Source organism: Cupressus sempervirens, chromosome 10 (genome assembly GCF_028749045.1).
Source record: "Cupressus sempervirens isolate cs-2001-9-10 chromosome 10, ASM2874904v1, whole genome shotgun sequence".
In the NCBI taxonomy this organism is placed as follows: Eukaryota; Viridiplantae; Streptophyta; class Pinopsida; order Cupressales; family Cupressaceae; genus Cupressus; species Cupressus sempervirens.
Window position 1 is genome coordinate 583,473,531 of NC_143127.1, and position 144,179 is coordinate 583,617,709.

A 144,179-nucleotide genomic window follows, 5' to 3' on the forward strand; every position below is an offset into this window, starting at 1 on the left:
TTTGGCATTCTATATAAAATCATCATTTTTATAATCATTTAGTTGACAATCTTCTTGAATAACTTGGATCAAGCCAGTGAGCCAAATCATATTGTTATATACTAATTAAGACTAGTGCTCTTGTATTAAATCTTTCTAACTTATGAAAACAAAAATAGAAATTTGTAAAATAATCCTTACATGAGAATCCCCTCCTCTAGTGGCTCCTAGTGCTTGTATTTTTATGAAGACTACAATCCTTCTTTGCAGGATAAGAATATGTGTAGATTAACAAATTGCATATATTAAAAAGATAATTTTACCATTATAAATCAAATAATACAAAATACAGACATATTTTTTAACTTCCAAAGAATATAAGAATTGTTAATTTAAATATTCTCCAAAGGATAAGAATATGATTGCCCTAGGATAATTTTTTAGTGAATTTGCTACATGTGTAATAGATAGAATGTAATGGTAGGGAACATGGTATATTTGTAGATTTTCAATTCTTGATTGTAGGACCTTCTTATACAACCAATAGAACATTAGCAGACCTTGCTTAAGTGCTTTGTTATAGATGATGAAAAGAAAAAAGCCACTAAAAAAATTAGCACAAGAGAACCAGTAGATTATTCCATTTGATCATGTTTATTATAAAGTCTAATTTTATCTTGTTGATGATCATAGATTTTCCATATGCATTTAAAATTACAAACTTGAAAATTTATAATTTTTCAAGTTGTGCCAAATGTAACCGAAAATCTTATTTTACCAAATTTAAAGGAATATGAATAGTCTTATGCAAATGTCCAAAATATAATTATAAATGGGTTTAGAGCCATGCAGAAAATATAATGCAGTGGAGGAGGGCATATTGTGGTTATAATTTTTTCCTTTGGCTATACAGCCAAGAACAACTGACATTGTTGAAACCAACCTATCTACAACATTATTGATACCAACAAGAAGGTTGAAACCCATGGACATGTTGAAGAATAAAATGGATAAGTTGAATAATATCTATAGAGTTGAATTAAGCCTACAAGAATGTGTGTGTGTGTGTGTGTGTGTGTGTGTGTGTGTGTGTGTGTGTGTGTGTGTGTGTGTGTGTGTGTGTGTGTGTGTGTGTGTGTGTGTGTGTGTGTGTGTGTATTCAATAATAATAGGTTGAATATTTATGTGAAAATTGTATTAAAAATAGATATATTTTTTGATAAAAGACATAACTGTGTCATTTTGTGATAGGCCAATTTCTATACATGTGAGGAAATACTTGCTATATAATAGGTATTTTTGGTGCACCAAGTAACCTAGGTGGTCAAATGTGTCACTTAGGTAGCATCTCATGATGGGGGCTTGAGCTCTCTAGAATATGATAAAATTTAGACAAAAAAGAATAGAGAAGTAATCATAAAATATTTAATCATTTCAAGGAAGTCAACTGATAATGATGTATTGATAGGACATAAACTCAATCGATAAGTAATAAAAGTTGTAAAAAATTGAAGAGAATGTATTAATATGGTAAAAAAACTCATTGATTATTCATTTAGTCATTCATTTGGGTGCCTAATTATTAGTGACCAATTTTTAGTCATTTATTTGATCATTTATTTAGTCACTTATCTTTGACTAACTTTGTTATTACAGATGACCGAATTAATCATTTATTTGATTACTCATACATATAAATTGCAAAACATTGCTAGAATTAAATCATTTTTAGTCACATGACTAACATTTTGAGTCTTGTGACTAAAAGTTTTAGTCATGTAGTCATTTATTTGTCATAATTCTACTAGTGTAATCACCTCTGAATGATCAATGGTGATAGGAAGTGAAGAATTAGGTTCAGGTGGAGGTGAATTTAGAGGATGAAATTGTGATTCAACATGAAAAAAACATAATTAGCTTCTTTTGCATCATCATCATAAGTGATATTAGCAACATCATAAGAAGGTTGGTTAGTAACATTTGTTGATTAAGAGGGTAAAGGATTTGTGTAAATTTTCAAGTTTTTAATAAGAGGTGCAATAGATTTATTCATACTATTAACATCAATATTAATGCATATATCATTAGATTCAATAAGATTTTAAATAGAATTTTTCACAAATTAACACCTTTAAGTATCATAGTCAAGTTGATGATGATATTGGAAAAAGGTATTTTGATCAAATGATTTGGGCATTGGCTTACTCGTATTGATAGGTCAAATAGAAGAAAGTTTAATAACATTAGCATTAATTAACTTCATCATCACAACATGTAAAGGTTTAGATAAAGAAGTATACTTATACTTAGGATGATACATAGAGGAAAACATAACAACAACTTTAGATGTGGCAACAACTTAGTCATATATTATGTTTGTTGTCTTGTTGATTTTGATGTAGATTTTGGTTTGGAAATTTTGTTTTGAAGAATGATAACATCACTCTTATCAAAAACCATAAAATCCATTAGACACCTTTCACACTTACTCAATTTCAATTGATGATGGTGAAGCAATACAAAAATAGTGAGAAGGAAGTATACTCAGTAAGAAGAATCTTATCTCTAATGTCTATTTGCAAATTATAAATAAAAATATGTTGAATATTAGGATTAGGCATAAGATAAGATAATTGATTATACAAATGCTTGAATCTTCTAATGAATTCACTAAATATTTATTTAACATTTTGTTTACAATGCATCAAATAAGTTAAAGAAATTTGAGGACTAATGTTGTTTTAAAACTATTGAATGAAAGTGTTGGATTATTTTTTAAAGGAATCAATAGAGCAAGGGGGTAAAGATAAATACCATATCAAAGCCTTGTCCCTAAAGGTTTGCGTGAATAACTTAGGCATGACCCTATAGTCATGAGAAAAATCACCATATATAGTTTGGAAAGTTTTAACATTCAAATCACAAAATCAACCTTACCATGACAAGTATCAAGATGAGGTATATCAACATATTGTGGGATAACAACATGAAGGATATCTAGAGAGATAGAGTTAGTAATGCCACATGTAGGTATGTTGTATTTGGAATGAGTGAATTGAAAATCTTGTTGTTGTAAAGTCAAGATAGTTTAAAGTAGGCTACTAATGGTGGGATTGGAAGATGTTATAGTAGGAATATACACAATAGATGCATTAGCGAGGTTCTTCTAAGAAATAGATAGAAAATTGAAAGTGGCACATGGAAGATTTAAAGAAATAGGAAGAAGATTAGAATATGTGCAATGAATAGCATTGTATGATGGTAATAAAGTAGAAGAAAAGCTCATGAAAAGTGTGGGGTTAGGAAGACCAATAGTAAGAGGATTAAAGTTTGGTGTATAAGTTATCATAAGAGGTGGCACATAAGTGGGAATGCTAGAAACATAATTTGAAATGACAATGGAAGGTTCAATGGTTGTGGAAGAGTATTATATCCTAATTGTTGAGCACATTCTACATGATAAGATTAAGATCATGAGGGATAATGTTGGTATCATCATGTGTCCTAAGAGAGAAAGATGAATTGCAACCAAAAGAGCTCACAATTCTATCACTTCTTCTGACAAGAATGAGCTATAGGTTGGAATTCATGTGATAAAGCTCATAAAAGGGAAGATCATACAAGGATAGTCTAAAAAGATCTAACCATGAGAATGAAAAAGAGGATATAAATTCCACTAATGAAAATAAGAGCATACAAAGTATATATAGATTCACAAATGAAGATGAAGAGCAATATAAATCCACAAGATAGAAAAAACTAACTCCAAAATTCATTAAATAGGTATAGGGCATCAAGCTCACCAAAAGAAGATGAACACTCAATGGAAAGAAGAAAGTGTCAAATGTCAAGTTCACCAAAATCTTTAAGTGAACTAAGGTGTATAATGCATATAACTTTAAAAAATAAAGGGGAACAAGTTGGGTTCACCAAAATAATCAGTGGGGGAAATTGAAGTGATGAATTTGTCAATGTAAACTAGATGATATGAGTTAATTAGTTTAACATATTCTCCTTAAGACATTTGATACAAAAGAAGAGGGGATTCCAAGCACAACTATTAATACAAGTCAAGTTAGATTAACAAGACCCAAATAGCATGAAGGGATGCTAATACTTGTATCATCTTAAAATGGAAGCATCCACTATTTAAGACCTTTTAGCTCCTACCCTTGAGCAACTTCATGGACCATGGATGGTGTATACCAAAAATTAGTATACTTCCCTAAGACAATCTATCAAAGGGATCCAATAGATTAGGAACCTTGAAAGGAAACTTAGAGATCTCTATCTATGACACACAAGAGCTATGAGATGGCTCTCAAATGAACCTAGTATGCAACCCTTGCAAGGTGCACCATAGAGTGAGAGATTCAAAGACAAAATAAAGTATGCTAGTATCTAAGAATCAATGAAATGAAATGAAAATGCAAGCTATTCTAAATGAAATGCAAGAGCTAACAAAGAGAGTTATAGTATCCTACTACTTAAGATATTTGAGCTAGGCTAAAGCATAAAAGAAACTAAGTTAAAGAGTATTCCAAAATGCAAGTAGAATGAAGACTAGATAAGAATGCAAGAATGCTCAAAATGCTCCAAAATCACCAAGAAAAATTACAGCATAACAATAGCATAAGTGAACAAGAGATGAGGGAGTGAGGAGAGAGCCTCCTTATAAAGAAAATTAGATGGTAGAGATTAAGAGGCAAAATCAAGGGTGGAGAATGAGTCTTGAGTGATCCATGTGCACGATAATCTCACCTAACTGAGATAAATGGTTGAATTTAAGAGGAAAAAGATTTATGGAGGAGAATTAAAGCTATTTTTAAAATAAATATTCCTCTCACATAGAAAAGTGTGCCCCTCATATGAGACAAAAAGCCTTTTCTTGTTATTTTTAAAATAAGAATAATATTTTTTATGTGTGCACTTAGAATAAGTGGGATTTTGAGATTTTATTTAATTAAAAGGGAGAAAGTTATTTCAATTCAATAAGATACATAGGATAAAGTGGTCAAACCTTATAATCGAATAAATAACAAAGTGGTGATTTGATCAAGAATAAGTAATAAATAAATTAAGCAAAAATACTAGAAAGGGGGCTCATAGTCTAGATGACCATTTTTTAGTGATTAAATTTTCCCCTCTTTGACTAATATGTGATCAATATGAGAACACATTAAGTTAAAGATTGAAGATAACAAGATATTAGATGATAGATAGATCTGACTCTGACGAATGAAGCATAAAGAGAAAGCAAATCATGAATACATAGTCGATAAGCAGCATGACTGAACATTAGTAGACATATAGACCAAGAGAAAATGGAAAGTTAAGAGCATATTCCCTAGGGAGATAGATAGATCAAGAGAAAATGAAAGTGTCAAGCATATGCTCCTGAGAATAGATAGCCACAACAAAAAAGTAGTGGTAGAGCATTCCTTCCCCTCCAGGATCAAAATTGAAATGATGTAGAGGAGATGCAAAAATGAGATAGATCAAGATCAAATCAAGATAAAGTAAGGTCCATAATGAAAGATAAGTTATTAAGACCATAGAGTGACCACCAAGCAATGAAGAGATGCCCCAATTTGACTAACTTTGACAAAGAAAGATAAAGAATCAGAATTAGGTCAAAGCATGAAGAAAGGTGAAATGAAATGAAAAGAAGAACATACGAGAGTGAAAATGATGAAGAAATAAAGAAATGATGATTGCCTCAAAAAGATTTAGAGATTAACCCTTAAAAGGTCAGCCAACTGCATAGAAAAAGGAAGAATTTGAAAACACCATTTTGACCAGCAAGATGAAGCCATATTTGCATTTCAATTTCAAAAATAGATCCAAGATGTCAAAATTAGGTAACGGTGGAATTTTTCCACAAATCTGAGAAGTTCAAATTTTAGGTCAAAATAAGGTCAAAAGGTTATATAAGGGGCCCACGGGGTCTTTTTCAAATCATTTGTCTGATTTGAGTTTTTGAGTCTAGATCATAGAGAGAGAGAGAGAGAGAGAGAGAGAGAGAGAGAGAGAGAGAGAGAGAGAGAGAGAGAGGAGGAGGAGGATTTTGGTCAAGAGGCACCAATTTGAGCATAACTAGCTACACTATTGGCCTCCACAATATGGTCCACTAGTAAGCAACTGTCATCTAAGCTATTTTAAGTATTTTTGAGATTTTTTAGCATTTTTTCAAGAGTTTTAGTTAGGTCAAAAAAATCTTGTATGATACTTTTGAAGTATCATATCACTATTAGGAAAACTCTATGGGATAATTCTTCATACCTGAAAACTATCATATCATTGTGTTAAAGTCTATCATATCAGACATACCCAGTAGTCATAGGATACCAGATGAAGTATCATACCAACATAAAGTATCATACTAGTATAGAGAAAATTATCGTATAATACTTGTTCAACCACCTATTGAATTTAACTTAGAAATCATGTTGTTTATTTATTTGAGGACTTAGTTGTTCATTTATACAACTTTGCTGTGATTTTTTTTAGTTTCAATTCTTATTCTCATATGATATAGACTGATGAATTTATGTGTTTTGCAATGGAGAAGATATTTACATCACTTTCCATCAAAGCACCTGAGGTGGTGGGAATGTGACTTGTGCCCCCACCTAGATGTCATAGAGAGATCTATCCTTGAGACCATAGGGTTTGGAGGTTTATAATGGTTGCCCCATATTCGGTCAAATCATGGCTTATTGAAAACTATGATAGAGTGCTGAAATAGGATACTGCAGGTCCTAGGTGTCAGAGATCTGGTAAGTTTGTTTGAGCATTTTCAATTGTCATGTATACTTAGTCTCATTAATATCATAGCTAATGTGAAGTCTTCATGTATCATAAATGTATTTTTTATCAATCCCCAAAGGATGGGAAATTTGCACTGCAAGAGGTTTTCAGAGATCACACCATCCTAGATTGATACATAATTTGGGCTCATATGATGGGTCAATATGGAGATTAGTAACCAATGATGTGCATAGTGTACTCCCTTATAAGATAGGCATTGATAAAAGATAAGAGCCAAAGAGGGTACCCATGTAGATGGGAGATGTTACTGATGGACCTCATAGGTAGACCAAGGAACATGGCCTGCGGTCCCACTATCCTTTCAAACATGTACCATAAGTCACATGAGATTATCTATAGGGGGGGAAGACCTAGGCATGTAGAGGTATATTAGCATAAGTATGGGCATGGGACCACATCGCTATGGTGCATCTAAGGGTATAGTCATGAGAGAGGAGATGGCCTTACATATAGAGATATTGGATTCATTGCATAGTCCCATAGTGGAGATGTGATATTCTATCAGCAAGTGTTAGATGACTTGGCCTCATTTGACTGGAGATCTTATCTCAGATATGAGGGTTGGGAAGAGATGCATGATGTGATAGATTACATGTTCAATAGCAAGCCATTGATGGGTAGTAATCCTGGGATAGTAGAGAGATTTTCTTTAAGTCAAGTGTGGCGATAGTTTAGGCAAAGGCAAAGAGTTTCTACATAGACCACCATATATGCTTAGTTTATAGAGGAGGAGGACATGGGATGACTACCCATGTTAAGCTACAATGTGTATCAATAGGAGACATGAGACCTACAATAGGTGGCATGAGAGTATCTCCCAATAGTGACAAATGCATGAGTCTCTTTTGATTATGCATGGGAGATGAGAAGGTGGCCCTTCCCTAGGTTCACAATCCCATATGTAGTGCCAATGGAAAGTGGGGAGGGTGACAATAGAGATAATGGAGGTGATGGGGAGAGAGGAGGGAGGGGAGAGAGATATGCCTAGAGGATTGAGAGGCCTATTAGGTAGTAGGACCAAATCCCAGAGCAAGGTTAGAGCTAAGGAAGAGGAGGAGGAGAGGCTTGTTAGATGACCTCAAATGGAGAGAGATAGGGGTCAGTAGTAGGGGCCAGTTGCACTTTTTTGGGGAGAGGATCATAGAGATCAACAGATCAGGGCACTAGAGGTAGAGCTCTAGCAATCACAAACTACTATAGCCATGAGGGAGAAGAAGCTAGTAGATTCTAGGGTTGAGGTCTATCAGAGGGAGAGGATACTATGAGAGGACCTAGATAGAGTAGAATAAGAAATAGAGAGGCACATAGCAAGAAAAACATACTACTATGGTGCCTATATAGTACCAATTTCCTTAGAGCAATAGATGTCCTACTACTCAAAGTAGGTAGATCAGAGGGAGTAGTGTAGCCACTAGAAAAGACTCGAGCACCTCCTCCACAACCACATCAGACCTAGGAGGGAGGGATTTAGATCTAGGGTGTAGTTTAGGGTTCTATGTCCTCATGACATTTTTCATGTATCATTATTTATACATTGATCCAAATTTTGTACTCGTGTTGGATGTATATTTGATATTTCACCATATATACAAGCTTTTGGATTTCAAGTTTGGCCTTCTATTCTTGTCTCATTACTTATCATGTGATGAATGTATGTCTATGTTTTTAGGACTTATGTTTATGTTTCCATGTAATGTTGATATGCATTCTCATGTTTATTTATGCTCATCTTATATTAATATTCTCATGGATGTATTGATGTCTCTCTCTCTCATATGCTTAGCTCTATGTTATGATATGGACTCGTGATTTAAAAATTTAGCACTTGGAAAGATTAGATATGATTATGAGATTAACCCCTTATGATGATAGGGAAAAAAGAGAAGCAATGATATGAAAAGATCAAAAAGAGTTGAATACATAGTCAAGAAGAATCAAGAGGACAAATGCAGTTGACTAACACATTCATGAAAGACAAAGAAGACTCTCTCAACACACAAAAAGAAAAGCTAAACTAAATATGAAACTTAAAATCAAGCTAGCATGAAAAGGTGCAATTGCAAGGATTATATAAGTAAGTCTTAGTTTCTATCATTGAGCCTTATTAAGGACATCACAAGATCATGCAATCATCACTAGTGTTCACTATGAGGATATGAATATGATATATATCGTATAGAAATGTGGGAACCCAACCTATGCATCAAAGACATAACAACCAAGATGATGATGCAATTAGATTTCCTAGGTTTAATGTAGCAAGATTATGCTCCCATTGAGATAGAAAATATTGAGATGGCCATAAGCATGCACTTGAAAAAAATAGACAAGGATGTAATGTTGTAGATCCAAAGTGTCAAGTGGGTGAAGCAAGATGCTCAAGACACCTAAGAGCTACAAAGCACACCTACAAATAGAAAGCAAAGGAAACCATGCCCCATACCCCAAGTCCTCTAGTTTATGACATCCTCAAGAGACTATTAGGGATGAAACAATCTATAAAGAAATCATCATAGACAACACAGAAGGAAAATAAGTGAGCAAGTCTCAGCTAGTTTTTAGTTTAATTACGTGTGTGAAAATCACATGATTGTCTCCCTAGGACTCAAGTCTACCAGTGAGAGATATCGTAACATTCTAGACTGGGATAGTATACAACAATTATTGAGAAACACTCAATGTCAAGGGGAAAGTGTTGAAAAATGTTGTTTAGAGAGCTTCCAAGTGTAAACAGTTTGTGCCCCCTAGACATAGACAAGAATCAATTCCAAGCTAAGTAAGGAAAATCAATAAGAGATGAATGGTTAATGAGCACAAAGAAAGATGTTGATAGACATAGGTGCAAGGGCCTCAAGTAGCACATGTTTCCAATTTTTCACCACTTGGTAGTTTGTTTGTTATTTTAGGACTTTTTATAATAATACAATTGTATTTTAGAGATATTTAATTTTTTTGGTGATACATTAAAGCACCTATGACTAGGTTTTCACTAAGATAATAATTTTTTGGGACATTTTCTACTTGTTAGGGTTTTTTTCACCATCATATATGATTTTTTTGGATTTTTTTGGATTTTTTTCAAGATCATAAGATATGTACAAAGTACTAAGCAACAATAGCATTAAACATATAACTTCTTCAAATGTAGGATGTTTATAGGTTTGGGGAGTTGTTCTTCCTTAGGTGTAGAAATTTGATAAGCACCAAAACCAAATACAACAGTGACTATATAAGGACCCAACCAATTAGGTTTGAACTTGCCCTAGTTTTGTTCTTTATTTTGTTGGTTCTTTGGATTTTCTCTAAGGACAAGGTCACCAAATTGAAACTCCCTAGGATGAACTTTATTATTGTAGGTAGTAGACATCCATTTTTTATAAGCTCTCATATGATCAAAAACAACCTTTCAATTTTCTTCTAGGAGTTCAAACTCTTGTATCCACATAGCTTTATAATCTTCATCGGTAATTGACCCTTTCAAGGAGACTCACAAGGAATGAATATCAACCTCTGATGGTAGAAAAACCTCAAAAACATAAACTAGAGCAAATTGTGTAGCCCTAGTAGGTGTGTGTATGCTAGTCCTATAAGCCCATAGCACAAGATTAATCTGTAAATGTCAATCCCTTCCATACTTATGTATAGTCCTATATAAGATTTTGAGAAATGTCTTGTTCGAAGCTTGATCTTGACCATTCGCTTGGGCATAGTAAATAGAGGACAAATGTTGTTTATCTTAAATTTCTTGCAAAGCTATCTAAGGTCCTTATTCTTGAATTGTCCTCCATTATTAGTGAAAATAGAGAAGGGAATTTCATAGCGACAAATGATGTGATTCAAAATGAAGAGAGCAGCATGTTTCCCAGTAGCAGCACAAAGAGGTACAACTTCAACCTAATTAGTGAAATACTTAGTAGCTGTGATAAAAACTTATGTCCACTTGAAGAACTAGAGTGTATCTTTCCAACCAAGTTAGAATTCCACTACTAAAAGGGCCAATTTGTGATGGAAGTAATCAACTCATGTCTTGGAGAATGAATCAAATTACCATGGAGTCAACACTTTTTTCAGGACTTGGCATAATAAACAACAATAACTTGCATACTAGGCTAGTAATAAGAAGCCCTAAGTAGTTTTTGAGCAAGCACAAGGCCATTAGAGTAAGACCCACAAATGCCATCATGAATTCAGCTAATGCTCTTTTGGACACATTTGTCTCTAAGCACCTAAGCAACATTTCATCTAGACCTTTCTTGTACAAATCACTAGGGATGAGGCATTGTGAATGAGTTGGAATTTTTCATTGTGAGTTAGGTTATCAGGAATGATTTGGTCACTGAGATAAGAATAGATAGTGGCATAGTGAGAGGAGTCATGACTGACAATAGTGCACATGACTTAGTTATTAGGGGAGTCATAAGCAGGGTAATGTAGCTCTTCCACCAGGAATCCAAACCAAGATTCACATTCTTGTAACTATAAGATGGATGTCAAGTAGTCATAGCATCAATAGCCTTATTTTTAGTCTAAAGAATTTGTTGAAAAGTAAAAAAGGTGAAATAGTTCCTCAAAGCATTAACCAAATTCTTGTAGTGAATCAACTTGTCATCTTTAGTTTTGTAATCTTTATTAATTTGATATATGAAAAGTTGAGAGTACCCATAAATGTGTACCTCAATCATTCTCCATTCAATATCCAATTTAATTCCATTTGTGAGAGCCTCATATTCTGCTATGTTGTTTGTGCAAGGAAACAATAGCTTCTAGGACTTAGGAATTTTATAGCCATAAGGTGTAATGAATAAAATGCCAACACCAATACTATTTTGAGTATGGGAGCCATCAAATAAAATTTTCCAAGTCCTTTATGTGACATATATGATATATGAGCATTATCTTGAAGTAGGAAATCAACGAATTGGTCTACAAAAGCTTGTCTATTTTATGGCTTTACGTTCAACATATTGAATTTCAATTTTGATAAGAATCATCATCCATTTAAAAATTTGACTAGTGAGTGTAGCCTTACTTAGGAGATACTTAAGAGGATCAATTTTAGCAATCAAGTACATAGTATGAGCTAGCATATAGTGTCGAAATTTCTAGGGTGCAAATACGACAGCTAGGCAAGCTTTCTCAATGTTATTATAATTGATCACATAAGATATTGGGGTTATACTGATATAGTATATGGCTCTCTAATTTCCATTTTTGTCATGTTGTGCTAGTAATACCCCTAGGGAAGTAGTTGTAGCTAAGATATACAAAATTAAAGACTTTCTTGAAATGGGAGGCTTAGCTAAATATCCTTGATTTGATGAATATTCTTATCACATTCTTTGTTCCACACACATGTAGACTCTATATGATTTTTTTTAAAAGTTTGTGATCTATCAACTAGCTAAGAAATAACCTCCTTATTGATTGCAAATGGTCTTGAAGACTTATATTTTGAGGAGGTGTCATTTCCATAACTACTTGTACCTTTTCAAGATCAATTTCAACGCCCTTAGAAAATATGATTTGGCCTAGAAATTTACTAGATATTATACCAAAGAAACATTTCTTAAGATTGAGCCTAAGTTGAAATTGTTCCATGTGGTCCAATATCAAACTCAAGTCATCCAATTGAGTGTTTCATTTTCTTGACTTAGCCAATGTGTCATCTACATAGTCTTTCATTATTTTATGCATCATATTATGAAAATGGTTGCCATGGTTCATTGATAGGTAGCACCAACATTTTTAAGCCCAAATGACATGACATTCCAGCAAAAGGTACCCCATGCACAAGTGAAAGTAGTCTTTTCTTGATCTTTAGGAGCTATCTTTATTTGGTTATATCCTGAGAACTCATCCATTAAGGAGTAAATTTTGTAGCTCGTAGTCGTGTCCACTATCATATTAATATTAGGGAGTAAAAAACCATCCTTAGGGAAAGCTTTATTTAGGAAATCAGAACAAATTCAAATGGAGTTGTCATTTTTTGAAACAGGTAAATTTTTTGATATCCATTCTACATAACCTATAGTTCTTATGAATTGTGCATGTATGAGCTTCTCTAATTCAAATTTCACCAATAGGGCAACATGTGGATGCATTTTTTTCAATTTCTAATTAATGGGCTTAACATCAAGAGCTATAGAAAGATGGTGCATGATAAGATCATTATCAAGACTAGGCATGCCTACATATGTCCAAGAAAAGTTAATTTTCTTCTCACAAAAAAATTGAGCGAATTGTTCCTTTTCTTTGATTGATAGTGATTAAGCTAGGTGGATGATTTTTAGAGACTCTTCTGTATCAAGATTGATAGGTTGTGTGGGCTCAATCAACACTGATGGTCTATCCTAAAAATAGCTAGGTAGACTACCAATTACCTCATCCTCAAGCGCTTCAAAGAGGTTATCACCTTTGGACACATCTTTATTTTTACCATTTTAAAGCTCTAACACCGACACAAAGTGGTTTTCACTATTAGAGAACCTCTTTTTCATTTTTATTTTTATTTTGTGGCTAAGGTACTTTATATCTATTGTAGTCATGTTAATATTTGGTTCGCTAGTGGAAGAGACTACAAGATCAATAGCATTAAGATAGCTAGCAATCTCATAGTCATTTTGGAAGGATAACAACTCACGTGGTCGATTTTGTATAGACCAATAAATGATATTAGGGTCCATGAGCAATAATGAGGTGGAGGATTCTAGGTTATTAATGTGGAAGGAATTGTATCCAATAATAAGAGAGTAAGAATCTATAGGGATTTCTTCAAAGGAACCTGAATTGGGGTAAGACCTAGGAGAATCAGCATAGTCCACTCAAAAAAGTTAAGAATCAGACTCATCAAACCCTACAAAAGACTCATCAACTATGCCATTTTCATTAGCATAGGCATGTACAACATCTATCCCCAACTCATGAGATGCAACTAAAAGATAATCCCACTCGTATTTATTTGAATTAGTGTTTTGGTCATGAGCTATAAGGCAAGCAATTTTTCCTCTGATTCAATCTCTATTAGGATCCTCTACATCTAACTCATCAAACTCAAGTTGTCTAGACATGGAAGCCTCAGTACTATGATCATTATTTGGTTTGTCTCTACCCTAAAGAATGGAAATAGAAGGTACATAATCCTCATCTTCAAAATTGGTGGTAGCAATAGGTTGAAATTCAACTTTTGAATCACTAGCAGTGGAAGGTTCCTCATCATAAATTGGTGGATTGTCATGAACATCATAGCACTAACCAATAGTGTCTCTTCTTTTGTGTCCTTTGGTATCACTCATGGGTTCAATGAGAGCATATTTATTGTTAGTAAAAGTTCCATAACTTGAATAGCCCATATTCCTAAGGAACTCATATATCTCTTAGGATAAATAGGATTTGTGAGTGTGACTTTATTGGATGTCTCTTCTTACTTATAAATCTAGTCTCTAACAACTTGATCTTCCTTTCCATCTTCCAAGAGAACTAAGTATTGAAAAAGAGTGCCATAAACAATGATAGTGAAAGATGAAGGTTTCATGGTGCTAGAAAAATTCCCATAAGAGTGAGGGGAAATTGGAAGCACAACAATTAAGTCAAGAGTATATTCCCCTAGACCAATGCTTATCATCTTAAGCTTCTTCTCATAATCAACAAGTGTGTTTCTAGCCTCATTAGAAGCTCTGTTATTTGAAACTAAGGATTCAAAAATAGTGAGGATATTTATTAACATTACATTATCTCCAAGAATAGAGACTTTAGTGCCATTGAAGGGAAACTTGATAAATTGATGGTAGGTAGATGGGATAGCTTGCATGTCATGTATCCAAGGACTTTCTAACAAGATGTTATATGTAAGTGAGATATCAAGAAGTTGGAACACCACATCTTTCTTTATAGGAACTACTCAAATAGGTAGCACAAATAAACCTTTGGAAGAATGCTCTACTTCATCATAAGCTTTGATAGTGATTTTTTGTCAAGGGTCAATAGAAAACTTAGAGAGACCCAATTGTTGCACAACATTAAAGGAAATGATATTTAACCCTACATCATTGTCTATCAACACTCATCTGATTTGGGTACAATAGATTTGGACTTCAATGTGGAGTGCAAAATTATGTGGATGGCTAAGCACTTTGTCATCTTCTTCAGAAAACATTAGGTAATATAGAGTGGAAATGTGGTTGACCATAGCTTGGAACTTTTTTGCATTAATATCATTCGAGACACTAGTCATTTGTAATGCTTTTTCTAAGATCCTCTTGTCTAAAGGGGATAACTCTATCAGCTCAAAGATAGAAATCTACCCAAGAGTACATTATAATTGGTTTATAAGGTCATAAAAGGACTTAGTGGTAGTTATTTTCTTAGATGAGGAAGACCCCACTTGTTTAGCATAATTTTGTTTGGAAGTGTTTGCAACCTTAAGGACAACCTTGGATTGACCTTTAGTAATGATGTTTATTCTTTCACCATAAGAAGAAGAGGTGGGAACAATGACTCTTACGATAACCTTAGGCCTTTCGGCATTAGTGTCATAGTTAGGCTCCTCATCATACTTAGGCCCCATCATGTAAACATTCTCATCAACAAGTTCAAGCATTTATATAACATTGTCAGTGTTGATGTATGTGTAATTGATCTTAACGTCTTGATTTTTCTTGTTTGCATTTGATGTCTCCCCTTACTCATACTTGGGGAAAGGTTCCTTGAAAGCCTTCTGATCAAAATTTTTAACTAGCCCATCAGTAACAAATCTTCCTTCATCAATGAGATCTTGTATGACATCCTAAATCTTAAGATAATGATTTGTTTCATGACACTTTTTCCTATGATAGTTGCAAAAGTGATCTTCTCTCCACCAAGATAGTTTAACAATGGGGTCATAAGGTCTTGATTTGCCTAAAATCATGATGAGTTTGTTAGCAAGCAATATCTTTTGGCTCACATCATAGGAGTCAACCAAAGGAGTAATGGTACGCTTAGGCTTTGGTGGTCATGTAAACTTAGGTTTGTTGGCATCATCGGTCTTGGTAGCTTCTTATTATTTTGTAGCTAGGATAACATTAGCTATATTGAAGATGGGAACTTTATTTTTATGAACATTAACTACCCCATCACTAATAACATACTTATTTTTGTTCCAAGGTTTACCTTTGTCCTTACCGTTTCTATTACAATTGATTTTATCTTTGTTTAAGACTATCTCCCCCTTCTTAATGATTACATCTTCCATGTGATAAGCACTATCATGTCATTAAAAGTGAGGAAAACTTGTTTTCTAAGATCATAATGTAGCTCAAGGATAAGAGTGCTAACAAAGATGTCAAATTTCTCATTTTTGATAATTTGGTGAAGGTATCTAGCATGTAGCTTTCTCCATCTTTTCAGATATGTGACAAAAGGTTCCCCTTGTTTTTGTTTGATGTTGCATGAATCGATCATTGTAATGGGATCTTGTATTTTGTAAGAACAATGTTGAATGAACCTTTGTACAAGCTCATCAAAGGACTTAAGAGGAGGAGAATTTTTTATGAACCACTCCATGGCATGTCTATTCAAACTCCTTGGAAAGAGTCACATGAGGTATGCATAGTCATATATAAAGTCCATACAAAGCACATAGAATTATCTAACATGATCATGTGGATCCCCATTGCCATCATACTTATTATATTTAGGAATTTCCACATCTAGCATCATGTAAAGACTTTTGTCCAAAGGGAGCACGCATATAGTTTCAACAAAGGAAGATTTAGGATTTTCCTTTTTCAATTCCATGCATGCAAATTTTCTTTGCAAGTCTTGGACTTCTTTCCTCAATATCTCATTTTTAGTTGGTTCTCTCTTATGAATAATTCTTTGCACATCATAGTCATGGGGTAGATTCCATCCTCTAGAATTCAAGTGTGCAAAGTATTGGTCACCATTTTGTTCTAAATCCTTAAAGTCATCTTGTTGGAACTTTATGAGGTCATCAATAGAAAATTCATTTTCTACTTCACTCCCATGTTGTGAAGGTTGTCCATGTTGAGAATGTTTAGGTGGAGATACATAACCATCAACATGAGATCTTGGAGTCCTTGAAGGGTTATTGTTGCCATAAAATTTCTTCTCCCTTTCAAGTTTGTATCGCCTAAAATAAAATAAGGGATCTAAGTGTTGAGCTCTCCCTTCTTGATTCATGGTGAAAGACGCATCATTTTTAGCCCTAGGGTTATCAAGGGTAGTATCAAAGGAGCTAGCAAAATGGATAAGAGGATCATACCAAGTGGTGTATTTGTCTTTCTCAACCTTGTCAAAGACAGGTTCAACTTTAAGAAGTTTCTTATGTAAACACCTTGCTGGAGAAGGTAATTGTTCAAAGCTAAAAGAGGGATGACTTCCTTGACCAAATTGGAGCATAGTTGTAATTGACATGTAATGGCTCATTTTTAGCTTAGCAAGATAATACAAAGCAATTGGAATCCAAACTTAGAGAAACGATATGTTCACTTGTCAAAAGAAGTAGCAATGAGAGAATGACTCGTCAAAAGAGCCCAAGAAGCTTACGACACTAGTGAATCAAGTCAAGAGCTAGGAAAGAAGAAAAATACCAAAGTTGGTAAAAATAAGCAAAAATGACAAGTGAACAATTTTTAAAATCAAGTATGTATCCAAGGTGATCATTTTCAACCTAGAATAGAGCCAAACATATAGATTTTAGACCAAGGATGCATTATTATTAAGTATGGACACCCCTAAACCACTTAAGAGTGCAATCAAGGTCAAATTAAGCAAATTTAGGGTTCAGGTGACAAAATCCAGACACTAGTACGACAAAAGAATAACAAGTTTTGTACAATAGTTTGCAAAAGGTAGTACGATAGGTTAAGCCAATATGACACTTTTTGAATGATAATATGACATACCTCAATATAGACATATGATATTATTTGAATGGAAGAATGATACTTAGCAATTTCTAGAAGTATCATACGATATTTCTTAGTATAGTAGTATGACAATTGACCAACACAGATAATATTAGTAACTTTGTGACTAAAAAAAACCTATGCTTCAACTAAGTTTTTAACCAATTTATGAAATTTGATTGTTGTAGCTAAGTGTGTTCTATTTGTAACAATAAAGTGACAGTTTGACAACAAATTAGGTATACAAACACACATCTTTAAACAATTGGACAAGGGACAAATAAATCTTTCCAATACAAACACTTGTGAGGTTTGAAGGAAAAATCCATATGAAGACTGTCATTATGTGTATGTTCAAATGATTTCCACAAGTCTAGCACATGTAAAGACACATTGAAGAAAAATATACCTAAAGGACATGGCTCATTACGCAATACGTTGGCCCACACTTGATGCTCCCTCACCTCACACAAAGTGGTTTCCCACAATAGATATTGGTTTTGTCATAGATGGGTTACCCACATATAAAGGAACACATACGGTGAGTGTAAAATCTTGGGGTGATCTAAGTAGTCCACTAGGATTGATCCTGACACCAAGATATTGAGCGGCTAAAAAGGGTGGCCTCTAAATCCTAAAGTATCTAGTAATGGTTTTGTTTATAACACCCCTCTTGCTACAAGAGTACCTTAAGCATACCCACCTAGTGATTTCCTCATGGTCATAATCCCACAAGTAATCTCACCAAGTGAATTCAAGAGTTATTCCCACCAAGCCTTTCACCTTTGTTAAGAGGTTTTGATTGTAGTGGGTCAAATTAGATGAGTTTTGCTTGTTTCCACTTTGGATCATTCCTATTGGTATCTTTCCACCAATTGCAGGCCCTCTAAAGGTAAAATCTCACTAGTGCCCATGCCAAGGGACAAGAGCTATGAGATGGCTCTTAAATTAACCTAGTATGCAACCCTTGGAAAGTGCACCATAGAACAAGAGATTCAAAGACAAAAGCAAGTATGCTAGTATCCAAGAATCAATGCACTGAAATGCAAATGCAATCTATTCTAAATGAAGTGCAAGAGCTAACAAAGAGAGTTAAAATATCCTCCTAGTTAAGTTATTTTAGCTAGGGCTAAAGCATAAATGAAACTAAGCTTTAAAAGAGTATGCCATAATGCAAGTAGGATGAAGACTAGCTAAGAATGCAATAATGCTCCAAGTGCTCCAAAATCACCGAGAAAACCTGCAACATAAAATTATCATAAGTGAACAAGAGATAAGAGAGTGAGGAGAGAGCCTCCTTATAAATAAAAATGGATGGTAGAGATTAAAAGGCAAAATCAAGTGTGGAGAATGAGTCTTGAGTGATCCATGTGCATATGAATCTCACCTAAGAAAGATCAATGGTTAACTTTAAGAGGCAAAAGATGTGTGGATGAGAATTAAAGATATTTTGAAAATAAAGAATCCTCTCAAATAGAAAAGTGTGCCCCTCATGTGAGACAAAAAGCCTTTTTCTTTTTCTTTTTAAAATAGGCATAAGGTTTTTCATGTGCACACTCAGGGTAAGTGGGATTTGGGGATTTTATTTAATAAAAAGGGAGAAAGTTCTTTTAATTAAATAAAATAATTAGGATACAGTGGTCAAACCATAGGTTATAACTGAATAAATAACAAAGTGATTATTTGATCAAGAATAAGCAAAAGATAAATTAAACAAAAATATTAAAAAGGGGGCTTATAGTCTAGATGGCAATTTTTGAGTGATTACAGATGGACTCATGCTCAATCAACTCTTTCTCCTATCCTATCTTGTTTCTTCCACTTTTATCTACATAATTTCTCAGACCTTGAGGTTATCCCTTTTTAGGTCAACTATGAAATAAGTCAACCTATTTTGGAATAGGGAGATCCAACTCGACCTGTTCCCTAAGGACTTTAGGTCCTAGAGCCAATTCTATCTTAGGGTTTCAAATTTGAAAATTGGTTGACCCCATCAGCTTACTTTATTTTTGCACCCCAAAACTAGTATAAAAGGAAGACTAGGCACCTCATTTGACATTCACTAGCATACATGATCCATATAGAATTCATAAGACATTCACATACATTCAAGCACTCAAGAAAGTAATCTTTTGAAAGGCATTTCAAGCATTCAAGGTTCAAGGATCCTTTGTGACATCTCCTCTTCAAGATATAGCATTTTGTTGGCTATCAAGGGAGGAGATCTACATTGTGGCATTCATCTTCTTCTTTGTTTCACTTTTACATCCATGGCTTTGTGATGTGGTTTTGGTATTGCATTTGTAGAGATTTCATACATCACGAAATCAAGAACTACAACATGAAAACATTGCAAAATCCTTATTGATAATGGTTTGATCAAGCAAGGTGAATATTAAAATTTGTCTTGCTTCCTTTCATGCTTTAAATTTCATTTTCTTTCAAGGTTTATTTACCAATCTAGTGTTTGGCTAAGGCAAACCCTCCCCCAACAAACAAACCAATTTTTTCTTATGTGTGGGAGCACGATATATGAATTGCAACCAAAGATATAAACACTAGTTTCCATTTTGGAGAACCTAGGTTGATTTTTCTATAGTGCCTCGAGAACATGTCCATCATCCCATAAAGTTTATAGAAAATTTTGCACAAAATCAACCTATACTCGGAGGTCTAAGATTTTTTTTCCTGAAATTCTATTGTGATCGCAAATCTGTAGTCAAAATTACTGTCACAAATTTAGATCCATGATTTTCAAAGTAAACATACATTTTCTCTTGCATATTTCAAGGTGATTCATTCATCTTTCATTTCATCCTTTGGGATACACCTATTTCCTTATCTTAAATTGGGTTGATTGCATACTAGTATCTAAAACTATCTTACTCTTATCATTAAATCTATTGGTTCAATTCACATTCCCATTACATATCTTAAATCAATTTACATTGCATGAAAGAGGACTTGTTTGAACACTTCCTTGATATAATTTAGGTTTAGAATTGGTACCCCTTCATCTATTTGGGTTTTGCTAATCTAACTTGGGTTATGTTGAGAGTTATGTTTGGAAGCCCCTTTTTCTCTTGTATTTATTGTTTTTGTGTGAAAGTGGTTTGCTAATGAATTTATGTCATGCAATTTATATTATAAAATTTATTAACACTTCCACTTTCATCATAAACAATGATAAACCAAAATTATACTAGGGAATTATGTAAGCAAGTCCTCTTTCATGCAATGTTCATCAACCTTAGATTTGAAATATGATTGAATTAAATTGATTGATTAAGTGTGAGATTAATTAACTTTCCTAGGGTTAATTGATTCAAGCACATACAAAGTCCTAATAAAGAAAGAACTTAGATATGAGTCACAAGAGGAAGAGAGATAAAGTGACTCACCTCAAAGAAGAGTAGTGCAAGAGATATTTCTACTCAAAAAATTGGTGACTAGACACTACAACACAAACTAATTGTAGATTTGGAAAAAAGAAAGAAAACCCTAGAAAGTGTAGATCTCTAGGTATAGGTCAATATTTTCAACCTATATAGGTATATGTTCTACTTAACAACTATGTTCCCAAATGGAATAAACAAAACCAACCTCAAATCTTCCAAAAGTTTCCTATTGTAGGTTTTTGAATCCAAATTCACAATTTTGATAACCTAGTCCTACACACAAGAAAAAAATATTTTTTTTGGGGGAGGAGGGGCTTGCCTTGGTCAAGCCCTCATTTAGGAATTAATTTTCAAAGACACAAGTATACAAAAATCATGTAAAGAATTAAGACAAATGCAATTATTCACCTTACTTGATGAAACTCTTGTTAGGAAGAGTTTTGTTATTGCTAGATGTTGTGATGTTGAATCTTCTAAAGGAATGAAAGATATATCCATAAATGTAATGGATCTAATCAATGGCAAATCATGGAGTCATAGATGTAGATTTCACAAAAGAAGAAGATGAATTCCAAAATGTAGATATCCTCCCTTGATGGCTAACAAAATGCTAGATCTTAAAGAGGAAATGCTCATGATCCATGAAACTTGAGAACAACTTGAATGATTGATGAGTGCCTAAAAACTATTTTTCTTGATGTACTTAGTATTGATAACAATTATTCAATTGTATATTGTCATTGATGTTACACAAATGTTATACTCTAATTGAGCATTTCCAGTTGGAATCGAGTTTAGAAGACTCTAGTATACACCAGGCATAAGTTCAGAAGAAGAGAAGTTCAAGGATTCTTGTGTAAACTGAGTCAAGTTGGTTATCAAAGGATTTCAGTGTAAATCAAGCCAGGTCAGTTGCCAAGGAACTCAATGGTAACTGAGTGACCCAATTTTAGCCAACCTTTAGCAGATTAGTTTTATCTATTAGTTGGTTTAGCAAGCTGACTTAGTGGATGTTATTTATTTATTTGAAAGGGTATTTAAGTTGACTTGACATTGGATTTCATATATATGTAAGGTAAAGTTGTGAATTGAAATAGTGAGAAAGAGGAGAAAAAGTTAACATGTGAATAAAGAAGGATATGTAATTTAGAGGAGAGTATCCAAGGAGCTAAAAACAATATTCTGATCAAGGAGTATCCAGAGGATAAGCCAGAATAGTGATCTAAATCTACAATCCAATTGCTTCATTAATCAGGTCAATCATTATTACTCTTTAACAATTGTAACAGTGAAGAAATCTCTTAACAGAGTTGACTTAACAATCATTTTGTAAATCCTATAACTAGGTGGCATTTCTAGATTGAAGTGTCTTAAGACCTCTAACAAGGCCACTCCTAATGGGGTGATTTAAATCCTTTAATAGGGTCACACCTAATAGTGTATTTTGTAACCTTTAAGAGGGTTGGTTCCTAACTAGGCTCACTTTAGAAGAGTGAAAATTCGTAACTAGTTGCATTGGTGGTTTTCCCAAATTGGATTTCCATGTTAAATCTTGGTGTCTCATGTGTTCATGTTATTTGCTTACTACGTTATCTTTCTACAACTAAGTTACTAAAGGTTAATACACATTAATATCTAACCAAGTTACAACGAATGTCTAGCTCTATTTGAGCTATGAAAAGATTTGAGTAAATAAGAAGTTTAGATTGACATCTAAGGGATTTGGAATTGTTTTAGTGGTAACTAATTCACTCCTCCCCTCTTAGTCACTCCTCTTATATTTCCAACACTTAGGTGTGAGAGTTCTTGTATTCATACATATATAGTTCTTGAGATGTGAAAAATGAAGACCTCAAGCTTTCTTATATACTAATTTTTGGGATAAAAACCAAAACAAGTTGACGGGGTCACAACATTCAACAACTGAAATCCTTGATTCAAAATTGGCCTTGACTCCAAAATAGGCTAGGTTGGCCTAGTTGACCTATAATAGTATAGGTTGGCCGACTCAACCTATACTGAGTATAGGTCGATTGAGTTGACCTTTACTAGGTATAGGTCAACTAGGTTGACTTGTACTAGGTATAGGTTGACTAGGTCAACCTATATCAAGTATAGGTCTATTAGATCAACCTATATCAAAATTATCCCAAGGAGAGATAATCCTAGTGTCTTAAAAATTGCACAGAAGGAATCAGGAAGAAAGAAAAAGAGAAAGAGAAAGAGTCATTTGAGCACAAATGCATCCATTGACCATAGTACCATTAACGGGTTATAGCTAAAAGGTCTTACATGATGGGTGCTTCCAAGAGGGTACAATTTCATTAGAAGTTCACCTTAAAAACCTAATAGAATAGAAAGCCCAAGCTTTAATAGTTTGAAGGAAACCAAAGGGAGGTTCCTTTTTGTCTTGAAAATACTCAAACCAAAGATTCACATAAACCTCTCTTAGCATATCCTTGTCCAACTGGTAATTCTCTTCAAATTTGAAGGATAAATTGGGACATTATGAATCACAAAGCTGGTAAAATCCTTTAAAAGAGGAATTTTAGCCTTATCTTTGGGCTTCTGATTGGAACTACCAACAACACTAGCAAGGGGTTTATTATGACAAGAAGTAGCAGGTTGATTAACAACAACAACAAGACTGCTAACACAAATGTCACTAGAAACCTTAACAACACTATTGTTGTTATTTATTACTTATGGGATCAATTATGTAACAATTTTTTAATCATCATCATTTCCAATCATACTACATGATCCATCATTAGGATGTAGGACAGAAAATGGATTAAAAATACAAATTGCAGACATAGAGATGACTAAGTGAGGATGAGGGGAGAGGAGATAGAAACTCTTCTTCTTTGACACCATATGGGAACTTAAACCAATACTCTTCTTCCTATCATGTCCAATAGATTTAAAAAAAGTAACCTTAGAAGAACCAACAACAACAAGAGCTTTCAAATCACAAACATGTCCAAAAGGGTTCTCCTCGTCACCACTATCTTTAGTGTGCATCCCTTCATCCTCTGCAAAAATTAACTTTTTAGGGCCATGTTTTTTCTTAACATAAGTCTTAGGTCTCCTAGCATGAGGGGAGACTTCCCCCTCTTCCTCTTTAGTCTCCTCTTCTTTCATGAATCACTCCAAAATAGTATTTCTCCTTCCACAACATTATAAATCTATTTACTAGGGGTTTCTGACATTTTAGCCCTCAAATACTAAAAGAGAAATAATATTAGCCCTTCGTGAACAATTCTCTTATTAGAATTCTTCTTATGATCTTGGATATTCACATTCAAAGAAGAATAAAGAAAAAATTGAAAGGAGACAAAGGGTTTAATGTATAAAGTTATTTAAAAAATAAAGTGATAACCATGCACATGGGCATCGACAGTTATTGTTAGTATATATAGTCCACCAATATAGCAAAGAGGGTTGGGGGGCGGGGGGTGAATCAGTTATCCAACTATTATCACAATTATCAACCTTATTAAATATTAACCATATAAGCAATATAATCAATATCCACAACAAGATACTAATGCACAATAACACCAGATATGTTAACTAGCGAAACCCTTGATAAGAGGGAAAACTTCGGTGGGGATGGTATCCACAAGATGATGTACTAATATAAATACTCCTTGTTAGAGGATGGACCCTGCCAGGAGTCCATGAAAATATTTAGTACATATCAGTCTCTGTTAGGATACTTTGAATCCCTATTAGGAGATTCCAACCTTGTTAGGAGTTGTAGAAGGCAAATGGACCCACCGTCCAAATAGCTTCAGGGGCAAGACCAATGAACCCACTGTCCAAATGATCTCGATATTATTCCTTGCAGAATAATAGAAATGAACTGTATTGATCCTTCCTCTTTCTTTGTCTTATCAACCAGACTTCTACTCCTTCTGATCTTGATACCAAATCACAAACTTTGCATCCAATAATCCCTTGGATTTCTTACTTGCATTTACCAAATACTCTGCTCTTGTTCTCACTTCCTTGATCACTTTGCATCTCTCATACTTTACAATCAGGGGAAATACTTTCCTTTATACCAAGTCCTCAAAATAATTACTCGAGTCGGCCTTGAGGCTTTCTTAATTATTTTTAATAGGACCACAATAAGATAATTAATTATTTCTCAATTACAGTAGGACTGTCGGCTCATAGTCTACACAATTTCTCACATGTGCAACTTTAGGACTTACGTACTCGCTAACATCATCATCAGACTATCCTTTGTCATTGTATAACTTTGCATATCCTAATTATATCTCTGTAAAGAGATAAATCATAATCATCAAAAAATACTTTATAGGTACTCTATTTCTGCACTGCTCTCTATAAATCACATATAACTTCTATATCTCTTCAACTTAGATTACACACACTTAACCTCATCATTAGGACATAATGTCAAACATGTCCTTAAATTCACGTTACCTGATCATCAAGATGATGTCCGTACAATCACGATTTCTGTCTGCTACTCTGCTAGCCTTCATAAAATTACTGCTATGTTGACATCAATGACAAACATAGCCATGAATGCAACATGTCAATACTGTCACATGCTCTCTAATGCTTAGGATACTCCCCCGAAGGAATATGTAGTGCCTACCCCTAAGTCGCATTTCTGTTATCATTGCCAACTCTTTTAGGCCAATTTATGTTTGATGATTAGTATTATTATTCTAGAGATTATCAGATGTTGTTTTACACTCAGTTTATTATATGATGAGATTACTTGGTACTCTATATTTCATGCATGTATGATGATTATTCAATGTTTTCAGTTATCGATGATGATTAGTTAGATGGTTTATTATTCCATGTGTTTCTTATGGATACTTACCCCATACTGCATGTGTATGGTGTGCATGTTTATTTTATTTATGTATGGTGTTTCTGATGTAGTTAAGGAAGGGAGTCGTAGTCACCTGCTAGTCGGGATCTACACGATGCACCACTTCCTGCCATTGTCTGTTTAGCTTAGAATATTGTGTTTGTACATGCGTGAATTTTATGCAGGTTGTAGGTACCAGGTATCGACTTCCCTGAATTGTCAGGATGAGCATACCCTATCGCACTGTCTCAATGGTAAGAGAGGGGAGATAAACTCTTAAGTCCAATTCCTAAACCCTTTAGCCAATTGTCTTAATTGATAATTAGGACAAGTATCTAAGTTAAGTACCCTCCGAATGCATCAAATGATGTAATTTCGTGATTATAACCCTTTTTGTTTTGATTTAGTATATGCTTTTCTATGTAGGGTTTTCGTATGTTGTTATATGAGTCCTTGATGTGTTTTCTATTAATTAGGTCTAATTAAAAAGATTAATTAATGATTTAATTTAATAGAGAATTATTATGATATCTTTAATATTTAATTAATTGAGAAATTAATTAAATAAAAGAACTAAATTTGGAGATTAAAGTTCAAAGATAAATTTAGAATAGGATAATATTTATTTAATTTAATAATAATATAATTGGAGTTCATTTTTAAATAAATGCTAATTATTATTGTTAATTAAATTAATTAAATATATTATCAATTAAGCTTCTAAAATTAATTTAAAAGTTGAAAGATATAAAATTATTAAAGGATTTTAGATCGCATGATCTAAGCAGGAGTTTAAATTTGAGTAATAAATTAAAAGATTAAATTATAGAAATTAATAATGTTATTTTAATTTCAAAAAGTGCACATAAGATTAAAGTAATAAATTAATTTAAAATAGAAGTCAAGTGGATTATTAAATAAAGTTATTTTATAATTCAACTTAATGTGGATGAAAGATGAATGCAAATTAAAAGAAAAGATAATAAAGGTTAATTTGGGAGTTAACTGAGTTATGCAATGAGTCTTCTTGGGTGAACGCACAATTAGTGCCTCGATTTGAGGAGAATTTGCTTATCACAACTTTGGGGGTTCATTTTTGGGGGACGCAAATTTGGACGAAAATTTTTGGGAGACAACTTTTGGAAGCGAATTTCAGAAGGCTAATACCAAGAAAGATTTCCAAAGGAAAGTTATTGAAGGGGAGCGAATTCTCTCATAGTTTTTCAAGGATTTCATATTAGCATCAGGATCAGGTAGGGTCTTGTGTTTTGATCGCTAATAATTTACGCTCTTATTTCCTGTCTTCTTCGTGTCTGTGGATTGTAGACCTGAATTCTCTATGATGAATGTTTAAACATTACAATATTGGAATTTATCAGATGCTTGTCAATTAACTTCTGTATACATAAGATTTAAATGGGAAGGGTTGAATCTAAGACTGAAATTCTAAATTAGAAGTTCGGATGGTTGACTATATTTTCTATATCAATATAAGGAAGGAAACAATTTTTCAATATATTTATATATATAAAAAAAGGAATTATTTTATATATATTTAATAGATTTGAATATCAATAAATTTTATTATAATAATTATATTTTTTTAAAAATAAAAAAATATATGCATATATGTAAATTTTATTTAACAAATCTATTGATATACAAAGTCTTATATAAATGAAAATAGTTTTAAAAAAAAATTTAAAAAAATATTGGGGAGGGGCGGCTTAACCACCCCCTGCCCCCTTAATAATATGCAGTAGGCGACTGCTGTACGCAGTCGTACTTGCTGACGCAGGACGACTGCGACAGTAGTCCTGCCCTGCGCATACGGCAGGCAACGATTGATAATCGCTTATGCATGTTTTTAATAAAACAGTTAATTATGCCATTCGAAACTCGGGTTTGGGTTATGTGGTAATTTTTAATATTATAAATTATAATTAATTTTAATAATTTTTAATTAAATTAAATTTATGATATTATTTATTATTAATTTCATTAATATTTTATAGTTTGTTATATTAATAATAAATGTAATATATTTAAATAAAATATTGATTAATTTAATTAATTATGATTTAAATAATATTTAATTAAGAATAGAAGTTATTATCATTAAGGACTTATTTATTGATCTTAATAAAATCGTAATTATTTTATTTAAAACATTAATGGATATTATTTGAAAATTCAATTGAAATTATCTTTATTCAATAATCAATTATTATTATTATTATTATAAATTAATAAATGATTATTAATATTTTTAAGTCATGACGCAATTTCTTTTATTATAAGAACAAGATAGGGTTAGTTAAACGGGATAACTGAGGAACTCATAGTAACACTGGCAAACTTAAACTTTATTGTTCTTCTCAAATTTGTATTTTCAAATCAAATCCAAACTGCGAGACTATGATGTTTTCTATGTGTTCTTTGTGTTTTGGGGTTGGTTTAGCGTTGACCAGTTTAGGTTGTTACCAGAGGCTCGGGGTTGTGAATGTGATGTCATGATGATTTGGTCTCGATCTTTCTTAACCCGACCATGGTAATGTGATGAAGTGCTCTATGACATGATTGTGTTTACTATTTGTTATTGCTTTCCAGTTTCCTTGTGTGAAGCTGAGATGTATGTATTTGAGATACCTGACTTAACCATTTTCGAGTCTCGATCAGTTATATTGATAACCATTTTTGAGTCTCGATCAGTTATACTTGTATTACCTTCTGGTTGCTTTGAGAGGACTGAAGTGTTCGTTTAGATCTTGATGATGTCATGTTGTGACATGTTTTGACTTGACCATTTTGGAGTCTTCGATCAGTATTGTAATTTACTATTGGGATACTTTCTGGTTGCTCATTGGAGAACCATTGGCTTTGTGATCTATCATTGATGCCTTTAGTTACTGATAGAGAACCGTTGTGATCATATGATTATTATTTGATGCTTATTTGTTGCTCATGAAGAAATGATGTAATTTTGTGGCTTATCTTTTATGATGTTTTTCAGTTGCTTGTATAGGACTGAGGTGATTTTATTATGATTCTTGATTTGTGATTTCATGAGCCTAGGGTAGGTTATCTATGTGTAGTGTCGGGAAGTGGCTTGCAATGGGGATTGGGGCCCTAAGAGGCTGCCTGGAGTAACCCATTGTAAGTTATTTTAATAAGTGAAAACATTTACACTAAATGAGAGAAAATGAACCTAACAAGATAATTGTATGTTCTCTCCCATGCCTTGAGTGCTAGTATAGACTAGGATGGGGTAGAGAGAACACTTGGTTATGACCTTGCACTCCATAGTATGCCTCGTCAATACGAGAGGATACTAGTGGCCGTAGGGATCAGTAGGGACCCGAGATTCCTAAGGGATTGCTCGGGTAACTTCTACATGACTTTTGCGATGACACTTTCCCGCTTGTATATTAGGTTTCCTACGTGTCTTGTGGCACCTCTGGGTTTAGATGTCGATCTTTTTAGGAACCCTTGAGTTAGCATACTTATAGGATTTCCTGGACTTAGAGGGTATTTATGATTATAGGTTTTGTTATCCTATTTGGGACTTGAGACTATCTCCTCAGCGCGGTGGGAGTGGACCATTTAGGTTCCACGCGGTCGGGTGGTAGTGCTTTTTACTCTTACCATTGAGATCCGTTCCGTGGTCACCGTGGCTAGAGTTTTCGTGATTGGCATTTACCTTCATTATGTTCTTGGATTATTATGATGGATGGTTAGATTTTATGATAGATGTTTTATCATTATGGATGTATGGATGTATCATGTATAGTGAATAGTTTCATACATTTTTACTGTACTTTGTATCATGGATTTGAGGATGTTGTATCTTTATCTTTACATATGTATATTCTTTTAAGCCTTTCATACCCTGTGACTTGTACAGTGGATGATTCAGCATTCCGAATTAATTTGCCAAGAGGCATTCGGAACAAATGTATTATATGGACATGGGACTTCTGATTATTCTTTCATATGTATGTGATAGTTGTTAGACTTAGAATTAATTAAATTTAAACGTGACTCAACGTCTTGGGATCCTTAAGAAATGTAACTTGCAAAGTATGGTTATCGATGATTACATGTTATTGCTTCCGCTACTATGTGTTTGATGTGTATGTTATACATTCTTACTTTAAAAAAAAAAAAATGTTTAGCAAACTTAGTGAAACTTTAGGTTAATTCTTTTGGATCCCTTGGCGGGGCGTTACAGAATACCATCAACATTCATGCTAACAATTATATATTCCATAATGACTTACAAAATCTTCATCCAAAATGACTTAATTTGCTTAGGCTCAAAGTAGGCATTTTTACCTTTAACTAGGATCTCCCACTCCTCCTTGGTTTTACAAATGATCAGAAATCTTGTGGTCATTTTTAAATTTGATGCCCTTTGCAGACAAACCAATATCCTTCACAATGATTGCTCATCAATGAAATGTTTTAGCCCAACAAAGAAATGGTCCCATTGTCACAATATTTAACAAAGAGTTGCACATGACATTCCCATTATACTCATGTAATTTATGAGGTTATGGAGTGAGACCACCCTTTCTTAGCTTCCTCCATACCTCTTCATCCCTCATCTAATCTTACAACTCACTAACTCAAAATGCTTCAAATCACCCCCATCCTTGATGTCATAGAGAAATATGATTACTGGACAAAGGTGCAATTGACAAGAATGACAATGTTGCTTAAAGAAATAAGTCAAAACAACACCCACAAAATGTGTGAAGTTAACTGCATAATTATGGCGATTGAGCTCAAAGGACAGACGTCACCTTTTTCACTAATTTTGAGTTCTCTATTTGCCATTTCCATTATTTACTTGCACCTTTCCAATTATGTCGTGGATACAATCAAAATTGGTGAGGGCTTTTATGTCATCATTAATATTAATTTCATCCTTCCATATACTAATATCATTCCAATAAACTCCAAGGTTATTGAGCCCATCTGCCACCTTATTGGTCTCTCGATATGAATGGGCTATATAACTTAGGTCAAAACTTTTAAGAGTCCATCATGATCAGATCTATTGACCAAGATGCCAATACTTCTTCCTAAAATACCTTATAATATTATTCGAAGCCCCCTTCATCCAAACTTTCTTAAGGCTAGGTATTTGACAATTTTGAAAATTTGATAGACACCTATGACTTTTGCATAGTGGTTTGACTAAATTCCCAAGTGAAGTGTCATCTTATTTTGACTTGTTGTAATTCCATTATAGACCAATTTTGTAAGAGAAGATGTTGCCGAATTCTCCAATGCAACTTTGGTATAAACATGCTATTTTTATCTCTTATGCAATTCGCATTTTATCAATAAAACAATAAATGAAATTTCAATTAATTTTTATGTTAATTTTTTACGAAGTATTATAATTTTCTATAACTCAACAAATTAGATCTTTAGATTATTAATTGAAAGTGAAAAACTGATTTTGTGATCTATAGTTATTTATATTATATATTAATCATAAATAATATTATGAATATTAAGAGACAATTTAATGTTTAGAGGGAAAGTTTTAAATGTTTTTCTTTTGTTTTTTTAAAGAGGAAGAAGAAAGAAAAGGGAATAGAGAATAATAATTTAAACACTTACGCCATTTCAACCAGTAGATACGGTGGGAGGATTGTCGTCGGCGTAATGAAGGTATGAATAAGTCTTTGTTTTTAATGCTCGAAAGAATTTGTGATTATGAATGAATGAATGTAAAGAAAAACTGTTGACTTACAACGGCCAGAAATTTTGATATTGGCTTGAAAAACTTCGAAATTTATTTCAGAGAGGAAGGTGGAATAAAAGGAATCGCATACACTGGTCCCTCCGCATCTTCGCGTCTCATTCTTATGCCCACTTCAGCAGGGACCCATTTTGGCTTTCAATAGACCGTGGACTATATTTTTTCTATTTGAGTATATGCGCTTCCTCGCGAAATATAACAGGGATTTATTCTGAAATTTGTTTCCCACAGTAGCGGTAGAAAGGAACAATTTAAAATGTAATGGGGGCTGGGCATGTGGAAATCTGCTTTTGTAGTTAGGCAACGCTTTTTGAAACTGTACTTTTGAAAGCGTAGGAGTTAAGTTTTCCTCATGGAATTATCAGGAAATTCAGGTTCCTGTTTAAATCAGCACAAGGATGCTTACGAAAATGATTTGCTTCCAATGGGAAATGAAATTTTTTCATTTGGGGATGGTGAAATTAGTTCTCCAAGTCTAAAAACTATCCAATTTTCTACAGTATCTTCATCAGCAGGACTCGATGCCCCAGCTTCTGATAACTGTATTGAGGCCCAAGATGGATGGGAAAATCAGAAAAGTTCTTTCCAAGAAATTTTTGCTCCGTTAGAGCAAATGCAGGAAACCGACAATCAAATATTGAGTAGCTCAGCGGAGGAAGTGGATGCATCGGTTGTCGTGAGAAGGAAGCAGATAGCTTCAGCTGATTACAACGGAAGTGGCGCTGGTTCCCATAAAGATTTCCTTAGAAACGAAGATATGTTGACTGATGAATATGGAGGTCAAGAATGTGGTAACGAAGAGATTAAATCAGAGGGTTCATCATGTAATGATAAGGGTTTTAGCAATGCTTGCGAGTCAGTTGGGCAGGATGCATTTGGACCCCATTCGAGCAGGGAAATAGAAGAAGAAGAAATCATTTTAACGTCCACAATGGGAATAGTTGACCGTGGAGCGGGTCTTTTTCAGGAGGCAGTAGTAGAACCGAATTCGACTAGTGCGGAGAATTTAGTTTCTGCTCCTACCGATGCGTTTTCAAGTCTTCGTCTAAGGTCTCTTTCTGTCTCTCTCTCACACAAACGCACGCACACATTCACGATCACTAAGCTTTCAAGTCCTCGTCGAAGGATTTTCCTATAAAATACGAATCGTCTTGATTAATTCCAATTTAGCAACATTTGTGTTTTTATACTTACAGCTCGGTGGTTGTTGACATTCTCATTCTATTTTATTCCATTACTCTTCCATGATTAAATTGAGGTATTCATGTAAACCTGTCTATTGCAGTGAATTGCTTATGAGATATGCAATGCTACCGAACTGTTGTTTAAGACTGATTATTGATTAACTCTAGTACCAAGATTCTTGCAGTTCTAAGCACAGTCGAAAATATCGTTATCGGCAACTGAGGGCCAAAAAAGAATAAAATCTCAGAGATAACTAGGAAACTTCTCCGGAACTCAAAATCTGTTTTTTCAGACAAAAATCTGTTTTCAAGAAACGTTCTTTCTCTACTTTGCCCTTTCTTTGCTCTCCAAATCTGTTTTTCCAATCAATTTTTTTTCTTTTTTTCTGGGCCATCACTCCCTAAATCTGTTTTTCCAATGCTGAAGAAATGTTCTTTCTCTTCCTTGCCCTTTCTCTCCTCTCCAAATCTGTTTTTCCGAAAAGAAAAACAATTTTTTTTCTGGGTCATCACTCCCTATAACAGGCCTGTGGGTGATGAGTTTGCTATTTATCGTCATAAAACAGAGATATATTTTGCTGATAATTGAAACTTCTCTGCAAATACTTATCCGAGATGAGTTGACGTTACTTCTTGAGAGCCAAAAAATATCGCGATAGACTTGTCGGGAATATATCTGAGATATTTTGAACTATGGTCCTAAGAACCTCAAAGTATTATGCTACAAGTTTTGCTAAACCTGGAAGATCTTATAAGGAGAAATTTGTGTGGGCTAGTACCATATTCAACTAGGAAGCTAATGTGGTATTGTGACTATTTTTGTGAGCCCATTTTATTAAATCTCTTTGATTAAAGGCAATCTTTGCATACTTCTAAGCCTTTATTGTAATAGGTGGGATGGAATGAGGTCCATTGAGTCTAACTGGCACAGCATTACCGTGCAAGATATATTGTCACCGAGAGGACCTTGTTAGCGCAGAAATAAAATGCTGGTAATGATATTAATTGTTTCCTTGCATGCTTCCCAAAGAACAGGGAATCATTTATCTTGTTGCGACTTTGTTGTAATGTAATTCTGCCAGTGCAACAAGCTTGAGTACTTGAGATTCTCGCTTTTGACTCTTTTAAGTTTTAACAGTTAAGTTCTTCACTCTTAGCTTCAGAATCAGGAAATATTAAATAGTGATTGGCTAGAAGCTTTGGCTAGGTCATCGCACTTTTTTTACCTTATGAGGGAAACACTTCTGTTTAGATAATAATTTGACAATCTTTCCTTCCCCTACGACACCTTTGATCTATATCAATAATTATAAACTTCTGATGTGCTCAATGAACAAATTTTACCTGATATGAATTAAAGTCTCACACAGTTAATGTTCTATTAAACAACTGCTGAATAAAAACTTATCTTAACAGTCACAATAAGTGGTTCCATTATGGTAAAGTCTGTTAAACATGCAGGGATACAAACTGGCTTGCATCAGAGTTCTGAGTGTAGTTGGGGACTGTGCTATCTTGCTATAAAGGTTATTTATTTAGTTAGACCATTCTTCAAGATGTGTACCTTAAATCTGAATAACAAAGGTTGCCTTTTGAGGAGGTCTGATATGATATACTGAAGACTCTCATGGTGCTAATTGTAAAATGACTGCCAGGACACTGGTACAACTCAGATGTCAGAACTGCATTTACAAAACCAGTATTTAGGGGTCTGCAGTTGCACTACTATTGAGATAAATGTGTGGTTAGATCCTCTAAAAGAGAGGACAGAATTGGCCTTTATAGCATGACCATTCTCTTGATGACCAGCTGATCTTCAATTTGAAAAAAGTAATTTTTTTTTGTTTCGTAAAAATCCAGGGTGCAATTAATAACCTTGGTCCTTGAATCTGATATTTAGTCCCAGTGGTTTTGTGTTTTCTGTACAGTTTAGTAGAATGTACCAAAATAGCATGGTTAAAGGGTGTTAATGAACTGACTCACTGAGTAAAGAAACTCTAGCCTTCAATAATAAAAGATTTGGCAGACCCCCAATTAAGTGAGTGCTTTCCAGTTATGATTTAGGTCAATAGTGTCTAGCTCAGCTCTTCATTTCTTCTACAGTTATATTAAACTCTGTGTGATAGACTGTAAAATCCTTGCTTACCTCTAGTAGACCCTCATAAGCTTGTTTTATTATCAAGGGTACTACCCGTTGGGTTTACTTACTTAGGGTCAATGACACTATTCCTAACTTGAAAGAGCAGTGATTATGCTTCTGCAGGCACAGTTGTTATTAATCCTAACTGCAAATGAAGAGTCTCACCATGGTGGTATAGAGTTTCTTATTAGCTTGTAACACTCCTATTTGGGTACTATGTGATCAGTTCATTTGAGAGAGTTATCACATTCTTAGGCGTATAGAGGGCTACTGATGCAGAGAAGAACTTTGTTTGGTGCATTGGGGTTTTACATTCTCAGTGCATATTTTTGGTGGGCAGGAATTACCAAGGGAAATCACTCATCCACACAACAGAGCCAGTCAGCCACTCACCCGAAATAGTTAATTTTTGTGTGAAATATGGCTTTAACATTCCTCCAATTGGGTGCTAGGAGATAAATTTATATAAGAGAGTTGTCATGTTTTGATGCTATATAGACAAGGAACTGCTTAAGTGGTTTCTTTTAGTGGCTGGGGTGATAGGCCACTTAACTACCGTTATAAAATGCAAGCATATTCTAAGGTGTTTATAAAAACTAGAAATAAGCTAAATGCATCAACACATATTTTTGTGTGCACACACAGTACTTCAATGAAATATGGTCTTTTACCTTTGAAATTAAATCAGTCTTGAATTGATTCTTACGTTGCTGCATTCTATCAATGAAGTCTACTACCCGGGTTTTAAGTTTTTTGTGCTGAATCTTTCTCTGACAAGTGAAATGATTTCTTTTGAGGTTTTTTGTTTTTTTCGCTTTTTTAGAGTTTTGTGAATTTACTATTTTTTATTTTTTTAAATAATGAATGGTGCAATTAAGTAATTAGGAATTGACAACAATAGAATTTCTAACACTACAGTACAATCAAATATAAAAATCAATGCAATTAATTAGGAATTGACACCAATGACTGTTGAATCTCATCTATTGACAGATTCTGAAAATTACTGAGAAATATAAGTCTTTACAGACTGTACCAGGGTTTTGCAGTAATTAGATTATTCACAGTACACTAAATAAAGATCTTTCTCCTACAGTGTGCTTGTTGGCGTCTGAATACACAGATACTGAGAGTGAGTTAAGACTGAAAATCGCATACTCAGCCCTTATTGTGAGTTGATTTGCTGTTCCTGTCGATGTAACAGCATGTATTGGCTTCAGCACTTATTAATTTCTGTCCAGGTCAGCTGCTGGTCCTTCCTCATAGCCCGATCTGCTAAATTATTGCTTGGAAAGCTCTCGATTCGTGCCTGGAGTCTCTCCTACCCCACGTCCAGCACTCCCTCTGCATTATCTATGTCAAACCAGTGTATGGCTCCCAGAATGCTACAGGAACTCACATCTGCGCTGGAAAACTCATACCTCAGTTTGCAATCAATTGACTCTTCCCTGAGTTATGGCTGTAACAATCCAAATACCTCCTAAAATGGCCTGAAACTGAATTTTCACTGACGATCCTGCCCTGGGATGATGTCTCACATCTGCAGGCTAGTATCCAAGAGGGAGTTTTTGTTCCCACTCAGACCGATTCTGGAATTCACCCGCTGCAATCAGGCTCCTTCTCACAGCTGCAGTCAACAAAACAAGTTCTGGAATGATACCAATCATCCCCCTCTCATTTTCTTTCCCTCCAAGCCCAGTTTGAACCTAATTAAGGCTTTCATTAATTTAAAATAGTATTAAATAGTTTTTAATAACTTAAATTCTCCTTCCCTAGGTGATGTCCATCACGAGGGCTGTTCATCATCACTTAAAAAAATTCCCCTTTTTGGTAAACAAATGTTATTATCTCCTAGGGACTTGGTCCCACATTATTATAACATTATTTTATTCCCAAATGATTATAACAGTTGCTTTGATATTATTTTTTAAAATCCCAAACTATAGAAATTATTAAATTATTCCTCCACAATTCATATCTCACCTATCTGACCTTTGATCTGAGTTCTGTTTGAAGATGGTGGTCCTCTGCTATTGCCCCGCGTTGTGAACTGATTGACAGTTCTCCCTAGAATTTAGGATCTCTCCTATACTCTCCTAAATTTTAGAAATTGGGCTAGGAGCATCCAGGATGGTCCCGGAGGTCCTCTGGTACACCTCTACTAACTCCCTATTCATCCCTAGAATTAAAGGATTCCTCCTACAATCTAGGAGGCTGCCAAAATCTAAATTGGCTCCAAAAGCCCTAGTCTGATGCTATATCTCCTTGAATGGATCTCCTCTACAAATTTCTAGCCTACGGGAATCAAGTAATAGGCCAATCAGTCAACTGACCTGCCTCAGGAGGGGATATTACAGTCCACCCACCCATGTAGCATCCTTAACCGATAAATCCTTCCACTTTGCTAAATACTCTGCAACGATCTGTTTCTTTAAATTCTGCTTGTGGATGTTAATAATGGCATCAGGTACATGTACCAATTTGTCACATTATACTCAATCACCTTCTTGAGGGGAGATGGTGCAGGAGCACCATTGATGTTCCACATCATACCCCTCCAATTTTGGTGTGTTAGTTGATCTTAGGATGTATTAACATGTTAAGAATGTATTGGAGTTGGTTCATTTTTGGTTTGGAGTCATTTGTGTATGTTTTGTCCCAATAAGGCTATGTTAGCCACTTGATCAATCTGGGTCTACGCCTGTCAAAAGGTCAGATCTTCATAAATTTGGTCATGCAATGAAATATTATGTCTTGGTGTGCCTTTGAGACCTCTTGGTCATGTTTATATGGGTCTTAACTTTGTTGGGTTAGAAAAATGCATGGAAGTTGCAAAAATTGCAAAGTTGCAGAGTGTAACTTTTGCAATTTCTTGTCATCTTTGTGAAGTTGAACAGTCAGAAGACTGCTTCTTTGTGGAGTAGCCTTCGTGGAAGGTGTAAGGACATCTGCCACAGATATTTGTATGGGGAGAATTTATTGGAGAGTTTAATGAAGAAGATTGAATGCAGCTTTTGGTGGATAACTCTGACTGTACTTCCTGCGTGTTACTAATTCTTTATTGCAAATCACTTCATTTTTGCTTAGTTGCTGATGGGATGTGAATGAGGATCTTTTGTGTTGCATTTAGTCTGGATTGATATCATTTTGCTAGTAGTTTAGTGGGATCATTGTGTTTTGCATAGATTTAGCTTTCACTGTGATTAGTAAGACTGTAACCTAGGGTTTTAATCCTAAATAGACAATCTCTCATGTTAGGGTCACTGTAAAATGGAGTCCTTTGGATCTGAGAGAGGTTGTCCAATGTACTTTGTTTTTTGCATTCAGTTGCTTAGCTCTCACCATGCTCAGGCCAGTTTCAACTTGAATAGGTTAGGGATTTGTACGTGACTAACCTAGAACAATGATAGCAATGAGAGGATATGGAGAGAATGAGTGAATAGGTTAGGAATTTGTATGTTTTGTGTTTCTTTTAGTCTGGATTGATATTATTTTGCTAGTAGTTTAGTGGGATCATTGTGTTTTGCATAGACTTAGGTTTCACTGTGATTAGTAGGATTGTAACCTAGGGTTTTAATCGTAAATAGACAATCTCTCATGTTAGGGTCACTATAAGATTGAGTCCTTTGAATCTGAGAGAAGTTTATTACAATAATAGATAATTTCTATTATCTCTGTTTAGTATCTAATGGTTATCTATTGTAATCTTTTGTAAATATTAAAATGTTTCTAATATTTAGTTATCTGTTCCTAGAATAGAATGTTCCTATTATTTAGTTAGTTGTAGATAATTGTTAGGTTTCTCTTAAGCTAGAATAGAATGTTTCTATTCTTTACGATTGTTTCTTAAAGAAACATCGTTTAGTCTTGTGTATAAATTGATCTCTTGATCACTGTTAATAACAAGCAAATATTTTCCAATTACTTTGTAACATGGTATCAGAGCCAATACTCTAAATTTTTTCGAAAATAATTATAATTTCTTGATTGAAATTATTTGCTTTTTATTTTCAAAATTATTTATATGCATATTTGCTTCCAACTCTCTCTATAATTTGACCAGGGTTTTTGTTTTGAGAGATCTGAATTCGCCGACTTCTAGTTCAGTTTTGCAACCCATTCTTGTCTAGATCCCTTTGTTTTTTCTGCACATTTCCGCCATTTTTTGTGGTTTTTTTGTAGCAGGGCTGTTTTTGTTGAAAACCCTATTTTTCTATACTGGATTAAATTTTTTTATAGATTCTTGATGGGTTTTTTGAGATCTCAATTGGGTTGTCATCTATTTTTTCGGGTGCCTCGATTTTTGTGCCTTGATTTTCGAGCTAGCGATTTAGAAATCGACAACACATTTTTTTTGGGTATTTTGAGCTCTCTTTTGGGTCACCCGTCAAATTTTGTGGGTCTCTACTTTTTGAGGGTTGCATGTACTTGCATGTCTGACTTTACTTGCAAAGTCTTGTGTTTTGCCTCCCTTAAAAATTATGGTGGATTTTCATAATTTTTTTGCTCAAAAAAATAATTTTCTAATGGGTTTTCATAATTTTTTTCCTCAAAAAAAAATTTCTGATGGGTTTTCATATTTTTTTCCCTAAAAATAAATATCTCGTGGGTTTCTATAAATTTTCCCTTAAAAATTTCTGATTTTGTAATTTGCAAAGTTGTGTGGGATTCATTTGTGGGTTTGTAATTTTTTCCTCAAAAATTATCTGTAGGGTATTACCATTTTTCCTAAAAAAGCGAAGCTTTGTATTGTTAGGTTTTGATTGTGTTTTCACCTCAAAAACCATGTCAGGTTTTGATTGTTTTTTGACCTCAAAAATCATGTTGGGTTTTGATTGATTGTGTTTTCACCTCAAAAACCATGTCAGGTTTTGATTGTTTTTTCACCTCAAAAATCATGTTTGGTTTTGATTGATTTTTCAGCCCCAAAATCGTGTTTGGTTCTTTTGATTTTCTCCTAAAAATTATGGCTTTTGCGGTTTGTTTTGGAGCATTATGCTATCTACAAAGTTTTGGAACATTATCCAACGTACCATCTATAGTCTTCTTAGCAGACATCTTTGTTCCAAATCCAGAAGGCTCCTAGAAGAAAAATATTCAATGCAACTATTACCACAAGTTTGGGCACATGAAGGTTGAATGTTGGAAGCGCTTAGCTGCCCTATCTAAGCAATCTGGTTTGCAGCCCACAACGAACAGTGCGGAGCACCTTGTGCAGATAGAATCTGCCTTTTACGCCTTTTGACAACTTTGTGCTTTGGATAGATTAACCAATAAGGGAGGTCTTTGTTTAGTATCTAATGGTTATCTATTGTAATCTTCTGTAAATATTTAAATGTTTCTAATATATAGTTTTTTGTTTCTAGAATAGAATGTTTCTATTCTTTAGTTAGTTGTAGATAACTGTTAATTTTTTCTTAAGGTAGAATAGAATGTTTCTATCTTTACGATTGTTTCTTAAGGAAACATCGTTCAGTCTCTTGTATAAATTGATCTCTTGATCATTGTTATTAACAAGCAAATATTTTCCAATTACTTCATAATAAGGTTGTCCAATGTTCTTTGTTTTTTTGCATTCAGTTGCTTACCTCTCACCATGGTTAGGCCAGTTTCAACTTGAATAGGTTAGGCATTTCTATGTGACTAACCTATAACAGTGATAGTAGGGAGTGGATATGGAGAGAGTGAGTGAATAGGTTAGGCATTTCTATGTTTTGTGTTGCATTTAGTTTGGATTGATATCATTTTGCTAGTAGTTTAGTGGGATCATTGTGTTTTGCATAGACTTAGCTTTCACTGTGATTAGTAGGACTGTAACCTAGGGTTTTAATCCTAAATGGATAATGTCTAATGTTAGGGTCACTGTAAAATGGAGTCCTTTGGACTAACCTATAAGAGTGATAGTAGGGAGTGGATATGGAGAGAGTGAGTGAATAGGTTATGCATTTGTATGTTTTGTGTTGCATTTAGTTTGGATTGATATCATTTTGCTAGTAGTTTAGTGGGATCATTGTGTTTTGCATAGACTTTTCTTTCACTGTGATTAGTAGAACCGTAACCTAGGGTTTTAATCCTAAATGGATAATGTCTAATGTTAGAGTCACTGTAAAATGGAGTCCATTGGATCTAAGAGAGGTTGTACTTTGGTTTTTTGCATTTAGTTGCTTACCTCCCACCATGTTTAGGCTAGTTTCAACTTGAATAGGTTAGGCATTTGTATGTGACTAACCTATACCAGTGATAGTAGAGAGTGGATATGGAGATTGAATGGATGTTGACTCTGTAAAAGAAGTTCATTTGGATGTATATGGTGCGTTCATCACAAGAATAATCGAGTTCTACAAGTGGGCTTTGTGTGGAGAGCTCTGTAACTAAGTTTGTTGGTTTTTAGGTCTAAAACCCTTAAACCTAAGGATTTGTGGATCAATGATACAATAGTGGGTTGGAGATTTGGGCCATTGGAATATTTTTGAACTTTGAAATGGGTACCTGAATATGTGTTTTGTTCTAGGGATGGTTTGAGAAGATCTTGTGTAAAAGCCCAAAAACTTACTAAATAGGGTAATGGGATTAGGTCTCCTATTAGGCCAGTTTGCTACATTCTCTTTGTGGGTATTTGCTATGATGCTTATAACCTCAAAAACGGTTGATTCTAAGTGAAATGGGATATATGAAGTCTTTGGAATGCCCTTGGAGTGTTTGTAATGAAAGATCCTAGGGGATGTTGGTGAGGTTAACTTGGAAGGCGAAGAGTCAACTTGTGTTTGGTGGAGCCTTGAGTGTTGTTTGCAGGAATAAGTGGATTGCTTGTGGTGTCTGGGATAACAAGTAACCTCTACAGGGATCACCTGATTGCTTATGCCATTGTAGGGGTCTTGGACTAAACCCTTGCCTTTGGAGCCTACCATATCCTTTTTGTGATCTTACCTAGTTAAGATTAACCCTACTTGCATCAGGGGACGCCTAGAAAACCTTATGCACTTGGTTGTTAGTTGGCAACTCCAACTCACAAGTCACCTCATCAATACTCATGATAAATCTAAATATTCCATAAAATGGCTTGAGTTTTTTGGCCCATTCTTCCTGAGAGTGGTTTATCTATATGACTGCAACATCATATAGATCATCAAATGACTACTCAACTTGCCTTTGATCTGCATATTACTTTTTCTAATTTTGTGCCCTTTAAAGGTTCTCTTTTAGTCATCTCTTGATATCATGACCCTCCTGAAATAGATCTCTTACCTTGAGCACTCTACTATCTCCAAGTAGCAAAATCAAGCAATTAGGTGCATCATACTCATATAATGCCATGAAAGGTGACATCGTGATAGGTGTATGATAAGTGTGTTGTAACAATACTCACATACGTGTAGCCACTCAAGCTACACCTTGTTCCCCTTTTATGGAGTTACTAATGTATCCCTCCATCTATTCATTAATAATCTTTGACTGCGTTTACTCTACAGGGTGGTAACTGGCACTTAGAGTGAGCTTTGTCCCTACTGAGTCTGAACAACTTTGTCCCTATTGAGTCTGAACAACTCTTGCCAAAAATTACTCATGAATTTCTGTACCGATCACTAACTATACTCCGAGGCAATCCGTGGAGTGTAAAGGCCTCCCTAAAGAATAGATCTACAAACTACATTATTGTATAGGTGGTGGTGATCACAAAGAAGTGGCCGTTGGACTTTGGGCAAGTTTGTGATGAAATCTATATGAGTACACTTCCACTTCCTATCTAGAATGGGAAGGGATTGCAATGATCTCCTTTGAAAGTTGTACTCCTGTTTATTATGCTAACAAACGAGACACTATTTGTCATATTGCAACACATTTGATTTGAGTCCTTTCCATGTAAATTGTTCCTAAACTTGCTTGTGTGTTTTACAATATCTTGGGTGTCTTACCATGGTAACATCACATAAAACCCTCAACACCCTTTTCTTCATCTTTGATCCCAACACAAATAATATTCAACCCTTGTAAATAATAAGCTCATTTACAGAAGTATACTTGTCATCCTGAACTGAATCATCCAAAATACCGGTTGCCCATGTTCTTTTAGCATGCTTAGATGAGAACAACCCATGCCATTGATTTGTAATCTCACTAATGTCACACAAATGAGGCCTCTGTGATAGAGCATCAACAATTGTGTTCTATTTGCCCTTTGCATACTCGATGCCAAAATCATAGACTTGTAGCTTACCCACTTCTGCTGCCAATCATTGCGGCATTGCTGATTAAGGAAATGTTTTAGGCTGTTATGATTTGTGCTCACTATAAATTTGCTGCCCACAAGGTATTGCCTGAACTTGGCTAATGTGTGCATAATAGCCATATCCTTATCATATATGCTGTAATTCTTTCTACTCCCCTCAATTTTTGGTTCTCAAAGGCAATCATGTGTCTACCTTGCATCAATATTGCTTTGATACCCTCACCCAAGGCATCACACTGAAGTTGAAACAATCTAGTGAAGTCTTGTTTAGCAAGTACTGGGCACAAACTCTTCAATTGTTTGAACTTATCAAAACAATGTTGTGCTTGATCAGACCAATGAATCTCTCCCTTCTTCATCAAGTCAGTATGTGTTGCAATCTGTTGTGAAATACCCTTGATGAAGTGATGCTAGAAACCGCATAGCCCAAAGAACCCCTTAAACTGTGTAAGGTTCTTGGGTGGAGGTCAATCCATGATAGCTTACATCTTCTCTAAATCAACTCCAACATGTTTGACTCTGATGATGTGCCCCTCGATTTGGTTTTTCATTCTTATCTTCCTTAGGGTTTTCCTCTTTCTTAGGTTATTTTGTAAGAATTTGGTACTCTCCTACAAAGGAAGGAGTGAAATCTAAGGTTCCATAATCATCTTTCAAAAGAGTATTCTCAAGTTAAAGTGGATCTTTGGAAGGAGAAATAGTGATTTGTTTTATAGGTGTTTGAATAGGAGGACAATCATTCTTAGTTTGCATAGTGTGATCAACTTGAGTTATGCACATGATGTTATTATATATAAACTTGATTTTGCGATGAAGGGTTGAGGGTTGCTAGCAAAGTAACGAGACTCGGACCTAGCCCGAACTCGGCAAGGGTAACTCGACTTGTGACTCAACAAAGTGACAAAATCCTTGAAATTTAGAGATTTTTTAGAATTTAAAGAAATTCTATGCACCCATTATGGAATAAAGCTTAAAGACACAATAACATCATGAAATAGAAGGTAATTTGATCACATACATAACATACGTCGATTACATAAGTATAAAGGTAAACTTTAGATGTGTTAAGAAAATTTTGAAAACAAAAATTTAAAATCAGACTAGTTAGATGAGTAAGCCGAGTTAGTTAGGCGAGTCAACTGAGTCAGGTGAGTCAACCAAGTTGACTTGCCGAGTCAGGGCTACGGGTCATTTTGACTCGATTGAGGTAACTTGACTCGCCAACTCGAACAACTTGCCCGACTCGCGGCGAGTCTCATTACTTTGGTTGCTAGTAAGAGTATTAGGCATGACATGAATAACAAGTAAGGTTATAATACCTAGAATATCTCTTGTAACATTATTGAAGCCGTGAATAGTAAAATGGGTAGGTTAATCAAAGAGGGTTCTACATTAATCTTATGCAAAAACCCAATGCTACAAACATGGCCATATCCATTATCAACCAAGTTTCATCTATTGACATTACCGCTAATAATAGCAACAATCATAAGTAGATCATATCAAAGTTGTAATTCAACTAAGGTAATTCTTCTTGAGTAAAAATAGTTTAAACCTTGGGCCTAGTTATATTCATGCTTTATAACAAATTAGTCATGTCATTGGCATAGGTGGAGGAATATTCATATTATTTAGAGCATCTTTTAACATTTCCTGATACGTAGATAAGTTTTGAATCAACTCCCAAAGAGATATTATTGCAAAAGTAACACAATATTTCTCAAGAAGATCATATTCCTTTCTAGAATTTTGAGCAAGATGAGGTGTAGGAGGAAGCAAAGATTAAGAAGTGAGAATAGATATGAGAATCGTTAGATTGGTAGATTGCTAAGTATTTCTCATGTTATGGATGTGGACAACCACCTTGTAGCTTTGAGTGATCTCTTTGGTAAAGGTCCAAAGACTCTTGGTTCTGCCTTTAATAATGATCACAGATTTACTAGGAGTTCGAAAATTCTAGGATAACTACAACCATTCACACATATCATATTAATAAATCTTCCATAAAGGGATGGTTTAGGAGATGTAGACAAAGACTAATAGAGAATAATTTATCAAGGTCCTCATCCAACATATCAAAATCATTGCTAGTAGATGACCACTAAATCTTACATCCTCATTCTACGAAAATAAAAACACACATGCATAAAAGAAAAAAAAGAAAAAATTAAAAAAAAAATAAAAATATATATATATATATATATGTATGTATATATAGATGTATGTATATATATATACATATATGTATGTATATATACATATATGTATATATATATATATATGTATGTATATATACATATATGTATGTATATATATATGTATGTATATATACATACATATATATATATATATATGTATGTATATATACATACATATATATATACATACATATATGTATATATACATATATATATATATATATATATTTGTTTAATTTTGAAAAAGAAAAAGACATAAATACAATGAAAATAATTTTTTTAGATTTTGAGAAATGTAAATGCACACAACTAAATCTAATAAAAAGTTAGAAGTAAAAGGTAAAGGTCCAAAGACTCTTGATTCTGCCTTTGATAGTAATCAAAGATTTACTAGGAGTTTGAAAATTTTAGGATAACCACAACCTTGGACAATCATTAGTTTGTTTGTAGCTTGAGGATTCTCTTGATGAAGATGAACAATAACTTTAGGTTTATCATTATCACCAATGTAGCCATTCACACATATCATATTAATAAATCTTCGATAAAGGGATGGTTTAGGAGATGTAGACAAAGACTAATAGAGAAGAATTTATCAAGGTCCTCATCCAACATATCAAAATCATTGCTACTAGATGACCACTAAATCATACATCTTTCTATTCTAGGAAAATAAAAACACACATGCATACAAATAAATATATTGTTATTTTTTTGTTTAATTTTGAAAAAGAAAAAGACAAATACAATGAAAGTATTTCTTTTAGATTTTGAGAAATGTAAATGCACACAACTAAATCTAATAAAAAGTTAGAAGTAAAAGGTATTCACGTTAGGTTCACCAAAATGTGGGTCTTGGATATTTGGACGGGGTCAGGCTAGGCTCCAAGATCCATTTTCCAAACCACATTAGAATACACATTTTTCAAGGAATGAATATGGTCGACCGACTCCTTTTTCTTAAAGGGAATCAATTTAGCATCTATGCTCTTGGGGTTCCTACACCTTTGTTGCTTAGGAATGAGAGATGTAAGGCATTGGACTTGTAAATCAATTCTATATCAATATAAAGGTAAGAAATCTCAGATCTAAAATGTAGCACTAAATTAAGGAGAAAGAGAAACTTGTGCACTTGAATATGAGATTCAAGACTTGTTTTGCTAATGCGAAGTTAATTAGACACATAAACCTAGCAAGCTTCTGGATACGACCTTCCATACACTATATCTACATGTCTTGAATATGTGCATTCTTGAATCTTAAGTGCGTCTAAGATTTCTATGAGCTGAAATGCATGTAGTGACAAGAGATCTACCCTAGTGTGTTGGAGTATACTCTATATGAAATTACAATCAAGTTGTACTTGAAACAATATAGTTGAAGCCAAAATATGAAGCCCAAGCGTGTAGATATAAGGTAAACAAGAAATCATACCCAACCCGAAGGGAAGAGTGCAAGCCAATCATAAGTCGCTGATCTCCTCGTCATCTTCATGATCCTTTGAAATATAAAGGTTAAGGATGCAATATAACACTTGATATAGAAAAGCACGAATCATCTTCATTTTAATTTCAGCTGAACTTTATAGAATGCCTTCAAATTGCTAAGCCAAAGCCTCAACAATCGTATTTATTCGTTTGCCTCTCGTTCCTTGTTCTTCAACTCCTCTAGTTGCTAATGACATGAGATAACTTTTCTTTGATACATCTTTCACGCTTTTTTGAGTGTGAAAATTGAAGGTCAACTAACGATTTGAAATCTTGCCTAAAATCAAAATACAGATATGCACGTAAAATTTTGGCCCAAGTTAGCATGTTAAGGGTGACTCCTTATGTGCAAGTCACAAAATATATGGCCCCTACGTCTCAGATCACCCTTGATGAGGCAAACATGGCTCAAATTTTAATAACAAGTCAATTTTGATACGAAGATCCTGTTGACCCTACAAGTCTCTTTGGCAGAAAGTTTGAAAGAAGTAGGAAGTGTTGTCATTGATGGCCAACGTATTTGATTGTCAAAATGTGTGACAACTGGTCGAAGGAAGGAGAAGAAGGAAGTCGATGATTACTGGTCAAGGAATACACCAACATACACTATCGCACACCCATTTCGACACAGGCAGTCAGGAATGAATAATAGTTGATCCGAGTCATCAACATAATGAGTCACCAATGATGTGACAGGAGGTAAGAGCGAAACATTGGAAGTAGGCAAGGACGGAGGGCAGCATTGGTTCACAGAAGGACTGGCAGGGCTACTTGTCTAGACCCTACACATAGGGATCACGGGTCCCCTATGAAACGAAGCATATATGAGATTCAAAATTTGAATTCGAAAATGAGCGAGATAATCAGGTCATGGGTAATTGTGCCCTAACATCGAAGAAAGGATATAAACAACTAAATCAAACCTAGTTGTTGTTGTTGAAGGTTGTTGCCACTGTGAGAAGAGAAGAAGAGAGCAAAGAACAAAAAGCGCTGTAAGAAGTAAACCAATTGACGAAGCAGTTACAAAGGAGGAAGAGACAACGACAAGCTGTTGCAGACAACCAAGGGAGAGGTGAGAACGAAGAAGCCAAACAAATAGGAAGATCAGTGCATCTTCGAGGATACGAAGCGAAGATCTACAAGGCAATCCAGTGCCACATTTGACGTCTAAACATGTAGTATGCTCATGTAGTATGCTTTCTTTATATTGCATTTATTTGTAGCTCTTAACATGCAAGCTTCATTAGTAAGCTTATTGTAAATCCTCTAACAAGCTGTCCTCTCAGAAGGAGATTTGTAAATCCTCTAACAGGGTAGGTTTCCCAGGCTTGTGTAATCCTGATAGGTTGTGAGCATTCCTAACAAGATGCGTTTCTAGAAGAAACACTTGCTCTTAACAGGGCACCCCTTTACATGCGTTATAAGGGTAGTGGGTATATTATCCCCATTGCGGTGTTCACTCTCCAACCAAGGGTTTCCACATATAAAAAGATTGGTGTCAACTTGATGAATGCCTTTGTGTGTGAACTTGCTTTTACCATACCACTTTTATCTTGGTTTTAGTTATCAAGTGGCTTACATTAAGTTTGGTTGGACCAACAGATTTTGAAAATGTGTGCTAAATTGGGGTGTGATAAGTTGGAATGTGTGAAATTGAAATTGAGTTATCATATTGGCAGGTCACTTAGTGAACTCTGATATAGATATGCTAGTTGTGTAGGAATTTTCCAGTCTGAAGATTTGGAGATTCACACAGTGAAACTAGAATGTGAGAAAATTCTGACAACTGGTATTTCAAGTTATGGACAAGCTTGCAAAAAGTTGCGTTAGTTGATTAAGCTAGGTAATTCTTATGAGTACTCATAAGCTTTTGTATTACACTTCGCAGATGTTTTCTTAACTTGTTAGAATCTATTTTTCAAAGAATTGATGAATGCACAGTAGGTTGCTAAAGATTAGTCTATAAAGCTTTCCAAAGGAGTTTTCCTTTCTGTTGATGGATACTGATCAAGATTCTTTTTTCTTGTAAAAGTGGTTTTGTTTTTCTGAATTTTTGAGAGTGAAAGTTGTGACTTCAACAATGGCTTGGTCTGTGGAATTATTTTTTATGGCTTTTACCTGAATTTTTTCTTTGGATAAACTTGTACAAATCTTAAAAATGCACAAGTTTGACTGATTAATCCTGCGCTTGGCCAATTTTGATAAGTGGGGTGATTTTTCTGACATAATGCTTCTGATTTTTTTGGAGGAATCAGAGCATTTTCTAACCAGATTTGCAGAATTATGAGATTAGCATGGGATATTTTGGAGGAACCAGGGTAATTTTGAGCTGGATTTGGAGATTTTTGGGGCTGTAGGATGAAAATGTTCATTGATTTTCAAAACTATTCTTTTCATGATGTCATATCATGTTACAAATATTTAGAGAAATTCTTCCTTTCTTCATGATAAAAAGTAAATAAAAAAACATGATCTTTTTTACATTAAAAGTCCTAGCCCTACCTCTAAGTGCTGATTTCTTTTCATTGTTTAGGGTCAGTGTCAGGACTTATTCTTTATCTAAAGAGCCCTAACCAGAACCCTGAAGGGTGTTTTTTTTTTCAGTATTTTTGGTTAGGGCTGGCTTTTTCATTTCTACTAAAAATTTGAAACTAGTAGTATGTAATTGTCATTTATGCAGTGCAATATGCATTGTGGAACGCAATGTAATCAGTGGCATGATCATAAAAGACAAATTCTATTATCCAAAATATTTTGGGTTTTAACTTTAATCTTTATACTGTCTCTATATCTCTATGTGATTAAAATGCTTTTTTGAAATTAAAAAAGCAAGAGTTTTTTCTCTTTTATTTCTGCATTTTTTTAATTTCCAATTTTTCACAATTAAATCCTTATTTTTAAAAAATCCTTATTATTTTGCCAATTTTATACTTGAGAATGGTTTTTACTGATATGGTGCTACTATTTCTAATGCATCCTAGAGCCTTGTTTTCCACCGGCCCTCTTTTTTAGTCTGTGGTTTTAATGTGAGGTGCTTTCATTTTACATGGTTGTTTTATTAATACTTCTGTATATAATTGTTTCTCTTGGCTTACTCTCACTTATTTGGTGCATTTTTCTCCCTAGTTTTAGATTTATCTAATACATCTTTGGTGGTTGTAGATCTGCTAAACACTCACTTTTATCTATTATAACTTGCTCTAATTTTGAGGCACATACACCTACTTTGGTCATTTATGGATATTAACACATTTTAAATTTTTCTGTCCTCTTTAATTGAGTGTTTAATCTGCCAAAAATGCAGGAATATTATCATGAAATATGTGCACGAGAGCACAAAGTTTATAGCTTTGTTGGTGGAGCATCTGCTTCAATTGCTCAGTGTATTGAAGGGGTGGGCTTCTCAAGCATTAGTGAGACCAAGAATTATTCCTACTTTGGTAAAAATGGACAAGAATGAAGCTGACAATTTTACTTCTGGGGTTGCAAGTACCATCAAGCCACAACATGGAAGAGAAAATATTAATACTGAAGACCTAGTGGGAGCTATTGGTTTTCATCTTGGCATGTCTATAGCAACTGTTCTGGTTGAGGTAGGGCCTGACTAATCACTTCTTGTCAATTCCTACTTTTACAGTATGCAGTGTGCACCATAAAGTTCTTTTATACATTATGAAGTCAGTGAAGATCAAGATTCATACTCTATAATGAACTGCATTTCTTTGCAATTTATAATATTTTTACACATTTTATCATTTGCTCTTATCTGAGTGGGTTGGAAAACATTGCAGGCTTAAACTACAATGAAAACTAGGATGGAATTTTTAATTGGCTAGAAACTAATTCACTGGATTTTTCCATTGAATAACTCGTTATTAATCTAGAAATTACAGTAATAGTTCTTAATTGCTTTTATTATTTGCAAAATTGATTTGAAGTAGGATTAAATATTTTTGATTTATTCATGAGTACTTCGTTCTAGAGTCTACATTTCTTAAATCTTTTATTAGTTTAATGCCCACCGCTGGTTCTCCTTTGTCTCAGATGCCAGGACCAAGGGCTATCTCTTTCATTAAATTCACCTTAAAGTTGCACCTGGCCTCGTCCACTAGAATATGCCATAGTTAAAAAGTTAGTCACAGCATACATCAAATTTCATCTATGAGATTCGAATTTCAACAAATTTTTACTCTTTTTGAGTCCGAATTTTATGATATTTAATATAATACTATTATTTAATATAATATTATTTAATTTTAAAATGATATTGAGTTATTTAGTTAAATTATTTAGCAATGTAAACTATTTTGACAATTTTGTGGATATATTACTAATATTTAAAAATGCATGAATATACATAACTTAAATTTAATGTCAAATTTTTCTCGAATTTTCGCCCTTGTCAACTTTCATTTGAATTTTATGATCGACGAACTTGAATACAAATTTGAACCTTGTGACCTAGGTTAAAAATGTTGGATTTGGTAGTTTAACCAATTTAACTTTTATAAGTAAGATTTAAGATGTAACATGTTTGCCATGAAAGCCATAATGGTTTACCTTTTAGGACCATCCCATATGACATTTCAGAGTTTGCATTTTTAGTATAGTGAAATGAATTTTGGATATATCTTTTTGTTGTTGACAATTGGCTAATGAAGATACGTAATTGTTGTCATTTATGGCAACACATGTTGTACATGCTTATAGGAAACCTCAGAAACTTAGCTTTTAATACTCAGAAATTGTCTAAGTATGAATTTGGTATACAACAATGTATTGTTTTGTTTATAACTTGTTATTGATGTCATATTATGACTTGCGAAGTTAGATGGAGATAGTATACATGTTGATGATGATGTGTATAATCTTGGAAGTTAGTACGGACTATACGGAAAAGAGATATTCATGTTTTAGCAGTGAAACAAGACAGCGAAATTAAAGCAAAGGAATTACTTGTCCAATTAGGGCCGACATCCTAGATGTTTACTCTAAGTTGGAAAAGTGTATTGTGGTCTTAACCGACCTAGCAGCAATTTGTGTAAAGGCATGGTATTTATGCAAAGGACATCTTGCGATGAGAAGTGGAATTGTGATGTAGTTGTTATGTTGAGCGATTGTATGCGAATTGTTGTGAAAGCGATATATACAAAGTTTTGTAAAGCTATTTTGTGATCCGAGATCGTGCTGAAGATCAGAGATCAGTCGAGAAAGAAATTACAGTACGTATATTCTAGAAGTGTGATTACTTGTTTGGGCAGTTAGCTCTTCTTGCAATTGGAAGTGCATGTTTGCGTAGTGGGCTCATCTTGCATCTACTATACAAAAACTCCTAACAGGGTTGGCACAACTCCTAACAGGGTTGGAATCTCCTAACAGGGATTCAAAATCTCCTAACAGGGACTCTCTATACTGAATTTGCTCATTTACTTCTAACAAGGTCCATCCTCTAACAAGGAACTTACATATTAGTATACTATCTAGTAGGTATCATCCCCACCAGGGTTTTCCCTTGGCCAGGGTTTCCCTAGTTAACAAAATATGGTGTTATGAGTTATATTTGTGTATGGGTACTACTACTGTTCAGCATTACTTTATTACTTTGTTATGTATGGTTTAAAGTAACAAATAATATCCAGTTGGCGACTAAAGTTTGTAGATTACTGATTCTGCCCCCTCTTAGTGATTCCTATTTCTAACAATTGGTATCAGAGCCTAGTTACTCAGAAGAGGCTTAACAACTTGAGTAAGATCCCGTTGGACATGGAACAGTTGATGAAGAACCTTGAAGAGGGCACTTGAACAAATTGATCTCCTTACTGAAGAAAGAGATAAGTTGAAGGACAGATATGAAGACTCCATAGTATACATTGGACAATTGAAGGAAAAGATTGAACATCTTAAATCCAAGCCCGACTCTACTGAATCTGAAACTAGTGATGATGATTATTCAAAGTTGAAGGCAGAGTACAAGATCTTGAAGCATGAATTGAAGATTACGAATCTGAAGTTGACTTTGAGGAATGATCCTAGCAAAGTTGAAACCGATTTGAAGATTGAGAATGCAGATCTTAGAGCAAGTCTGGCAAAGAAGACATCTGAGTTTGAAACATTGAAAGAAGATCATGAAGAACTTCATAAGTTCAATACCATTGTGGAAGGTTAATAAACTTAGTGCAAGCAACAACTTGAGAAGCTTTATTCTAGTAGAGAAAAGCTTGATGATTCAATGTCAATACAGAGACCTACTTATGATAAGACTGGTCTTGGTTATCTAATTAACATGTCTGCAAAGAAACCTAAGATTAGATTAGATCCGAAAGAAAAAGATAAATCGGATAATAAGATTGAATCCAGTCAATCTTCTGATAAACCTAAATAAGTTGGACAAAACAAGGAAGTTGAAATATTGGATGAACCAAAGCAAGTGGAATCTCCTAAGGAAACCAGGTATCAATTTAGAGGTAAGTGTTTTTCATGTAATGAAATAGATCATATGAAAAGAGATTGTACGAATAAATCATTTAATCATGTTAAGGACTTTTACTATCATAATTGTCATGATATGGGTCATAAAGCAATTGATTGTAGGAAACCTAAATATGATAATGATAAAAAAAATAGTAGAATGTCTAGGAATACTAACCCTGCAGATAGAAGAAGGTCCAATGAAAGGACATCGAGAGAAGGAAGACCTTATGAAGATAGAAGATAGATTGTGTGTTATAAGTATAACAACTTTGGACACATAGCTCGGAATTGTCATGCACCTGATGATCAACAGAATCCTAGAAGCAAAACACCAGTATGTCAATTATGCAACAACTTTAGACATACAACAAAGTATTGCAAAATGGACAGAAACTTCGGAGATAGAAGGAACAATGGAAGAAACTTCGGAAACAAAAGGAATGATGGAAGAAATGTTGGAAATGACAGAAGGAACCATGAAAGGGACTCCGAAACTAATAAAGACAATAAGGAAGAAAGAAATGTAGTCAGTGAACTTCGAGAAGAACTCAATGAGGCATTTGTAAGAGGATTAGACATCTCAAAAGATAAGTTAGAAGTTGATGAGACAAGAAGATCGAAGTCAGTTATCGAGTTTGATTCAATTAAGTTGAATTAAGCTTGTTTACAACACTAGAATTTGAAAACTTCATCTAGAGATCGAACTAGAGGTAGCGAAGTTGGGAAAAGGTGTATCGAGATAAGTTTAGATGGTACGTAAGCTTGCTTGTAATTTGAAGCTTATCTAAACTAGTTACGAAGAAATTAAGAGTTACTGTTATTACAGAGAAAGTTAATTCTGTAGTAGAAGATGAAGACTATGTTCTTATTGAGAATTTTGTGAAGCGAAGTTTTGTGGAGCATTATCATGATGGAAGGAAGCTATGGTAAACCTCAGGTAGCATTTGAAGATCGGATAGAAGATCTTGAGCAGATATTTGATTTCAAAATGTGATTGACAACTTTTTCGTGTTTGCAAAGTACACAATTAATGCAAGTTCAAGTTGAAGGAATAAAATGGAGTACAAACTTGATTTTCACTTCATTGCGATCACATTAGAAGCATAGAGCACTTAGAAGCAACTTGACAAGGTGATTTCAAAGCAAACCCTATTTTCGAAAGAGGTATTCTATCATTTTTTTGTTGCAAAATTTATTCGATAAAAGTTCATATTTGATAGAATCATGGATATGTTAGTAGCTCACAATGTTGAGAATGAGGACAGACCGAAATTGAAGGTTGTTTCTGTGAAACCCGTATAAGGAAACGCTAACTCATCATTATCCATAACTTCGAACAATGTAGTATATTTGGAAGATATAGGAAGTTAACTTACTAGTAATCTATTGGAAGTGAGTATATGAACAAGGATATGGAATTAGTCTTTAATCATGATATGACTATGAAACCCGGATATGAACACTTGAAGGAACTAGACCTGTTCAAATATCATTTTTACTGAGAATTGGGCACAGATGAGTGGACACAGATCATACTAAGTAGAATACATGATGGAAAACTATGGATGCAAGATAGTGTAGTTGATATCTCAGCTGACTTTATTCATGAGGTAATTGGTCTTTGTAAACAAGGCAGTGTACCTATAGGTGAGAAAATGGTTAAGAAGAAGGTTGAGAGCTACACCAAAGCAATCTACAATGGAAAAGCCACGGTGATCAACACCATTAAACAAGATGATGTAAGATTCCTAAGTAGAATCATTGCCTACTCTATGTGTGCAAGTTCAAAGATTGATGAATTGTCAGCCAGATTCATCTATGCAGCATACAAGATATGTGTTGAGAAGGAACAAGTTAATCTTAGTGAAATTCTAAGAATGCAACTTCCTGGGAACCTAGAAAAGATCAAGAGGACTAAGAATGGTGGTTTAGATTTCAGTCACTGATTAATCACATATTCTTTCACGTGCTTAAAAGATTTCCATATTTGTCAGTCATAGAGATTATGAGCAGTGAGAGGTGTAAATGGAGAAGATCGCAGAAGTATGTAGAAGACATCCACTAGATAAAATATTGGATAGTGGGAATCTGATTATGAAAACATTTCAGAATGAAATGAGGCAAAGATTTAGAATTGCACCTGCAATTGTAGATAGATTTAAGGAAGAAATTTATGTTATGGTTGATACAAATTTTACTTATATTCAAGCAGTAGAACCTCGGGAAACATTTCTTGATCCCTTAGGTTATGAATTGAGTGATGAAACAACAGTTAGATATATTGATTTATTGTTGAAATCAGAGAGGGACCAAGCTGGATACAGATTTGGAACTTATAATGAGATTACACAATCAGCTCATCAGGCATCCTTGGAAAAGGCATCTCACAAGAAGATGGAAACTATAATGAAGAAAGTCTTTATTAGAGGCTGGTATGATTGAGAGTGAGTCACAAGCAGTCAGGCGAACCATGAAGCAAGGTATACTGAGTGTGCAACCTTTGTCAGAATCTATTGTAGAGACATCTTCGGAATAGAGCATTCCTTATGCAGTAGTGTCAGATATTTAGACAAGTGAACCAAAGAGAAAACCAGAGAGATTAGTGGAAGCAGTGACCACAAAGACTAATAGGGTCAAACAACAAGCCACTGGACCAGGAAAGAGACAAAAGACATTGTTGACAATTGTTGAGTCTAGTGAAGAAGAAGAAGAAAAAGTTAAACAGATAGAGAGGGTAACACTTCAAAGCAGTTGGCAGGAAAAGCTCGACAACCTTGGAAGCCGAAGATAGAGAAGATAAATTCAGCTATTGCTAATAAAGGAAACTTTGTTCAGATGAACAAATTTTATGATTTATATAACATCTTTGAGAAAGATCAGATTGATATCTCTACTGTGAGATATATTATAGCTAATAATCTAAAACTGAAGGATATTGAAGGCACAATAAACTAGAAAGTCTATGATAGACTTATAGAAAAGAAGGCACCAGCTAGAGAAGAGGACATAGAACTTCGGAAGTCTATGTTAAGAACAATTTGCAAGCCTGATGATGAAGAAGAAATCAAGAGATTATTGAACAATCTTGCACCTTACTTGAGAAACAAAGTAAGACCATTTTTGTTTATGGCGGGTGAGAAAGACAAGATAAGAAGTGAGACTGCGGTAGCTATAAGTTAGATGATGACAGAGTCTAAGGTAGCATCTTCACCAGCACCCAAAACCTTGGAAGTGTTAGTGAGCAGTGACACAATGCAGATAGATCAGATCAATGTTACTGTTAACATTGATGATACAAATCCATTTGAAGGAATGAACCTCATACCGAGGATATTGAAGATAAATTGAGACAAATTGAAGAGGCGAAAAGGTTACTAGAAGAAGAGAAAAAGAAAATAGAAGAGGCCAAGCAGAAATTGCTTGAAGATGAGATGAAAAGGAAAGTAGAGGAAGAAAAGAAAAGAGTAGCCAAAGAAGAAATGAAAAGGAAAACAAAAGAAGATGAGAAGAAGAGATTAGAAGAGGAAGAGAAGAAAGAAAAAGAAAGAAAGAAAAAAGAAAAGAAAGAGGAAGAAGAAAGAAGAGTCAAAGAGGCAACTAAAAAGAAGAAAAGGGAAGATGACACTAAACCTTCTAGTTCATCTACTCCGCTTTCGCTTGATAGCTTGGCAACTAATGATGATAATCAAACTGACTTGATCTCATCCTTGTCAAAACTTATTCAGAAGAACAAGACAATGAAGAGCCTGTAGAGAACTTTGATGGAGGTTACTGACAGATTACATAGTACTCTGACAGTGCACTAGTACTCTGACAGCGCACTATACAGAAGCAAATCCAGAATAGAGGGCATAGGCAGTGCTAGTCTTTTGATGAAGAATTCACAATTTTGTTGAATGTTGCAGAATCTGAGGCACAAATCTCACATGATGCTAACTTGTTTAGCACCATTTGTCAAAATATTAAGAATGATTTGATAATTCATTATACTTGTATCAAGGAACTTCAGAAGTGTCAACAGGATGGCAAGATATTGTACATTAAGTGTACTCTATCTCACAAGATGACTGAGGATATTGACAGTCAGATTGGAGGAAAAATGAGCGAGCTAGAGGCTCTATCTAGCCAGTTACAACATCCAACTAGTAAGATTTATGGTTTTGAAGGACAAGTGGCCAGTATTTAGAGTGATATCAGGAAACTCGAACTTCAGAAGGAACAAATTTTGAAGAGTGTCAGATTTTAGAGAGTCTATTGCTCTAAAAATATCTATTGTTGAGAAACAGTTGGCCAAGGACACGTATTCTAAGATTTTATACTTTGACCTAAATTCAGTTGAGATTGCATCATATGCCCTATGTGCAATTCTCATCTCTGCTGAATCTACCAAGGAGACATGGACAATAGGTATGAGTAGTCGCAAGGCAAGTTTTGATGATTGCATGAAGATACTGTTAGTTTAAGGCAGATGTATACAGAGATTTTGACAATAGATGGACAATTTTTGGACAGTTTTTGACATCTTAACCTTTGTCATTGATGTCAAAGGGGGAGAAGATACAATAGAAAATTGTAAATCAGGTAAAGAAATAAATAATATTGTAAAGTATATTGTAAGGGGGAGCATATGTACGATGGACAAATTGTTATAGATGTAAATGTTAATATGTTATTTATTTTAAGTTTTTGATATTGAACCAATTTTCCCTATTTTGTTGCCATGCCAAAGGGGGAGATTGTTGACAATTGACTAATGAAGATTTGCAATTGTTGTCATTTATGGCAACACATGATGTACATGCTTACAGGAAACCTCGAAAATAAAGATACTTAGCTTTTGGTACTCAGAAATTGTCTAAGTATGAATTTGGTATACAACAGTGTATTGTTTTGTTTGTAACATTTTACTGATGTCGTATTATGACTAGCAAAGTTAGATGGAGACAGTATACATGTTGATGATGACGTGTATAACCTCAGAAGTTAGTATAGACTATACAAAAAAGAGATATTTGTGTTTTAGCAATGAAACAAGACAGCGGAATTAAAGGAAAGGAATTATTTTGTTTACATAATAATTACTTGTCCAATTGCGGCCGACATCCTAGATGTTTACTCTAAGTTGGAAAAGTGTATTGTGGTCTTAGCTGACCTAGTAGAAATTAGTGTTAAGGCATGGTATTTATGCAAAGGACATGTTGCGATGAGAAGTGGAATTGTGATGTAGTGGTTATGTTGAGCAATTGTATGCGAACTTTTGTGAAAGTGATATATGTGAAGTTTTGTAAAGCTATTTTGTGATCTGAGATCGAGCTAAAGATCAAAGATCAGTCAAGAAAGAAATTACGGTACCTATATTCTAGAAGTCTGATTACTTGTTTGGGCAGTGAGCTCTTCTTGTAATTGGAAGTGCATGTTTGGGCAGTGGGCTCCTCTTGCATCTACTGTACTACAACTCCTAACAGGGTTGGAATCTCCTAACAGGGACTCTATAATGAATTTTCTTATTGGCTCCTAATGGGGTCCATCCTCTAACAAGGGACTTATATATCAGTATATTATCTGGTGGGTATCATCCTCAGTGCAGTTTTCCCTTGCCATGGTTTCCCTAGTTAACAAAATATGGTGTTATGAGTTATTTTTGTGCATGGTCACTGTTACTGTTACTGTTCAACATTACTTTATTACTTTGTTATGTATGGTTTAAAGTAACAAATAATATCCAGTTGGCAACTAAAGTTTGTAGATTACTGATTCAACCCCCCTCTTAGTAATTCCTATTTCTAACATCTATAAGCAGCAAAGACCTTTACAACATGGTCAAATGATTTTTCAGTAATGATGCTGCTCATAATACACTTATTTGTCCTTTAGGTGAATATATATATGATCGGGGGTCAATCTCACAATTGCATGTACTACAACATGCCCTCAGAGAACTCTACCTCTCAATTGGAAGGGGGAAGAAGAGATCTCCATATTGGCTGATATAAAGTCTCAAGATTTTTCCTTTGCAGGCCCTTCCAAAATAGAATCAAGGCCTCACTTGAGATCTTGTTTTTGCTCATAGCATTGGCATCAATAATGCGAGCATTCATACTGACCTAAGGGATTTTGACAATATATAGTACTACATTCTTCACCACTTCAGCATTGACATCTGCAACTCTGTTGTCGGAAGCCACTCTACCCCATGTTTTGGATCCCATGACCTAGACAATGTTTGAAAGGAAAATTTTGTAGACTTGGCCATCATTAAAAATTCTATTTGTCCATATAGCCACTCCAGTGATTTTGACATATCCCTGTTGCATCTCCCTGCTCTCGGCCATGAACAGCCTTCTTATTTGTTCCTCCTGTGTTTCTTGTAGGCAGTTGGATTGCACACCAAAGATCACTCCAGCCATGTTGTGTCATTTCACTCTACTTCATCCATATTAATAGGTCCAATCCAGACATGGGAAATGATCGGGCATTCAGAAATCTTGGAGCAGATATGAGCCACACACGGCACTGTTCAGCTTCATTGAAAGGTAACTTCCAGCCATCAATTGCTTGCAGCACTTGTGGATTGTGAACTGATTAAATTTTTTCAAAATCAACCATCCCAAACAACAGGATCGGATTGCCAATCCTAACAAATATAGATATATATCTTTGTGTGTTTGAGTGCATCTGTGTTTTTATGTATGTATGTATGTATGTATGTGTGTGTGTGTATATATATATATATATATATATATATATATATATATATATATATATATAGCTTTGTACAGATTCTTCTTTCAATTTTTTTTCTTCCATGGAGAAAATTTCAGCAGTTTTCAATTGATAAAGTCATCAATTTTATAGATGAGCCACACTTTATGCTCCTATAGTGACAGGGATGGAAACTCTCTTTGGATTTGACTTTTATTAATTTAATATTGAGGGAAATGTTCTAATTGATGTTAGTAAATATAAAGTTTGTGTTTATGCCAAGGGATTCTTGACAATTTCCATCTCCTTTTAAATTTGTTTATAGACCTAGTTGGTGCTATCAGCCATGTGTGTTCGTGAGCATCTTTGAATGTGTCATGTTCCTTATATCCTAAGCTGCCGGTTCAGGTTTGGGTTCGAAGGGTTCACCAGTACAACACAATTTTGAAAAGGGATTTGGGTTTGCTAATATATGTATAGCTTCGAATTATCTTGAGGATTGCACATTTCCAAAATTGAGACATAGAATTGAAACATTCTAATCTTAACTTGTGCTTCCAGGCTGCATAAATATGTGTGTCTATATATATATATATATATAACTTATGCTTCCAGGCTGCATAAATATGTGTGCGTGTCTATATATATAGATAGACGCGCACATATTTATGCAGCCTGGAAGCATAAGTTAAGATTAGAATGTTTCACTTCTATGTCTCAATTTGGTAAGTGTGTAATCCTCAAGATAATATGAAGCTATATGGGAGTTATTAGCTTATGCACATGGTTGTTTCAAATAAAATTAATTTCTTTGAGAAATGCACATTGGAGATTATAGCTGCAATAGAGATCTTAACCTCTGATATTACTAGAGAAGAGATTTATGATGATATTTCTATCATATCCATTTATATCTATCTTATAATCAAGTGAACACGATGTGGCATTCAAGGTGTGCTAGGTGTCTTACCCCAAATATCTGACATTTTATTACATGAAGAGACATGTATTTGGAAATATGAAGAGAGAAACATTTTGAAAATAGAGATCTTTATTGCTGATATTGCCAGCGAAGAGATTTATGATGGTATTTCTGTCATATTCATTTGTATCTTTCTTATAATCAAGTGAACATGATGTGGCATTCAAGGTGTGCTAGGTCTCTCACCCTAAATATTTGATGTTTTATTATATAAAGAGACATGGGACATGCATTTGGAAATTTGAAGAGACTCACATTTTGAAATTGAAGAGACTCTCGGTTTTGATATGAATAGTATTGTATTTTGTTGAAAGCATTATAGTCGAACATCTATTATTTAATAAAAGAGATGTTTTGGGTGGCTGCGTTTTTCCCCTCAAGTTGGATGGTTTTCTTCGGATAAATTGTTGTGTCACTATGTGTCCAATTGTTCTTTATTTTGTTTATTGCTGTTTATCTTTATTTCTGGGAAAAATATTAACATAGTATAAAAGCCAGATTAGATATCAGCAATAAGGGAGTTTCTCTTGTTCTCTAGTTCGTATATCTATTGCAGATTGCATAAGTATTAAGTAGGCAATATCTATCTGTTGAAGGTTGGTAGCAACGAGATAGATCATTAACTTTGGTGATCGTCATTCAGCTTCAATTCTGCCTTGCTTCCTCAGTTTTGGCTTGAGTCGTTTATCTATAAGAGTTATTTGCTTGCTCCCCATTCATTAATGTTCTCGTTGTTTGAGTCTTACCGCATATTCCTTTTTTGATTTATTGGCATCGATGTGAGAAGTCTTGTGTATTCGTTGGTTACAAGTTCATAAGTGGATATTTTTTTATTGTGGCATTTTTTATTCAAGTTCCTTTGATAATTTGCATGAAATGAAAATGTTGTGAACATCTTCCTCTTGTTTTTGCTTGACTGCGTGTGTCTCTTTATATTCTACGTTACCTTGTAAGGTTGTAAGGGTAAAAGGTCGCTTCACGAATAATTTCTCTTTTAGTCAATAGTCACATTATTCAATTTTGGCTGTTGTATTTTCTCATCATCTTTCCCCTAATATTCTCTAGGAAGACATCTTTCCTTCATATATGTGGGTGGTGCCCTATTGCCGAGGGGCACCACTATTCATAATAATCATATTAAGGAATGTTTGTATAATATATATATATATATATATATATATATATATATATATATATAATAGTTACAGTATCAATAATTAATATAATATGATACAATAATTATTATGTTGTATAATAATTATATAATATAGTTATTATTAAAATATTAATTATGTATTCAATATAAGCTAATATATATATAATATAATTATTGCCAACACAATAATCATATTATCGCAACCTTTAATGTTATGTATGTCGGCTTGAAGGAGACCGACCATAGCTACAATAACATTATCACTCCCTCTTAGCTAGAGAGGAATCCTTGTGTGACATGTGTTACCCATCACAAAGTTTTTAAAGATATAACCATCATTCTGAGAGCATCACCTCACAATGAAGGTAACAATGTAAAAGTGTCTTATCATTGAGAGCTTGTCACCTCACAAGGATATTCATATCACTTGTACAAGGAAAATCACCACTGATTGTCTCACACTGTGCTATGATGGTGTCACACAACATCCACCATGAACCATATCAGAGGGTAGAATAGAGGCTTTCACCTCAAACTTCTTTCTCACAAAGAAGAACTCATTAAGTAGATATCAAGCTTTTGACCTGCTCATTCAAGTTTGCTTTAAATGAACTGCCAGACTCCCTCTGAATCTGATATAAACCTTCTGACCTGTCACGAAATATAGGGTTGGAGTCTACTTCACTTTTGGTGAATCCCAAGCTCAATGCATATCGATCTATCCAGAAATATCACAACCTAGGTGTCTACATAAAATCTTCTCAACTTGATCACTAGAGAAACCATCTCAACATGGTCTACTCCCTGTGAACCAATATGATCAAGATCCTTGGAAGTCAACTGAAGGAAATCCTCTAGCTGCTCCCTCTGACATGAAATCATACCTTGCTCACATGATCCCAATTGTAGAAGATATCTTGCTTCAAGAATGCAATCAGGTCTTAGTTGTCTTCAATGTTGCTGCTGAGAGTTTAGGACTTTCCTGCTTGATCTTTTGCTAGCCCATGAACTCTATACACAGAGAAAATGTATTTATCCACTACACGCTGATGTACAAAGTAACATGCACCTCCAAGTAGTACAAGAGGTGCGAATGGATAATAAATTAGAGTTATTGGAACAAAATCTAAAGTCTGAATCTTCTGATGGTGATCTTGCTAATTGGGTTGATTGATAAGTCTCCTCCCTACAGATCAAGCCCATATACACTCTCCCTTTGTGTTGGGTCATCTCCATCATTAAATCTGAAGTATCTTTGTGATAACAGAAATGCTTCCAAATTGTCCTCTTGACTATCAATGACATGCACCTTAGTTTCTTCATGAATCGACTGCATTAAGACATTCTTTCCAAATTGTTGTTTTTCTTTCTTTATCCATGGAATTGGAGCAAACAAATCAAAAGATATGCCCAAAAAACTGCTTGTAATCAAGAAAGCAAGAGAGGATAGACAAGACTTGGTCAAAAAAAGATGCACACATATACTGCTTAATCTTCCTGCAATCATTCCCATCCATATAGCATTGATCCATCTGCAGAAGAGCACCCTCCAATGATGACTCCACCAGTACTTGTAGAAAAATCAAATTAACAAAAATAAATATTTTAACCAATACAACCTGATGCTCTCCTGAGATAGTCAAATGGCTTTCAATCTTGAAAAGTGATGATAGAGCTGCAGGAATAATTATGTACATGCTTACAAAAATTAGCACATTTGGTAAGAACTAGAAGAACAGAGCTGCAACCCAACTTGAGCTCTGTACACAAGTCAACCACGATGCTGCATTGTTCTAATGTTCCCTTTATGGGACATTGAGAAAAGTAAGGACAAACATATGTAATATTAAATTAATTTTTTGAGAGCTTAGTATAGAATTAAAAAAGGGTCAATTTAATATTATTAAAGTGAGCTAAAAGGTGACGAAAGGGGAATAAGATGAAAAGACAGGAGAAGGGGAGTTGACAAGTCATAGCTATGAGGATTAAAAGGAGGAAGCTTCATTCATTTGTATTATACTTGGATTTTCGATTGTTTCAGATTTCCTTTGAGAAAAGGGGGAGCCTTCACTTGTTCTTTTTTTAGCACTTGAGGACGGAAACTTTTAGGCTCTTCTTAGTCAATCAACGCCAACCTGGTTCAGCTTGGAATAGACTTGAGACGAAATTTACCATTGTGCTTATTGTTTCTATTTATGTTTTTTGAATCTGATTGTTATAGCTGTTTGTAAGATTGGATTTTGTGCATGTTTTATTAGTTGTTCATAAAACAAAAGCAAATCCGAAGTTTTAAACTGAGTATTTTAATGAATATCTACTGGTTCATTTGCTGGTTTTGTTTGCATGAGCTATCTAATCATGCTGAAATATGCTTATGAGATAAATTTGGGAAAATATCCATTTGGGATATAATAGTGGTATTAGAGCATCGAACCTTCCATCCTGTTGGCATAATTAGAGTAGTGTTGCCATACTGTGAGGTTTGAGATTACAATGAAATTTCATCAAATTCCTAAAGTTGTTGGGCATGTCTGCTCATTTTGGTAAAGATTATATTATATTATCAGAAAAGCTTATGCTCTGTTGTGAGGTGATTTTGCGGAAGATTAATTGTGGGAAGATAATCGCAACTGATTTTGATTGCCATGAGTGAAATCAGGGACACTAGAATTCTATTTTTAGCGGCTTCTGATAAATAAGATTAATTTTTATGGGTGATTTTGTGTTATCATCGTGTCTTGTAAATGTTGTGCCAGAAGCAGTTCCTTGTACGGATAAGTGTTGGGAGAAGCAAAATAAATAAAAAAACCGTTCCGCAAAGGTTCACAGGCTAGGAGTAATACAAATTTTTTTGGCATGGGAGTTGGGTGTGTGTCTGGGTTATAACTGATAACCATAATGCTAGTTACCCACCACAATTGAAACAACGAAGAAAAAGAAAGCTTTCACTTGTGGCAGCATGATAAGTGTAGTAGGGAAATAAGGACGCAAAAGGAGGCCATTTTTGTTAACGAGAAGCTCTTAGGTACCATTTGCATTCACCATTATAGTTGCTCGAGCCTATCAAAACGAGGGGTGGAAAGATGTTTTAATTAGCAGACTATATTCAAGCAAGACATTCCAAATATTCAAACTTTATTTGCGAAGAATATTTCTTGACATGTTTGGAACAACAGTTTGATAAATTTATTTATGGGAAGTCTTCACGGTGGTTAAAGACATTGCGTTTAATGTGGACATCCGCATAACTCTGGAAGCATTGATAGTCTGTTGGTCTTCTTTGGGCAGTCGACAACCAAATGATTAACGAAGAAAGAAATGCATCTAACAATTGCGGATGTGAGTAAACTAGTTATTTCTTTGCCGTTACACAAATTGTTGAAGCTGCAGAGCCTTGGATAGATGTCAGAAAGTGAATCCAACCTTCAATGTTTTCAATCTTTTGCAGAGAATCTTGTAATGTGGAAAATATGTGTTGGGAGTTGTAACAACAATGATATAGGTGTCAAATGGACCATTGAAAGATTATATCGCACGAGTATTAATCAAATCAGCAGAGTAGGACCATGATTAAAGATTAGCATTAATTTAAACATAATTAATGTCATTGAATAAATATCTTGTCGGGTATCGTCTTAGGCGTCTCTTTTAGCCTTTTGGAATATGGTCAAGATCCTTGGCTCAAATCAGACTTACTTACCATTTCAGAAGTTTAGATATTGAGAACAGGCTCAAAAAACTCAACAAAGGATGTGGAGTACCACCCTTCTCTGTTTTCCGTATTTTGATTGACTCTCAATCTTCCATATTTCATTTTCATGGTTCAAGAGGAATATTTGTTGTCTCTGCAATATGAAAAAAAATTGAATAACAAATTCATCAGCAATACTTCTTAAGGAGTTCATCGGTTACATGTGTTGTGGGAATAATTAATTAGTTGTCTTTATCAGGTCACAGAGGATGGCAACATCCATTATCGACATGAGTTGAAGTTTGAGACCAACGACCAAATTACTGAATACTGATGGGGTCTGGCAGACAACTTGAACAAGAGGTAAACTGAAATTATGTGGATGACAGGTGAGTGATAAGCAGTAAGGAAGAACAAAGCTAGGTTGAAAGATTTATATATAATCTGTCATAGGGTGTGTTGCTTAGCTGGTGCGCAGCGTAACTAAACAAACAAGCCACTACTTTGAGTTGCTGAAGTTTAGAAGGGTTTGATTTATATTTGTGGCTCTTCGATTCTAGTTATTGCCAATCCTCAAGTTAGTGCAATAACAATTAAAATGATGATCCAAGAAAGTAGAACCATAGCAAAGCTTCAGTATTAATTATGTATGTTGGCAGTGTCAAGGCATACGAGTTTAATTGTGATTTGAGTGAAAACTTTGTAGGTTTCGAACTCTTGAGAGAAGATAAATATTTCATCATTTGATGGCGTAGTTTGATATTTGAAGATGAAATGTTAAATTCAACCAAGGACAAATGTTATTTAAGAAGAGTATTTAGTACTGGCAGAATATTGAACACGTGGAAATACAGGATAATTATATAAGTCCAAAGTATTGATCAAATATTTTGGTTGAAAGTATTACCCAGGAAATTAGTATTTGCAGTCGGATTGTTCTCTGTTGTTAAACCTGTCATTAGTTACTGATAATTGCAGCCTGCCACATTAGAATTTTTTAAAAAGTTCTAAGCATTTCTGGACTGAATGTTGCATATCCAAACATCACCTGCTGTAGCAGCATGGGAATTCTTTAAAGTATATCATTTACTGCAAATTTTATCCTTACGAAATTCTTATGACTATGTATAGTGGAGCTACAACGAGTCCAAACAGGTGTGTACAAATGTTGAATCTCTCAGAGGTTTAGTGGCAAACAGAGCAATACCTTCAGCTATCAATTAAAGGGTATCTTGCTACAGTAGTTTACTATCAATTAACTGGGTAGCTTATTACATTCTATTGTACTGTTCAAATTAAAGAACTTTTAGCTTTAAATGGCGTTAAAAGGCACATCAGAATTGGCCAAAATGCTCCATGAGATGGCTAGCAAACTTGAGCTGAAATTATTGACAAGGGAAAAGGTTCTCGCACTTTGGTCCATTTGGAAGGATGTTTAAGCATGGTCTAGCAATCACCCTCTGATGTCTTGCAGATCGTTCTTGGTCCTATAGTGATTGCATTGAATCCCCACAAGTGGTTGAAGCACTTTGATAGCGAGATAAGGTTATTGGTTACTTCTTATTTGATTGAGGTTTTAAGAATTTTAGCACTTCAAAAACATTAGAAAGAAGACACAATGAAGGAGCTGCTTAAGTTGATAGTTTTCAAAATCTTGGGGCCATTAGTAGTTGTCATTTCTCTAGAAGGGTTTCCATACTAAAATCATTTGCAGTTAGTAGATTATGTAATCTACTACTTGACTTGGGATTGTATGATTTAATTCATACTATGTTTTGACATTTCTTGGGCACAATTGGGGAAGAGCACCATGCACATATTTTTACGGCTATGGAAACCATTATGGTTATGACCATAAATGAGGATGATACTCATTTTCAGCCTTTTATGGATATGTTGTTAGCAATTTCAAAGCAAGAATAAAATACTTCAAAAATTGGTTATAAGCTGGTCAAAAAGGTGTGCTCAAACAATGGGAGCTTAAAATTGAGAATTACCATTAACAATGGGTTAAAGAACTAAATGCAAGGGATTACAGATTATAGGATCCCAGGAAATGAGTAAGAACCAAATGAAGAAAGAGCATGCCTGTTTTACTTGCAAGCATTTTTGGTCACTTGGTCATACTTGTGAGGATAACAAGGAGGAAGAGTCAGTTCAAGAAGTGCAGACCAACATTGAGGAAGGTGAGGATTCATTAGTCCAACTTCAATATGATGAAGACCATGAGAAGGAATCCACTATGGATGATAGTAAGAATTGTACTGGCATCTTATTTGGTGAATTTGTAGTGACTATTGACAAGCATTTTCATGAGTGTGTCTATCTACAAGATATGTCCAAAAATGAAAATGAACCTTTCCATGAGGGTGAACTATTTGGAAACAATGGTGTCATAGTTGAGGAGACAATACATTTGAAGATAGAGGAAAACTCTAAAAGTGGCGCAGCTGAAATTGAGTCTAGTTTTCAAGAATTAGAGTAAGGTGATGTTACTATAGGTGCTGATTTAAATGACCAATCAGAGATTCCATTTCAAGTTGTTGATTTTGGAACATATAATTTGGAGGAAAAGCTGAAAGTATCAAGTGATATGGTCATTGCAACCTTAATACATTTTGATAACACCTATAAAAACATTGAAGGAACCATGTGGGAAGTTAAAAGTGTTGAAAAGGAGAAGGGAATAATGAATGGAATGAATAGTGCGATCCTTCACACCCTTAAAAAGGCATTGGAAAGATTGAAGTCATATTACTTGAAGTTGCTCAAAGACAATGATATGCCTATCAAACATGCTGAAGATAAATAGAGGGAGATAGATGAGTTATGTCTCCAACTAAGTATGACACAATACTTATTACATTAGGCTCAAAATCAGATTACTAGGACATCCACTCATTGAGATGATGATCAAGAACCTAAGACTAAGGAGATCATACAAATAATACAAGGGATTCACACCCTTGGTGAGAGTGTGGGAGAGCACAATATATACACTTAACGAGGATCATTATTTTGAAGAAGACTAGAAGGACTGACTTGAAGTAACCACGAGAACTCTGATTTTTATGACAACAATGGTATATCTTCACAATGTCATCTGGACAGATTTCAGAGATTTAAATTGATGATGATCTTTTCGTTAATGGAGGTAGTAATTTGGTTGATGGTACTCATAGTGAATCAGAAGATGGAGGTTCCTACAACTCATCTACTGTTCTGTTGCCATGATTCTAGTCTCCCATATATTTTCCAAACTTCTTAGGTTTGAGTCAAGTCAATTGTCAATATCTTGAGTCTGAGTCTAGACTGCCTATAGAATGGCCTTTCTTCTCATCATTCCTTTGAGTTAACCTAATGCGGAAAACCATATGTGCAATGCATTAGCCCAAAGCTAGGTGATTAGGGTTTGAAGGGTTTTGCTATGCGTTATCCCGATGAGAAGAAGGTCTGAATATTCTAATAATTCATATTTTCTTGTTCCCAATGTTGTCGAAGGCAAAGATTCATGTTGAGAAGCAGTTCTTCATGAAAACATTCCTACAAATCTCTGAGAAACCCTAATTCTATGATCAAGTGTTCCATTGGAGGTGTAATCTAGTAGAATGGAGAAACCACAAACATATACAGAGCAAATGCAGTAGAGAATATCGAAGACTGAGGCTTAAAGACAATATGTAGATTGTGAGAATAAGCTACAAGCAAGAATTAGTTGGATTGAAAACAGAATGAACATTCAGAAATGCAGAAATGGCAAAGGAACTAATTCAAAGGTGGTATGACCCTTTTTGAAGTGAAATTGACGGTTAATATCATAGTAACACGGGGACGCGTCCCCCCCCTTTTTGCCCGACGTCTCGGAGACTTCAACGCACCGGAGACTTGGGGACTCCGTCTCCCCGTCCCCAGCGGTGCCACTAGATTCCACCACCTCCACCGAGGATGGGAGACATCCTGCTATTCACTATTTGCAAATTCAACTATTTATGTTTAATGTTCGATGCTCCAATTCAATGCAATGTTTCAAGTATTCAATCTTTTACATCTTTACATCCTATATTGCAATACATATTTTCATAACTAACATTTTTAAATACCATATCCATAGATATATACACCCCTCTTGTCCCCTGCCGCCGTCCCCCCACCGTCCCCCCGCCGTCCCCAAATTAAGGCCCCTCTGTCCCCCCGTCCCGGAAACTTGTCCCCCCGTTTCCCCGTCCCCCCGTCCCCCAGGGTGGTGTAACTATGGTTAATATTTAATCCGCGTGCATACGTCGCAGAGTTGACAAGTCAAATAGATGAAAGGAGGCATGTAATTGGCCAGTTGAAAGTCAAATGCTTACTTGTCAGTTGGGTCCCATTCAAATATTAAGTGAAATGGAGAATACCTTCAATTGTCAGATCTTACAAAGATCTACGGACGTCGTTATGTTGTTATGGAAAGATGCTCGGTTGGTAATTCATGCGACAGAGCAACGATTCAACACATGTCCTCTGGGCCATCACATTTCACGAAGCGCGGTCAAAATCTAGTCATGAGGTGCCACGAAGCAAGGGAGGTCATACGTTAGATTCTCTGAACAATAAAGTGATGCCACAAGTTTGCCACGATGTGCCTAGTTGGAAAAAGGGACCTGCGCAACAAACAAAATAGAAACTTAACATCATTTTATTACCGCTGTCGGATTAAAGAAAGATCTACATTTGTTGCCATCTCGCTATGTAAAGTTGTCAGGAAAAATGTCATAGCGACAACACGATAGTAAGACACATGTACTCGGTGGACCTGCGTGGAAGGTTATAAAGGAAATACAATGTTTTAATCATGATCGTTGATTTAAGATTGACGAGTAGAGTTTAAAAACACAGTGACCATTGGAATACGAAATAAATGGTTTGGTGCAAAACAACAAAAAAAATTTCATAGGGTTTTTTGACTTCCCAAGAAGCTAAAAAGTCATGCAGTGTTTTTAGGAATATCTCTGATTCAGAATTAGCAATGGAGAAGATGCCACGTGTTCGCATGACTGGACAATTTCATATTTGTTTTCCTTTTTACTCTGTGACTGTTGATTTGCCAGAATTAGAAAAGGATAATAGTAGACTATAAAAGTAATCTCATTTGACATTAAACAGGTCAACAAACTTGATGGTGAATTGGTCTGTAATTCAATTTATCCTATTTGCTTGTCATGTTTTGTTGTCCATGCATAGATTAGTTCTGCATTAAGAGTTGAAGGACAATTATATGTGATCCTGAGATAATCAGGTGGATTCAATTTCATTTTGATATTTGCAGTAGAAGTGATTCCATTTACTTTCCTCATATATGATTCTGCTTCGTCTCTTGTTCATTTCGTATCATGTTAGATAGTTTCATCGGGAAATGAAAGATAAATGTATATGAATCTATTAGTTATTGGCTGGATACCATTTCATTCAAGACTGATAATGAAAGCAATTCCATTTGCCCTCATGTGCATATCTCTTCATTCCTCTTTTGCATTTAGATGATAAATCTGCACTTAGGAGTAGATGTTAGAAGAACTTAAAGGTAGCTTGTGATATCCATTCCATTGGGTTTTATAGGTTGACCAAATCTATTTTGGCTTAGTAGTTATGAACATCTTGGTTTATCCTCTTTTGCTCTCAAGTCAATAGCATACCCCATATCCCAATGATCTATTAAAAACACAATTCATTTCATATATTGCATATAAGGGAGTTGTACCTTACAATTTAGATTGTAATGATATAACACATACACTGACCCATTTGTTGGTAAAATCCTTTTGTTTCCTCACATTTTAGGCATCTAGAGTGAAGGTAAACCCAATTTACCAAGAGGGACAAATTGTTAACCAACATGTTCTCTCACCAAGTTCTTATGATATGGCAGTTATTTACTTATTGATTGGTGATTTTATGCATACTCCATCACTGGTTTCTACACTTGGTCTGTTATATTTTCAGATTTGGCTCAACTTTTGGAAGATAGTGAGTACATGGGTATCATTCATATTCTTGATTCAGACTATAGTAGCAGTGTGCGATGGTCTTATGAGTTGGACTTCTTACACATTGGAGATGTTTTTGGTTTTGGTGGGGTGATCAGTTTGTTCAGTTGGCTGATTCAGGGCAATGATAGCTTGATAGACACCTATTTCTACTCCCAGGATCAAGTTGACATGCTTATTAGTGATCCAAGAGTTAACAAGATGGACACTTTGCATTCTGTAGACTATGATGAATTGCTTCATCATCTGAGACTTGACACAATTGGGTTTATAGTAGCGCAGCAAGTAGAAGCAACAATATCTCTCAAGATGAGATGGGATCGAGGGATCATAGTGATAGATGAGTTGCATTCTTGTTTTTGGTACCAGTATGGGTAATAGAGATGCGAGCAGACGGATATAGGATCGTGGTATTGGCTATCGACTCATGATTGCTTGAGGGCAAGCAATGTCGAGGAAGGAGGGCTCAAATGTCTCCTTCGTGGGACATTGAGAAAAGTAAGGATAAACATATGTAATATTAATTTTTTTTTTTGAGAGCTTAATGTAGAATTAAAAAGGGCCAATTTAATATTATTAAAGTGAGCTAAAAGGTGACAGAAGAGGAATAAACGAAAAGTCAAGAGAAGAGGAGTTGAAGAGTCATAGCTATGAGGATTAAAAGGAGGAAGCTTCATTCTTTTGGATTATGCTTGGATTATACTTGGATTTTGGAGTTTGTTTCGAACTTTTTTTGAGAAAAGAGGGAGCCTTGACTTCAGTTTTCCAACACCTAAAGACGGAAACCTTCAGGCTCTTCTCAGTTGATTAGATGCCAACCCAGTTCAACTTAGAGTGGACTCGAGACAAAATTCACCATTTTACTTATAGGTTCTTTTTACGTGTTTCGAATCTAATTGTTATTGCTGTTTGTGAGATTGGATTTTGTGCATGTTGTTGTATTGCTGGTTTATAATACGATAGCAGATCGTAAGTGTTAAACTAAGTATTTCTACTGGCTCATTTGCTGGTTTATATTAATGGTTTTGTTTGCATGAGTTATCTACTATGTGCTAAAATCTGCTTATGAGATAAATTCGAGAAATTATCCATTCGTTATATTATAATTGTCTATAGCCTCTGCATCAACAATTCATCCAACTTTGTTTCAACGACATTGTCCATAGTTTTGAAAATCATGCCCTCAAAAATTGCACTCAAATCCATAATTGCCTTCATTCAAATAAATGCCATGATCGCTTAGACTTACTTTTTGAGATAATTTTCAATTCTAGTCTACGCCCCAAAACCAAAATTGTAGATGAGCTTTACTTCACTGTTAACTCAAGATGGGTCTCATTCTTACTTTAAGTTGTTGGAACAATAGTTATTTTCCACGCAATAATATTCATCTCCAACTTATATCCACCAATGTTCTTTCTATTTGTATATCATGTTAGATTTATCGCTGCGTGTCTCTAGAAATACTAATTGCTATTGAGTTTGATGATTTTCTTTGTACTTGCTAATGAACAATAGATCCTCATTTATTAATTCAAAGAAGATTTAGTTCATTTATTGCTGATATAAATCACCCTTTTAGTATTGATGATTTAGAAATAGATTATTAATGAATGAGTTTTGGTCTTTATCCCTTGTTTCTTTAATCATTCTTTATTTATTCAATATATATATATAAACCTCAATAATCCTATTCAATCCTCCTGAAGAGCAGATCCTATTCGTTTCTATATATATATATGTCGATACACACACACACACACACACACACACAAGGTTATCCCTTGTAGTTGTATCAATCCTTTTATAAATGCGAAGACCCTAGTTGTCAAATGTCTGCTTTATATTGTTGTGATCTCGTTCCCCCCACGGAATACTACTACTTTAATCCATCTTAAATTTATTGAATAATGATTTCCAATAAACTCCCCCCTCCTAAACATATTGGATTATCAATGTATATGAGGTCTCAATGACTGGATTACTACCGCTGAGCATACATGGACCATTGATTGGATGTTCGATATTTAATTCCAAGCGAGCCTTCACAATTGATCTTTAAGATTGGATACTATGCTCCCACAAGTTGTATCCTCTCTTACAAAAGTAGAATACCCATCGATGCCTTTGGCAACAATATCATCGCTGCAATTCAATTTGTTGTGATATATAAGTAGATCACTCCACCTAATTAGTGCTTGTTGTCACTTCCTTCCATTGTTTGAATCATCAACTTACTATCTATGTTTATCTATTCCTTCTTGCATATTATAAATTATAATCATTGTTTCTCAAAACTTATCCATCGTCATATATCGAGAAATAAGGGTACACTATTCTTCCATGATATTGACTCTACTAACACCCCTATTGAGGTCTTCTCTCATGTCTTACAAATACTTGTCATAGTTTGGAGAGAATGACCAAAGCTAAGGAGGCTCCATTGTCAAATACGTCTCCTTGGGTGCACTGCTCATGGCCACATGATATTTAGGTGGCATGAATAAATATCCTGATAATTATACTTAGATCATCATTTTTGTATATTGTAATTGTTCTATTATTGGACTCATAGGGTATTTTCCGTTTGTTAGTAGAATATTATTTGTTTCTTATTGATGTCATCAATGAGTTTTACTAAACATCTTTTATGTAGCACCACATTCCCTCTTGGGTGCCACTTCTTTCCTCTTAATGCTGGCCCAACTTTGTTGATATGGAAGCATGCCATAGTCCTTGGTTCTGGATTGTTAATTAACAAAGATTCTAGTATATTATAAGTGATATGCCCCCGATAGATTATTGTTGTATGATCTTTGTCTTTGTAAGATCTATTGGGATGAATGTCGAGTGTATCTGCCATATTTCTGTATGCTTTCCCATAAGCAAATATGAACTGGGTTAAAAAACATATATGTTCTTTTCTAGTTGGATTGGTATGGATTTCTATTTGTCAAAAGTACAATAACCCAATCACCCTCTAGGATTTTCACATGCTTTGATACCATATTGTATTTTCTCATTATCTTTCCCCACATAATCTCTACATTAGAGGAAGACATTCTTCGTTCATATATGTAGATGGTGCCCTATTGCCAAGGGACACCACTATTTACAATAATCATACCTTGGTATGATTATATAATATATAATATATAATATAATAATAATATTAATTATATAATATATTATATAATAATAATAATTTTATAATATAAATATATATAATTATTATAATATAAGAATTGTATCACCAATGAAAATATAATATCAATATAATATAATATATAATATAATTTTTTTCAATACAATAATCATAGTCAACTATATTATCACAACCTTTATGTTATCTATGTCAGCTAGAAGGAGACTGACCATAAAATAACAGTAACATTGGAAAATCTCGTTTTTTGTTCTTTTGAGTGCAGCTTATTTATTATGGTGAAGATTCAATGTATCACTTGCATTGGAAAAACTTTAGAAGTTATTTATCTGAGCATAAGAGTTTTGTTGTCAGTTTTATATGCTCTGTATATTAGCCTTATGAAGCAGTTTTCAGCTCTATGTGTGAACTTTATTTGTGATTATCACGTATCAATATATCTTTGTATTGTGATTTATCACAGTTTCATCTATAGTTATCCCTGTGTTTGATCTGATGCTAGACAGTTTGGTGTGTGTTGTTGTACTGTGTGCAATTGTATTCATCCGTAATTTTGAGTTTCATATTAGTCAGTAAAGTTAAGTGGGGAGCATTAAACTGTAGCATTTATGCAGCGTCTTCAATGGTGCATGTCTTGATGAGAATGGTATTCTATGTTCTCTTCTGAGCACTAGGTTCATCTTTAGCAACGAGTATAGCATTATAATAATGGTTGCAAATAAATTTTATTGTGCTCTATGTGTGAGCAGTTCTTTGAGATTCTTTCTATATTGTTAAGAGAGATTATTGTATATTGATCCTTATTTCTATGCGGGTTGAGATCCTTCTGAAGAAAGATGCTATGATTATATCTTTGAATATTGGTCATGAATTTTTTTATATCATTGGGAATAGTGTATGCTTTTAGCATTGATCTCTATATTTCTCTTCATGATAGGTTGATTTTATGAGTTATTATTGATCTCTCTTGGTTTTGGACAGATCAAGAAGCAATGGGATGATGAAAGATTATATGCAAAGTAATGGAAACTGTAGAAATGAACATGGGATGTTGCTTGTAGTCATGGGACTGAATTGATGATACATAGAGGAAGATCATACACATGTTGTTATTATGATTAGTTTCCTTGAAGAGGAAGAAATGATATTCAAAGGGAGACTAATCAGCTTCAGAGAGAGCTTTCATGAATGATAGGGGGAGAATGCCTAATTCTTTGCAAGCTTGTATGGTAGTGTGATTGCTAAAGCTCTCTGTTTGGTCAACTTGGAATCAACTCTCTTATTGTGATAATCAAAGCAATGAGAATGTTGCTCCTGCGTAGAGGGAGTTTGTGTTGAGAGAGAATCTCAACCGTTATTATACATGCTGTAATGAGTTCTTCTCTGTGGAGGAGAAGTTTAAGGTGAAATCCCTTGTTCCACCCTTTACTATGGTGGATCCACCCTCAATGAGTAGGCATGGTGGAAATGCATTCTTCTCAGTGAAAAGTCTGAGGTGAAAGACATCATTCCACCCTTTGCAGATAGGTATGGTGCATCTAGCCTCCATGAGTAGGCATGGTGGACATACATTATTCTTAGGGAGATGTCAAAGGTAAAAGCCCTTGTTCCACCCTCTATAAGTAGGTATGGTTGATCGACCCTCTACAAGTAGGCATCATGGAAGTCATGTGGTCGACTCCATGACTTTAATGTTATGCTTTTATGGTTCACCCTCTAGAAGTAGCTATGGTGAATAGTGTTATGCTGAAATAACAATATTTTATTGAGAAAATTTGTGATGAAAAATTGTTATTGATGTTTTTGATTGCAGCTATGTGTGCTTGCCATACTAAAGATCTCTCTCTTGCTAAGAGGGAGTGTTGAAGATTATAGTCGCGATAGAGATCTTTACCTCTGATATTGCTAGAGAAGAGATTTATGATGATATTTTTGTCATGATCATTTTATCTTTCTTATAATCAAGTATGCACGATGTGGCATTCACGATGTGCTAGATGTATCACCCTAAATATCTTACGTTTTATTATATGAGGGACATGCAACATGCAAAGAGACATGCACTTGGAAATATGAAGAGACTCCCATTTTGAAAACGAAGAGATTTTTGGTTATGAAGAGTTCTCTCAATTCAATATATATATATATATATAATTGCTTTGTGTGATAATTATTGTATTAATTTAAAAACATTGTACTCAAACCTCTATTATTTAATAAAAAAGAGAGATTTTTTGGGTGTGGCTGAGCTTTTTCCCTCAATTTGGAGGGTTTTCCCAGGATAATTGTTTTCTTTATGTGTCTTATTTTTCTTCATTTTGTTTATCTTTATTTCTAGGCAAAACATTAATAATACACATAGTGAATTAGATAATTAGGAGCTTCGCTTGCATTTCAAGATTCAGATTGTTAAATTTGGAACCAGAAATATATAAAACAAAAATTACATAAATTAAAAACACAAGCACACCAAAGATTCTTTGGGAAAACCCTCCTACTTGAGGGAAAACCCAGCCACATCAAAAGTTCTCGTTTATTGAATAATAATAACCGAATCCAAGTATACTGCTCACAACTTCTATAGCTTTCATACAATTAAAGAATAAACAAAACTCCCTTTCCAAAACATTGAACTTTTAACCATACAAACAATGGATGCTACAAATAGAAATAATAAAGAAGAACTTTCACGCTATCTCTTGCAAACAAATACTTGATACTAAACATGAGCAAACTGATAAACAATACTTTTGACTCAATACATTCCTACAAAGGCAATTTGTGAAAAATAATAACCTTAGAATGATTGCTACAACAACCAGCCTGATCATACATCCAACAAATGATAATTTCCCTTCCCCGAAAGAATGACCATGCACAATAATCATTAGACTAGAACTAATGATGCTTTATATCTAATTGACGCATTGAGAACTTTAACGATTGGTACAAGATGTGTCGTTTCATTTAATAGATCTTCAATAAAAGGATGACTTCAACAATCACACCAAGTCCCTTTAGACGCAACACGATGAAATAACCGTAGTTACGAGAATGAACTTTTTTAATGAATGCTACCAAGAGATGGGAGTGAATACAACAATCACAACTCCTACAATTATGAATTTCGTGATGCTACATATGATGTAGCTCTTCAATCTGCAATAGTTAAGATTGTTTAATGAATCATAACCATGCTTGCGTATGACTTGGAGATAACCAATGGTGTCCAAGAAGCAATAGCTCAAATATGTAGGAAAATACAACCAAGAAACGACTGCATTCAGATAATGGGTGTTGCACACATTGCATAATTTTGTTGTATTATTTTATTTTATTATGTAATGTTGCACCTAGGAGCACCTAGATGGACATGCAACATGTAAAGATTCACATGGGATATAGTTGATGAGTTGTATTGTAACATTGTAATAATATCTAATGTAATTATTTAATATTGGGGAAAATAATTAAATGTTCAATATTAAATATGGGGTCAATAGGTTAGGTAGCACATGGTTTATGTAATACCACTTAGTGGTTTTGTGAGACTTGCTACGATATAAGCAGTCAGAAGGGTAGTTGTAGAGATATGAAAAAAAAAAGTTGAGCAAGACAAGGCTTGATAGGTTAGCCAAAGGAGCATTTGTGAAGGTTGGAATAATGACATGAGCTATGTGGATTCATGCTTGTTCACATGGATTGCTTAGTTGTGGCTATGACTTTGAAGGCTTCCATGGTTGTATTGCAATGGTGTTTTTGCTGAATAATACATCGTGATGGATGCTTTTGGAGGCTGAGTTTTTCCCTCAATGAGGGTTTCCCAGGGTACATCTTGTGTCACATTCTTGTGGGTATGTTGTCTATTCTTTTGCATGTTGCACACATTGCATAATATTGTTGTATTATTTTATTTTATTATGTAATGTTGCACCTAGGAGCACCTAGATGGACATGCAACATGTAAAGATTCACATGGGATATAGTTGATGAGTTGTATTGTAACATTGTAATAATATTTGATGTAATTATTTAATATTGGAAAAAATAATTAAATGTTCAATATTAAATATGGGGTCAATAGGTTAGGTAGCATATGGTTTATGTAATACCATGTAGTGATTTTGTGAGACTTGCTATGATATAAGTAGCCAGAAGGGTAGTTGTAGAGATACAAAGAAAAAAAGTTGAGCAAGACAAGGCTTGATAGGTTAGCCAAGGGAGCATTTGTGAAGGTTGGAAGAATGACCTGAGCTGTGTGGATTCATGCTTGTTCACATGGATTGCTTAGTTGTGGCTATGACTTTGAAGATTTCCATGGTTGTATTGCAATGGTGTTTTTGTTGAAAAATACATCGTGAAGAATGCTTTTGGAGGTTGAGTTTTTCCCTCAACGAGGGTTTCTCAGGGTACATCTTGTGTCACATTCTTGTGGGTATGTTGTCTATTTTTTTGCATGTGGATTTTAATTATATATTTATTTTAGATCTATTATGGGTTATGTGGAAACGTTAATATTTTTGTTCCAAGTTTCCTTACAAGTTGTATCATAGCTATAGTTGTGTTGTTGTAACCCTAGATTGAATCCATGGGAATGCATGAGAGTATAAAAGAAAGGGCAAGATATATGAGTTGTTTATTGGAGATCTGAGGGTGTTAGATTTGTTGTTATAATGGATGTTGGAAGATTTTGGGCATGTGAAATTGTTGGTCAAAATGGTTTTTCGGACATTTCATTTAAAAGAGGGTTTTAGGTGGGAGCTTGCACAAATGACCTCTTTCGGAAAAACAAACCTCACCATTGGATCTAGGTTGGCCTTTCCAAATATTTTTATATATAATATGTCCTAGTTTGGCCATGTGAAGAGAAAATGGAAAGGTTTTTTAGTTTTAGCCCGTGACACTTGTTAAATTTAATCTTATTGGAATTTTTCGTCACCAAAAAAATCTCAGTGAAAATGGTAAAAAAACTGTTTTGGTAAAATGACCATAACTTTATCTCAGGATATCGGATTTTGGACTTTTTACAGTTGTTGGAAAGCTAATTTAGAGCACTACAACATGGTGCAAGTTTGATTTTATGATTTTGACATTTTGTTAGGTTTTAAGAGCCCAAAAGTCAGATGTCTATTTTGAGCAAAAATTTGGGCATAACTTGAGCATATAGAGTAAGATTTGGAGTTCGAGTAGTCAACAGAAAGCTCTTAGAGAGCTCTATACATTGGTTCAAATTTGGTGCAAGTTTGATATGATTTATTTGGTGATATATTGATCTGAATGGTTTATGATATATATTCATTGTGGTAACATTGTGAATTTATGATATTGTGTATTTTTGAGTTTGATGTCATTGTATACTTTACCTATATTTTTATATTGTTCTCATGATAATACGGATATCAATGTTTGGTTTGGATATGTATGATGACTTGTTGGGTCTACAAGTTGTGCAATGTTGTAAGTAGTCTATATTTACAAGTTGCATTTATGACTTGATTATGGGTTGTCTTTGCCCATTGATCTTTCATTATTGATGCATATTTAGATTGGTGGCTTGGATTTGGGTTGTCTGTGCTCTTATCACATGATTCGCTGATTTGACTTTATGTAGAAGGGATGAGATGTTGGTACCAGGTACAGTCATGGTGGAGAGTTGTGGTTGACTATTTTATGCTGACAAGTTGGGCATTTTGAGAGTTAGTTGCTCAATTCATGAATGTGATCATGGTGCCATAGATTTTGGCATGACATGATTGGATATACATGTACATCCTTGATGTTCATTGGTTAAGATTCGTGATTTGGTTATGGTGGTATATCTTCTTGGTTGAGGATCATAGTTATTTGATTTCTTTTGAGGAGCTCATGATGTGCATATTGAGTTCTTTGATGGTTTGATGCCTCGGTTGATTCTTATGGTTAGAGGATGGGTTTTCATCATGATGTCATAGATAGCTTGGATACATGGTTTAGTGGGAGTTTGTGACAGTCGTGAGGTGGTAGTGTAAGATTAGTTTCTAGTTTGGTTTAATTTGTTGATTTGACTTCATGTAGAAAGGATGAGATGTTACCAGGTACTTTCATGTGGAAAATTGTGGTTGACTGTTTTATGCTGATATGGATGACTTGGTACCATGGTTGAGTGGGAGTTACTGGCATTGATATATATTTATTGAGTGTTTGCAAATGTTGAAGGTTTGTCTTAGATCTTGTTGCTGCAGAAGCGCCTTTGACATTTGCATGGTATACTTGTTATCTTCATGGTGTGTGGAGATGGTTGCATCTTGAGGAGTCATTGGGTTCTTGGTAAAGATGTGGTTTATGGTTTCATTTGACATGTTATCCTTGGTGTTAGGATGGTTTCATAATTATGTCATGGTATACTCTTGATACGAGTTTAGAGTTTTGACATGTTATGATATGTTCATATGGAGCATGTTATCTCTTTTGTTGAGATGGTTTAGATTATATTGTCATGTTTATGTTCTTGAAGCCATGGTTGGAACTTCGACATTGATCTTAGTTTAGTTTCTTGGTATTGAGGACATTGATCATTTGCTAGATACTTCATGATATTGCTATGTTGCATTTGGAGTTGGCATGGATTGATTGGCTACAAGTGCTCATGGATTCTTAGAGATGGTGGTGATGTTGATTTCTCTTGGATTAGAGAAGTATTTGTTAGGACAATTGATGGTTTCAACAGGAAGTCCGATGGGCATTCACCTGATATGGACCTGAGAGGAGATTGCTCTTAGATGAGTCTTGGTTGGAGACTTGGATATCTTGATAAGCATTTTCATTCCCCACTCTTGGTCTACTTGATGGTTTACCACTTGGGAGGTATAGCCCATTATTTCTCTCAAATGCATTATGTTTGTGTTTGTCTTTCATGGATATGGATTTTTAGCTATGGTACATGAGTTAGTTTTGGAGGGTTCATTTGAGAGATGGTTTAACATTGGTTATCTCCATATGCATATGTTGTTGTTATGCTGGTTGAGTTTGGTAGATGGTTTTATATTGGGCATATTCCTTAGATTAGAAATGGTTATTCCTTGGTTTAGCAATGGTTTATGAGTTTGATCTTCTTGTGAGAGGCTTACATCTATGGTTAGTTATATGGTATGGTTTGTGTCTTGTTGTGGCTTCTTGGTTGGGGTTTTATGGAGGAGATCTTACTTGGCACAATTTACATCTAGAGGTGTGTGTATAAGGACATGATACAGGTTATGATTTGCATGGTTTTCTCATTGTTCTTGGTTGTCTTCCTGAATGTTCGGTTTCACTTACATTGGACTTGAGATTAATTGGAGATTATGATCACTGGGTTGTGTTTATGTATGTCATCTAAGAGATGACATGGTTATTCCTTTATCTCTTTCTTTTGTTGGTTGTGAAGAACTTGGGAGAGTGTTGGAGACTTGTTATGAGAGATGTTCTTGCAGGTTATTGGTTTATGTATTATGGATGTCCTTGATACTACATGGATTCACTTCTTTGAGATGTGAATGGATTGGTTATAAATTTGACATTATCTTTTTCAGGGGAGCTTCTTGGTGTATAGTTGGCAGGTATTGCTCTTGAGGCTTGTGATTGAGGATTTTGAGATTCACTTAGTATTCTTTTGGAGGTATGGATAGTTGGATTGATTGACACTTGTTGTGGGTGCTATTTCAGCTATGGATATTCGACAACTACAGATATATGTGATATTTGACAACTACAGATATATGTGATTACTATTGGATCAGGTGTTTGTGCTTGATATTTTAGTTGGTACATCATTTTATTATATTCTTATGTGACAGGTTGGGTGGCTTTCTCTTTGAATGACTAATATGTATGTCTGGTGGCAGTGACATAATAGGAGGTGAGATCATTAATATTTGAGATGTTGGATACTTCAATTTTGTTGCGGGTACTAGGTTGGAGTACTTTGATCCATAATGGTGGATGCGCTAAAAGAGATTTTTCTTTTGTTCATTTTTTTGGCTACGGATTTATCTTATGCAATGTATACAAGTGGGAGGTTGTTGAGATAATGGGTGTTGCACACATTGCATAATATTGTTATATTATATTATATTTTATTATTTAATGTTGCACCTAGGAGCACTTAGATGGATGTGCAACATGTGAAGATTCCCATGGGATATACTTGATGAGTTGTATTGTAATATTGTGATAATATTTGATGTAATTATTTAATATTGGAGAAAAGAATTAAATGTTAAATATTAAATATGGGGTCAGTGAATTAGGTAGCACATGGTTTTAACATATTGTTTATGTAATACCACTTGGTGGTTTTGTGAGACTTGCTACAATATAAACAACCACAAGGGTAGTTGTAGAGACAAGATAAAAGAAAAGTTGAGCACGACAAGACTTGATAGGCTAGCCAAGGGAGCATTTGTGAAAGTTGGAAGCATGACATGGGATGTGTGAATTCATGATTGTTCACATGGATTGCTTCGTTGTGGCTATGACTTTGAAGGCTTCTATGGTTGTATTGCAATGGTGTTTTTGTTGAATAATACATGGTGATGGATGCTTTTGGAAGTTGGGTTTTTCCCTCAATGAGGGTTTTCTAGGGTATATCCTATGTCACTTTTTTTGTGGGCATGTTGTCCATTCTCTTGCATGTGTATTTTAACTATATATTTATTTAAGATCTATTATGGGTTATGTGGAAATGGTAATATTTTTGTTCCAAGTTTCCTTCCAAATCGTCTCCTAGAATACATTTATACACAATATGAAGGAGAAGAACCATGATATTGTTGTGATTATCTCAAGCATGCAAATAGCTCTTGCAGCTACCCATCTTCAACACAGACAACACAATAAAGATTAAAGTTAATTCAGTGTACATTTCGAGTATTTTACTAATCTGTATGAGTGTGATATTTTTGATTGATACTATTTATCTATAAATACTTGTTTACATATGATGCTTAGGATAGAACATAGATACATTTTACACACTAATACACAAGACAAAGGTCCTTGACCTAAATAGCTCGCCAAGTTTTAAATAATGGAATACAATCCTTTAATTTCTGTGATGACATTTCCTTTCAATTGATTTTGACTATAAGGACTAGGTGATAACATCCTTAGTGGTTGGATTGAATCTATCATTACTCAAACATCCAGTCATTTGTTATACCTGAATAACAATGACTTGAACACATTGATGAGTGTCAGTAAGATGCAATCTATTATTGTCTAGTTTAGCCCCTAGGCCTCCATACCAATCATGGTCTAAACTGGACATGCTATTGTTCAAACCCACCCCCTGTGGGTCGGATCCTGTTTGGAGGCAAAGGCAAACGGGACCAGAACCACAACTAGTTTGAGCCATGGCTGGTTTGGGGGCCCAAGGGTGCGAACTGGACATCTTAGCTTTTATTCATAAGATTTCTAGATGTTCCTTGGGCCTATTGTCCATTTTCTGCAGGTTTTAGAAGATAAATTAGGGATATTAATTTGTTATAACTTGATTTGTCCTGTTTCATGTGCACCCAAATTATTGGGCCCTTTAGGTATTATGTAATCAAGTTTTGTTCCTTTAAGTTTGTTAGCCAAAGGTGTCTGGGGATCCTTGAAAATTAAATGAAGATTTGAATTAGCATTTTGGAGGGAAAGTAAGTGTTCGATTGTTTATTTCATAGTTTGCAAACTCTCTGAGTACTCCCCGAGTTGCTGAGCAATCTATTCTTTTTTCTAGGTGAGTACTCTTATGTTTAACTCTTGCGTTTTTATAGACACAAAAACCATGAGTAAAATTGTAGATGCACGTAAAATGTTGGTTAAAATGTGTATTTCACATGCTGCTTATGCTATAAAATAATAATAAAACCATGTATTTTCTCTTTCAAATTGTAATTTCTAATTTAATACATTTTGTAATTGAGTTTTACAAATAAAATATGTTTCTTTAAGAGATTTTAATTTTTAGTTTTTTCTAAGTTGCCGAGTTTTTGCCAAGTTCAGAATTTTGGTGTTGCAGAGTAATCTCCTAGTTCAAGTCTGCAAACTATGGTCTATTTAAAGCTAAGACAAATTCAGTGATATCATCTATTTTTAAGTGATATTATTCTTCAAGCAAATTGGGCTTCTTGTTCATTTTCATTGGAGATTGGAATATGAAAAGTTAAACCCTTTGATCCTCACAGCTGGCTAGTGGATTAAAGCCCCTATCTAATATTGAGCAATTGCACTCAGAGATTGCTTCTGAATTTCATTGATTTGCCATTTTGTCAGTTCTTGTCAAAGCCTATTGTCTGATTTAGGTGGCTCTCTCTTGGTGCTAATGGATTGTAATCTAGTGTTGGCTTTTTTAGCACCCCCTTTATTTCTGTTATTGTCTGGCAACTGAACAATTCACCGTTCATTTGCAGGGGATTACAATTTATTTCTGCATATTTTGTTATGTTTATTATCTATTATGATTTATCTGATTTGAAATAAGATCTAATCATTGGTATATCCCGTGGAGAGAAATCAAATTGAAATATTTAACATCCCTAATTTGGGATATTACAGAATGTCTTTTAACTAGCAATCTCTTGTATGTGGAAATCTGACTTCTTTATAAAATTAGGTTTGTTTCATATAGGCTCACTGGTCTTGTATGCTTTGTTCCATAGTTCGACTTTATGCTGATATATAGGCAATAAGTGAACTTATCCCAATAAATCAGGGCAGGTGATAAACTACTACAAGTTATCACCGACCTATAAACTGAAAATTATTGCAGGTATATTGTCTATAAGTTTGAAATATCACCTATAAGTTGGACATATTGCCTATAAATTGGCAACTTATCGCTAACTTATCCTTAGACTTGGCAAGAAGAGGAAGGAACATTCAAACCCTAGGTACAATATTTGGGCTTTTGGTGTCTTTTGCATGCATGATAAGTAGATAAAATTTAAGTGACTAAAATATGTTTTCTCCCTGTTTCCCAACTATTTACTATTAATTTGCAAATGCTTGGTGGCGAAATTGGGATGGACATGTTCCAAATCTGCAAAAACTTGTCCTTTGCATCTTATATCAGCCATGAAGCTCATCCAATTGTGAGTGTAACTGGAGCTTATTCGAGGCCATTCACACAAAAAAGAGGAACAAGTTAAAATAGAAACGCCTCAATGACCTTGTTTATGTGTATTATTACCTTAAGTTGTTCATAAGAAAGGTAGAGTCAGCAGCAGCTAGTCCACTTGATTTGGATGACATAGATCCCTGTTGTGATTGGACATCACAGGTTTCACCTCCATTGTTCACAGATGCTGAGATCTGTCATTTGGAGATGTAAGCTGTGGAGGAGGATAGATTTGTATTCGGGCTGGATGACATTGAGGAGAATGAGGGCATTGAGAGTGAGTAGGATGCTGATATCGAGGAGGCATTGCCAGTGTCAACATCATCTACATCCAGGATGGAGGTCTACCCACAACCACAACAGTCTTCTAGGGCTAGATTCCCTCCCACTCAAGTAGTTTTTACTAGAGTTGCTGGGAAGGGGAAGAGGATATTTTACTTGACACTTGTATTTGTTTATAGTTTTATAAAGACAATGTGCTATATTTAGTTTGCTTTAGAGTTCAGACTATCAGACTATGGCTATGTGACATCATCATTCCACTTGAAGATGCAATTTTGTATCCTATTTGCATTTATATATACCTAGGGCTAGATCAACTTGTTTGGTTTGTTTGCACATTTATTGACTAGTTAGATGCATCTTCTTATTGAATTATGCAAAAAAAAGCATTTCCAATTAAATTTAAGCAACTTTTTAAGTTCTTGATATTTTCCCGATAAGTTCCTGACTTATCTCCGATATTTTTTTTCTCCCTTGGCGATAAGTTGCTGATAATGATAAGTTGAACTATGCTTTGCTCTATTCTAAAGTGAGGTTTCATGATGTGCTTGCATGGAACTTCTTAAATGATGCGCCCTCTCTAAATAATCCTTGTGCCCAGACTTCTAACTCTAATTGAAATTTATCTTTGACCCATGAATATTGTATATAAAATACAATCCTCTTGAGATTTTCTAAGAGAAAAGTAGTGTGATAATTAGACCAGTCTTTAATTAATTATTCTCTATGCAACAATTCATTTACTCCTCTTCAACATTCTCATGAATATATAGGCTCATCCCAATTTATGTTTGATGCAACCGTTTATGCATTAGTTAAAGGATGATAGGCGAGTTGTTTTTATTCAGAATCCTCTCGTCAATTTGATGTCAAAAATTACCGTGTGGTGGGTGCAACCATCTAGTGCCTCTTTCCAAATTTTGTAGATTTTGATCTTTGGCGATCATCTTTAGCTTTGATCCAACTAAGCAGTAATTTTTTTATTAATTAATTTAATAGTTTGGAAATGTTATATGAAATTTGATGGTTGTAGAATATGGCATTGTACATCCACAAATGTATTGCTTAGTATGTGCTTGGGAGGCGTAAGGATTGCTATATTTAATTGGAGTACTTTGCATCTTTCCTGGTTGATTATCTATGTTTTTGTAGTCTTAATGTTAAGAAGATTAAATGTATATTAGTATATGAATGCCACATAAATGCATTTCCATCAATAATTTGTATTTTATATCGAGATCCTTTGAACTTCTTTTCCATTGACTTCCTTAAAAGTTACACTGCTACGTGAGGTTCATTTGCCATGGTGTTAGGGGACACAATCTAGGAGGAGAGCTTAGGACTCTTTTAGGAATGATCAGCCAGTCACCTGGGGCTTCAACTCAATGATTCTTCTCAGGCTATTTTGTGATGATAAGTGGAGATGGTATTGTTTCTTCAGGTTTGAGTCTTACTGACAAAGTGGGACAGCATTGGTCTTCTTTCATCGTCCCTTGCTTGATAATCACCAGCTTTTTGTGTCTTTTGAGGTTTCCTTCATGGGTCTTTTATATTGGTGCCATGCCTTATGTCTGTCGTCTCTAACCATTTTAGTCATACCATCTCTTGCATTGGTTATTACTCTGTGTACTTTTTATTTACTTATACCTTTTTACCCTAGCATTTCCCTTTTGTAGCTGATTGTAGTTATGGGTCTCAATGGCCACTTTTGGTTATTCACAAACATTAACATTCTTGGTGTCTTTCTTTCTGAATCATTCTGCAATGATATGTATATACAATATCCTTAAATTTCATTTCATTTAAAACTTATATAGGGAGAATCCACTTATCTATCGCTCACATTATTAGCATTGTATCATTATACAGATTCTGGCAAGCAATTATTGTTTGAAAGAGGAGTTTTCAGCAGAAGAGATATCAGAGGTACCAATCTTTTAAGCATTTTCCTGTAGAAGCTTACTTCTAGGAAACAAATCCTGGATGTTCATCAATATACATTGGGAGTTTAGGTTCTCTTAAGGTTTCACTAATTATGATTTAGAGGTTCTATTACAGTGTGCATGTTTTCTCTATGTATAAGTGCTCTAAGAGATTTTTAATTTAGCTCGTTTAGTCCAGTAGAATTTTCATTAATTATAATGATCTATTTGCAGCTTTTGGGTTTTGCAATAAAGGAATCTCTAAACAAGGTCAGTATACCATTCCAAGTGTTTTCAAAAACAAAATTTACTCTAAAGAAGTATTTGCTTCACCGGTAAGTTTTCCCCTTCAAGTAAGAAATAGTGTGAATTGATAAAGATCAACTAGAATTCTAAATCTTAATCATAAATCTCATTTTTCTTTATCAAAATATCCATTTTATAATCTGCTTTGTAAGATCTAAACATTTTAGCTATAGTACTATACATTTAACTGATGTAAATGTTCACAATAATTTAGAATATTTTATGGTGTATTGCATCTGTGAGCTAAAAACTGGATAAAATGATAAAACTTCTTACATTCAACAAAGACAAAGCGAGATATATATCTGGTGATGGAACCAGAACCTTGACTTGATCACACTTACCAATATGTAAAATATATGAAGAAAATAAAACACGAAGAGACTTCTGAAGAAAAAAATCACAGACAGATTCTTGTAAAACAGTTAATTGTAGCTCTCTTTGAACAGATGAGAACATTGGCAAAGTAGTGGATCTGCTTAATATTTAATAATCATAGCACAGGAAATTACTCATTATTAATATACAGAATTTCCATACTTTTGAATTTAGATCTTGAATTTGATGGTTTCTAGAATGGATTCTCCTTGCTGACTTAATAAATCAATGCATCTGTGTGGGCTGTGAAAATCTCTACTTAGATCACAAAATAAGGTACCAAAACAATAAGTATAGTTCTTCTAATATAAACAACTAGAAGAATCACTACAGTTTTAAATGGTAGAAATTTGAAAGCTACTAAACTTATTGAAGTCCTGTACATGCTATGACTATGCCCTGACCAGGTAGCCTGCTAAATCTACAAGACACTTCCGCAAAATTGGCCATTGTAATACTACTTTGCCACCCATTACTGAAACATTATCATCTTGACAACGCAAGCCATCATCCAGAAAATGGTATGCATGAGCACAAGCTGTTTCCAAGCCTGCAAAATGCCACAACACCACTCTGTCTAGCATTCTCATGGTGACTACGTACCACTGAAATGTAATACATGGTCAATCAGAACTTAGAAGGATGTTTGACTGCAATGGTCACGTAGTTGGAACTGTCTAGCCCTAATTCCTCCTTGATGACCTTATCAGAGTCCTTGCTCATTCATAATCTCTTTCAAGTAGTTGAAATACCTGAAAAAGATCGCCCTGCCTGCTTTATAAGGACTGATTGGTTCCTGAAGGGATCATGGGTTCAGGATATCACTTCATTATTCTGTGTTTTTACTTTCTGTACATGCTATGACTATGCCCTGACTACGTAGTCTGCTAAACCTGCAAGACATGTCAAACAAAGCGGCCATTGTAAAACTGCTTGGCTGTCTGCCTGCAAATGCCACAACTACCATTCCATCTAGCAGCCTCATTGTAACTGGGGACCACTGAAATGTAATGCATGGTCAATTAGAAGGGCCATGCAGATGGAACTTTATAGCCTTAATTCCTCCTTGTTGATCTTATCAGGACCCTCATTCATTCGTAATCTCTTTCAAGGAGTTGAAAACACCTGAAATGGATTGCCCCATCTGGTTTAAAAGGAATATGATAATTGATTTATTCCCTGAGTTCATAGATTCAGGATATGGATTTCAACTATTCTGTGTTTTCACTTAGATGGTAAATAGTTTCTGATCCATGATTACCTATTCCTGAGTATTTTGAGGTCCCAATTTTGGTCCTTAAGGGGCTTTGGGTCTTCCTACAAGCTATTCTGTTCATCAACGGCCATCCTAATAGCCAATCATACCTTATCTTACATGGTTGCAGAGGGGCAAGTGTAATAGGAAAGTTTTTGATTGCCCGGCAAACTCAGTAGAATTAAGTGTTCCATGGGGATGTGGAAGGGAGTTATCCCTCGGCATCCCCCATTTCCTGAGATTTTTTCACATCCCAGGAATGCCAGGACAGCCCTGTCAACTGTTTTGAAAAAAAGAAAATATAACATATTTTTTGGGACAAATGGGGCCATATTCAAACATTATTTTCAGGGTCCTTGAAATATGACTCAGTTATTCATATGTACATTTCATATTTATATTTCAGTGTTTCAATGAATTTTGAATTTTAATTTTAAATGGGCAGAATCGGATGTTCATCTTTAGTCCAATGTTATAGATATTATTTTAAGTTTTATTTATTTAAAATGTTTAAAGTGTTTAGGAGTTTAATTACAAATTTTTCAATCCATAAATATATAAAAAAATTGCTCTCCCTGCTATTCCGACTGTAGAAATTGGGATTTTTTGACCAATCAGAATGAATTCTCATGTTCCTCTACAACCATTCTGGATACTTACATTTGTAAAAATAGAAGAAAATGTTTTTCCAAATTTAGAAAAACTGTTATTTTAAGTCTGTTTTTTTCACAATTTACTTATACAGTCATACTGTTAGCTGATACTTGAAAAGTTTTTTTTTTTTCCAATATTTTCATTCTGTTGTATGTTTGAATCTTGAAACTTGACAATCGACAATTGCACATTCAAATGATGTACATTTAAGAAAAACTAAGCATTCTAAGTTCTTGAAACTTGACAACCGACAGTTGCACTTTCAAATGATGTACATTTAAGGAAAACTAAGCATTCGAAGGTTTCATTTCCATCAACAAGTTTGAGTAAGAAACCTCTTGCCAAGCTAACCTGACGCAAGGCTGGTAGGGAAGGAGCCAATCAGGGATTAGAACCAATCAACTAACAGCTTGCCATGAGTACACGAGAGAAAACACAGAATTGCAGCAAAGGGACTATAGAACTTTATAGATTTACCAATGATAAAATATGCCATCAACTAGCAACAACATGCTCGGCTGTAAGGCCTTCTTGGTTGTGGCCATACAATGACAGCACAACATCAGAGTTTGAAACTCGCAATCTTCTATCCTACTTTCCATGCTACTTTCCTACATTGAATCCAAGTTCTTATATAGCAAGCTAGGCCACAAGTCGGCCAGTCAGGCAATTAATTACAATATAGGCCCTCCTTTGGAGTTGTAAACCATAACTCAAGAAATGGGCATCGATTGTTCACACGCTCTTAGAGGTAGGTCCAAACACAATCAAGGAGTCGACTCTCAACCGTGCAAGACGCCAAGTCAACATAGGAAACCGCACTGAAAGAATTGACACACCTCGTTGGAAGAAAACTTCAGGAACAACAACCGGAGAAATCAGCACAAAATTCGAAGAAAATGACTCATCAACTTTTGTGCTCTTAGGTTAAGGATCAAAAATAGGTCCATAACAAGATGTTGACGACGTACAACTCAAAACTCCAAGAAGCAACGACTACTTCACGAACAACAGGCTGGTACAAAAAACAAGAAATGTTTTTGGTTGACGAAAGATTTCTCATTGACTTAAGATGCTCCTGCATCAGACACTTGTGGTAAGTAAAGAACTGATGCACACAATAGGTAAACCTGATGCTCTAACTTGAATCATAAAGATCCAACTCAGCTTGTGTTATCCACTAACTGTCTTCGACTGGTTTATCTTTCAATTGAACAAGGTATTCCATGTAGTCTTTTCCGCTATAATATCACACAAGACTTCGTCATAATAATTCTCAATCTTGAATTAAATGAGGCATTGCTCACTTATAAGTAACTTATGCTCCTTTTGGATCCAAGCGACATGATAAGGCTTTGGATGTCTCAACCGCTGCAATTGCAACTTGTTACCCAACTCCTCGGATGCCAAGTTATCTGAACTTCCGCTATCAATGATGACTTTGCAACAATTTCCATTGATTTTACACTTAGGCTTGAATAAACTGCTTCTCAGAATAGGTTCTTCATCAATTTCCTCATTCCACAAGATTCTTCTCAACATCAAGTTGTCACCATGCTCAGGTTCATTAGGTGTTTCAACAACTTCTTGACAAGCCAAAGCGTTTCTGCTGCTACCTCCAATCTTCTTAAACCAAGATCTTTCTTCTCTTTTCCCTTGATTGCTATTCGTAGAGTAATTTAGTATAGCTACCTCTACTATAATTACCTCTCTTTCTAGTAGGTTCTTCTTTCCATTCTATCTTTCCCTTATCTTGGATTGCATTTTCAGATCTACTACTTTCTCCATAGGTTTTGCCTCTTCTTCTTTGAAAGTTGCCACCTCTTCCTCTTTGTCTTTGATGATGTTTCTTTGCCAACCTCTCTTCAGCCTTCAAGGCATACCAATATGCTTCTTCGACACTATCCATCTTAACATAGCTAATCTCATCTTGAATTGATGTCCTCAAGCCATTCAGGTATCTAGCCACTTGTTGGTTCCCAAAACCGCAGATTGGAAATCCAAGAGCTTGCCGCTTCTCGAATAGGACTTCTCAATCAGTTCTGGCCAACGAACGGGAATACTTTTTGATTCCCCTACAATTTGGGCTCCGCTACGCCCAGGCATGTAAACCTTCACCTTAACACGGACTGTGTGGTTCTAGGCTTGTCTAGAGCAAATTTAAGCTTTGGAGTTCTCTGGCTGGCAAGGTCCTCAAACTCAATGAAAATGAAATCGGATGCTGGATAATAGTTGAATGTTGTGTATAAGGTTTTAAATAATTGATTTGATGTTTGTAGGAAGGGAATTATAGATTTTTTGACTTAAATAAAAAGAATAGTGCTGCTCATTCGGGTGATAGAGTCAACTTTAGTGAATTATCACGTACAACTTTATAATGTTTTACCCACTTTTTTGCCAACAATTAAATAATCAAGATGCGACAAATCAAATATTATGCCATCTTAGATTAGTCCAGAGTGAATTTTAACTCCTCTGGCAGGGAGACAAATTGGATACAAATATGGAAATGATTTAATATTTCACAATATCTATAATGATCAAATTCAAAATGCTAAATGATCATGTCCACTTATCTGACATTTAAAATTGTATACAGAATTCCAAAAATATTTACAAAGGACGATTTGCCTGGAGTTTAAATCTCCACACCATTTAAAAATAAACAAAAAATATTTTATTTTATTTTAAAAATAAAATAATGGAATTTATATTACAAAATCATAATATACTTCTTATCCCTCCATACAAGTAATAAAAATACTTCTTCAGAGTGTATATAAAATGTTCGGATATATCTTCTCTTGTCCTTTTGCTTGGTTCTATATCTCCCTTGTATATCTAAATAATATGAAAGACGTGACTTTTCAAACTTTAAAAAATCACATCTCTTCAATAATTCATATCTAAATAATATGAAAGACGTGACTTTTCAAACTTTAAAAAATCACATCTCTTCAATAATTCATACCCTTTTAAAATAAAACAAATGACTTCCAATAACCCATCCCTTTTTAATGTTTTATTATTATAAGCACTTTAATATATCTCTCAGACCCTTTTAATTATTGATGGTATCTCCATAGTTATAACTTTGGAAAACAGGCGTTGATTTTTGCCATGGACAGGATTGCTTGTGGAAATCAATATTTTATATATTTATTTCTCTTGCCATGAATGGATGACTTCGATCAGGATGTTGGACCTTCCTTCCTGCCGTTAATCTCCATCGCTATTTCCATGGTGACAGAGACTTCTTCCGTTCGCCTTTCGAATAAACAACTGGAAAATTTTGTTTGCTTGACCCGCGTTAGACATGCTTCATACAACAATGCTACCTTTATTTAGTTCCTTTGTTCCTGGGATTCACTCGTCCTGGCATGTCATTCCTCAAATCTTCATCGCGTATGAAAAATGTTGCTGTGAATGTCATTCCGAATCATGGTGTTGGATCTTCTTCCTGCCGATGGAAAGTTCTTTCCTAATTCCCGCATCATTGGGTTCTAATAACAAAGCTTTCTGAAAGCTTACAACAGCCGCATCTACATCATTTAAAGCCATGTGTGCCTAACCCTGACGGAATAAGGCTTTCACATTATCTTCACCATCACTCATAGCAAAATCAGTACCCAAAAGAGTGCCCTTTTAATCTCCTAGCTTCAACTTGTAGGCAGAATTGTTTGTAAAGATTTGTGACTTTGTCTTCCTTAGATAATTGCTTCTGTCATCGTCTATATCCTCTTCTCCCAGCAAATGTCCAAATAGCGTAATGCCTTTCTATGCTTTCTTAAAGCCATTTTCTAATCCCTTCTAGATATATTTTGGTAGATAACGCTGGAAGAGATTCTAAGTGGAGATCTGTGCATTGGCATTTGGAGAGTCTGCCTTTTGGAGTATACATTGGTAGTATAAATTTACTAAACCATACACTTCATATTCAATGTGGCATTGTTTTTTAACTGTATCATATTTTGATCTATGTATCTGGTGTTCTAACTGGGGAATGAAATACTCATAATGTATTCTATAGTCAGTAATCAAATTCGACATGCCAAAAGTAATGGCATAGTTTTTCTCTTTCTGACTGACTTTCACTGACCTCTCATTAAATGTACACCCTTCAAGTACAACAAAGTGTATAACTTCATAGTCTTTATATGACAATACTTTATCCCCTTGAAACTTTGATATTATTACTTAAATGGAGGTCAAAATTTTGCAAGAAAATTTGAACTCCATCACCACCTTCGCCACTTCATCATCAACATGTCCAGATCTGATATCCAATTTGTAGAATTCTTCAATTTATTCCTTGACATTTATGTCCTTTTGCCTTAAATTCTGCATTCTCAAAAGATTAACTTGGTTATCAGCAGGAAGGAACTTCTTCATCTTGCCAATCATCTTAGCTCAAGTCTTGATCTATTCTTTTCCTTCTATTCCACCTTCCAATTTGCAAATGGTCTCACCTAAGTGAAGCATGACCCTTCAACTTGGTGACTGCTACCGTAACCTTCTTATTATCAGGCGTGCTTTAATATTCAAAGTATTTATCTGTCTCATAGATTCTATCCGATACAACATTAGTCTCAAGTCTTCCATCATAACAAGCAACTTCAACAACAAGTCTGGAGTTTGCCCTAGAGAAAACTCTCAGAAGCCTTTCCTCATCTTGTTCTACTTCAGGTTCAGGATTAGGATTAAGTACTGCTTCTTTATCATCATTAACATCCTCAAGATGTACACTGCTATCTGCATTTCCTCTACCTCAAACCATTTGGACAATAGTTCTTGCAAGAGTGTAATGTTCTGCAAGTTATAGGTTAGATTTCAGATCTACCACCCTACAACCAATCCAATTAAGGTTCTCCATGATCCCAAATTCACAAGGACAAAAAACCTTGCTCTGATACCACCTAGCACAAGGCCGGTTAGAAGGATCCAATTAGGGATTAGAGCCAATCACCTAACAGCTTGCCAAGAGTACACATGGAAGAAAACACAAAATTGCAGCAAAGAGACAATATAATTTCATAGATTTATTGATGATAAAATATACCATCATTTAGCAACACCATGCCTGACTGTAAGGCCTTCCAGGTTGCGGCCATACAGTGACATTACAACATTAGAGTTTGAAATTCACAATCTTTAGACCTTCTGTGAGCTATCTTCTATCCTACCATCCATGATACTTTCCTACATTAAATCCAAGTTCTTATATAGCTAGCTAGACCACAAGTCGGCCAGTCGGGCAATTAATTACTATATAGGTCCTACCTTGGAGGTGTAAACCATAACTCAAGAAATGGGCATCAATTGTTCATGGGCTTTTAAAGGTAGATTCAAACACAATCAAGGAGTCGGCTCCCAATCGTGCAAGACATCACGTCAACATGGGAAACTGCGTAGTAAAAAATCACACCCTGCTGGAAGAATATTATAGGAAATTGTTACATCCCAAATTTTGACCTAATTTAAATTATTATAACCGTTGCATTGAATTGATTTTTCTTTCCTATTCATGTGTAAAGAGTAGCTAAATATAACCGTTGTATCCTATCGAATTGGTTGTCATCAATTATTTTGTATAACTATTTAATGATAATGGTCATTTTCATTATCTGTTCTTGGAAGCCTTTATTATTTCAAATGCCTCCTTTATTTATTCAGGTCAGGAGAACCAAAAACACATATTGTGCACGTTATACCTTTGCTCTCCTACGTTTTTCTCATTTCTATTTTGCTGTGAATGATTAAGGACCAGTAGTATTCATTGTTACCCTGAGCTCTGCACTTCGGATTGCCCACGTCAAGAAGAGTCAGCAGCATAGAGTCAAGCCAAGCCCACGTCTTCTAGACCAGGTTATGTGGTCAACTTTTCCAATCATAATTTGTTTTATATATATATATATATATAATTGCATCCAAATTTACAGTAGTAAGAAATGTGTCCATGAATTCCATGCATTAATATTGAATTGCAGTATCAAATAGATATTCGATGAGTCCATTCTTCCCATGTTGAGTCAAGATCAAATGCATATGATATGTTCAGATGTCTTTGTTACTGATGGATTTCAAAATCAAACTATATTCCTTGTAAGTCCATTAAGAGAAGTTCTCAGGTGATAAAGATTGTGTTATGGCATATTGAAAATATATAATATTCATTACACCAGCTGAGGTTCAGCAAAAAGAGTTGGACTACTCTAGGATTTGAACACCTAGGACTCACCCAACTATATGGTCAAAGAACAGGGTGAAGAGATGGGAGAAAACTCTGCAAGAACATGAAACAGAATCAGATGTGATACAATAAATATATTATTTTTAAAAGAATCATTTAATAGCTCATGCATGTCTATTTATATTGTTTTCCTGTTGTCAAGTTGAGCGGTGGTGATCGGGTATTAGAAACCCATCCAAAAACCTTGGCCAAAGTCGTTAAAGGCATGCTTGCCTTCCAAAGATCACATGATGTCGGTAGTGCCAGTTATTCAGACATGTCTATCCATAATTGTGCGGGCATTCTAAACACCAGTATTGCTCGGATGGTTGGACTAGTAGTACCTCAAGCCTAGCCCCAGGATAAGGAGGGCCTTTCTTTTCAAAAGATTGTGTGGGGATGGATATGGTTTGCGGTTGGGAGGTTAAGCCTAAGTCAATGCTTGTTCTCTTATTTGAAAGCCGAGGCTTGCACAATCAGTTAAAGACTCACCAGTTACTTTTTGTATGTTCTTTCTATATCTGCTATGCATTTGTTTCCTCTTGTATCATAGTAAAAATAGCAGTAATTTACTTGTATACAAAGAATGTTAGGAAATGGTTATTTCAGTTAGTAGTTGTTCCAGTTGAATGATATTTCAGTTAATCATTATTTCAGTTAAAATCTCATGAAATGGATTATAAGATGTTATGTTTTGGAAGTTAGATGAAGTATTACTTTCATTTCTACTTGAAATCATATATTAGTTCCATTCTTTTTAGTTAAGAAAATTCGTTTGTTACAGAAATAGCAACAAGAGAAATCAACACACAACTTGAAGCAAATGACTCATCATCTTTTGCACTCTTAGGGTAAAGATCTAAAATAGGTCCATAACAAGATGCTGACCACACACAACTCAAAACTCCAAGAAGCAATGTCTACTTTACGAACTACAAACTGGTACAAAAAACAAGAAATATTTTTGGTTGATGCAAGATTGCTCATTGACCCAAGATGCTCTTGCATCATAATCAGTGAGGCAATTATGACCAGCTACCTTAAGTATTGCTCTTCCTAAGGAGATGCATAATCTCCTTTACTTGACACAATTTATGGGCATTCATGATGAGGATGATTATAGTTTGGTATCTAAAAGTTCATTTAGTAGCAAAGGAAAGAAGAGTCAAAAAATAACAAAGAAAGCAAGGGGTGCAAGAACAAAGAAAGAAAAATGAAAAATAATATATTTTAAGAGCGGATGGAAAAGAAAGAGGAACCAACTACATGTGACGTTCCTTGTAGGGAGCTTGGATGTAGAGCTATAGTAAAGAAAGCAAGGTGTTCACGAAAAAGGAAATAAAAATGATATATTTTAAGAGCAGATGGAAAAGAAAGAGGAACCAACTACCTGTGATGTTCCTTGTAGGGAGCTTGGACGTAGAGCTATAGTACAAGGCTGATCACACTAGTGCATGTGATTGGCATAACCCATATAGAGATATTTTCGAATCAGCTAATGACGATTTCACATCTTATGTGACTGTTGGTGTAGATGAAATGGTCTCTACATATGGTATAGGTCCTTGGGATGGATCTACTTTTGACCATAATGTTGTTGCCACTTGATGTACATAGTTGGCCATGAAAGATGACATTGACCTTGGAGCTCGAGTTTGGGTTGGATTTGAGTGGGACCCAGGCGGACCCATAGTCCCCCAATAGGGGCCCTGCCCAGACCCACTGTGGACTCCAGTGAATCCAGGGGGCCTTGCGTCCCATGGGGCCAAAAAAGTGACTGAAAAAAAAACATAAAACAATGAATTTTTTAATAGTTTTTTGTTTGCAATCCTAAAAGAAGCCAAATAAGAAACATTTCACTCATTTAATCTCTCATTTGCTTTCTCATTTTGCTCTCTCGTTTTGGTGTGGCCATTTTGCAAGTTTGAAGAGAATGTTGTAGAGATTGTTTGTGGAATCTCAAATCCTTCCAATAATCAATGTTGAGTGTTCCAGATATGCATTTGATCCTTCCCTTTGTTTCTTTGATAGTTTGTTTTTAGTTTTTTCATTGTTCTAAAATTTTATCATGTTTTTGTATAAGTTTTGATTTTTAAATTTAATTTCTTTTTTGTTATAGATTGCAAGAATGAGTAGTCAAAGTTCAGTGGGTGGGGAGGGATGCCAAAGAATTAAAATTGATAAAAGTTCTCCTTTGTAGAAGTATACAACAAGAATTGAACAATGTGTTGGATGGGGAGGGTATATATGAAAATGCATTTTTTGCCAAATCCAATATAGAAGCTCATATTACCAAGTTAAGCATCATTTCATAGGCCCTGCAGGTCAAGGGATTAGCATGTGTGAGGGGCCCCTAGATGGATATAAGAAGGGGTTGTCGACTTCTCAAATAGTAGGCATGCTAAAAGAAGCACCTCATGGTTACTAAGGCCCTGGATATGAAAAGTTGAGAACCACCATATTGCATAATGAGAGAGAATGTAGAAACCCCCCTCAAACCAATAAAGATTCTTAAATCCAAATGGGGGTGAGTATTGTCTTTGATGGATGGAAAGATTGCAAAAACTGTTCATAAACAAGTGTGATTGTTGTCTCCCCTAAGGGGGCAATGTTTTTGAGGGTGGTTGATTGTGAAGGGTAGGTAAAGGATACAAATTTTATTGCCGGGCTTCTCATTGAATCCATAGAGTTTGTGGGAGTTGACAATGTTGTCCAAGTAGTAATGAACAATGCTAAAGTTTGTAGGGCTGCAGGTGCTTTGGTAAAAGCATGATATGATTATATCTTTTGGATACCATGCACTGTCCACTCCTTGAACTTGGTGATGAAAGCAAATGGCACCCAAATTGAATGGGTGAAAAAAGTGTATGAGGATGAGGAGATCCAAATGTTTGTGACAAATCACCATATGTAGTAAGCAATTTTCAGAAATTTCTCCCGCTTGGAATTATTGAAGGAAATTTAGAACTTTATTTAGTTTCATTTATCATTTTGTGACATACTTTACATAATTGAATAAAATGTTTTTGTGTTGTTTACATATTTGAAATATGTAAACAACTTACAATTTGAATTGACATGGTGATAGGTCACTGAAACAAGGTTTGCTTCACACACAGTCATCCTTAGACAGCTTGTGAGGGTGAAAGAAGCATTGTGCCAAATGGTTATTAGCAACCAATGGGGTGGATGGAAGCAAGCCAATACACAAGGGCTAAAATTGTAAAGGATTTGATATTGAGTGATGATTTTTGGAATAGGGTGGAATATGTATTAGAATTCACTAAGCTTGCCATGTCTATGCTTTTGTTTGCTGACATTGATGAGCTTTGTTTGGGGGACATATATGATGCCATGGACTCCATGCTAGAGAGAGTGAAAATGGTAAGTTTAAATTTTTATACAATACTTTATCGTTGTTTATTGAGAGATTTAGATTTTTAATTTTAATATCACTACATCAAGATAACTTACATGAACATCATTTGACATCCCAGGTCATTCAGAGGAGATTGGGATCCTGAGGAAACCTTTTACAAACAGGTGGAGAAAATTGTTCTACATTGTTGGAACAAGATGACCACACCTTTATACCTCCTGGCATATGCACTTTCTCCCATGTATTATAGCATTGAGATAATTCTATTCTTGGTAGAGTGGCACCATACAAAGATCTCGAAGTTGCTAGTGGATATAAGAAGGCATTTAGTAGGCTCTTTAGTGATCCTGAGGTGGCATCGAATGTTAGAATAGAGTTTGCAGACTTCGTCTTAGGAAAAAATGCAAACCTTAATGCAATCAATGACCAAAGTAGAATGGATGCCATTGGATGGTGGTACTTATGTGGGCAAGGTTACATATACCTCCAACCTCTTGCCATTAAGATCCTGTCACAAGTAGGTATTTAAGTTTCCTTCTTTTCTCCTTTTTTTATGGCCACTTAGCTTGTAGAATTAGCACTTTAAAATTCCTATTGTATTATAATTTGAAATTTACAATTTCTATTTTAAAAAAAATTTGTTGGTTGTCTCTCTACCTTGAGAGCTCTTTTGCTGCTAAACGGAATTGGAGTACATACTCCTTTATGACTACACCTTTACACCTCTTGGCATATGCACTTTCTCCCACGTATTATAGCACTGAGATAATTTCTATTCTTGCTAGATGACACCATATAGAGATCTCGAGGTTCCTAGTGGATATAAGAAGACATTTAGCAGGCTCTTTAGCGATCTTGAGGTGGCATCAAATGTTAGAATAGAGTTTGCAGACTTTGTCTCAAGAAAAAATGCAAACCTTAGTGCTATCAATAACCAAAGTAAAATGGATGCCATTGGATGGTGCTACTTACGTGGCGGAATTTGAGTACATACTCCTTTATCCACTCAGTGAATAACCAGTTGGGTTCTAGGAAAACAAAGGACTTGGTATATATTCACAACAACTGGCACCTCCTGCATGCAAGGATCCAAGATATAAGAAGGGGCCAGAGAAGTAGTGGGATGTATTACTTGAGATTGCTGACTTGGATATGACCATCCAAGATCTAGCTAGAATTGCCTTGCTAGATGTTGAGGAGGATGAGAAAATGTGACAACATTTGGGGCTAGTGGAACCGGTTTGGGTTCGAATGATGAGGATGTAGATATAGTTGGGGATGAAGCCATTGATCCCTCATTTTTTGATGACTCATTTAACCCTTGAAGGGCATTTGCATCTTTGATACTATAAGTGTATGATCATTGATAAACTATTAAACATTTGTCATTTATCATTATATTTTGAACTTTATTATTTGTCAATTTGATGAACTAGTTTATGTTTTGAAACTTCATTTTGCAATTTAGTAATTCAATCTATGATTTTATTTACAATTATGAACATAGATTAATAAGCGAGTATTTAATGTTTATCTTTGACATTTGGCATTGATCGATGATCAAGTAACATTGATATATTGATACTATGAAATGACTTAGTAAGTTAGTTTTACAATTATGCACGTTTCTCTCCTTTTTAAATATATATATACATACTCACGAACCCACCTACAAACCCAAATGGGAATTTTTTTTTGTCCGAACCCATGAACCCAAACTTGAATCCGTCCCCAAGCTCGACCTGACAACTTAGGTTAATTCAAATGACCTCATGGATAGGACAGCCATGTTAGTCATGTTTCCTAGGCTTGGTGTGAGGATTCAAAGTTCGAAGTAACCTTGTTACAAAATTAGTTGAAATTGAATGAAGACTAGATTTGAGCTTCATTGAGACTCACAAGCTATTTGAGAATCAGCTATGGAAAAAACAACTAGTGAGAAGACAAGGAAAGAAGAAGAATCTTCCCATGCACACGTCTAGGTAATTAAAGAAGCTTTGGATACTATGAAATCAAATTATATGCATCCACTTTCTGATCGAGATCATCTCCTCAATCTCAATGAAATGAAATGAGATTGTATGCATTTGCATGAACAACTAAACAAGCTTGAGGTTTCACAGGATATGTTAGAGAGCACTCAATTGGCTCTTCAAGTATTAGAAAATGAGCTTAATGAACTTAGTTTGGAGTTTGGCTTCATCATCCATGGTAAAGTTACAACTTCTTTGGCAGCCTTAGTTCAGGTGGATGATGACAGCTTTAGTGCTTCATTCTTGGACACTCCAATTGAGTGTAGAGCCATTTGTGTTTGTTAAAGAAGATGTGCATTGAGAGTTGCATGATTATGAGGAGAGGTTTGACTTAGAATTTTTTGGTTATTTGCATAGTCTTCTTCATGTTGGTCATGAGTCATCTCTCTTTGAGAGCCCTTCATGGGCTCAAAAGGTAGGGATGAATTGTTGAATGGAGATCTTTGCAATTCATAGACTTTGATGGTCCCTTTGGTTGATGTTGATCTAGGAGTCCATCAAGAGTCCCAACTCTTCATCTTGGAAGAGAGTACTCAAATTAGTGTTGATTGCAACTAGGAGGTAGTTACTTGCTCGCATTTGATTGCTGGGCACAATCCTGATTACAAATAAGCATTGTATAGAGACTTGGCTGTTGGTATGACCAAGAAGTACATAAGGAGAGAAGACAATGGGGACTCAACTACATTGCTGTGATGATTTCTTCGGTGGCTTTAATAGCTCAATTGTCGCAGTGTTTGAGCATGATGATGACACTAGGGGTATATTATATTTAATATTGGGTTGAGGAACCAGTTATGCTGATTGTGCCTGTAGATGTGGATTTTTCACACAACAATTTGCATTGTGTGATTCTTGGTACAAAGAGACATTTATGGAATGCTACTGTTGATTCAGGATTCCTAGAGGAGTCAATTAGTGCAACACATAATGGTTACAATGTGGGATGCATTTTGTTTTCCATTCAACCCTCCTAGAGAGGACTTGCTATTCCTAATAACGCATAGTTGTGGGATGAATATTTGGTTTGGTATGTTTCCCTTAATGGGGGAGGAAGCCATGTCTTGTAGGGTTGCTAGTTTGCTTCTCTAGTATTGACACCGATTTGGGATATAGGTTAGAGAGGTAATGTCGTGACAATTGGACAATCCATCTATAATTAGTTTGGAGCAATAGGATATTTCAGATAGTTGGAAAGATAGACAACCTTTTTGTTTGTGGGATCTAGGTGCAACATTCCCATGGATAATATGTTTCAGAGAGCTGATTGGAAGGGTTGGGGGGCTTTGCATCGTTCTTTATTTGAAAGCGATTGGCATAATGTTGAGCTTCCACCATCATTTTCCATCAGAGGTTCCTATGGCTTCATCTAGAGTGACATACTTAGTTGGATTGAGGTTTTTCTCTTTCATGATAGCAACACATGCTAGGTTGATTTGATCACATGGTTGGTGCACTTATTTATGGTCAATTGTCATAGTGTTTGAGCATGATGATGACACATGGGGTAGAGTATATTTAGTATCAAGTTGAGGAGCCTGTTATGCTGATTGTGGTTGTAGGTGTGGATTTCTCACACAATGATTTGCATTGGATGATTCTTGGTACATAGAGACATTTATGGAATGTTACTGTTGATTGTAGATTCCTAGAGGAGTCAATTAGTGCAACACATAATGGTTACAATGTGGGATGCATTTTGTTTTGCATTCAACCCTTCTAGAGAGGACTTGCTATTCTGGATAATGCATAGGTGTGGGATGAATATTTGGTTTGGTATGTTTCCCTTAATTGGGGAGGAAGCCACGTGTTATAGGCTTGCTAGTTTGCTTCTTTAGTATGGACATTGATTTGGGATATAGGTTAGAGAGGCAATGTTGTGTCAATTGGATAATTAGTTTGGAGCAATAGGATATTTCAGATAGTTGGAAAGGTAGACGACCTTTTTGTTTGTAGGATCTAGGTGCAACATTCCCATGGAGAATTATGTTTTAGAGAGCTGGTTGGAAGGGTTGGGGGGATTTGCATCATTCTTTATTTGAAAGTGGTTGGCATAATGTTGAGCTTCCACCATTTGACATTAGAGGTTCCTATGGCTTCATCTAGAGTGACATTCTTAGTTGGATTGAGGTTGTTCTCTTTCATGATAGCAACACATGCTAGGTTGATTTGATCACATGGTTAGTGCGCTTAATTTTATGGACCATGATGAGTTGCTTCACAACTTTGAGCATGGTGATGTTTACTTCAGAGCATTGCAATGCATCGTTGGAGTAGTGTTCTAAGGGTTGATATGAGATCCTGGCATTTAATTTCGATGTGCAGGTGCAGATTGCTTGAGGGCAAGCAATCTCTGACAAGAGAATTGACCTATCATTTGGGTTCTTGTAGATCACTGGTAGGATTAGGGGACTCCTTTAGAGGGTCTTGGAGCTTTGTAGGTGCTTTGTGAGCCCTTTTGGACCTTCTAATGATAATTTCTACATTTTATTTAGGTTTTCTATTTTCTAGGGAGAATTGGTCGTTGTTTGGATAACCACTCGGGGAACTAGGGAGCAGAGTAGGATCCATTTGAGTAGTTATAGGTGTTTGGAGAGAGACTCCTATTATTTAGGCCAAGCCTCTACACTTTAGGAGAAGATTCATTTGAGTAGTTATAGGTGTTTGGAGAGAGATTCCTATTATTTAGGCCAAGCCTCTACTCTTTAGGAGTGTAACATCCCGTTTTCTCGGGTCTAAATTAACATCTAACATACTCAAAGAATATAGTTATTACTTTGTTTCATAGGAAGACAGTTATATCATTCAGGTTCATGTGAATAAGATTTACCGTTAAAATCAGTTAGACAAAATTTCTTAACTAAAAGCATGAAATACCATCAATTGAAATTACTACAGAAGTTGAAAACCACATACCTCGAAAAATTGAGACCGAAATCAAACTAGTGATGCTTTTGGAACCGCTCGAGTTAGTCCACAAATACGCTAGAACAATTTCACATGATGACTAACATCTAAAAAACCGCTATCTCAAAATCAAATGATAATTTCAATTAAATACCACTATATTTAAATTAGGGCATCACTTACCACTGTATCAATTAGGGCATCCTTTACCATCGGTTCATTTAGGGCTTTTGGTACTGCTATTTCACTTAGGGCTTCCTATACCACCGATTCAATTAGGGCTTTAGGGCTTTCGATACCATAGATTCAATTGGGGCTTCTGATACCACTGATTCAAATAGGGCTTCCAATACCACAGATTCAATTAGGGCTTCCGATACCACTGAATCATTTAGGGTTGTAGTCATCTCTCAATCAATTAGGGCTTCAGATTCCTTTCCCTTCGATTACTTAACTGTGACAGTATCTCAAGATTAGAAATATGCTTATAATCAATATTCATATAAACGAAAAGCAATTCATGATTCTATCTCTCATATCTAGGTGTAAATTAACAGTAACAATGAAATAACTCAATTTAATCTTAACTCCTCATAAATAAAAGTGATATTACCTATTTTCCGATTAACAATTGAATGTATAGTTTATCTTTGTCTGTTGCATGTCCAATATCTTGAGGAGAGGTGAAACATTGTCAGGGGCTTAACCACCCAACTTTGGACCACAACTTTATCCCCACACTGTCTCTAATGAGAAAGGTTCTCCCTACTCGGAATAGGCAGAGGTCATCTTGCCATCCACTGGGCTTCCTGGTAATTAACTCACCATACGACTTGGCAGCAAGAGATCACATTAACAAGGATATGCATGAGCTATTAATTAATTCATATTAAAATGATAAATATTGAATTGTCATAACTGATTACTGAATTGTGTTACTACAGATTCCTTTTTTCACCTTGTCACCCTTTTTCTTGGCTACACAGCGGGTGAGTTCCAAGTGTTAGGAATTCTCAGAATAACCAGTTTTGTCAATTTATTTAAGAAGACTACATGCATCCAGCAGCTCACAGTCTGTGATTAAAAGATTTCAAATTGAATGTTTAATTAATTAAATTAATCATAACCGATTTCTCTTTAACTCCACCTCTTCACCATTCTTAGGCCATCAAGCTAGTGATTCCTAGATGCTTTAAGATTATTATTCACAAGATGCTTTACACCTTCTTCACCACATACTAGCATCCTCCTCGTGAATTCCTTGGTGTTCTGGGTTCTTTAACTCATTCTCGGTTATTTAAATTTAAAGCAGATTGTAATTGATTTCATTTGTGTTGATATCTTACTTAAGAAGAGGTTTAGAGAAATTACATATTCGAATATATGAAAGAAGACGTCAGATTTTGAATATAATGATTGCAATGTTATTGTATAAGGTAGTTGGCAAACTTCCAAAGAACATGACAAACTTTTAAAGGAAAATGACAGATTCAAGCATTAATCATAGTAATTTACCACAAAAGGAAAAACGATAACCTTTGTAATGAAATACGGTAGTATTATATACAAATTGGGTCTTATTACCCCATATTGTTCAGTCGGCTCAAGGATTAAGTTCTGTAGTCATAATACCAAAGGAAGGCATAAAAAAATTACACGAGTTAGAGTAGCTTACGTGACTCTCTCTATCACCAATTCCTGAGATGAGCCCACACTAGTATCAACCCGTCTATCTAGCTCAGTGGCTTGCGGAAATGATATTGATTTGATTCAAGGCGAAAATACAATTAGAACTAGATTCAATCTCTACAAACAGCTAACAAAGATTGGGAATGCTAAAAGAATTGGAAAGCCGATGAAGAGTGCATGAAAAAGAATGCCGAAAGACCATAAGGAATCCATAATATAGATTGGGGTAGACCTTACGGCTACCTTTAGTTACAAGATTATGTTTGAAACTTATTCAAATCAGCTTTACAAGAAAAAGAAAGAAAGGAGGGAAAAAATGAGAAGGAAAAGGAGATGAAAGGTTTGAAAAGTTATTATAGTTATTAAAATCTAATATGAACAAGCAACATCACTTAATTAATTATTAAATTATAATGGTGCTAAATCACTTTATATTTAAATTTACGTTTATAAATAATTATTAAAAACAATATAATAAAAGATAAATCAAAATCCTTTAAGATAAATTAAAATCCTTTAAGATATGTTTTATATTTTAACTCAATTATTTTAATCAAATTATTTATTTAAATAACTCATGCAGTTCCATAGATGTATCCTATTTTAAATTGCTAGGTCCTCTACCTGTCTGCACAGTGATGGTGATGCCCTGCCTAATTCTTTTCTGACAATGCTTCCACCCCTTTGACATGCTCCCTGCAAGGAATTTCTCCGTAATTAAATTATAAATTATATAATCATAAATAATCATAACAGTTAACCTTTCATCTTTATTCTATGAATTCGCAATTAACAATCAACTAACATGCCATCTTCATTTGAAATCATAACGACCAACTATCTTACCATATTGCCAAATTATATCAAATTAAACTGCCAATTGACTTCATGCGAACCTCAATGGCTATATTTCAAGCTGGGTCAAAAACTGGGATGTAACATATCATTCCCCTTGTGGTTCATCATCCTCGATGAACTTGAAATTGCAATGAACATTATAAAGGAGTATTTTAAAATTGGAATGTAACGTACCATTCCCCTTGTGGTTCATCATCCTCGATGATCTCTGCAAATTAGATACTAAAAGAATATTCCAAATATAAGGTATACATGTATAGCATCGTGATATCATTTCTTTCTCAAAATCAAAATCATAATCGAACTCAAGATCCATTCTTACTTTAAAGTTTCCAGAAAGATACTTGCATGGTAACATAAAATTGAACATGTACTCACTTGAGTTCACTTTACCGTAATGGTGGTCATCTCAGCATTGGTTGAGTTGATTCTATTTCATATTCTTGTCATACTTATGTAGACACTTACCATATCATTAGTTTGATTCGATATTGATATCTTCATTTAAGAGGATTTTCAGGGTTCAATGACTGAAAGTAAGATAAGTATTCAAAATTGAAATTCTTCAGCTAGCAAGTTCTTAAATCACTTACACATTTGGCATAAGGCACTTATTAATGGGTAGATCATCCTGGTAAACTTATAGATCACCTGAAAAAGATTATTAGATCCATATTTTTCCATTATGTAATCTCGGCCTCTTGCCCATAGCATTTCTTTGTAACAATCATTTCATGATAGAATATACACTTTATCTCCAAAGCAATATACAATAGCTCAATAAGTAGAGTCAACATTGCATGTGTATTATACATGTATAGTAGTGAGTCAAGGGTAAAAACATGATATACTATGCAAGATCATCATATATCAAATCAAGATCATAAGCATCTAAAACAATTCCTAAGATTCTCATCATTCATTTGTAAATACTTGGAAATTCATCTTTTCCATTTCTGTGATTCAGGCTTCCATGCCCATTTCGCCAAAGTTTACATCTGTAAACAAGCATTAATAGTTCCAATTATGCAAGTGTGTTTACTCCTTACTAGAGCACATAATGATCTTGTCGTTTAACCAACATTAGAGAGGATCATGGTTCATAGTTTTGTTTTCATTCAGTTCAAGTTCAAATAGGTAACAAATCATTTGTCTTTAATTTGGGTCGACAAACCCGATCATGATGAATTTAGATAACATTTTATCAAAATTATATAAATTGTGTTTGGATTGCACAAGCCTTGGCATTTGGACCCATTTTAACCTTTTCATTCTCAACAAAGAATGGCCCTCCCTCTAGGGATAAGGCATATGTATCATTTTGGTCTTGCCATCTGAGTATTCAGGTGGGTTGAAGTCCCAAAAGTTATTCCAGAAAATAACTGAAGCATCTGGATAATCAACATAGATCACTTCTTCCAACAAATCTGTCTAATTCCACCCTGGCCAAGGATTTCAAAATGTGGGTTGTCAAACCCCATCTCCACCACTCAACTTGCCAATCCTTCTTATCTTTTTAATAGTTTATACATTTGTCCACTTTATATCATTTCAGCCTTCCTGGCTATTCTGAATGATTTTCCAGTGTGATTATCCAGTTATGCAAATTAAATCTTTTTCAACATTGCATTTTCATTTTTTTAAAAACAGTGCTGGACCCAAGGTTTCAGTGTTGAACCCAACGCTTTGATACCATATGTAACATCCCGTTTTCCCAGGTCTAAATTAACATCTAACATACTCAAAGAATATAGTTATTACTTTGTTTCATAGGAAGACAATTATATCATTCAGGTTCATGTGAATAAGATTTATTGTTAAAATCAATTAGACAAAATTTCTTAACTAAAAGCTTGAAATACCATCAATTGAAATTATTACAGAAGTTGAAAACCACATACCTTGGAAAATTGAGACCGAAATCAAACTAGTGATGCTTTTACAACCACCTACTCCCTGCAAGGAATTCCTCCGTAATTAAATTATAAATTATATAATCATAAATAGTGATAACAGTTAACCTTTCATCTTAATTCCATGAATTCACGATTAACGATCAACTAACATGTCATCTTCACTTCAAGTCATAACGACCATCTTACCATTTTGCCAGATTATATCAAATTAAACTGCCAACTGACTTCATGCGAACCTCAACGGCTATATTTCAAGCTAGGTCAAAAATTGGGATGTAACAAGGAGAAACTCTAATTTGGCTTGCAAGTCTAAGAAAGCATCCACAAATCTTTAGTTGGAAATTAATTCTTAGTCCAGATTTGGATTTTATGAACGATTCTGAAAATGTTTTAATATGTACTAAGTTGGTTGAAATAAATAAATAATAATTATGTTTATATTATTTGCGCCATCTTAAAAAGTGCACACTTGCTTTATAAGATCTTTTAGCCCTCCCTAGTGTGATTTGTTACCTTAGGGCCTTTTATTCCATTTAATTACTTAAATCAAGGTTCTTCTTCTAGTGTTGCACAAAACTTTAATTTGCTTTGATTTCTATGCATGGCTACTCATTTATTCCTCCAATCACAAAAATCTTGATTTAAATGCATTTTTGACTTTTTTTTTCTACAAATCTTCATTTTTCTCTCGACACCCCAGTATTTCTTGGACTAGAGGCTTTTTCTTGGAAGTTTGCACCTCTAGGTAATGGTCAATTTCTATTGGTTCCCGAGCTTGACACAAATTATTATCATTTTCCCTCCTTGTATAGTTGACCCTTTCGATTTTGATGTCCAAAATTGTTATAAAATGAGGTCTTCTCACTTGATTTGATCATCTACAAGTTCTATAAGCAATATATCCATAATTATGCAAGTAATCCACGCTCAAATGTTCAAGCTAGTGCATTCATTGAAGCATTCAAGATCTTCATCATGTATTCCTTCTCCTAGATTTAGCTTCTTTCTTCATTGGAGTTGGCCATTAAGAAGGAGATACACTTTCATGCATCTAAGTATTCATTGGGGCAAAATTGCAAGTATTGACACACATGAGTTTTTGTCTTACATGATTTCCTTTTGGTTTTTGTGTTGAGTCAAGGCTATTGCATTAACACAATTGATCACATATTAAACACAAATGCATTAACATTGGGATGATATTCTCCATCGTTGGATTTACTTCTACTTCATGTTAGCATTCCTTTATTTATATCTATTTTAATTTAAGTTTGATTCCTCAACCAGGGCTTGACTAAGGTAAGCCCCTCCCCACTAGCAAAAGTTTCCCTTTCCTGTGTGTAGGTACAGGTTACATATTTTCGACATAAAAATGTGGATCTAGGGTTATAGGTTTTGTTAGAACTTTGGATCTCATAACTTTTTGTGCAAATGAGGTCAAGGTTGACCTCAACCCTTACTAGGCTCCTCCAAGTCATCCCTTACCCTTTAGGTCGTCCCTTACATGGAGCCCCAGATCTTTAGGGTTTACAAATTTTAGTCTCTTGGTTGCAAATCTTGCTCAATTACAATTTCCTTCATGGCCTAACAATTTTCTTCTAGGTTTGGATCTTGGTGAACTTCCTTCCCCTCTTTGTCATTTACTTACTTTCATAGATTAGAGTTATTTGCATTGCGGTTCCTTCTTTGTATTACGATTCCATGCTTGTTTCAGTTTCATTTTTTGTCTTTTGGCTCCATTATGAATCTAACATTGTTTCCATTTCATTTTGCTTTACATATTCATTCCCCACCATATTTGATTGTCTGTTATTGTAAAAATATTCCCTTGGAGGGTTGTGCGTCATTGTTTTCAACAATAAGCTTCTTCATGACTACACTTGTTGATCCCAACATTTTTTTCTCATTTATTTCACGACCTTTAAGATTCTTTTTCAACTCTTCCCATTTTATTTCAATTTTTCCACCTTGTGGTATTATGATTATCTTTTTTCCCCTCATTTGTTTGTCAAGTTGTATATGATATCTAAATAGGGATGCACAACCGTTGAATTTGGTACTAGCGAGCTTAACCCTCTTTTGGTCTTCAAGGTTTTTAAAATCTAAGCTCTTTTCCGTCTTTGCAATCCAATCAATGAGTTCTTTAACATTCAAATTCCCATTGCAGCATAGAGTGACATACCTCTCCTTTTTGTGATTTCTAATGCTTCCAATCTTGCTACCATTGCCTTCAACATCTTTGACATTTCAGCATTTTTATGGGCCATGTCTTCTCCTCAACTCTTTGTAGTTACAAGATCCACACACCCACAGCATAACTCTCAGAGCTCTCAATACTGGCTCCTTTAGCAATCCAAACGTGCTGACCAGCCCTGATATCACTTTTAGTTTGGGACTAGGGGCCCATGTAAGGCAGCCAACAAAAAAACTAGTGAAGACCAACAACACTAAAGAGTTTTTGCTTTATTCTAATAACAAAAAATAGCATAGAATGACAACATTTAGAATGTCTAGAGTTCAGATTACAACTTATCATATCTAGATTAGAATGTCTAAGACCCGTGAAGAGAAATATCCTTCAAATCTTGTTAGAATTAAGATGCCAGCAACGTGGTAATTCTTTTGTATTTAATTAGTCCTTTATTGCTTATAAATAACTCATAAGGGATGAAGGCTTCATTGAAAATGGTAACTATTTTTTATCATCATGTTTTTACCAGAGCAGTAACTTCTGTTTATTGGGTGGTAGTAAAACTTATTTGCTAGAAGCTAGTTACTGGGGTAAAGCATCTTGGTTGTTACTATGGTTCTGGGAGCTAACTTTTAACGAGGTTGATTGATACTGTAAATCAATTTTGGGATGGTAATTAAATGTCTTAAATCACTTAAATGTCTTAAATCACTTGGGAACTAACAACAATCTAGGCACCCAAATGGCCTAGGTTAGTAATTTGGTTTGCAACCTACATTAGCCTACATTAAGCGAGCTTGCAGATTTCCAAGGAGGATCGTTGGGATGTACAACCAGCTTGATTGTCCAATTTTTAACGGGATGAAAGCATTGTTTATGAGGTTTTTAAAGTGTTTGTAAGAGGAAAAAACTAGAAAGTAAGAAACTTTTGTTTGCGAGTGTTTGAGGGAGTTTAGGAGATTTTAGGAAAATCAAGACATAGGAGTGATGGAAGTGAATATATTGTAATCTTGCATTTTAAAATAATACATGCTTGACATCTCTTCCTGGTGGAGTTTTTCCCCAAAAGTGTTTCTGCACATAAACCTTGTGTTGTGAGATGATTTATTTTTAGTTTCTTGCATTTTTAAGTTGTTGATTTGTTCCTTTTTGCTGCCACTTCAACTTTCTGATTAAACATCATAAATAGGTTAACATCTACATGGTAAATCCATATTAAGGCATTTTAATTTCACATTTGCATACAATTTCAGATTTTCATATTCTACTAGTTTAGGATTATATGACCAGCTTATAAGGGATTAGTGGACTTAGGGAGCCCATGGCCATGGATGTTCAGTGCCTTAGTTTGTTGTGTCTTTCTTCTTCAAATTTGGCTTGAACATAGATAATCTAACCTATATCAGGTGTACACAGACATGCTTCATGGCAAAGAAAGCAGACAGCAGAAAGGGAATGTACACAATGATAGGATTTAAAACAGAGACTATTTTGCAAATTGAATAATAAAAGTTTGAATACATGGCAACACACGTCTATGTTAAGGAAAGACTGCAGAGAAAAGCCTTCAATAATCACTATTTTTTTTATGTTTTATGGTTTGACCAAATTAATGCAGAAAACAACACATAAGAAACTTGAAGAATAATTTCAGCAGTAGTTAGTCATAAAGCTACAATTGGTGAAATTCTCTGCTGAAAATAGCTTGCTCAAAATACAAAATTCTTTCAGCTTAGAACAGCATAGATGAAAATAAATTCTTGCAATAGTCTTTGCACTAACAATGTTCCAAAAGTAGCCAGTTTCAGTTGTCAACATTGCTGAGATTTCTTGAAACTGGAAATAATCTATTTTATCTTTGACGCTTTGGGCATTGTGAAATAAGTCATCCTGATAACCTCAATGCAAAGGACAGATTTCTTTCCATAATGATTTTCCTATAGAAGTTATTTTTCAGGCATGCGTAGAGGCCTTAGCTTGATATCCTTGACAAGTGTGTATTCAGCATGAAGTGTTTACTGTTTGGGAATAGTATTCTGTGGTAATGAAACCCTAAACAGTCTTGGCAACTTGAGTTTTAACTGTCTTCACCCTGCTGAAAACTCTAGCTGGAAAACTATTGGGCACAGGCTCTGAAGATGGAGGTTCTCGTGCACATAAGACCCTTGGCCATAAGTAGATGTCCTCATGGTGTGTGCATGGGGGCTCAGAAAATGATAGTATTCATGTTCTGAATTTAGGTGCTGAAATTCCTAATTACTTCCATGCAAGCTCTCTGTGAACATGCTCTGAAAATTTATTAATGTAGTAAACTCAACACCTTTGAACCTCTGAAAATCTGAATCTTTTCTCTAACTTTCTGAAAGTGGAGGTGATGCAATGACTCAGAAAAAATTTGGAACTTGTTATTTATAGGTGAATGCCTAAGATGGAACAAGAGCTTTAATTTTTTATTTTTGATTTCTGCTGATTTGCAATAATTAAGCCTATGTGCCCCTTAAGTCCCTTTGACACTCATATGTCTGGTCTCATGAAACATCTCTGAGACTTTGAATCACACACGGTGTGCTAATGTGCCTTTAATTGTCACTAGGACATACTTTTTAACTTCCTTGAGCCCAATCGTACATGTTGCATGTGTATGTAACATCTTTCACCACTTTTGAGAAGTGTCAACCAGGCCACCAATCATGTGCAATGTGCCTAGCTAGCACTTAGACATTGCACATCTTTGGCTTCTGTTCATGTTTTACTCTTCTTACCAGTATCTTCCTAGTTTGAACTCCAATTTTCACTTTCAGTATTGAAAAGCTTTTGATTTTGGCTATGAGATGAAATTAATAATAGTTAAAAAATGCTCAGAAACAGGCATGAGGCACAAGGATTTCACAATGAAGGGTTAGATGGCAAATGACCATTGTTTTCACACAAATATGTGACTAAAGAGGAAAAAAATTGTATGGGTACAACAGAACATGTGGTAGTTGACAATAGAAATCAAATACACGTGTTGATTTTCACTTTTTACAGACATTATAGCTTCTGGTTCTATATTGGAGAAAGAAATTAGAGTAAGAATAGAAACTTCAGCAACATCATAAGAGCTAGATTGTGCTTCAAAATTCTGTTTTACTATGTGTCAACCAGGCCTAGCTGAATATTAAGATCTTGGCCATTATAATTCTACTTCCCGTTAGGTACTTTATGACCACCTTCATACAGATCTTTTCAGGGCTTCCCCGTGTTTAAGAAAAAGGAGTTGAGCAAGCATAACAACACATTCCTATTTTTCTGTATATTTGACAAAACTGCAATCTTTTTCAATTTTATGATAATTTGTATACAAATGTACTTGTTGTTCTGGTAGTAAATATTGACATTTTATTTGTATAGGATTTGGGAAGTGAGTGCAATCATCTTGTAAGGGATTTCAAAGCAGCATTCACAAGCACTTATAAGACAATCACACGGGTTAAGCAAGCACATTATGAGAAGAAAATGACATCGTGCATCTCAGAAAAGAATACGTTGATTTCAGGTGGTCAGATGCCTGGTTTAGCCACAAAAGGTTCTGCTAAGAACGCACTAGCAGAATATGCAGATACCTTGGAAAACCCAGAAGGCAAATTCAAAGAGAAAACAGATTACAAATGGCTTGTCGAACAAAGTTCTGGCAGTTTGGGCTCTGAACAGGGGAGTGGAATGAAAGATGAAGTTCAGCAGTTTCACAAACTGAGATTTACAAAACCTGACGTGCAGATTACTTCAAATGATAAGGACAACCTTCCTAAAGAAAGTTATAGAGTAAATTGTAAAGAATTTAGCTGTATAACAGAGAGTCTCAATGTCAAGGATCTCAATAATCTCACTTGCCAAACAAATCAATGCCTTGGAAATGCTTTACTGTCTCATTCTGAAATGGGTATTGTCAAAAATGAAATTGAAGAACTTAGTAAAAAACTGGAAAATTTAATGTCCAACTCTGAAGAATGTAAGTGTCTTCCCATGGGAAATAACCCATCTGTCGCAACTGATACAACAGCTAGCACAGGTGCAAATATTGAAAAGAATAACTCTGATTTAGCAAGTGCAATGAATGAAAATGGCATAACATCCAGCACGTCAAGTGCTAGTCATCAGCAGATTGTTTTGAATAGACAATTTGAGAGACAGCCAGGTTACACCACAAGCTGTATAACAGAGAGTTTCCATGTCAAAGATCTCAATAATCACATCTGCCAAACAAATCAGTGCCTTGGGAATGTTTTACTGACTCATTCTGAAATGGGTATTGTCAATAATGAAATTGAAGAACTTAGTAAAAAATTGGAAAATTTAATGTCCGACTCTGCAGAGTGTAAATATGTTCCCATGCCAAATAACCCTTCTGTTGCAACTGATACAACAGCTTGTACAGGTGCAAATATTGAAAATAATAATTTTGATTTACCAAGTGCAATAAATGAAAATGACATACCATCCAGCATGTCAAGTGCTAGTCCTAATCAGCAGATTGTTTTGAATGGACAATTTGAGAGACAGCCAGGTTACACCTCAAGAAGTGTAGTGCCACTTCCTGAGTGGACTCATTCAATGTCTAATGCATTTGAGAAGTCTCTTATGGAACAGGAACGGTGTAATAAACTAAGAGAAGTTGAGATTGCACTATCAATGAGGCATTTGCGTCTCAAGGAAGAAAAGATGTATGTGGATGCAGAATCAAATAAATTAAAGAGGCAAAGTATAGCTCTGAACCAGTCCAAAGCGTCATTTAATGAGAGCAAATTCATTGATAAAAAGTTGAATAATGCATATGTAGATCTGAATAGAACATGTGCAGACCATTTGGTGGCTGGTTTGATGCTAATGCTACTTGCTCTTGCATATGGTAGCTGGAAGTACTCACAGGTAAATATATCGCAGAAAGTTCAGACATGCCATGACATTACAAAGGTAATTAAAATTTTCCCAGGAGAGACATCGCAGCACTGTAGTTCTACTTTTTATGAATTAAGATGTATTCGCCTAAATCTGAATCATCTCTTTGATGTCACTATCTTCAGGAATCGCAGAAATCTTCATGGTTTTACAACCCTGTAAATTCCATGATGGCGCACATTCAAACTCTTATATGTGAAATTATTGTGATTGGGCGCATGCTGTTTGGTTTGGCAGTCATTGTGCTTTTGGCTTCTTCTCTACTACGCCGCACTGTTTCAAGCTCAAGCCAGACTATGCCCACAAGCATCATCTTGATTGTTCTGGGACTTATATGTGGGTATGCTGGTAAGTTATCTGTAGAGAGCTTGGGTGGAAGTGGATTTTGCTGGTTGGTTCAGTGGGAAGCGTTTTGTTTATTGCATGCTTTTTCTGCTTACTCTCCGGCATTGGTGCTCTATGTTTTGAATGGCCCTCCATCCAACCATGAGGTCAGAGAGAAGCAACATATGTTTCCCTTTTTGCTTCGGAAATTTATTTTTCATGCCCTTCTCTTTGTTCTTCCTGTGATGGCTGGTCTTACACCCTTTGCATCTGTAACTGAATGGAAAAATCATTTTTCCGTAGTTATATTTGATAATATCTTGGTGCCTGTAAGGTCAATTGTTAGAGATAATCTTGAGCAGTTCCTTGGTGTGTGATTTTCGAGTATAGTTTTCCAGCTTTACCAAAAGGAAATTTTGCATCTCCAAGCAATCATTTAAGCTGACTCAGAAGATATCTTTGGCTGAAAATGGAGGTGCATAGCAGAGTTTCTCTCACAAAATTATTTCTTTGAAATTGTACATTGGACTGAATGCTATATAATTTTGTATTTTGTAGTCACTATTTATGATGAATCCACAAAGGAAAATGTTGTCACTATTTATGGTGAATCCACTTGAGGAAAATGACCATGTATTTGTATATGGTAAAGTGAGAAAAGCTTTGTATATCTTCTCTGATTTGTGGTGGATAAATTTTGGATCACGAGTATCCCTTCTTACAAGAACTCATCTGCTTCTAAATACCATTACAGGCAGTACACAGATTTCAATCTTTATGGAAATTAGAAAATACATTTGGGAGTTTGCTTTGTAGTGTCAATCAATATCATAACATATATTAGAATTATATTAGAACAGAGAGTCTTTTTTCATTCTGTTCTCTCTCAAATGTCTCCTGTTAGCAAAAGAGCAAAGACATTCTAAATAACAAGCCAAAAAAATTTCATATCATCAAATCAGCTGAGTAAATATAATTTTGTTTTTTGCAGTGGCTCATCCTTCTATTGTGTAGGTCATTTGCAAAATATTATGTTCAGAGCACTTTTTAGATACGAATAATACTATTACTTGCATCAGATTTAGAAAGAAGATTTTCACAGGATTATGTGTGTGTGTGTCTATATATATATATATATGGAATACAACCAGTGTATCTAGGATAGATATCAATTTGTAAGATCGAACCAAATGAACAAAATACAAGGTATATCTATACTCCGTAATTTCAGTGGTATCATATGCTATATAATATTATATAACACTGTCTTTGAGATAAATATCTACTGCTAGATTGAACCAAGAGTTGGCTACTTTATTTTTATTCCTAGGAACCTTTGCTTCAATCTTACAAATTGCTATTTATCTCAGTGATGCTGGGTTATATACCAAATATATGATGCATTTTAAACCACCTTGGATATTTCTACACGATCATTGTTGATGGGCACTGCAATAGATTACTGGAGATGTACTTACCTAGGAAGGAATGTATAACTTCCTTCTCAATTCCCCTCCTATTTAATTTGCTCTTTGATTTGCATTCCAAGATGGCTTAAATTTATCAGTTAGCTTAGTGTAGAAAATCAAGTGTGCCGCTTCCATTCCGTACGCAATTGTCACTCTCATATATATGAAAAAAAGTAAGAAAACAGTGGCCCCTTAGTGTAGAAAATCAAGTGTGCCGCTTCCATTCCGTACGCAATTGTCACTCTCATATATATGAAAAAAAGTAAGAAAACAGTGGCCCCAAAATTACCTGAATCTAAAGATATGCTGCCAGCCTTTCTGGCAGCATATCTTTAGAACCATACAACGACCTTCACTCTACATAAATCAACGGGACAAGGATTCAAAAGCATGAGATAGGGGTGAGAAGAATCATTTCTAAGTCTATCCACAGGCAATCAATCACAAATACTCATCTCTAATTTCGCATAAAAAATCCGCACTGGTTTGGAATTGCTCTATTATTGTTCATCTAAAAAATGCGAAGTCAGAGGAATCAGTCTTTTGGTAAGAGATTTTTTTTCAAAAGATGAATTCATATGACCAGATCATAGAAATTAATGATATTTTTTCTGTAGAATTCAGTGCCTGACAACCACGAGGCAAAAAGGTACCGTGTTAAAAATTTAAAGGTTTACTTGTAAAGTCCCACACAATACTTTCTAGCACATCAAAAGAGAGAACGCAAATTTTTTTTCCTTCTCCAGAGTAATCACAAGATTGGTACTTGCATTTTGATCTTATGGGCACTGGGGTATACTTGGAGGAAGTTAAAAAGAGATTCTTGGATGAGTTCGAGCATCAGATTTTGCTGTCTTAAGGAAGATTCAGTAATTGGTGAGAGAGAGATCTTCATGGTTTTAGCTATTTTTAAAATTGAAGCCCATCACATTTTATCTAAAACTGCCAGATCACAGTCTAACCAAGACTTCCAGAAAGGGCTGCTTAGAAGTTCCTGCAAATGGACACTTGCAACATGGCCTTGATTGATTCCTCTGCTTAATGAGCTGGTCGTGATACACATTGCACGGTGTCCGTTTGGCTCAAGTCAAACTTTAATGATTTCATAAGATTAGCCTATATAAATTCTTCCAAATTAATACAACTAGCAGTTGCACTTGTGCGCGTAACGAAGAAAGGAGTTCTAATCTTGAAGAAAGTAAATGTTTTGTAAAATATCCAAAGCATATCATTAATGGTATGTTAGACGAAATTCTCGAAATGCTAATATAAATCAAAATTAAGCATTTCAAAATTTATTTTTAAGAGGAGATAGATAGAAGTGAAAATTTGAAGAGAGTTTTTAAATTTGAAAAATATTAATCATCAATAACACATTTGTTATATTTTAAGAGGCGACACCAGCAAGCATGTAAAGAGGCAGCCATATTTTCCTTTTACCAAGGGGGGCAAGAGCATTTTGGAAAGAACTAAGTGGCCCCCTTTATAAGATTTACATTTTAGTTTGGGATTTCCTTTACATATGTTAGTTTGGGATTTAAACGTTTCCTTTACATATAATAAGTGACAAATGTACCTAAAAATCTCTACTTAATGTTTAGGTGAAGCCTCTAAGTAAATATTTCAATATAAATAAACTAAATCTATTTATACTTATTCCTGTCATCATGAAAGCTCCTATGCAACTTCTCACCGCCACCATCATCCACCAATACCGTTTAAAGATTTGATGACATAAATGAATAGCCACAACATCCCTAAACTAACTCAAACAATCAATGCAAATATATTTGCATTTACATTTACAGCAATGAAATAAGTCCATTTCAAGATAGAAAGTTGCTAAATCAAATTCTTTTATGGAGATATGGCATGTTTCCATGCTAGCTAACCTTTAGAAAAGGAAGCATTGAAAAAATAACCAAAAATTATAATTGAGAAAGTCGAATCTTAGAAAAATAACTACCAAAATGATTAACTAATTACAATTAAATCAATGAAATAAGTCTAGTTCAAAATAGAAAGTTGTTAAATCAAATTCTTTTATAGAGGTGACTATTTTTATGCTAGTCGCAATGGAGAAAAAACAACTTTCGGAAAAAGAAGCATTAAAAAAATACCTAAAATTATTATTAAGAAAATCGAATCTCATAAAGATATTGAATCAGCAAAAAAAATCTTATCAAAATAATCAGCATTACCAAAATGATTAACTAATTACAATCTCAACGAATCGATCTGGACCATTGACACTTACATTTTTCCTCAATGGGAAACATAAGGTTGAGATTAGAAATCGATAGCATCTCTGATCTCAAAGAAGCTTTAGAAAAGGAAGCATTAAAAATATAACAAAAATATTACCTAATAAATGACTTATTTTCATTATCATTGTTAATTTCATTTGCATTTTAATTTCTTTGAATTCAAGATCTCAAACGACTTTTGAAACAGTAAAAAAATTTATCATTCAAATAATCACTGCTAGTAAAATGACAAACTAATTACAAACTTAATGAGACAATCTGGTGGTTGAGTAAATTTTTTCTTGAACAAGTAGCCGAAGGTTGGGATCGAAAAGCAATGGTCTCTTGATCAATAAAAATATTTGAAAATTTAACAAAAAATATATATTATCAAATAAATCTCCAGGCCCTCGCAACTTTCAAGCCTTTTTCGTTAAAAAATGTTGGGATATTTTGGGAGATGACCTTTAGAAGGCAATTGAGGCAATTGGGAATTCTGAATACCTTATAAATGAAATTAATAATACATTCCTAGCTTTAATTCCAAAGAAATTGAACATATGGATCCAGGAGATTTTAGGCCCATAACCTTATGTAACACAATCTACAAAATTATCTCAAAAGCACTAGCCAATAGACTTAAAAATGTACTACCAAAGCTCATTTAAGAGGAATAAATAAGTTTTGTTCCTAATAGGTCAATTCTCGATGGTATTATCATAATCTAAGAATTAATTCATTCTGTACAAATTAATAAGGATTCTTGTATGTTAATGAAGTTAGATATCCAAAAAGCCTATGATAAAGTGGAATGAAGATTTTTATGTAAAATACTCAAAGCTTTTGAATTTTCTTGACAATGGATCAACTTAATATATAATTACATTTCGACTCCAAAAATCTCTCTTCTCATAAATGGTACCCCTAAAGGTTTTTTTAAGAATATCTAGAGGAATAAGACAAGGGGATCCTATATCACATTTTATATTCCTCATTATGAGAAAAGCTTTTGGTAGAGCTATTATGAAGGCTCAAACTAAAAGGAAAATTAGAGGAATTATAGTAACTGAGGAGGTCCCTAAAATAACACATCAACAATTTGCAGATGATACAATTTTCTACCAGAAGAAAGCACTTTGGAAGAAACTCGAAAGTTTAAGCAAATAATAAATAATTATATGGAAGCATCAACTCAAAAAGTAAACGCTAACAAATCATAGATTTTCTTTATTAATACCAAAGAGGAAGCAAAGAAATAAATTTGTAGAATAATGGAATTTAGAAAAGGAACCTTTCCATGCAAATTCCTTGGTATTCAACTTGAAAATGCATTGGAGAAAGTAAAGCTTGGGATAAATTGGATAAAAGAATGAGAAGTTGGAAAGTGAAATGGTTAACTAAAGCTACAAGAATGACTTCGATAAAAAAAAGAACTTTTGTCCATCCCTGCGTATCCAATGTCATGTCTTCCCCTACCCAAAGGTGCAAAACGAAAATTAGACTCTAAACTTAAAACCTACTTTTGGCAAGGTACTAGAGATAAGAAAAAATAAGCTTTGATACAAGGGGAAAAAATATGTAGACCTAAAGAATTTGGAGGCCTAGGCATTAAAAATTTGAGTTGGCAAAATAAGATGCTATGGGCAAAACTTATCTAGAGAACGTTTAAAGAACATAATAGTAAATGGCCGAAAATTTAATGTCATAAATATTTAAACAATAATAATCCTTCGTCTTTGTTTAGGACTTAAATCCTCCAAAAGGTTCAAGAATATGGAACTGTATGTTGATTTGTCACCCATTAATAGCTAATAACTTAACTTGGGATATTGGTTTAGGGCATGATACTTTATCTTGGAAGGATTCATGGGATGGTCTCCCTTCTGTAGATCTACCTATAAATATTAAAAACACTCTTTTGCTAAGTAGGAGATAATTTCCACAAGAAGTCAAATTGTGATATTGCTATCAGGATTTAACTGCGTGAGTTTGAGTCAAACTCATTGACACATGTTTTATGAGTAGTGATTCAACATGAATCCATCTCTCACGAGAATAAATGAAACACTTAACACTCATTGGATCTAGGTGATGCTCACAGGGGTGAAGCACTGTGACTTCCCCACTCACAGGGATGAAGCACCAAGACTTTCGGGAGGTCACCCATCCCAGTAATACTACAACCTGAGCGCACTTAACTACAAAGTTTCCTCCATGGTTAAATCCAAAGCTTGCAAAACCTTCACCAAGTGTTGTGCCTTATGAACCATTCATTAGAAAGCCACTTAAGCTCATCAATTGATAAGTAGGAGATAATTTCCACAACAAGTTAAATTGTGATATTACTATCAGGATTTAACTGTGTGATTTTGAGTCAAACTCATTGACCCATGTTTCATGAGTAGTGATTCAACATGAATCCATCTCATGAGAATAAATGAAACACTTAGCACTCATTGGATCTAGGTGATACTCACAAGGGTGAAGCACTGGGACTTCTTGGGAGGTCACCCATCCTAGTGCTACTCCAACCTAAGTGCACTTAACTACAAAGTTTCCTCAATGGTTAAACCCAAAGGTTGCAACCCCATTTGCAAACCCAAACTCTTTTGTCTTTGTGGGGTAAGAATGGGAGTGTTTATAAAATTAAAATAAATGATAATCAGTATGGAGGATGGCAATGGAAAACCCTAGATGAAACTCCTCTTTCATCACATGAAAAGTACATTTTAAATCAATTTTTAAAAAGTAGGTAGGAAAATCATAAATATAGGAAAGATAAATTAATTTGGGGAGCCTTGAAAAATAAAAATTATAAAATCAAACTAGGGTACGAAAAGATAATAAATTCTCAACAATGAGATAAGATTGACATCCCTCTAAATCTACATTAGGAACCAGTATATCTTCCGAAAGTTTGTATTCATATTCTTTTGGGTTGCTCTTCAAAACATAAGTCTAACAACAGATAGGTTCACCAAGATGAGTTTTGAAGGACCATCTAAATGTACACTTTGTGAAAATGAATTTGAAGCATCTGAACTCTTGCTTTATGACCATCCCTTCGCTAATAATTGCTGGTATCGGTTATGTAAGAAACTAATTTGGCAAACCACACTCCCTGATAACCTTTTTTTTTTTAAAAGTTGGTTGAAACATGGTTGTTCTAAGGTTTATAGTAATCTATAGAAAATATCACCTTCCATACTCCTATGAGAATTATGGAAAGAAAGGAATATAATAATTTTTTGTGATGAAAAGATGGATCTAACATTCCTTTTAATAAACTAGAGGCTTGCATTATTTAGGTAGCTAACAACAATCTCAATAACTCCTATAAGAAGGAAGGTTCCTCTTCAGATTAGGATGCAGAGATGCATAGAAATTGGTTTCAACTAATTAATCCACCAATGATATACTCAAAATCCAACAAGATCACTAGGAAAGAATGTAAATGTGAACCTCCTCCTATAGGATGGTCAAAGTTAAATTTTGATGGGGGCCTCTATAGGTAATCCAGGACCAACAAGTTTAGGATGTATTATTTGTTCAGATAATGCTCCATGCCTAACAAAAAACTCCAAAATTTTAGGAGTAATGTCTAATAACTTAGCCGAATTAGAAGCTCTGATAGAAGGCTTAACTCTAAGTAGAGATTTAGGTATTAATAGTAGTAATCAAAGGAGACTCACTAATTATCCTAAATGCGTTAAGAAAAAGAGACTCCAAACTAGATCCTTAATTCTAAGCTTGAATGTGCCCTAGCCATCATTGATCAATTCAAAGAAATAATCATAAAACATATTTATAGGGAAGGTAATAGAGAAGCAAATAATACCACTAACAAAGGAGTAGACGGAGAAGAGATTCTAATAAGACAAGATAATATGATAAGTTAGACACTTTCTCTTGAAGCGAAATTGGTTTAGAACTTTTAATGTCAAAATAAACATGTTAAACTTAGTCAATATCATGGTATTTTAATGTTTTTGATTAAGTAAAATAGGTTTCAACGAGTGCCTGAAACCACATAGTAAAAAAAATAAAACTAAATTATAGTTCAAAACATAAAGCAAAAATGCAAAAAAAAAGGCCAAGGAAGGCCACAAACCAGTCTTAAGACAAAAAAGCCTCTAAAGGAGCATGCAAACCTAGCTAAACAAAAAATACCAGGGAAGAAAATATATTAGCTAGGATAACAGATCAGGGCATCACCTCTTTGACCAGATCAATAGTTTTGAGCTCCAACTTCTCCATGGTCTCTGCGGCTTCAGTCATCAATTGATTTTCTTCTGGGGTTTTCGCCATGCCCCTCTTCCTCTTGTTTGAACTCACTTTATAGATTAGGCTATCGTCTAGGGGGTTGGCATCTACTTTAAGATCCCCGTTTTCCTCGTTGATCATATCAACATTCTCGTCTATACCCACCTCCATCATCTCTTGCATTTTTTTAATATTATCATTTAAACCTTTGATGATATTGAGGCTCTAGTTAACCGAACTATGAAGAGTACACTCCATCCTATCCAATCTCTTTTACATCTCAGTGACCCTTGTTTCCAGTATGTTGATATTGTCAAACCCATCATCACCTTCCTTCCCTTCTAGCCCCATAACCTTGTCCTTTAGCTCTTTAGTTTCATGGAATATCCGCTTGATTGACCAAAAGTTGTCCAACATGTTGTTGTGAGCATTGTTAAGGAGATTCATCCCCACTTCCCTAGATTGTCACTGAGAACCACCATAGCCGGGTCAATCAGTTCCTCTAGATGGATTTTACCATCATCACCCTCTAAGACCTTGGGTTGAATAGTCTCTCTAACAATACCCATCTTCGCAGTCCAAGACTCGACGTTCCTCTAGATTGTTTTCCTACCCTTGGAGCCAAAAGAAGTAGTGGTTTTCTCTTTTCCATAATCGTCCTTCCTGACCTCTTGGGCTATGGGAGTTGTCTCCTGACCCTTGCTAGAATCTTGATCAGCTACACTTTTAATTCCCCTTCTCCTCTTGGCTGGGCTTTCCAACTTCTTGCAAGTTTGAACCTTGCTAGTCCCCTCCACTTTCACAACAATCTCCTCTTCTGCATCCATCCCCTCATCCTCTTCATTGTGATCCTTTGCTGAATTAACCTTAGACTTGGAACTTTTGCCTGCTGAGCCTTTCTCGATCTTTTTCTTCTTTTGCTTACCCAAATCCTTAATTATTTTGGCCACCTACAACTTGTTGTCCGAGTGGAGCCCACACTGTCCTTAGTATCCAAAGGGAGATATGAGTTTTTCGTGTCATCTGAGGACTCCACTTTGTGAGCAATGGATCTTCTACGGGTTTGAGCCTTGAAGTGCTCGTAGATAAGTAACAACAAACCTTCATGAAAAGAAGGGTTAGCATACAACTTCTTCTTGTAACCCATTATATTCTTATTAACTAAAGACAAGAGGTAGAAGGGTATGGAGATTTTCGTGCCATACCTAAAGTTATTAAGGATGACAAAGTGATGGCTACAGATTTTGTCATACCTTGTATCCAACATAATGTAAGAAATAATTGCCCTTAGGATGAACCTCCAAAGTTTTTTATTAAATTTGGTTCATAGAATGCTCCTGTCTTCACCAGTTCTTTCATCTCCTTGGCATCTTTAGCAAAATATTTCACTGCATTACAAGAAACTTTCTTGTCCTTAAAGAATTTGATTCCCTTGGTAGAGGAACTAGTGACCTCCGCATTGACACCTTCATTTACTCGAAAATCAACCTCGTCAATCTTAATTCTCCCATCTTTCCAGGACGAGACCATAAGGTTAGTTATCTTAGAGTTACAACTATGCAATTTCACAATGAACTTGGAAATACCACCATCACTCAGTTTCTCCCATACCTTCAACCACCTTTTCCATTTTGTTGCCTCGTCATCTGACTCTCTATGATGCCTTTCGTCCACCATCTTGTTGTGTAGAATATAAATTTTCTGCAACCTTTGATAACAAAGAGCTAAAAGCTTATAAAACTCACCAAAACAAAGCTTGTCTTTGTTCTTGGGAATGTAATAAAAAATAAGCTTATCAATCACCATAAAGCGTGCCAGAGAGCCTCCCAATTAAGATAACTTGTGTTTGACCCATGCTTAGCTCTTAGTAAAGTTAATGTGATTCTGACACTTTTCCCTTTCATTATTACTCTTAATATTTCCCATACTCCCCTAGATTCTCTCAATATCAATCATGCTTTTAGCTTTCGCTGGTATCCCGTCACCATTGATCTAGCTATATGATGTTTCCCTTTTGACCACCTCATTGGCCATATAGTCAACAACCGAGTTAGCCTCTCTATATTCATGTGACATGTGGACCCTGTCGAAGGTGATTAGGATTTGTTTGGTAGCTTCCACCAAATTCTTGATTGACTAGGATGGAGTATGCTCACCTTTTAGGCATTTAATGACGTTGTTTAAGTCCCCCTCAAGCCAAAGACATTTGTGGTTTGAAGGGAAACACACACCTCAACGAAGTGGTTAGTTTGGTGACCCAGAGGGAAGGTAATCACCACAATGTCATAATCATAGCAATTACGAAGCACACCACCACTGTATGCTTGACCTTGGTTACCTTAAGCCGCCCCATCAAAATTTTCTTTCTGCCATCCCACAGGGGGCAATGTCCATTGACATTCCTCTCTTATTTTTTATGTGGCATTATTGCACTTGGTTTCTGTAGCAAACAGGTTAGTACCTTTGCAAAAAATGTAGTTCTCCAAAAGTGCATTAATAATTTTACCCGACACAATCTTGGTGGGGAGGCTATTTTCCCTGAATATTTGATTATTGAGTTTCATCCATATTCCCCAACCAAAGTGGGGCAAAACACATTTGATGGTGGCTTGAAGACCAAAACTGTCATGTCCCCTTTTCAAATAAAAAAAAAAAAAAATCTTTGCTAAGGCAGGCAGGCCCAAGAAAGTGAAGTTTCGGAAAAAGGGGGTTAATCTTTGGAAACCGTTGGACTAATAAATGAAATTATTATTAAAATATGTTTCATTAACCTCTCTTGGACGTGAGTTACGGTTATGGCCTCTTTTAAGGGGTTTGGAGGCATTTTGGGCAGATTCCAGAACTTGATTTTTGCTCATTCTTTATTATTCTTCAGAGGCTGCCAAACCTATGGAGAAGGAGACCCAAGAACGAGAGTTTGTAGGTTTCCAAGAAGGCTAAGGACGGGAGTTTGAAGCCATTCCATGTGCATGCTCATACAGAGTTTGCCTTTGTGTTGAACAGTGCAGATTTGTGGGTTTTCGGATGTGTTTTTTGTATGAGTTTGGTGTTTACAGTTGAGTATTTCATATCAGTTTGGGTTGCTGCTTTATTTCAGAATTTAAGGTGTTAAAATAGAGCTGAATATATGTATTGGGACGTGATTAAACTTCTGAGATAGATTATTAGTGTTTTTGTGGTGTTTCCGAGCATTTTTGTGTTAATTTCGGGAGCCCGATGAGCATAGTTTTTGTCCTACATTTGTGAACTATTGTGTAAAGGCTATACGGATCTGGAAATGTCATTTTGTAGGCTGTTATGCTGCTGAAATTTCTGTAAAAATGTCCATTTTCAGATTTATTAATAATTTGTGAAGTTGTGAAGCTTTTGGCACTATTTTCAGCATACCCGATTTGGGGTTTCTTGAGAAATTTGGTGGATCTTTGTGATATTAGTTGTTTGATCTTAAAGATCTGATTAGAGGTTGGAAATATCATATAAAATAAAAAAAGAGACATTTCAGTGGTATCAGAGCCATGATCTTGCCAGCCTGAGGGTTTGTAGAAGTTGCATGTCAGTTTTGACAACTACCCAGATCTTGCATTTCAGTTTTTAGAACTACCCAAATCTTGCATGTCATAATTTATGGTTGCATGTTGCTTCTAATCAGCTACATGTCAAAATTTATGGTTGCATGCTACTTCTAATCATTTGCATGTTAGTTCTTGGTGAATTTGGTGGTTGCATGTTGCTTCTAATCAGTTGCATGTCAAAATTTATGGTTGCATGCTACTTCTAATCATTTGCATGTTAGTTCTTGGTGTTTGAAGAAGTTATATCCTATTGGGGTTACACTCTACTTTATCCAGAATGGATAGGTATAGTACAACGTCTCAGAGGACACGATCTTGGATAATTGATATCCAGAGTCAAAACAGTAGAAAGGATGGTTATTTAGACATTCGAGATAAACTTATGAAAATAAGCCATGACATGTCTGAACAGTTGGTTGAGCACCACCGTATAATGAATGACATGTTGTCCGACCCAACTAAGGTGGATAAGTTGACTAGATTTCTATTTGGTAGATTTTCTCACAGGACAGATGACACAATTCCCAAGAACTTGCATGAGGAGTTTGAGAAACTAGCTGATAGCTAGGTAGAGGTCTCAGATTCTACTCTGCCACAGGAGGTGGTGCGAAAGCATATTACACAGATTGATAGTAACAGTCAACTTGATACTCAAATTGAGACAATTGTTTACAAGTCGTCAAAGGGTGATGCCACAGGTATTCAGGATGGTATAGTTACAATAGGCAGTGACTACAGTGTAGTGGGTTCAGATGATGATTATGAGGATGTTGTTGTGCAGGATGGTGAGATACCTGGTAGAGATGAGCAGACATTGAGCATTCATGACCTTGTTGAGAAAGAGTACCAGGCACAGTTAGATGGTTCATCACATGAGGTTGAGGCTGGTAGTACTTCACATGATTTGTCCAGCCAGTTGAAGGTGAACAAAGATAGTATTGTGACTTCATTATCTCATCATGACAGGTATGTGGAGTTAGTTGGTATTGGTCATATTACTCAGGTGAGGAGTTTTCTTGAGTTACCAGTTGATTCTAGTTTACGGATATCCACTCGAGATTGTTATATTGGCATTTGGGATTCAGTTGACTGGAGATCTTTAACACTTTTTGGTAGCAGTGATTGTTTGGGTGCTATCATGGATTTGATTAGCAGATTGCACAGTGTTGTCTTTTCTTGTGCTAGGAGCTTATCCGATGTTGGTATTAGGTTTTATACACCGGTGTTGGGCTTTGTTCATATATCCAGTCGACCATACTTGCTGGAATGTGTTGATGATATTTCATATTTGGCAGTGTGTACAGATGAGTCCCAGGATCATATTGGCATTGATGACATCCAGGAGGATGTAGTGGGCAGTTTTGAAGACTTAGTTTCCTTGGGTACAGAGGAGTTGGACAACAGTGCTAATGTTTTTGATATTTTGTATGTTGATATGAGCTTTAGATTTGATTCACAGGATATGGATTGTAATACTGTAGAGACTAGTGACTTTGAGGATACTCCTTTAGACAGTGCATCAGAGGAGGTTTGTAGGAGACAGTCAAGCCAGTGCCATCATGTGTCTAATCAATTGAGAGTTAGTGACCGAGACATTGCTATCACTTGCCAACATTTTGATGCTGCTCGTTAGTTGTTAGCAGTTTATGGATGGGGTTCTCCTACTAGTGATGAGCAGGAAGGCAGTTATCTTTCCTTGATAGAGATCCACTCTTTATGGGAGGCTATTCAGATTTTGAGACAGAATTATATGCAGTTGGTAGCTGACAGAGATTATCTTATGGAGTGGGGCAGTACAGCATATGATGCATTGTTGGCCAAGGAAGATGAGGTGAGTGAGCTTATTGAGCAGCTTGAGGTGACTTCTGAGATTCTTGAGAGTACACAGTTGGCTTTCAAGGAGTCACAGTTTCATTTGGCTAAGGTGACCATGGAGTTAGAGCGACTACAGTCTTTACCTGATTCTGTACAGTCACAACCTTTGGTGTTTGGTGATCCAAGGATGTCCATGGCCGAGATTGTCAGAGACAGTGGAGATGGGGATGCATCCATCCTTGATACTAACATTGGCATATCAGGTTCATTCCCACTAGAGTCAGGTTCAGTTGAGTTGGGTGCTATAGTAGATTTTTGTGGTATGCCTGACATGGTGGTGACCTCTAGCACTAATGGCACGAAGACTAGAGATGTTGTATCAAAGACCATGTGTGATGTTGGTGAGCCGATAGTTGGCATGGTTTCGGCTAGTAATACTACTCCCTTGGTGATGACTTCAGAGGTAGTAGTTAGTTCCAACTTGGTTAGTGATTGATTACAGTTAGTTACATCTGGATTGCAGTCTGAGCCACTGACTGAGATTGGTGCATTCTATCAACATTACATTGTGAGGTATGCTCATCAATTTACCTTTGATGACCATGTTGATGAGATGATGATACAGAGATGTACTTTGGTTCCTAGTGTTTATCATTAGTTATGGGATAGTTTGACACCTCGAGATGAGAGTCATGATGGGCATGACATGGTGATAGGTTCTACAGTTTACAGCTGGATAATACATGACTTAGAGCAGGAGTTTTGGAGTGATGCTTCAGCGGGTGTTGTTATTGATTCTACTCCTTTGGCTATGACATCTCCTGACTTAGCTGGTGATCAGTCACAGTGGGTTGTATCACTTGTTCATGGCGATATGTTGACTGAGGTTGGTTTTCTTTATCAACATTATATTGTAGGGTATGTACATCAGTTAGCATTTGATCATTGTGTTAAGAAGTTGATGGCAGGCAAATTTGGTTTAGATTCCAATTCTTGTTTTTTATCTTGTGATGGCTTTTCACCATCAGGGGTGCATGGTAGTTATGGTTATGAGACAGTGGTCAGTGATCTACAGAGTTGTGTTGACTGCAGGAATTGTATAGTGTGTGGATTCTCCATACTTGGTACAGTTTCATTCGGGAGCATTCACCATTGTTGCAGAGTTGGATTGTACATTCCGTGTAGGCCAGTGGAATGCATTGATGGTATTTACTGTGTTGCTAGTCCACTTTACTTGGGTTCTGATGTTCGAAGAGTTTGTGTCTCATGGGTTTTTGACTATGGTGGTGGTGATTTTGGAGTTTGGTTGAGCTATAATTGTCAGTTTGATTATGGATTCCTCTTGGTCATATTGCAGGAGCCTGTGTTAATTGGTAGTAGTATAGTTCATGACTACATTTGGGATCCAGGTGGATTGATTGGTTTATTGTTCAGCCATTTCTTGAGGACAAGCAATGTTTGGGAGGGGAGGACTTGTCATGTCCCCTTTTCAAATTAAAAAAAAAAAAAAATCTTTGCTAAGGCAAGCAGGCCCAAGAAAGTGAAGTTTCGGAAAAAGGGGGTTAATCTTTGGAAACCGTTGGACTAATAAATGAAATTATTATTAAAACATGTTTCATTAACCTCTCTTGGATGTGAGTTACGGTTATGGCCTCTTTTAAGGGGTTTGGAGGCATTTTGGGCAGATTCCAGAACTTGATTTTTGCTCATTCTTTATTATTCTTCAGAGGCTGCCAAACCTATGGAGAAGGAGACCCAAGAACGGGAGTTTGCAGGTTTTCAGGGAGACCCAAGAATGGGAGTTTGCAGGTTTCCAAGAAGGCTAAGGATGGGAGTTTGAAGCCATTCCATGTGCATGCTCATACAGAGTTTGCCTTTGTGCTGAACAGTGCAGATTTGTGGGTTTTCGGATGTGTTTTTTGTATGAGTTTGGTGTTTACAATTGAGTATTTCATATCAGTTTGGGTTGCTGCTTTATTTCAGAATTTAAAGTGTTAAAATAGAGCTGAATATATGTATTGGGACGTGATTAAACTTCTGAGATAGATTATTAGTGTTTTTGTGGTGTTTCCGAGCATTTTTGTGTTAATTTCGGGAGCCCGATGAGCATAGTTTTTGTCCTACATTTGTGAACTGTTGTGTAAAGGCTATACGGATCTGGAAATGTCATTTTGTAGGCTGCTATGCTGCTGAAATTTTTGTAAAAATGTCCATTTTCAGATTTATTAATAATTTGTGAAGTTGTGAAGCTTTTGGCACTATTTTCAGCATACCCGATTTGGGGTTTCTTGAGAAATTTGGTGGATCTTTGTGATATTAGTTGTTTGATCTTAAAGATCTGATTAGAGGTTGGAAATATCATATAAAATCAGAAAAAGGGACATTTCAAAAACCCTTCCACGACTCATCCCATTGCCTAAGGAATTCATTAATTGTAGTAGGGGCACACTAGTTCAACCCAAAAGCCTGGTTGAAAAAAGGCTAAACCTCTCTTGTAAAAGAGCAATATAAACAAGTGATCCATAAACTCGGCTTGATTTTTGCACAGGACACATCTATTATGGAATGTAAAGACCCCTTTTGATGAGATTGTCGATAGTATGAACCGTGTTCTAGAGGAGAAGCCAACAGAAAATATTCATTTTAGGAGTAAGGCTAGGGTACCGGGCCTTTTCCCATATTGGTTTGGAATTCTGATTCAACTGAGCTTGGTACCTCGAGGCCACCGAGTAAAATCCAACAGAAGTGTTCTCCCACACTAACTAGTCATGATCCTCATTCAAGATCATAGCATGAAGGATAGTCATCAAAGGTTTGAGCTCCTCAGTGATCAAGGATAGGTCTTTCCAAACTAAGCCTAGTCTATAATCATTAACTTTGTAGCCAAACCTTTGAATGCAAGTATTAGTCGATCTGTCAAAAGTTGGAAGATTGAGGAGAGGCCCTTGGATAAACTAGTTGTCTTGCTAGAACATAATCTCTGTACCCTTTCCCACTCTCCATTTTGCCTTACTTTTGGCCATTTCTCCAGCTTTGAGCAATCCATTCTAGATGCAAGAGCCCTTAGGATTAGTATCTCCATTGAACAATTGTCTAATCGAAGATCTCCCAAGGTATTTGTCTTCCATGATATCACACCAATCCCCCTTGCTACAAAAGATTCTCCAAATCTATTTGGCTTGAAGGGCTTTATTGAAAGGTCTAATTCTTTTGATTCCCAAGCCTCTTAAGTGTTTGGGGAGGCACAGATTGTCCTTGGCAATGAGAGGAAATCTCTTGTGATCCTCCAAACCAGACTAGAGAAAATTCCTTTGGATCTTCTCCAATAAGTTAGCATATTTACAGGGAATCCCAAAAAGACTCAACACATAAGTTGGAAGATTCTAAAGGGTAGATTTAACCAACTAAATTTTTCCAACTTAGCTAAGGGTAATACCCTTCTAGCTAGCCAATTTCTTATTAAACCTATCTATAAGACTGGTCCAAAAAGAGTCAAGGGGTTTGAGACCCAAAGGGAGACCCAGATAGGTCGAGGGAAAGCTACCTATGCCACATCCTAGAATATCAACTATCTTCCTTTGTCTCAAAGCTGAAGTATTAATAAGGAAGACAAATCTCTTATTCCAATTGATAAGCTATCCTAAACCCTTGATGTACGAGCTCAAAATCTGTTTGACCCCCTTGGTTTCCACAACTAATGGTCCCCCCCACAAAAAAATAGTGTCATCCACAAAATTTTGGTGAGAAAACACCATTGAAGAAGGTTTAATGCCTTTCAAAGTCCCAGATAACCTGTTGGCAAATATAATCCTTCCCAAACACTCAACCAGAATAATGAAGAGAATGCGCGAAAGGGGGTCACCTTGTCTTAAACTCCTTGTGGGTTTGAAGAATGTAAAAGGAGATCCATTGACCAAAACAACCAAAGAGGAAGTCAAGATCAATTGGTGATAAGCTTGCATACCTTAGAATCAAAACCAAAGGCTTTGATGTCTTTAAAGGGAAAAGACAAGTCCACCCAATTGCAAGCCTTGGACAGGTCAATATTTAGTAGAAAGCCTTCTCTCTTGCCTTCTTCCAAGGAGTGGATGACCACATAGATAGTCATAATAGAATCCAAGATTTGTCATGACAAAACAAAACCAGATTGTTGAGGAGCAATAATCAAAGGGAGGATCTTAATAATCCTATTAGCCAAGACTTTAGAAATAATCCTATAGAAAGTATTGCAGAGGCTGATGGCCCTTAAGTGATCCATAGAATCCACCCCTTACATTTTAGGGATTAGCACTAAAAAGGTAGCTTCACCTCCTTGAGAAAATATTTAGCTCCAAAAGACTCTTGAACTACTTGGATAACATCCTACTAGACAACTTCCTAGATCAAGTGAAAGAAGAAAGTAGGGACCCATTAGAGCTCGAAGACTTGTCTGCAAAGAGGGAGAAAACAACTTGCTCAATTTCCAAAGGGGAAGGAATAGCCTCTATCATGGAGTTATGTTTAGGTTGGATCAAAATTGGAATGTTGGCTAAAATATTCTTCTAGTCGCTGACTAGTTAAAACAATATCCTAGTAACACACGGATTGGACATCCTTAACCGATGATTCATTTCTGAAATTCATCATGTTTCTACTTAGAACATCATGCTAAACTCATTTAATGTATCAATCTAGGAACGTGAACTTGAGATAGTGACTGCAAAGTTTATGCTTTAGTTCTTCTCAATAGTCATCACTACTAAGATAAAAGTAGTTGCTATAGGAAATTTATACTAGAAACTGAACTTATAGACTAATTCTCATCTTGAAGGAAAAACATAACAATAAATAAATAATGCTTTGGAAATAAACCTATGCTGCAGGATACAATCAATGGTTCTATTACCAGTGATTGCAGGAACAATAGTACTTAACAACTCGAAGGAAACTTAACTGAATTCTACTTAAGCATGAACAAGAATTCACCTCCCACGTGGGCCCCCACGAAAGTGTGAATGAATTATAACCCATAGATTGAAGAGGAAAAAATGTCATGTACTCATTCAATAAAACATGAACACAATATAGAATATCAAGATGCTTTACTCTACTGCTTGATTACAACATGAAACATCTCAAAACATCTAACTCTCTAGAAACATAAGTTCCAGCTTATTTAAAGGAAACTAGGAAAAATAGAATGCCTAAAAACTAGGTCTTCCATTGCATAGCATAACAACTTTTAGTTTCAAGAGTGACAACATCATTTATGCAAGAAGATAAGCCACATTCAATGCTTCAAAAAAATAAGAATACAACTAAATTGTCTTGAACTAAATCAACAACTACAAAGTGATGGAAGGCGTGGAGCTATAAATGAACTCTGAAATAACCACCGGCCTTGAAAGACCAACTAATCCTTTAGTCCATGCTCCTTGCTAGACTTATTCTTCCTGCAAAAGGTTAACACAACAAAATCCAAACACGAATCCAAGGCATAGATCATAATAAGTTTTTCCTATTTTAATGTAGCCTTGTCACACAACTACAGGAGGTCTACCCATTAAAGATAGAGAAGAAATATAACAGATTTACCATGACATTCATTAATCTAGATATATATATTTAGTATTGTCTTTAAGTTCCATAAGCATCAAATATACATATAGTTAAACACTTATAAACATAAAAGATTGTATCATGCTTATGAAAAATCATAAGATATTCAAGTCTATACTTTTCAAATCATAAACAAAACATCCCAAAAACTTGACTCATCATTCCCCCAGCTTAGCCATTTGCTGGCCCTGTAGCAAATAATTTTTAAAACCTGGCTGTCATCCTATAGTAAGCAGTTATGCTCTATCCAGATCCTCCCTTTGCAAAACTCTAGCAGTACCCTTTTGTTTTCCAACGTTTCTTCCAATTGTCCTCTTCCTCCTGCATGGTAAAACCGTCCAGTCTTTTTGAATTTGCAAGTAATGGAGACAGAAACAATGGAGGCTGAAAGGTTAATGGAATCCAAAAAAATTCTCTCTCTCTCTCTTCTCTCTCTCTCTCTCTCTCTCTCTCTCTCTCTCTCTCTCTCTCTCTCTCTCTCTCTCTCTCTCTCTCTCTCTCTCTCTCTCTCTCTCTCTCTCTCTCTCTCTCCCCAAAGAGATGTACCAAGGAGCACGCTGGGTTGCCATAGCAAAACTGAGAAGTGAATGTGGTTCTCTCTTTCTCATCTGCTCAGATAAACTATTCCAATGCCAATGTATGACATTTCTAGCCTTAGGTAGTTCAACATTCACCATCTGTTCATATGCATTAAATGCTTCCTTCCTCATTGGATAGATGATCTTGCTACCTGATTGAGAGGGGGCTATTCTTAACCAATTATAATAGAGAGTTCGAGGATCCTTGGCTTTAGGCCTTAGAAATAGGGGAATGTCTGACTCCAAATTTCTATACACTTTAGCTTGAGTGTTCCAACTAATTTCATTCTGTATCCAGAACATGATGGCTCTAAGTTGAATATCCACAACATAAAGTAAGGGATTCCAAACTCTGTCATCTAGCACTGCAAGATTGTGAAGATAAAGTTCACATAACAAATTTTTGATGACTATAGGAGAGTTATGAAAAGCTTGGAAAAACTAGGTCGACTCTTGTGATGAAGGAGTCCTATCCTACATAATGCAAGTCATTTGATAGTTTAACAACTATTCTTTAAGAAATGGAGCATAGAGAGGTGATGGGGATCAACAGCCCATTAAGTCAGGGATTAAGGATGTAATTTTGTCAAGCTTTACACTTAACTGTTCTACCTTTGCCTCTTGAACAAGTGTTTCTTGATAATGACTGTTTATGATTTTATTCAGTTCTTTCCTTTGCTATTTCCACTTCTCCCTCTTAGAATTTAATTGCTTAGTCAACAGGAAAATAACATCTAACAAAGATGTTGGACTAGATTGAGCTGATATTGAACTATGGTCAGAATTATCTACTACTTGAGGAATATATGACTTACCCTTATTAGCACTTGCCCTTTTTAAAGGATCCATCCAAATAATCATAGCTTTCTTAGGATTAGAACATTGTTGAGCTGCTGAAGGTAATGTTTCTAATCCTTTGTTCAAAATTTGCTTAACCACCTTTTTGATAAGGTCCATATTAATAGCTAGATTTTCTTCATATGAATCCTTCTCTGCCATAGGATATTTTGCTATAGGAGAAAATGTTGGTTCATCTGTTTCCCTGATATAACTATCAAAATCATCACTTCCTGAATCATTTCCCTAAAAATTCCCAGAGGCTGGTCCTTGAAATACATAAGCTTGCTCAAGTTGGGCCGGAGTCATCTCCAATTGAATGACTTTTGCATTCTCAAGCTTATAAGGAATCTTCTCTATTTTGTCATCATGAAATTTCTCAAATGTTCTTTGTTCCATAACTTCAGTCCATCGCTCATCTTGCTGAGAAATTTCAAGTTGTAAATAAGCCTCTTGCTGGATATTTTCATTTTCTTCTTCCTTTGGCTTAGAATCTTGGGTTACTTTAGGTTCATTATTTGGAATATCCTCAGTTGGTTTTGTTCTTTTCCTAGCACTTCTCCTTAATGGAGTATCCTCCTTTTCTAGGGCTTCCCTTTTTCTGGAAGTGCACTTGGCTGTAGGAGATGCCTTAGCCTACCGACTAGTACTAGGGTTATTTTTTTGCTTCTTATGGTTTGCGGAAGTTGTTTCTACTGCTGGGGCAATTTCAACCTTCTCTGTAGGAGTCTCCAACTCCTCTTCATGAACTATTCTTAAAGTAAAGGAATTAGTAGAATTAGGGAAGTCAGAGGAATTAGGGCTTCTAACCTTAGCTTCCTTTTTCTTTTTGGATGAAGAACATTGTCCAATTTTGACAAAGATTTTTTTAATTCCTTTAGCAGTTTTAACCCTTTGACCTACTCTACACCCAACTAGTTTTGGGATAGGTTCCTTAAACCCTTGTAGCAGAAATTCCTCCTAGGAAATATCTGACTGCTCCTTTAAAGTTTTTTCCACTATCAGCTTAACTAAGCAATGGTGAGAGAGTTTCATCTACCCTCTTGTACTAGTATGGCTTGTTTTGATAAAATGCCAAATACAAAACTAGGGACATTGATAGATTTGATATCATGCCTTAAACAACTCAAGAATTTGAAATGAATAACATGCAAAAATGAGTATCACCCTTCACAAGTGAAATACTTAATGATAAAAACCGCACATTGTGGAAATAACTCAGGAAGAGATAGTCTAACAATACCTTATTTCTTATTAATATCAAGCTTTGGGTCTCCATGTAGAGTGAACTGAGCTGGTGGAAGTTGGGTCAAAATCTTCTATAAATTCCTCACCTTCCAATGGTAGTCCCATAACTTCTGCCAAAACTGTGTAAGAAAATGACACCTTCAATCCTTTAACTATTGCCACTTCATTTTTTAAGGAGTTAAGAAATTGAAATGCAACCTTATCATCCCAGCTAGTTAGCTTCTGAACATAATCTATCCATCCCCTTGCTTGAAAATACGTCCTACAATTCTGGTCTTTGAGCAACGTATTATGAACAATAGGCTCTCTTCAAATTAAGTCTCCTCCCATCATCTAATTTCCAAGGTACCCAAAACAAAGTTGCAGGAGAGAATAATAGACAACCACAAATTTGGACAAGAAATCTTGAAACAATAGGTTACAGGATGAAATTTCTAGAGTAATGAAGCTCAAGAAATAAGAACTTATGAGTAAAATAAATGCAAATATTTGCATTATCATTTCATAATTACTCATAAATATGTCCCTCAGAACTCATACACATCATTTCTTTCCACCTTAGTTTTATATGTGTGAAAAATAACACGCAACAAAGGATTTGTAAAAATGTCAAATCAGTGGCAAAAAATAAATTTATGACAAGGGGAAAGAATAAATAAAAAGATTGCATAAACATAATGACAAAACTAATATAACTTTGCCCCAGCTAAAATAGTCCAAGTGGTCCCCCACTTGTAGTAGTGATAAGGGATACAATTTTTTTTTGGAAAAAAAAATTAATATCACACACCTTGGAATGTGTGCTAATCGAAAGTGTTGGTCAGGTGGCAATTGCTATCCACAAATGAAAGAAATGATCAGATGGATGGGTGGTAGACTAGAAATGAAGTAGGAATTTATTATGGAGAATCAACTTTCGAAATGAAAGTGTTTATTATGATAGTGACAAGAACAACTAGAGTGAGGAAGGCAAATGAGAAAAAAACTCATTAGAAGATGTTGTAGGAACTACAACACTAGCAACTAAAGAGAATTGCTACAGGAAATCCTCCTTACTCTTTGGTTTGTGATATAGTTTTAACCTGTGACCATTGACCAACAATTTGAACTGAACTTGATCCAGAGTGGAGAGCTAGACCACTCCATTTGGAAAGACTGCAATAATTTCATATAGCCCTAACCATCTGGTTTGGAATTGGCCAAGATCATAATACTTTGAAATTGTCAATTTCTCCAACATGAGATTAGATAATTGACCTAGGTCATGATTAGTTTTAGGATCTTTTCTCTTTATTTCGAGCTACTTTATGCATGCTTCCTTGATAGCTTTGGTATATGCATGTACTTCTTTTATGGAACCTAACAAAGAAATCATTACTGTCATTTGCTTCAGTTGGGTAGGCAAATCCAATATTGCCTGATTTTCCACTGGTTTAACATGTTCCTCCAACCTATGAGGAAATGGTGGTTCTTGTGCTACGGAAGTAGTAAGTTGGATTGGTATCTCAATTGGCTCTACTGAAGTATCCCCAACTTCGGTAATAATAGGCTACTGTGGAGGAGGAAGAGTTGTTCCAGATCTTAAATGGATGTTATTCAAGGAAATTGCATAGCTATGTTGCTGCATTGTTGGCTTAGCATTGTTGGGTTTAGGAGTAGGCTAAGCAAGAAATTGACGAGTCCGTTTAGGGGAAGTAATATTGGCTATAGGAGGAGGCATCGAAGCTTGCTACTGAGGTGGTGACATCAAAGCTTGTTGGCTTGATTGGTTAGACCAATTGTGTGGTTTTGCCACCCCTATTGAGGTTGTTGCCAACTATTATATCCACTAGATCCACTATGCTGTTGGTTTTGCCATGCATTATTACTATTAAAATTTTGAAGATGATCTTGGGGATTACCTGATCTTGGAACCCATGGCCTTCGCTGGGCAACATAGAGGACCTCTCCATTCTCATCAATGGCTTTAAACTTAGCAGGCATATGTTGAGATTCTAGGCTTGCATCAGACTTGCACCGGAAATTCTTTTTCTTCTCCCTACAATGTGGACAATATTTTTCCAATATTGCATCAAATTCATCTTTCTTTCTCCTTGCTTTTATTGTATCCAACTTATTAGAAACTTCGTTAATGATGTCTTGTTTGAATTCTGACAACATATTGGATAACTCCATTTTGGACACACCTCCACCATTAGACTTGTGAGGCAGGGCCCTCAAGCCTCTCCTTTTCTTGACAACAACTCTAGAATAGTTAAGACATATACTCTTTAGATGATGGTGGTGAAGGCAATTGGTCATCAACATCAACAAACACGTTCTCAAATGGTTCTTCTTCTTGTGGAATTTCTAATTGGGTTTCCTCAAGTGCTAGATTTGAGAACCTCAAATGGTTCTTCCTAATTAAGATTAGGTAGGAATCGCCCAAGATGGTCCCTATGCCTATGCATGCAAAATGAAACAAAATGCAAACTAACTCAATGAATTTTGAGTCGAACTAAATTGACACCATCCTTGGCAACGACACTAAAATGACTGGTTAGAACAATATCATAATAACACAAGGATTGGACATCCTTAAACAATGATTCATTGCTGAAATTCATTATGTTTCTACTTAGAACATCATGCTAAACTCGTTTAATGTATCAATCCAGGAACGTGAACTTGAGATAGTGACTGGAAATTTTATGCTTTTTTTCTTCTCAATAGTCCTCACTACTAAGGTAAAAGCAGTTGCTGTAGGAAACTTATACTAGAAATGAAACTTACAAACAAATTCTCATCTTGAAGGAAAAACATTACAGTAAATAAATAATGCTCTAGAAATAAACCTATGTTGTAGGATATAATCAATGGTTTTGCTACCAATGACTATAGGAACAACAATACTTAACAACTCAAAGGAAACTTAATTGAATTCTACTTAATCATGAACAAGAATTCACCTCCTGCGTGGGCCCCCATGAAAGTGTGAATGAATTATAACTCAGAGATTGAAGTTAAAAACTATCATGTATTCATTCAATAAAACATGGACACATTATAGAATATCAAGATGTGTTACTCTACTACTTGATTACAACATGAAACATCTCAAAACATCTAACTCTTTAGAAACATAAGTTCCAACTTATTTAAAAGAAACTAGGAAAAATAGAATGCCTACAAACTAGGTCTTCCATTACATAGCATAACAACTTTTAGTTTCAAGAGTGACAACATCATTTATGCAAGAAGATAAGCCACATTCAATGCTTTTGAAATATAGGAATGCTCAACAACTAAATTGTCTTGAACTAAATCAACAACCACAAAGTGATGGAAGGAGTGGAGCTATAAATGGACTCTAAAAAAATCACCCATCTTGAAAGACCACTCATCCTTTAGTTCGTACTCCTTGCTTGACTTATTCTTCCTACAAAAGGTTAGCACAAAAAAATCCAAACACGAATCCAAGGCATAGATCATAATAAGTTTTTCCTATTTTAATGTAGCCTTGTCACACAATTGCAAGAGGTCTACCCATTAAAGCTAGAGAAGAAATATATCAGATTTACCATGACATTCATTAATATATATATATATATATATATATATATATATATATATATATATATATATATATATATATATATATATATATATATATATATATATATATATATATATATATATATATATATATATAGTATTGTCTTTAGTTCCATAAGCATCAAATATACATATAGTTAACAATTATAAACATAAAAACTTGTATCATGCTTATGAAAAACTATAAGGTATTCAAGTCTATACTTCAAAATCACAAAATAAACATCCCAAAAACTTGACTCATCAGTCCCCATCCTCTAGATTAAGGTCTCTGGTCAACAGATTGGAGAAGAAAGAGTCGCCTCTCCTGCAATATCTTTTGCATCCTCCAAAACAACTTTCACATTTTTGATGCTACTGATTCTATTATGAACTTTGTGCTTTAGAGTGGAGATATGGAAGAATCTAGTGTTTTGTTCCCCCTCTCTAAGCTAGACAACTCTTGATCTCTATCTCCAGAAAGCCTCCTCTTGCCCAACAATATTGTGAAGATCAGTTAGAACGATTTTTTTCTCCTCCAACCTTTTCTCATTATAACCCTCCTTCTGAATAGTACCCTGAATAATACCAAGGTCCTCTAAAACCTTGGCTTTGGATTGGAATATGTTACCAAAATCTAACTTATCCTACTTCTTGATATTGAGTTTGACATTTTTTATCTTCTTGGCTACCTTGAACATGGCAGTGCCCTCTATGTGAATGTTCTACCACTCCGAAGTATGAAGCAAGTTATCTGGATGGGAAGTCCACATTCTTTTTGAATTTGAAGGGAAAGTTACGTTTAATAGCAATGTGATCCAAAGTGAGTGAAATAGGAGAGTGATCTGAACTAGTCTGAGGCAAAAGAGATAAATTATAGTAGAAGGTATTCATTGAATCTAAAGATATAAGAGCTCTGTCTAGTCACACTTGGATGCACTCCCTTCCCACTCTTCTATTAGACCAGGTGAAGAAGCCTCCCTAAAGCTTCACATCCATCAACATTATTTCATTGATGAAGTCAAAGAGGTCCTGCCTGCTCTCTAGATCGGGAGCCAAGTCCCCCTGTTTCTCATCATCCCTTAAGGGGGTTTTAAAGCCTCCCATAATGATAGAATTTCCCACCTAGAGTCTAGTTTAATGTTAATAAGTGACATATTTTTGGTTATTTAAAACTTTTCTTTATTTATTATTTTATTTTAAAATTAAATTTAATAGGAGTTAAGTTCTAGTTTTGATTATGAAGCATACTTCTTTTCATTCTAACAACTTGATTGTAGCCAAGTTTAATTTTTAGGTTATATTCACAAGGAAGTATCAAGAGCAAGGTTATAAATTCAGAAATAAAAACTAGGTGCTAAAATTGGTTAAATTTCTTTGAGATATTGATGTAAGGGATACACCAAAGATATCTATCCATCTCTAAT

At 35.1% G+C, this 144,179-nt stretch overlaps 1 protein-coding gene across 1 annotated transcript; it reads left to right on the top strand.

Annotated features, from left to right (window-relative positions):
* The first annotated feature begins 31,563 nt into the window (after nt 1–31,563).
* CPR5 (protein) lies at nt 31,564–118,356 on the top strand. The gene is made up of 7 exons (XM_089804629.1): nt 31,564–31,661; nt 31,795–32,802; nt 50,293–50,581; nt 88,444–88,500; nt 88,731–88,766; nt 115,685–117,244; nt 117,355–118,356. Exons 2-7 carry the CDS (start codon nt 32,105–32,107, stop codon nt 117,928–117,930), a joined length of 3,216 nt encoding a protein of 1,071 aa, XP_089660755.1. The 5' UTR covers nt 31,564–31,661; nt 31,795–32,104; the 3' UTR covers nt 117,931–118,356.
* The last annotated feature ends 25,823 nt before the right edge of the window (nt 118,357–144,179 follow it).

Bases quoted from the DNA above. Each gene is read 5' to 3' on its own strand.
- CPR5 (XM_089804629.1), top strand. From the start codon at position 32,105: ATGGAATTATCAGGAAATTCAGGTTCCTGTTTAAATCAGCACAAGGAT. The intron at 32,803-50,292 runs GTCTCTTTCTGT...CCAAAAATGCAG, and splicing joins TTTTCAAGTCTTCGTCTAAG to GAATATTATCATGAAATATG. The intron at 88,501-88,730 runs GTACCAATCTTT...ATCTATTTGCAG, and splicing joins CAGCAGAAGAGATATCAGAG to CTTTTGGGTTTTGCAATAAA.